Below are 122,524 nucleotides of genomic sequence, written 5' to 3'. Positions count from 1 at the left end.
CAGCCTCCCTCTTTACACCCTCTCAGGAAGTTCCCCAAAAAGGAAATGATTCCCTTTTTAAATATAAAAGGGATTTCAAAATTGGCAACGGGGAAGCTGACTTGATTAGCATGATACTTGGCCAGCTTCATCAAAATGGCCAAACAAAGACAGGGCTTACACAGGATCATCCTAAACTCAAGTACCCGCAGCACAATCTTTTCGGTCTAAATAAGAAAAATCTACAAACTTTCAAATCTTACCGCAGTTCCAGCGAGTTTTCGCTATCACAATTTTAAGAACCTTTATGAGAACCGGCTTAAAAACGAACAATTCTTTCGTTGAAAGACAAGCTATATTAAACACGAAAATTGGAAGTAAATCTTCTTCCGATTCGCATGCAAATTTTCACTAGTTTTATTAATTCTATCTGCAGCTTTTACAGAAATAAAGAAGAGAAAGAGGCGAGTCAAATTATTAACAAGGCCCTTTTTCATAAATTTTGTGTCAAAATTTTTTTCGAATTAAGGCTTTATAAATTTTTGACCTGTTTAGAAGTGCGAGCTACACACCTGTAACAAAAGGCATGCAAGTAACAAAGTAGTCTTTACAAAAGAGCAAATACGTATGCCAAACATCGATAGAGTTGAAATTAATCCTAGAATCAGTATTGTCTTTTTTAAGAATGTTTATTCGCATTAATATGAATTAAAAACCCGCTGCAAATAACCACGTTGTTTTAATATACCCTCAAACAGACACCTGCTATGCCGTCAATCCCTTACCATGTTAAAATATTAGGATTTATGAAATTTCTGAGCCTTAGCTTAAGGATTTAGCTTAAGGAATGGATAAATCTATTAAAGGATGTATGGAACGACAGAAAAACGTTTTAAAAGTACTCCTTATTCTGTATTTTCTCCTGCAGGATATCAGAGCGTGGTCTTGGAGGGGTAAAGAATGGTGGGTCTGCATGCAATATGTGTTAGCTACAATTATTCCGCATGTTATGAAGCAAAAATTGTTTTATAACTTCACTTCTTGGGTGTGGTCGTTATAATTAACAAGTACCAGGCAACCATATACGGCATCAGGATCTCGCTTAGCACTACTTGTCGAAAGAGCCAGATTACAGTTAATAGAATAGGCTTTACTGTCTCCCTGGAGGATATATCCCCCCACTCCTCAAAACATTGCATCTGTAACTCCTCAAAAGTAAAGCAGAAAAATATCTGCTGCTTTAGACCCTTGTTAATTGTTAATTAAACAATGATTTGCTTCATTTAGTTTCAGCCAGTCAAGGGCACTAATTAATGCTTCGAAAGCCAATTTGACTAAATAACTTACTTGTTTACAAGATCTTGAAGTCTTTGTAAAGGTTCTGGATCGCCGTCTTTTCCACATTCAAGAACAGTCTTCGAATCGTAAACTCGAATAATTCTGTCTGCACTGTTCAAAAGAAATGAACTAAAAAAATAAAATAAAATAGATAGTAATTACTTCTTTCAGCACAATGAAAAAAGAAGCTATCTTTCTAAAGAATCTGTGTTTAGAATTTTTTTTCTTAAAAACTTTTACGCAATAAATTTTCCCTTTTAATACGAGCATAAAGACGAGTAAAAATTGACTCCATCTTTAGCAATATTTAGAATACACAAAAAAGCAGATTCTTTCATTAAATTGCTTGGTTTTGGTTACTATTGGCGCAGGTCATTCTTAGCTTACAATTTGTTACCATCCTGACCAGTTTGACGCATTTATGTGTAAAAATCTCAAGTTACAATAGCATAACAGTAGAACAAACAAATTTGAAAGCTTTGTAAATCTGACGTTTTCCTTTAATAACAACTATTTTTCATAACCATTTGGTTTGAATGTACGATAATTTTCTTGTTCGAGAAGAAGAATATTTTACGACAGTAAATTAAATTTACTATCTTATTGACCTGAGTACTTATCTTTTACCAAGTAATCGCGCTTGGTCACCCTCAGTCAATGAACTGTTAGCAGAAGTAGTAGTAAACCTTCAGTGTATTCGGCTCCTATCACATGTCAAAACCTTAATGTAACAGTAAAAATACATTTAATAGTAAACCAACTGCAAGTGCTTCCTAGCGATAAGAATTAAATCTACGACAGGATCATGTTTCTGCTTAAAATAAGAACATCCTTTTCTAAAGCTCTTCCCAAATACTCTCTAAGGACAGGGAAGGGCAATGGTACCCTAAAACAGAATTTTTCATGCTCCAATAAAACATTGAACATTTTAAAAGTTGTTTAGCATCGATGTTGTAAGTCTTAAAATGTATACTGATATTTTCCATCAAGGTCTATAAAGGATTTAACTATTGGACTTCATTTCGAAATTGTTCAGGTATGTCTTGGAGGGACCCATTTATATGCTGAACAGCAAATTCAGTTTATTTTTGTCTATCTAGGAAATTTCTTTTGAGAATTGTGCCATTTTGACGATTTTTTCAAACGCAACATCTCTTCAAGCTGTGTGTTTGGATTTGGGCTAATTTTCTACACTAGTGAGGGAGGATAATTCGAAATATTGAATTATGTTTTCATAATTTATCAGTGTAATAATATTTCGCCACCTTCGGAAGTGCTAAGTTTTACAAATCAGGCCCATAGATTTTTTTTTAACAATGGCTCGGCGAAAGGCGCCTTTTAAATGTTATCTTAACACGTGAAAATAATAGAATTTGCTTCCTTCTATTTTATTTGCACTAAAAAGTTCCACGCAAAAATCTTTTGAGGATATGAACCACTAACCGTTTTGAGAATATGAGTGTCTCTAATTCAACCTAAGCCCAGAGCAAAGAGAATATGAACGGCTCTATTTGCCGTTATGCCTGTATATGGCATGAAGTATTCCTGTGCCCATTCACATAGGAAATTGTGGTCTGAAAATTTACTTTTTACCGTGTATTCGAAAAGATAACGAAAAAAAGAGATATATTATGCCAGCATGTACTTGATTATAATAAAGTCATAGGACAAAATTAATTCCAGAGATGGGGATCAAGTCACTGGGGGGGGGGGGCGACAAAGAACGTGACCCTTTTAGAAATTTTTGACCATTCTACCCATTACATAGCTAAAAAGCATAGACTTAAACTCTATAATTCAGAAATCAAGAGGTAGAGAGGCGACCAGGCTCAGATTAGTAGTAGTATTCCCTTTTCTGATTTAAGCGGCCATATAGAGGGTATGCTATTGGAGCTAATAGCCCCTCAAGACGCCATTACGCACACCTGGGTCTTACAAAATGCTACAGCACACCTGTACGTTACGTAATATGGTCCGTTTACTGCTGATTGTTAGATAACAGGGTATTGTTTACTTTTGTTGTTCTGAAATGGGGAATATTTTCTAAGAGATGCAGGTGCCTGTCATGTTAATTACTTAAAAACCTACGAAGGCCAGGAAAAAATGTTCAGGGAACGGCTAAATCATGATTTCTTTGGTTGTTACGTGATAAAGAATGTTTTCTAAACTATACAATGTTTTAATTACTTAAAAACCAACCAGGGCCAGGGTTTGTTTACTTCGGGATTTCTTTGGATGTTATATAATAGTTTGTTTAGCACCGAACTCGTCAAAGCACTAGAGATCCCTCCAATTCCCCCAAAGAGATCGGATCCGGTCCGCTTATGTCGATCACGTTTCTGTAACTTGTACTTATTCTCGAACTTGCCAAAGTGCTAGAAATCCCCTCAACTTCCCTAAAGAGAGCACATCCAGTCCGGTTATGTAAATCACGTATCAAGAAATTATGCTTATTCTCCCCATCAAGTTTCATCCCGATCTCTCCACTCCTAGAGTTTTCCATGATTTCCATTTCCCCCTCGACTCCTTATGTCCCAAATTGAAAATAGAGCATCTGAGACATGAGATCTTTCTATAAATCACGTTTCATTAAGATCCGAATACCGATTCGTAAGATAAACATACCTCCATTTTCATGCTTTCACCTCCCTCCAGCCCCTTCCCAGATGATCAAATCAGATTAACGACTGTTATCAAGTCAATTTGTGCAGGTCCCTGACAAGCCTACCAATTTTCATCGTACTACGACGTCCAGAAGCACCGAACTCGCCAAAGCATCGGAAATATCCCCCCCAGATTCCCCGAAGAGAGCAGATCCATTCCGATTATTTCAATTACGTATCAAGGACTTGCACTTATTCTTCCCACCGAGTTTCACACCGACCTCTCCACTCTAAGCATTTTCCAAGATTCCCGGTTCCCCCCTCCGACCCTCCCCCCAATCTCATTGGATTCGTCTGGGACTTAAAATAGGAGCTCTGAGAAATGACATCCTTCTAATTAACAAATTTCCTTAAGATCCGATCACCCATACGTAAATTAAAAATACTTCCTTTTTTCTAATTTTCTCGAATCACCCCCCCCCCCCTCCCCCCAAACTACCCCTAGAAAGATACTAGAAAGACAGCGGATCCATTCCGGTTATGTCAATCCTGTATCTAGAACTTGTGATTATTCTTCCTACCAAGTATCATCACGATCTCTCCACACTAAGCGTTTTCCATGATTTCCGGTTTCCTCCTCCAGCCCCCCGAATGGTACCAGATCCGTTCAGGATTTAAAATGAGAGCTCTGAGACACGAAGTCCTTTTAATTATCAAATTTCATTAAGATTCAATCACCCATTCGTAAGCTAAAAATATCTCAGTTTTTCAAATTACCGAAATATGCCCCCCAAATCCCCCAAAGAGAGCGGATCCGGTCCGGTTATGTCAATCACGTATCTAGGACTTGTGCTTATTTTTCACACCAAGTTTCATGCCGATCTTTCCACTCTGTGTTTTCCAAGATTCCAGTCCCCGTCCAACTCCCCCCAATGACACCGGATCCGGTTGGGATTTAAAATAAGAGGTCTGAGTTACAATGTCCTTCTAAATATCAAATTTCATTAAGATGCGATCAATCGTTCGTAATTTGACAATACCTAATTTTTTTCTAATTTTCCAAATTAACCGAATTACCTCCCCCCCAGCTACCCCAAAGAGAGCGGATCCGTTCCGATTATTTCAATTATGTATCTAGGACTTGTGCTTATTTTTCCCACCAAGTTTCATCCCGATATATCCACTCTAAGTGTTTCCCAAGATTTCAGGTTTCCCCCTACAACTTCCCCCAATGTCACCGGATCCGGTCAGGATTTAAAATAAGAGCTCTGAGAAACAAAATCCTTTTAAATATCAAATTTCATTACATCCGATCACCCATTCGAGGGTTAAAAATACCTAATTTTTTTCTAATTCTTCCGAATTAACCGTCCCCCCCACTCGCCCCCAGATAGTCAAATCAAGGAAACCACTATTTCTAATTTAATCTGGTACGGTTCATGATACGCCTGCCAAATTTCACCAACCTAGATTATCTAGAAGTGCCCAAATTAGCAAAACTGGGACCAACAGACAGACAGACAGAAATAGCGATCGCTATATGTCACTTGGTAAATACCAAGTGCCATAACAATGTTATAAAAAACCTCTTGAAATGTCTTGAACCGTCTTGAAGAAAAATGTTGAAAAAAAACATCAAGAAATATCTTAAAACGCCTCGAAGAAAACAAACTATTACACAACAACCAAAGAAATCCTGAAGTAAACAAACTCTATTACGTAACAACCAAAGGCATCTCGAAGTAAACAAACCCTATTACGTAATAACCAAAGAAATCCTGAAGTAACCAAACCCAATTACGTAACAAGTAAAGAAATCTTGAAGTAAGCAAACCCTGCCCCTCATAGGTTTTTAAACATAACAACCAACTCAGATTCACCTCCTCCTGATATAAGACACACATCGACAAGAACCAATCCCACCTTTATATCAATAATCCGATAGAGTGAAATTAAATAGCAATAAGAACTAACTTTCCTCTTCGAGAAAATTCAATGGTTTTGATTGCAGTGACACTAGTAGTTCCTTGAGTGACCTTAAAGGAAGCTTTGTTTTCTAACGTTTTAGAGCATAGTACCAGAACCTTTCCTCTGCCATTGCCAGTGTATATGTGGTCACCTCTTCTGTCAAATGATGCAACTATATTGAGATCATTCTAAAAAAAAAAAAAAGAAGAGAAATCATAAAATTCCGCTTAGCTATAATAATAGTGGTCCAACGAAAACAATGATAGAGCTGCTCAATCAAGACATGGTTCCAAAGGCAATCGTGTATCGTAAGTAAGTTTGCAACAAAATCTTGTTCCTTAACATAGTTCAAAAGTACAAGTTTTGAGGATTTGTTTTAAAACTGCTAAAGAGAAAATCCTTTTACCGAAACAATTCCTTTATCTGCAAAAATGATTTCATCTCAAGGAACATATACTTCTACAATAACAAGAAAGAATTTTAATAGACAACTGTTTTTTACAATAAAAGACAAAATTTAATTTCACCCGATCTAAGAAATTTTAATATATGTATCAACATTCATTGAAGTAATTCTGAAAGATACGAGGAGTCTGAAACGCATCATTAATCTATTTTAACTATTTATCACTGTGTTTCAATTTAGTTCTAATTTATTAGCTCTCTTTTATTTCATCAAGCTAAATCCAGCAAATGAAACCAAAAAGAAACATCGCTATTATTTACTATTACTGGTTGTGTACACATTGCTGTTAGTTTAGTTTTCCTTTACATTTCCTTTTAATTTGCAATTCTAAGGATTCTTTGCAATTCTAGGATTCAAATTAATTATAATTCGCAATTCTAAGGATCTTTTTCTAGCTCTTCCTTTGTGATAGAAATTATTGACTCACCACAATGTTTGTAATTAAAATAAAAATTAACATTTGTCCTGTCTTTATTTGCATATGCATGTTCATTTGCATGTAAAACAGGCACATAAACAAGAATTTATTTTTGAGCTGAAGTAGAGGGATGCGTTTGTACAACTAGCAAATAATAGGCAAAAAGAGAATTACGATAAAATATGAAAAATACTTATACACATGAAGCATTTTCCCTACCCTTGTTGTAAAACCTGAACTACGTTGAAGAACTAATCATGGGATATGACTAATCACCACTTACGGGATAAAAAGGGACTTTATGCTCTCGGAGAGAAATAAAACACCATTCTCTCCCTATGCAAATTAATGGAAAAGGATTCAAACAGCTCTTCTTTGGCAAATAGCATTTGGACTCGTAGCGTTTGGGTTCCTTGTGGCCTTGAAGTTGGTTGCATGATTTTCCATGGCATTTATTTTTATTCTTCCAAATAGAAAAGAAACGACTTTGGTTTTTTCACAATGGGCAAAACAAGGGAAGCGTACGGTCCTGCTTTCTTTTCTCCGCAGTTACAGAATAAATACTTGTCAAATACCGCTACGGCTATTGCAACGACAGTTTGTTGGAGATGCATATCATAAAACCTGTGACGCAACATGTGGCCCTAAGATGATTCCATCAGTCTTGTGATTTACAATCAAAGCAAAAAACATTTTTGGCTTCAATGCTTAAGAAGTCTTAACTAATAAGAAAATTCGAACTTCCTTTTTTTCAAATCCATTTTTTATTCTATTATTTTTTTTTTTGCAAAAAGCCGATTTTGCAGTTACTTGGTCTTGTCCTGCTTTCCTGTCTTATAAGCCTTTAATTATGTATAGAAAATGTATCATTGTTTAAAAGCTACTCGTTTTTTCTTCTGGGTGTGATCAGGGGAATCCAGCCTAGGGAGGGTGACTTTCAGAAACATGGACTTTTAGAAATAAAATTAGAAGCAATATGCAAGTTTACACAAGGTCAGAAATCAGAACAATTGGACAATAAGTAGCAAACAAATTTAGATGGGCAGATTTTTCGCTTTTTGTATATTTTTTCGTCAAAAAAGGAAAAAAAAAGACTATCACAAGGAGAATACTGCAAACTTTCCCTGTAATATATAAAAAAAATATTTTCTAATACAAAAGCCCCGTTTGCAAGGGGGGTAGGTCCTGGATACATCCTTCCTGAATAGATTTATTTTTGGTAATCAAGTGTGTGGAAAAAAAAAATTAAAACTTAAAAAAGCTACTGAAATAATCAGGAATAATGGCATAAATGACCAATTTTTTTTTTATATATATATATACATATATATATATATATATATATATATATATATATATATATATATATATATATATATATATATATATATATATATAAATATATATATACATATATATATATATATTTATGTATATATATATATATATATATATATATATATATATATATATATATAAATATATATATACATATATATATATATATATGTATATATATATATATATATATATATATATATATATATATATATATATATATATATATATATATATATATATATATATATATATATATAACAAATACTCCCACCTAAAAGTTTCATAATAAAGGTAATCGGTGGGAGTGATGTGACATGATTGCCTAAGCTCTGGCTGGGTCCAACTGGAGGTTTCGACACAATAAAAATTTGAGAGGGTAATGCATATGCTTAAAACACATAGTTTTGGATATCACTTAAAATATTTAAATGCCTAAAAAAGAATATTATTTCAGCTGAGAAATATATGAGAATGTAGGGAGACTTGGAGTACTTGGGACGTTTTTTTTTAAACGTCACTGATGGCAAACGATTTCAGCTGCAAGGCTAAATCTTGGTTGGTAATATAGGCAACTACAAGGAGAACGTCTGGCCCAAAACTCAGCTTTGTAAGTCATCTTGAACTTGACCAAAAAAGCAATTCAGAAGAAGCTCTCAGATGTCCCAAGTATAAAACTAGTTTTATACTTGCGACTAGGTCGTTTTATACTTGGGACACAGTTTAATACTTGGGACGCTAGGGTTTCCATCTTTTTTTAAAGTCAAATATAGTCATATAATATTACAAGAAAATAAAAAAGTTTACATGTTAGAATGTTTACAATACATTATATACAGACATGTCAATCGCAAAATTAAAGTGCCCGGCTTGGCGTTCAGTTTGGCCAGTTGGTTCTGGCTTTGGCAGCTTCTTTGCAACTTGCCGCTTCTCAAACTGGTAAGAAGCTTTTGTAGCTACATATTTCTGAAAAGGAGCAACCCTTTTAAAGTAGCGGACTTGAACCTCGCTCTCACCGACTTTGGCAACTTCTCCTACATTGTAAAATTTCTTTCCACGTTTTTCATCTTCCCTGACAAGGACATAGTCCCCACTCTGTATCCATTTCCTCAATCTGATTCTCCATGGTTTCATGGGACGTTGATGGGTGTTCGTTTTCAGCTTCACTGCCAGTACTTACACAGTTTTCTTCTTCTGAAGATGTATCAGATAAAGGAATGGTGGAATATTTCAGCTTTCCGCCAAACTTCTTCGCTGACACCTTTTTGGCAGGCTTTTTCACCTTTGACGCAGTTAAATTTTTCTTGTTAATCCGTCCAACTGCCTTTTCTTCAATTTTATTTTTCTCGGGCGTATCTATCAACACTCGGCAAGACCCACGAGCTCTACCTCCGCCTCTAGATTTTCTTGGCCCAGCTTTGGGGAATGGTCTAATGTCACCTGGCGATACAGCACAGGAAGGATCCATTGTTTGCCCTCCTTTGGGAGTTTGAGGGGTGGTCGACATCCGTATAGGCTCGATGGTTGATACATTGCTACCAGCTTCTGCATCAGAGTCCGAGGGTGGCTCTACTGTTCCACTGCCAGTCGTAGCTTCAGGTTCTGGGCTATCTGTAATTGAAGATTGTGCATGTTCATCATCATTGAATATGTCGTTGTTAAATGGTGAAATCCCAGAAACACAGAATCCTGACATAATGTTACTCGGAATAAAAGTCAGTGCGTATGCTATTCCAGGGAACTGAGGGATCTCATACATTGAAACTGGGATGCCCGGGTTATTCACCATCCAGTTCGAAATTACTCTGTTATAATGAAGCTTGAACGGGAAAAACAGTCTTGTCCAGTGGCTGCAGTTTGTGGGAGGTGTGTGGTAGAAGGGTTAGCATGACGATGTGATTGTCTTTTGCCAGCTGTATTGCATCAATTAACAGATGGGATTCATGATTGTCAAGGATCAGAAGAAAGGGATTCTGTGCTTGTGGGCGTGCATAGGATATGAAGTGTTTCATCCACTCAACGAAGATTAAAGAATTGGTCCATCCACTTCCACCTCCTCCAAAAGCCAGAGTTCCAGTGGGTGTTCCCAGACTCGGCAACATCCTTGTGTGGCTTCTGTACGGTGGTCAGCACAATCGTCCATATTTCAAATATTCTGAGACTGAAATCTGAATTTTTCCACGACGCCCTTTAGTTTGTCGAAGAACGAGGAAACTGTATGTCGATTGAAACTTGTAGCCCTTGCGAGGCTGATTTGTTCTGGTGTCCTTAAGCTAAGTGACGGAGTTCTAGCCATAAAGATGTAATACCAAGATGTCCCTGCCTCTTGTTTGGCATCCCATCCTGCAGATAAGATATACCATTTCTCTTGGCATATTCGTAGACTAGCGTTTTAACTTCAAAAATACCAAGCCCATAATGTAGCTTAGATGCCTCAATCAGGTAAGTTTTCAGCTCAGTTTCTTGTTCAGTGGTCAAAATCTTGTTGTGGGTTATTTTTGACTGGTATTTAAAAGGGGTATTGACTGCATCTCTGCTAGAGTTGGTCATGTGAGAAGTGAGGTGCCTGTATAGAGAAGTTTTGGACAGGCCAAACATTTTAGCAGCTTCCCGTACAGATGAATTTTTTGACAAAATATCTGCTATGGCTCGCCTCAAGGCTCCTTCATTGACTGGTGGGTTTTTCTTCCCCATATTATCGAAAACTACAAAAAAAGGCTGTTCATAGAACTTGGAGGTTGATTTTACCTAGTCAGGGTGTGAACAAAAATTAATCGTGAAAAGTTCAAAGAGATCTAGTCGAGACAGAATTCAAGATTTGGTTGTAGATTCTATATTCTTAGTACTTGAAACATGTCCCAAGTACTACTACTTGGGACTGTCCCAAGTATAAATTAAGGTGTGTATTGACACAAGAAAATAGAGCTTAGTGTTCACAGTAGATAATGCAGATATTCATGGCTACACATCATTTCAATGTTCATCGCCAATACATAGACCTATTTTTCTGTAAATACCTGCAATGGCACACTCGCAACTAACTACACAGATTTCGGAAATCTTAGAAAATAAACTTACAAACTCTTTGTTCACCTCTCTCTTGACAACCACGTGGGTTACTGAAATAAAAGTTTATGCAGACGCCGCCTATGAGCTAAGTTATTCAGAGGGCAAAATAATATTGCGAATGCTAGATGGCATCTTGTAGATGAAGGTGCTGTCCCAAGTACTTCAAGTCTCCCTATATTTGTAAAAAAAAAATAAAGTCCTTAATTTACCTTTTTGTTCCCCAACAAAGATAAAATTAAAATTGGCGAATGCGGACAAGTTACAACATGGATAAGAAGTACTTAATGACTCATGATTGTGAACAATAGTAATGTTGAATGCTTGATAACCAAATCTTACTTAACATGATTCGTAAATATCCAAAATATTCATCAGCCAATAGCTAATCCAAAAAACTATAGAACGGGTAGCTGTTTCCCCCTTAGAAATCAGTCAGTTTGATTTCGGACTCCCGCAAGAGAGCATAACTTTTTTCCCTAAAAGTAGGCGACCTCATGGTTGAAATTATTTGTCACCAGTGGATTTTATGTAAAGATAGGGGATTTTAAACGTAAATTTGTAAGTATACTCTGTTTTGTCTCACGGCTGACTGATCAAGCCAGATATTCAAAGAAAAGACCTTCTTTTTTGGAGGAGGAAGACTGGAAATTTTTAGGTAAGGGTGAAAACTATTTTTCCGTTGGTCCTCACAAAACAGTACAAGGTACGGTTTTCTTTTATTCCAGTCGTGTGACAGGTTTTTGGCTAATTACTATATACTAATAATTAATAATAATTTATTTATAGCCCACAAAGTACATTAAACTGTGGAGTAAACACACAAAAAAAGAAAAAACAAGACAAAAAACATTACAACATAAATAACATAGCAGCATAACAACATACAACATAAATAAATTACCTCCATTCAAAAAATGGCCCTTTTTTTGGGGCTAATAAGTCGACCCTCCAACTGACAAAAAGTGATAACCATGAGCATTTTATTTAATATTAAAAATAATAATAATAAAAAAAAACAGAGAGAGAGGGGGAGAGCAAGGAAAAAGAGTATAACTTACATCTTCTTCTTCTGGTGGTATAATTCTATGTCCTCCGTCAACGGTGACAAGAACTGCGGCATGTCGCATCGGACAAACTAAAAATTGGCCGTCATCCCTTGGATGAAACTGTACTTTCAAGATTGGAGACGGGAACCGGTACTTCTGATCACATTCTCCAGTAAGTATATCCCAAATTGCAACAGTATTGTCAATAGAGGCACTCACAAGCTTATAGCCACGACGATTAAAACTGCAATTTGAATTTATCAGAACTAGGAAATAGATTTTAAAAACTTTTCATTTCGGCGTAGTATTAATTATGTTTCTACTGGAATGGCTAACTGACAGTACAGACAAATTGCAAGCAGCATACAACAAGCGGGCGAAGGTTAATTTTTGCTTTTGTTCACTTGAAATATTAGTGCTGTCCTTTTTTTATATATTCGGTTCTAATTAAACCGTAGCTTTACAATCCCTTACTGAAATGACTAATCAAAAGCGTAAAGCTGCAATAAAGATTCTCAAGAAGATTAACGCTTACATTCTGACTCCTAAGAGGGTTCCACCTACACTGTTCAGTATTTGAGAACAAATGGAGAACAACCACATTATCAATCTTTCTTGTGAGCGAAAAATACACTCCAGTTTCAATATAATATATACATAACAGAAGCCGAGCTAAGCCATATAACCCATTCAGATGAACATAAAGCAAAAACTGCACAATGGTGACAGCTGTTGCCAACATACATTTTTAGTCGAAAGAGCAGCCAGTATTAATAATAATACTGTAATTGAAATTAACAGCGTATTGTCTAACAGTACTAAAGGTTGGAACTTTTCAAAATATATGACCACAAGGGTCAACATGGTATATCAGCTGATAAAATGGTAGACTAACTGAAAACATAATCTTTCCTAAATCACTTGCTATAATGCCTCGGAGAGTTGCTAGTGGTATCACTTCGATGAACTATGCCTGATTTATTATTTGATTTTGTTTTTTCTTTAGACCAGGACACTTCATATAAAAGGAGCAGTCGTAGAAACTTCGAAAGGGGCTATTCGATTCGAAATTTGAAGGGTTAGTGACCTCTTTAATAGCCGAAAGTGATTGGAGGACAATCAGCCCCCCCCCCTCACGCCCATAATTTCACCAAACACAACCGATCAAAATTTTTAGATAGCCACTTCGAGCAGCATAGGTAAAAGGTCTGGATATTGTGTCTGTGATGATGCCACCTTCCATAGCCCTCAGGGCAAGGGCTGTAAATTATGCCCTGGGGACACACAAGGCTTTTTGCAGAAGGGATGGTCGTATCGACCGGGGAAAGGGCTCATTGGATTGGTAATAAGAAGTTCTAGCGCCCTTTTTAAGATCCCAAGTCATTGGACGACAACTGCCCCCCCCAAGCCAATCATTTCCCCAATTACATCAAATCAAAATTTCAGATAGCCAATTTGTTCGGCGTAGTTGAAAGGTCCGGTAATTATGTTTTAAGGGATTACACCACCCCTCCACAGCCCCTAGGGTAAGGGTTGTAAGTTATGCCCAGGGGGCATATAAAGCTTAAATGGAAAAGGTGGTTGTATAAGCTTCGGAGAGGGCCTCGTTTGATTGGAAATCAGAGATACTAGTGCCCTTTTTAAGAGTAAAAATGATCGGAGGGAAACTAGCCCCCTCCCCCTTACGGTCTATCTTCCCCAAATGCATTCATTGGAAATTTTGAGATGGTCGTCTATTCAAAAAGAGTCCAAAGATCACATAACAAGACCTTTAGGGTTGTAAGTTATGCCCCAGGCCATATAAGATTTTTGTGGAAGGGTGGATGTGTGAGCTTTAGAGGAAGCTCATTTGATTGGAAATGTATATTTCTAGTTCCCTTCTTTTAAGACTCGAAATTGATGGAGGGCAACTAGCCCCCCTCCCTGATATCCTCTTTTCCCCAAACACATCCGATCAGAATTATGAGACAGCCATCTTGTTCACAATAGTTCAAATAGCATATGAAAATACATTCAGGGTTGATGCATCCCTTCAGAGCCCAGAGACAAGGCGAGGATATTAAGTTTTTATGCAACAGATACTCATATAAACTTCGGATCGGATGGGGCTTATTCGATAGGAAGTTGGAAGATCTAGTGCACTTTTTAGAGTCGAAAGTGAATAAGGGTCAAGAAGCCCCTCCCCCACAAACCTATCATTCCCCAAATTACATCCAAACAAAATTTTAATATTTGATTCTATTTTTCATTAACTTATTATTCTTCTTTGCTTCATACGGGGTTTTAGACAAGGGACCTTTTAATAGAAGGAGTTGTCCTAGGAACTTCAAAATGGCTCATTCAATTTGAAATGAATAGGGCTAGTGCCCTTTTTAATAGTCGAAAGTGATTGGAGTGCAACCAGCTCCCCTTCCATAATTTCCCTAAACACATCCAATCAAACTTTTGAGATAGTCATTTTGTTCAAGGTAGTTGAAAGATCCGGAAATTATGTCTTCGAGGATAACAACCACCTATATTCCTCGGAGCGAGGGTTGTAAGTTATGCCCTTAGGGCATATAAAGTTTTTATAGAAAATATACACTTCGGAGGGGGCTCATTAGATTGATAATCAGAAGTTCTAGTGCCGTTTTTAAGTAAAAGCGATTGGAGGGCAGCTACCCCCTCCTTCCCCCCACACATCTCATTTTCCCGAAATGCATCTGATACAAATTTTAAGATGGCAGTTTTTTCAAAAAAAAAAAAAAATCCAAAGACAATAGCAGTGGCTAAGTTAAGAGCGATGTAGGCACTTTTTTTTGGGGGGGGGGGAGGGAGGGGGTTATACAAGGCCACTTTTTATAGGAGGAATTGTCATAGAAACTTCGAGAGGGACTCATTTGATTGGAAATTTCAAGTTCTATTGCCCTTTCTAATAGTCGAAAGTGAATTTTTTAAGAGTTAAAAGAGATTTGAGGGCAACTAGTCCCTCCTCCGCCCACGACCATCATTTTCAGAGCCAAACATCCTACAAAAATTTTGAGACGTCTATTTTCTTCAGCATAATTGAAAGATCCTGTAATTATACCTTTTGGAACAGAAGTCCCCTCAAAGCCCCCAGAACAAGATCACCTTTTTTTTTGCCAATTTTACAAATGAGCGAGCAGAAGAGGAACATTTTTTACTACAAAAGCCGTCGTACCTGTCGGAAGGGGTCTCCCTTAAACTGAAGGGATCAAGTAGCAAGAAACTACGCTTTCCTCGCTTATTCGTGTCTAGTTCTTATGATATTGACTTGGGACTGGAAACGGACATTCTCTTGGCTGTTTGATGGAGTGCAAATTATTACATAAAGCAGTGGTGAACTATTTATATTGCTCGATGGAGACATGTGTAAAATATGACTCACTAATTAAATCGTGTGTTTAGTTCTTTGAAAAAGATACGAATTTGGAAAGAAATGAGATGCTCTGTGATGAATCTTGAGATATGATGAAAAATGTCTTCGACATGTAAAAGAGGAGGAAAATGTGATTGAAATAGGAAAAATGCTGGCAAGATGTGCAAAGGACCGGAAAATCTTGCCAAAGTTTATGATTTACGATCTTCAAGAGGTTCCGGCTCCCTCAGCATTGACCAGAGAATATGTAGTATCAAAAATTCAAGAAATTTACAAAAAAATTGATAAGACCCTGGATAAGTTGAACTAAATGCCTACACTTGGCATTATTGAGAGGTCTAGCAAAAAAAACCGGAGATGAGTCTCCTCTTCTTTACTCAGTAGTGGTAAAAAATCCGACAAAGTCATTATCTAGGGCAAAAGCAAGAAAAAACATAACTGGTTTCATCTGAGGTGCAACTCAGGATAAGAATGCGATCGATGTCAGACGAAATGAATCTGATTTAAAGGTAATCGTAAACAACTAGCCCTTAGCTGAAAAGACAGCGAGATCATTCAAGGCATCCGATCAAGAAGCAGCTGTGAGTATTCAGTTAAACCAGTGTATTGAAATCATTACGCACATCCCACCTGAATTTCAGAATGATCTATGCTCTTTCATTCATAAGTGTAACAAGGCAGAAAAATGTGTCGACTCACAGACTTTCAAGGTATTTCTCCATGGTCAAGCGGACTCGGATTATGGAATCGCAAACTCATCAAAATAGGATATGAAGTGCACAGAGTTGAGCCTTTTCTGTTCTTTCCCAGTACATGTTACAGGAGTCACAAAGCTAACGGCCACCTGGCAAAAGACTGTAAGAACGCTATGATTTGTGCTAAATGTGCCCAGCTGGGGCATAGGAGCTCACGCGATTCTCCGTATGAAATTGACCTTAGCTGTGTCTCTTGCAAGTCGAATAGGCATAACTACAATTCACTTCGCAGCTCTGAAAATAACAAATTGCTGTCCGAGAAAACCCGTAACAGTGTAGCTAGCTCTGTAAGAAATGGACAGTAATGAGAGCATTTCAACTGTATAGCAGTATTTCACCGGAAGAACCGAGGTCGCCCCCATGGAGGCCTCACAGTGCTAAGGAAGTATCAACCTTAAACCATAGAAGCTAGTGAACGCTTTGTCGCCGTAGTTTTTAATGATCTTGCTGTCATAAATGTCAACTTACCAACTAACTATGGTGACCAAGTCTCTGAGGCCCATTTCATCTTCCCTTGTCTGAGGCTAGTTTGCTATGAAAACCTTCCGTTCTTTTCATAGATGTATTATCACGGATGACTTCAACTGTGATTTGACCCGTTCTGAATGTCCGCGTTCTAAAATTATTATAAGTATGCTGCCCCCCTCATTCTCATAACGTAGAAAGAACAAGGACTTTACATATGTATCACAAGCTAGCATTACGTCAAAACCGGACCATGTACTGTATTCATGCAGCCCAGTCCGATGTGTGACAGTAATGGAAGTCAAGCCACCAGCGACCATCTCTCTATATGGGTCTCGATACCCGTCGTGGGGCCAAAGCTGACAACTCTCAACCCAATTAGTTCTTTAAGAAGATGGTGGAGTAACCTAAACGTACAGGAATTTTATGAGCCTTGCAACCGTATCCTAGTGAAATTGAAGGTTCCATACCATCTGCTACAGCCAAGTATCAACCTAAGTAAAAATGAGTTAAGGTTACAACTAAACCTATACTGCAGTCAAATAACCCATGCACTAAAATATGCTGATAAGGTGGTGATTCAAGTGAGGCGGATACGTAGCAAGAGTGAGAAATACATGTAGTCTAGCAACTCAGTTCTAGTTTTGGCCTGTGCTATGACAAAGTAGTAGTTGCGGCTCTGGAACGAGTGCGAAAGCCAAGGACCGGGGGTTGTAAATGCGGTCTGGAATCATCCAAAAAGGAATAATTGGGAAAACTTTGCGGGGGCACCTAGTGGCGGTCAAGTCGGTTACAGCTGAGAAGATTGTAGATGAACCCAATTACCTTTTGAAGTCTGGTCCTCCCTCAGGAAAGCAGAACCACAAGAGTCCCATTAGCATCCCAGAGTCTGAGTGGGTAGCCCATTTCAAAAGTCAGTCTGTAAAACCTAATAGCAGAGCGGAAAGATCTTTCGATAGTGAGATAGCTTCGTTACTTGACTCAATTCAAAAACCAAGTTCTATTGTGATAATACCGTCTTTTGTCTAGAAGGCCTTGTTGAAGCGTAGAGAGAAGAAATTCTCGGCTGACGCCGACAGTATTTGTGCTGAGCATTTTATCGCCGCAAATGACATCCTCTATAACCACCTTTCTTTACTTTTTTAAATGACTTTTGACATTGATGTCCAGTTCCAGACAGTTTATGCGTTGGAGCGGTTAGCCCAATCCTGAAAAAGAATAAATCAAAATCATCATGTTCATCAGTTATACCAGTGACTGTGTCAAGCGTTTTCACAAAGATATTTGAGCTTCTGATTGTTGACCACTTAAAAGAAAAGTGTATTATGCCACCATTCTAGTTCGGGTTCCAGTCGGGTCTAGGTTGGTTCCATGCCCTTAGATGTCTCTGTAATATACTCCGAGATACCGAAGCATTTGGGAGCCCTCTGGTTCTTGAAGCATACAATCTTACGAATGATTTTGGTTCCCTTGTTCACTCGCAGGCCGAGTTAGAGTCGCATACTCGTGGCGTTAGTCTTGATATAATTTTCTCATTAATTATATGTATAAACATTCAAAAGTTCGTTTGAAGTTGGGAAATGTACTTTCGGATAGTGAGCTCACCGTATTCGTCAGAATAAAGCAAGGAGCCATCAAATCATCAATTATCTACAATAACGTCTCTTCCTGCGAAGATTGGTTGCGAAGGGTTCCGTTGTTCTCCTCTTAAACCAACATCCCTTTTTAGATACTTTTGCCAGTTGCAATCGACGCCAAAAGCAGCCAAAATACCTCTAAACTTCAAACTCAAATAGATTAATAAGACGCAACATCCAATGATAGCTCAACTTCATACCAATAAAAAAGCAGAAAAAATAACCATCTAATTAATACTTCTACTCAAAATATCAAGTATTAGCTCAATCAATTCTTTATATTTCCTGATAAGCAGGTATAGTCCGAATTATATGGACAGAAATGATCCCAAACGATATTATGATACATGCAACAAAACATCGGGACATATTTACAATGCAATTTCCACAAGGTATGCAATTTCCATAAGGTACTTGGAATGTACCTTATACCTACCTCGGTATACATTTTGCCTTTCATAGACCCATAAATTGCTTAAAAAGGTTTTCTTATCGAAAGCTAAAGAAAAGAACAATATTCATCCTAGGCTTATAAAAGAGTTTAGAGTTTATGTCGAGGATCAATTGAAGGGACTTACGCAATCTCTTAAGCTTCGCAAGGTCCCAGATGACTCAAAGAGAGCTGATGCTACGTCTATGCAAAGAAAAAAAAAGAAGAAAAAAGAATCCCATAGTAACACGCCTATCAGCCTAGCCAGCGTGGTTTTAAAGCTTATCAAAGGCTTTATCAACAACTCTATCTTTGAGTACCTAAGCAAAGAAAACTTTTTCAATTGGCTCAGCAGAGCTTTAGGAGGTAAATATTCACTGAGACAGATTCGACGTACGTCTATAAAGACGCCTAATCAGTTACTTAGTTATCAAGTCCTAAGAAGTGAGATTCTCTTTGGGTAGAGCAAGACCAAACCTAAATTGTTTTCTTGTTTTTGAAACTAGACTCTTATGGTTCATTTAGTTACAATTAACCCAGTCATCCAGGATTATCTAACCTTGTGTTGAGACGACATAAAAATAATTAATCTATTTTCTCAAGCTCATTAGTCAAGATCTTCCTGTAGATATCATATTACTTAACCACGAAAATGCTTTTGATAAAGTAGCAAACCAGCTCTTTTATCAAATGCTCCATATATATTGGCCCCATCCAATTGTGCGATTGCAGATTTGATCTCAGGATATTATCAACACTTTCCCTGTTAATTGAAAACAGAAGCATGGATTTTACTTCAAGCCTAGTGTCCTGCAGGATTACATCCTAGGAAAAGCAATGTTTAACTTGTATATTAATGATTTTCAAACAATCATCCAGGATTATCTAGCCTAGTGTTGAAATGACATAAAAATAATTTATCCATTTTCTCTAGCTCAACTATTGTTCAGACTGAGTCTGATACAATGTGTAAGTTCACTTCTATTGGGCTATAGCATCCCAGTAGAACCCCTCAAAATGCAAATTTGTGCAATTGAGTCAAAATAACACCTACCTTGCTTACCATATTCTCATCAGAGGGACCATGGTAATTGACAATCAATTTAACTACCGCAAGCACGCTGAAATATAAGTGATGAAACCTAATCGAGTCTTGGGGCTTGTTAGAACTATCACCATCTAAAGAAAACCTCCAAGAGAGCAAAATCTAAAGATTGCCGTTAAGCATCCTCAGGTTGAAGATACAACGGCCATTTCATATCCTTAATATTTTCGAGACTTCAAGAAATTCGATGGTTTCTAATGAAGAACCACCAAAATAGTAGCGCACCAAAGAATAATCTATTACGACATTTTCTAGAGGAGAATCAAAGCACCAGCGCTAAAAGGCTGGAAAAGACAAAGAGATACAATTTGCGGATGAAAGATATTGACCTTTGTTGTTTTTTCTCATTTTAATACCAGATTTCCGAAAATGAATACATCACTCAATAAACGAAAATTTCCCTTTATTAATTTTTGGTGCAGAACAAGCATTGTGACAACTTAATTCGTTGTGTAGGATTAGCGAAATAAAGTGTGATTATTCCCTAACGTATTTACTATATATACATATATATAAACTTTCGGACTATATGCAGCCTGGGCGAGTATACCTCAAGTTCTAGCAAAACAAACCTTGCGCTCATTACCAGAATTATATAGCAAAAATTAAAAACTATAATTTTTTGGGGGACTCTTTTAACGGCATAAAATTTATATCAAAACCCATTCTAACCCTTTAATTTTTATATTTTGTTGATTTTTGGTATTTTGTCAATTAGATTTGTTTACTTTCATAGAACTAAATTAAAAAAAAAAATTAGTATAGTAGTCAAATGATAGTACTGGTTAAGGGTTCCAAGTCGGCCCTAGCTCTCCCCACTCATGGCTACGCCTAAACAGTAGTCAGTAGCTGAAATTGATTTCAAGCCCATGGGAGTTTTTAAAAGGCCTAGAAAGAAACTAAGCACCAAATATATATTAAATTCACGTGTCCCTCTTATCTGAGTTTTCAATGTCTTCTTGTAGCTTCTTTTCACCATGGTTCTCTGTCATATATTTTCCACCCTGAACAAATTTTATACGTAAAAATTTAGCTCCCCAAGATAGCTGCAAAAGCCATTGAGTTACTTCTCTGGTAATTCTTTGAATTTACTTGCCTGACGCAACATACTGGATGCACATGGGCACTAATGACTTTGGCAATGCCTCTTGTTAGGAAATCCCAGAAAACAATTCTTCCATCATTACATCCTACAGCCAAAAGCGTACCAAGCCTATTAAAAGTGCAGGTCACTGCAACAGATATGCAGTCTAGAACGCCATCAAATTCCTGAAACAAATCAATGTTAATACTTTCTTTTATCGTATCATTTAGCTATTGTGAAAACGAGGCATCCGAAAATTTGCTTTATACAGTCCATAACTTAGAATTAAATACGAGACTAGGCCTAATACTTTCGAAGAAAATGTAAATACATTTATATACGTGAGTCCTGTATACCCTGTGAGCCAATTTAAAAATTTATAGATTAAGCTAATCATATACACAAAATTGTCTTAATTTCTTCAATTTCTTAAACTAATTACTTTTCTGGATATTTATTGAAGTATTGTTATATTCTCACTATTTCTCTCTGTTTAGTCACTGCGACTTTTTTCATTCATTGTAATGAAAACTTTTGACAAAATTTGCATGTTCAATCAAATTTTCTGTCATATATGATAGATGACAAAAAATGCATTTGATTTTGAAAAACCATATTTTATTCCTGCATAATCACATCTTGTCTATCAAAAATAGAACTAGAGTTTTTAATTTCTGTTCAAATGAGCCCTCTTTCAATCTTCTAGAATTACTATTTCAATACAATCATTCCTAGAAAAGAAACACCACATTAGCATAAAAATGTGATCTTCCTTGTGGGGGGAAATATTATGTAAATTTCAACATATTTGTACACAATAGCTTGAAATCTCTACAGTAGGGGAAATCTCTACACTTATCTGATATGCTGAATTTAATAGTGTGAATTTTACTAGGATCACTTGAACTTTAAGGGATGTTTCTCTTCTTTTTTGAAAATCATGGCATATTTTGTCTGGTTTGTATCTTACGATGGGTGACATTAAGAATAATAAATTTTATATATTTGGAATCAGCATAAACAAGAGCTAAGAGCTCATATGGCACTTGTGACGAGGCGAGAAGAGCTAAGAGCCAAGAGATCATATGGTATGAGCTCTAACAAAATTCTATGAATCAATAGATTGATTTAAAAAGGAAAATAAGAGGCTTAATGCCGGTCAAGATTTAAAATAAGAGCTCTGAGTCACAAAGTCCTTCTAAATATAGAAATTCATTAAGATCCGATCACCCACTCGTAAGTTATAAATACCTATTTTTTTCTAATTTTTCCTCTGCCTTTTGCCCCCCAGATGGTCGAATCTGCAAAAACGACTTTATCAAGTCAAATTGTGCAGCTCCCTGACACGCCTATCAATTTTCATCGCCCTAGCACGTCCAAAAGTACCGAACTCGCCAAATCACTGAACCCCTCCCCCCAACTCCCCCAAAGAGAGCGAATCTAGTACGATTCTGTCAATCACGTATCAAGGACATTTGTTTATTCTATCCACCAAGCTTCATCCCAATTCCTCCACTCCAAGTGTTTTTCCAAGATTTCCCCCTCCAACTCCCCTCAATGTCAAAAGATCTGGTCGGGATTTGAAATAAGAGCTCTGAGACATGAATTCCTTCTAAATATCAAATTTCATTACGATCCGATCATCTATTCGTAAGATAAAAATACCCCAATTTTCATGTTTTCCAAGAATTCCGGATTCCCCCTCCAACTCCCCCGAATGTCACAGGATCTGGTCGGAATTTGAAATTAGAACTTTAAAGCGATTTTCAAAATTACCCCCCCCCCCCCCAATTCCACCAAAGAGAGCAGATCCGGTCCAGTTATGTCAGTCACGTATCTTAGACAGGTTTCTATTCTTCCCATCCAGTTTCATCCTGATCTCACCGCTTTAAGTATTTTCTAAGATTTCAAGTCCCCCCAACTGCCCCCCCCCCCCAATTACGCTTGATCCGGTTGAGATTTAAAATAAGATATCTGAGTTACGAGGTCCTTCTAAATATGAAGTTTCATGAAGATCTGATCACTCCTTCGTAAGTTAAAAATACGTCATTTTTTCTTATTTTTCAGAATTACCCCTCCCCCCAATTGAGCGGATCCGTTCCAATTATGTAAATCACGTATGCAAGACTTCTGCTTATTTTTTCAACCAAGTTTCATCCCGATCCCTCCAATTTGAACGTTTTCCATCATTTTAGGTTTCCGCACCCCAAACTTCCCCCAATGTCACCAGATCCGGTCAGGATTTAAAATAAGAGCTTTGAGACACGATATCCTTCTAAATATCAAATTTCATGGAGATCCAATCACCCGTTCGTAAGTTAAAAATACCTAATTTTTTCTAATTTTTCAGAATTAACCCCCCCCCCCCCAACTACCCCAAAGAGAGCGGATCCGTTGTGGTTATGTCAATCATGTATCTAGGACTCGTGTTTTTTTTTCTCCACCAAGTTTCATCCCTATCCCTCCACTCTAAGTGTTTTCCAAGTTTTAGGTTTCCCCCTCCCAACTCCCCCCCAATGTCACCAGATCTGGTCGGGTATAAAATAAGAGCTCTGAGATACGATATCCTTTTAAATATTAAATTTCATTGAGATCCGATCACCCGTTCGTAAGTTAAAAATACCTCATTTTTATTTAATTTTTCAGAAATACCCCCCCCCCCCCAACTACCCCAAAGAGAGCGAATCAGTTCCGATTATGTCAATCATGTATCTGGGACCCGCGCTTATTTTTCCCATCAAGTTTCATCCTGATCCCTCCACTCTAAGTGTTTTCCAAGATTTTAGCTTTCCCCCCTCCAACTCCCCCCAATGTCATCAGATCCGGTCGGAATTTAAAATAAGAGCTCTGAGACACAACATAGTTCCAAACATCAAATTTCATTAAGATCCAATCACCCTCTCATAAGTTAAAAATACTTCATTTTTTTCTATTTTTTCTGAATTAACCAGCCCCCCACTCCCCCCCAGATGGTCAAATCGGGAAAACGACTATTTCTAATTTAATATGGTCTGGTGCCTTATACGCTTGCCAAATTTGATCGTCCTAGCTTACCTGGAAGAGCCTAAAGTAGCAAAACCGGGACTTTAGGTTTCCCCCCTCCAACTCACCCCCAATGTCATCAGATCCGGTCGGGATTTAAAATAAGAGCTCTGAGACACAATATCATTCCAAACATCAAATTTTATTAAGAGCCAATCACCCGCTCATAAGTTAAAAATACTTCATTTTTTCTATTCTTTGCGAATTAACCGGCCCTCCCCCCAGAAGGTCAAATCGGGAAAAAGACTATTTCTAATTTAATCTGGTCCGGTCCCTGATACGCTTGCCAAATTTCATCGTCCTAGTTTACCTGGAAGTGCCTAAAGTAGCAAAACCAGGACTGACAGACCGACAGAATTGGGGATTGCTATATGTCACTTGGTTAATACCAAGTGCCATAAAAACCAGTTCTCTTGCTGTATTAATTTTTATCACAGATATGTATATATATATATATATATATATATATATATATATATATATATATATATATATATATATATATATATATATATATATCTAAAGCTTAAAATACATAGGTCTATGTATGTTAGTGATTTTAAAGGAATGAAAAAAATGAAAACAAGGAACTAAAGTGGCATAAGAAAATTTAAGTAAAAATATCCAGGCATAGGGCTACTTTAAGAAGGTAGTAGCTGAAGCTACATCACATTTATTTTTGAACGACCTATTTTTCTATAGAAGAATTCTTACCTTCAAGCTGAAATTTATAAGTTCATAAATAAAAGTACTTACTTCTGGGTAATTCTGAACAAATGACTCTAGAAAAAAAGAGGCAACAATCAGTTTAAGCCCATATACTAGAATCCTAGAGTCATTATGCAGAATAATACTGTTTATCTAGATGCATAAACATAAAACAAGCCTGAATTTTTTTAGCCATACAACTGTCAACTGTGACAAGTGCGTGGATTCATGTGTAGCACTGTAGCTCTAAAAACGTAAATACAAAGCAGTCGAAGTACCAAACCATGAAAAACCTACCCTAATACAAAAATGGTAATTATGGAGGCAGCCAGTGCCTAAAAAATCTATCCTTTGATCAAATTCTAAACTTTAAATTAAAGCATAGAGCATTTTTGTTTTTCCTAAAGAGTTTCCCAATATCTTCAAAACAAATAAAAAATAAAAATTTAACCAACAAACGTAGAGAAGTCCCTTTTCTGAAATATTTATTAAAACTTTTTGTGGTTGGCTTAGACATATATAAGTTTTTCTATGGAAAAAAAGAATGATTTGTGTAACCTAATTACATAGATCAAGGACATTGAGTCATTTAAAAAATCTTACTTCCTAGGCCTATGCAGTTCCTCACTAATCACGTTTCAGAACCCCCAATAAAAATCAAGCAAAAACTGATTTGGAGAATGAGAATTTAGCAGCTTATTTACCATGTTTATATGGGTAGATAATCAAGATCTTTAATTTTTAAAGACTGAATGGTTAAATAAAAATTCATATCCTTCACTGCTCAACTCCTCCTTCCCCTTATCACCTCAGCTTTGTTTTGGTCGCCCTATTTAGTGGGAAGACAACACACATGTATTATTTTGAAGTCCGACTTGAAGTCTACAATGATGCACAAATCTTTCTTAACCATTGTTGAAATAGTGGCCTCCCTAGCGCTTTCTGCATGACAGATAAAGTACTACGCTGATTTGATTTGTATAACAAAATGAATGCACTTGTGCTTATTTGAAATTGAAGTCTAGCCTCCAGACTTGAATTAAATAATAACATCTGCCCATATCAGCTTATACAGAACCTCTATTTTGAGACAATAAAATGGGCTCATTCATGAATCGTCTGCACATATTTTATTACAAACAATACCAAGCAGATCAACAATAGACTTTCGGAAAGTAAAAGTATAAGACGGAGGTCTGTTCTTGAAGAAAAATCACATTAACTTGCTTAAAACCTAAAAAACAGAAATCTGAAACTTTCCCCAATGAATTCCAACCATTTATTTTTTATCCCCTATAAGTATCACCGCCAACTCGGGAACTTCCTTCTTTATGCCTATAGCTGGCAGATCTTGACATATACTGTGATGAAGACTTAAAATTTAATTGTCATTCTATTGTGGTAACTAGTAGAGCTCACTACATCTCTTATGATAGTAAATACTATTTCTTAAATTTAACTTAAAATTTAGACATTTAGAAATTAAAATTTAGGAATTTTGACAATTCATAAATCAGTTGCCCATTATTGTTCATTAGTATGGTATCAACTATGCATCGGCACTGTTTCTGTTTTCTGTTTTTTCTTGCCTGTTTCTGTTTTTACAAAAAACAGAACAGAAAACAGAAACAGGCTACCTGTTTTTGTTTGACTTGTTTCTGTTTCTGTTCTGTTTTTTTTTTCATCTGTTTTTTTCCGTTTCTGTTTTTTTTTTATCTGTTTTCTGTTTTTTTTTCTGTTTTTTTTTCAAATGCCGCGCTATCTAGCGGGCATGATACCGAAACGCATGATACCTACCCGTACCTACCGTACCGAAACGCATATCTAGCGGGCATGATACCATGATACCGTTGATTTTTGAATTTAAACAAAAAGGGAATACTTGTGGGAAAAGTCAAAGTCATGGCCAATTGTAGAAAAAAGCTAAGACAGATTGTCCAATTAAGTGGGCAACCCAGTCAAGGTTAATTTTACCCCTTTGATTGCCGTTGTGACTGTCTCCCATTTATGCTGCACCTCTCCGTGCATGTATGTCCCTTGACAATGCCGAAATAGAGTCAACCTGTTGGAGGTTCTCCTTGGGGAACACACGCGGGTTGACTACGGGTTGACTACTTGAAAATTTTCCTCTCATGCATGTCACTCCACAATGCTCAACTAGAGTCAACCTCTCATGCTAATTTACGCTGGGGTAAATCTGAGCGAAAGAGAGAGATAGAGAAAGAGAGAGAAGCTTGAATGCTATACAGTGGACATGGGCTAGATGGGAACCCCATATGACAATGTCTCTACTGTTGGTATATGTGTAGCGGATGGCTATTACCGCTTGAGCAAGGGTCTAACAATTGACAGCTTTAAGGATTCGTGCTTTAAGTGGCAAACATGGGCTCAATGAAATCCCATATAAAAGAGGAATATAGCGTTGGTATTTACTTAGAGCAATCGGTTACCTCTAGAACAGCGGTCCAACAAGCCACGGCTTGAAAGCATCCGTACTTTAAGCGGTGAACCTAGGCACCTTGATATGTGTGTAGCGGAGGGTTATTACCACTTGAGCAATGGTCTAACCATAGAGCGTTATAGAGCGTTGGTATTTGCTTAGAGCAATGGGTTACCGCTATAGCGACGGTCTAAATAGCCTCTAACTTAAGCGGTGGACATAAGCTAGATGGGATGACTCTGTGTCTGTCTGGTATATATTAGCAAGCAGCGGTCTAAGTAGCCTCGGCTTGAAAGCATCCGTGCTTTAAGCGGTGAATATAGTGTTGGTATATGCTTTGACCAATGGTTTACCGCTAAAGCAACGGTCTAAGAGCAACTAGGGTAAATTGTCAATTATAAATGACATTTAAGCTTGAAAGGAATATAGCGTTGGTATCACCCGATTGGACACATTTTATGACAAATTTCGCCCCCCCCCCCCTCTAAAAATACGCTAGTGTGTTGAATTGCACGAAGTTGCTCATCTTTTGTACGTGACTAAAAGGATTTAACAAGAAGATGTTTTCTTTCCTATTAGAAATAGAAGAAGTAAGGAAAAACAGCTGTTAAAACAGCTGTTTTTTATTTTTAAACAGCTGTTTTCTGTTTTTTCGAAAAACAGAACAGATTACAGAAACAGGTCACCTGTTTTTGTTTGACCTGTTTCTGTTTCTGTTCTGTTTTTTTTTCTAACTGTTTTTTTCTGTTTCTGTTTTTCTCAAAAACAGAAACAGTGCCGATGCTTAGTATCAACTGAGCAAGATTGATTAGTTCAAGATAGAGTCTGCACAGAAAAGAACTACTAGAGTTCTTCCATGTGTTTGCCACCTACTTGATTATGCATCCTCTCTTCATTTCTGAAGAGACCATGCTGATTCGCTTAATGATCATATAGCAATTAGGAATACTGACAACAATTATAGCTTTATTTTTGCGTGATGTTTATGTATGCTTCGACAAGACAACAGACTTTCAGGATTTTTCCCTGGTAACACTTGATGAGAATTGGTCTGCATTTCTTCTTATGCAGAGCTACAAAACATGGAACCAAGTTTAGCATTAAGCATTTTATGAAAATTATATACTGTCCAAGATCAGTAAGAATATGCTTAACCTTGTGTGATATGTTTTATGCTCAATTTGATTTTTTTTTTCTCTTGTTTGTGCATTTCTCTTTGTACCTTTCTTGTTTAATTTATGTGTTTTCTTTAATGTCAAACTGTTTAATTTCTTACTGTTTTGTTGTCATGTTTAGCAATGTCAAGCTAATGCTTACAGTTGCTACTATTATTTGTCACATTCAGTCCCAGTCAAAGGAAAAATTATACTAATAAAAAATTAGTACCATGTGATTCTCTCTTCAATATTTTTCCCCGACATTATGGCTGTTAATCACACCCTAGCCCCTATCCCCTAATCAGGCTGGATATAGCCATTGCTATATACAATACTTTTGAAGAAAACATTTTAATAAAAAATTTCTTACTTTTTTATAATAATCTAAAAAAAAAAAACACTTTCCACAATAAATTTTCAGAGAAAAGCAAAGAGCTATATGAAAACAAAAGAAAAGCATCAATAAAGGTATCAAATAATTCAAGGTAAAAACAAACACACATTAGCAACGCAAATAATTGAAATTTAAATGAAAAGAAAGTACATGAATGACTAAACATGAAAAAAAACAAAAAAAGGGACCATAACAAATGCCCCCTAAGTCTTCTAAAGCCAGAGCATTATTTGTGTTTTACTGAAAACAAAGCATATCTGAAGAAATTTTCCTTTCTTTACATTAATAATTTCAAAAATTACCCATGCACATACTTCCAGAGATGAATATTATATAATAATAATAAGGATTTATTTACCCACCATCTGCAAAAGATTATAGTGAAGTACCAAAAAATAAAAGAAAAAAAAATACACCAATAAAAAGAAAAGTCATTATTGGAAAAAAATATCGTCTATTCAGTATCACTTTTATGACAGACTTCTCACGGATTCCTGATCAATTCTTTCTGAGAAAAGGAACATCATTAGCTTAAACTACATTAAATAGGTCAGTAACGTGAAGTGGAAGAGATGTGGTTCAGAATCTTTAAGATTACATGTTTGAAAACGACAGGACTAAGAACACTCCCTTGCCTCATGCCTCTTTTATCTTTAATTGGTTCTGAAACTGTGTCTCTCCATTTGGCAGATACTGTCGAATTTGCACACCAAAATTTTGTAGTTTTGACAATACTCATATTTATGCAGTTTTGCAATAGAGAATTAAGAAATTACATAAGATTAATACTATTTAAAGCTGTTGATAAATCAAGAGTGCACACATAAAGAGGTGACTTTTTACTCTTCAAATCTATTAGTACGTTTGCTAGTGATCTATGTGCCTCTGGGCAACCAACACCTTTTTGGAATCCAAACTGGTTATCTCCAGAAAGCCCAGTGTCTAGCTCGGGAAAAAACGACTCCGCATAGTTTAGGAGAAAAATATTCTCTGAGACTGATTTGATGTACACCTATAAAGACGCCTAATTACTTTCTTAGGCATAAAGACATAAGAAGAGTGATTCTCTTTAGGTAGAGCAAGACCAAACCAAAATTGTTTTGTTGTTTTTGAAACTAGACTATGGTTCATTTAGTTAAAATCAGTTTTGGCTAAAGAAAAGTCATACCGGTAGACATTTGAGAAATCTTGGCATACACCTGCAATGAAATCACAAAGCTGATTAGTCTAGATCTTCCTGTGGATATCCATGTATGTTGGCCTCATTAAATTGTGGGATTGTGGATTACAGACTTGTTCTCTGGATATTCTCAACATTTCCCAGCTCATTGAAAACATAGGCATGGTTTTCACTTCAAGCCTAGTGCCCTGTAGGGTTACATCCTAGGACAAACACTGTTTAACTTATATATTAATGATTATCCAACAATCATCCAGAATTATCTAGTGTTGATCCGACATAAAAATAATTCATCTATTTTCTCCTGCTCAACTATTGTTCAGGCTACCTTGCTTGAATAACATCCACCTTGTTTAGCATATTTTCATCAGAGGGAGCATGGCAATTGACTATCAATTTAACTACCACAAGCACATGGAAATGCAAGTGATGAAACCTAATAGTCTTGGGGCTTGTTAGAATTATCATCATCTAAAGTAAACCTACAATAGTACAAAATCTATAAAATTACCGTTGACCAAAATTTTATAGTTTTGACAATACTCATATTTATGCAACTTTGCAATAGAGCATTAAGAGATTGCATGTGATTAATACTATCTAACACTTTTGATAAATCAACAGTGCACACATAAAGAGGTGATTTTTTACTCTCCAAATCCCTTAGCATGTTTGCTAGTGATCTATGTTCTTCTGGGCAACCAATACCCTTTTGGAATCCAAACTGGTTATCTCCAAAAAGTCCAGTGTCTAGATCGGGGAAAAAAGAATACTCAAATATTTAACTCAAAATGAACAATACACTGATATGTCTGTAAGATTTACAGTCACTGGTGTTTTTCCTTTTCTTTGCAATTAATGTTATAATTCCTTTTAGGAAACTCTTGGAAACAATGCCAATCATGACGCACATCTGGAAAAGAAGTTATAGATGAGAATAAAAGCTATCAGGTAAGTTTTTAAAGTGCATTGTTAAAAGGTCATCAGCATCTATCCTGTTCTTACCTTTAGATACAGCTTTTCTTACGGAGGTTTTAATCTGTTTCAGTGATATGGCAACACCACAATCCTGTCCTAAAAAACATCCAAGGCAGCTAGAAACCTCCTCTTCATAATATTTGCTTATGGCAATATTTTCGATCCTGTAAACTGACGTGTAATAAGAATTCAAATCATCTATAGTCAAAAAACAACTAGGTGAACTTCCATCAGCTCCAATTATATTTTGCCATGATGTCTGAATTCCAGTGAAATGTTGTCCGATAGTGCGGTATTTTTGTTTAGTGCTCTGTTTCAACTCAAAAACATTCCCGTATACAGGTCTTCCACTTGCAATCCAAATGCTCATCTGCATTTTTTGTGCATTGCTTTTCTGTCTGAAGCTCAACAGACTTGGACCATCTCTGTCTTTCTGTGCCAATCTTTACACTCCTAGTAGGGGCTGCTGTTGATTTGGACACTTTAATGGCAAGAACAATCTGACAATAATAAGCATTAAGATCAATCATGGCAGAAGTTTCAGGAGGATTGAAGCATAGTAAGTGGAATGGCACTTTGATGCAAGAAAGAATAGAGGAGACAGTGGCCATATGCAAGTCAGCATCACATTCATTCTAATTCTTCTTCTGCACCCACCATCTTTTGAATATTAATGTTCTGTGATGGCTGTAGATGAACTGATAGTCCAAGATGATCCTTAACTGGATCATCTGGGTACACTGTGGCAGAGACAAGGAATGGATCTACATGACAAAACATGGTCAATATTGGATGTATGTCTACTAGAATGGATGTGTGTAAAATCAAAGACTGAGGCCAAATTTGAAAGGAAGCAGGTAGACCAAGCAGGTACAATTTAGAAAAATGTCAGAGTGGATATTGTCTTTTGCTGGATCGTAGTTGAAGTCACAAACTATAACCCATTTTCTCTCATTATGCTCAAGAGATCCCAGATGTCACCAAACTGCATCAGATGCTTTAGAAAACTTTGTCAGCAAGATATCATTATTGTTATTATTGGGCATATATGTATTTATTTACTCAGTACCCAGAGCAAAAACAGACAACAAGTTACTATTTTTAATTGACAACTCTGCTAATAATTCTTTCCCTGTATATGTTGCAAGGCCACCGGATAGACGCCCTGCTGTTAACTTAGTAGACTGTATGAACAGGTCATGAGTTTTGGATCTATTTAAGAAAATTGCATTCAATCCAGAGAGCATATGTTCCTGAATGAATAGCACATTGTACAGTTAAAGAAGATCATCCAGAGCCTTTTCTTTATTGTAGCACCAGTTAATATTCAGGCTTAGAGCTTTTATAGAACTATTCATGAGTAACTCTTATTTCTCAAAATTTCTTTTACTTTCTGACATTTTAACCAAAAACAGACATGTGGTTCATTGCACAAAATACATTTGGATCCTGCATTACATGGCGAGTCCTTGCTACTGGTGTGAGGTCTGGAACATATAGCACATCTGGGATCACTTCTACAGCTTTCAATAAGGTGGTCAAAGCTTTGGCACCTAAAGCACCTTTGTGGGGCCTGCTTGTACTTGGCCACTTGGAAGAAATCATATCCCAATCTAGTTCTGCTCAAAAACACCAAGTTCAATGACTGCCTATTATTGAAAGTCCAGTTGACAGTTTTGGTTTGGCCAAAGTGCGAGGCTTCCTCTATGAGGTTTGGATTGTGTACTGCCAGCAAACTTGCACTGATGTCCACAGAAAGACCTCTTATAATGTTGAATTGTTTTTTGCTTTACATTTGATATTGTTTAGGCTACCATTTAGTAATTTTGTAGAGAGCAGTAGAAACCTCCAAACAAAAAGCATTAGTGTTAATGGTGTCAATAAATTTGACTTGTAGCTTGTTATTTCTTCACTTCTTGACCCCTTGTAACCCATCTTTGGATTGCAGCTGACTAAATATCTGCTGTCTGGACAAAGGGTCTATGCAAGGAATGTCTTCTATGATGACAGAGCAAGTTGGAGTCTCTTTTGTTTTAGGCTGTGGCTGTTGATGGAAAAGCTGACAGGTTGACCCCTGCAGTGTACTGATTTATCACCAACACTGAGCTTTTGAGATTCCAAATTTCTCCTAGCAAAATAGGGAAATTCATTTCAGGAATGTGTGGGACACTCAAAGGGTGGGAGATTACAAACGTTGGAGACTGAATGTTTTTCCTGTCACAATCATTTAGAATTTCCATTTTTGTTTTTTATAATGCAACTAGCTCAAATAAGTTGAATGTCATTTTTGATAGCAAAGATAAATCCAGTATTCTATATGACTGGAGGAAATTCAAAATAGGGTTTAGATGCAGAACCATTAGAGTAAAGGATACACAACAGAACAAAAGACCAGACAAGTGTAAAATATAAACAGAAAAGGAAATTTTAGCATGGTATATGAGTCTGGGGGCAAATAATGAGAGTGAATGGCATATGGTGTAATGCCAAATTGTAATAAAATGCAGCAAATGAAACCCTGCCCCATTAAAACCAAAGCAATAAAATTCTTACTTCATAATAACCTGGCCTATGCATCATCTTTCTAGGCTATTAACTTGGTTAACTTATGAATGTTTCCTTCCATTACTATCCCCAATTCAAAACAATTCTAAGTAATATTTTGGTAAATATTACAAACAATTCCAGACAAGTCCTGATTTCATAAAGTCAAGACTGCTGAAAACACATTTCAACAAAAACCTATGATTTTGAATAGGTGACATTCAATTAATGAAGAAATAGCCTATATTAGGAATATTCGTGGAATAACTATGGGTGGGTTCATGGCCAAAAACCTGACCATGATAGTTGGAAACAGCATTGAATAGGGAATCAAATGGTACTAGCACACTTTTATGTTACAGCATGTTTCCTTCACTAGAGGTCAAAAGCTAAATATTTATCCTTACTTTTACTGCTAGTTTTTTTTTCTGTATTACTAAGCAATAAATCATGGACAAATATTAAGGAAGCCTTCCTATTGACTGATAAGAAGCACTCCTGTGTCTTTTACCAAAAACACTTCCATTCCTCACAAAAGATGCAAACAGAACAATCAATAGGAAAGCTATAGCCTGGAAAAGGTACAAAGAGAAAAAAGCACAGGGAAATTGGCAGAGGTATCCAAGGCCATGGAAACTTGCCTCCAATGCAATTAGGAAACTTAAGTCTGAACATGGGGAGAAACTTGCCACAGATATCAAAGCAAACTCCAAATCCTTCTGGAGACATGTTTCTGTTAAAAGCCCTAACTGTCACACCATTCCTGACCTCAAGTACAACAGCATAACACACCCACAGACAAGGCTGATGTATTGAGTACCTATTTTACCTCTGCTTTCACCATCAAAACCTGTCCAACAATTCCTGAAACACCATCAGACTTAATACCAGATCCAATGCCTGAATTGTCATTTACTAAAGAAATAGTCTTAGCCAGTCATGATAAGCTTGATGTTAACAAATCCAAAGGACCTGATGGTATACACCCAAGGCTTCTCAAGGAGTACAGGCATGTTCTCAGTTCTCCCTGTGCAGACTTTTCCAGTTGTCCCTACAAAATGCAGAGCTACCATCAGATTGGTAAACATCCTAAATAACACCAATCCACAAAAAATACCATCCCATCAATTCAGCAGTTGTAAAGGTTCCCAAGAGATTTGTTAGCAGAGTTCTAATTCAGTACTTTGAACTTAACAACATACTCACTTCCACTCAACATGACTTCAGATCTCTAAGAACCATTGATACTAACCAAATACAAACATATGGGTATGCCACGTCATTGTTGGATAAAGATTTCCCTGTCAACATGGTGCTCTTGGATCTCAAAAGCATTTGACAGGGATTGTCAAGAATTCCTCATCACCAATCTAAAAGCAGCAGCTGTTGAAGATGTCATTGTGTAGTGGATGCAAAGTATCCTTTCGGAAATAACACATGATGTAAGAGTTTATGACTTTCAAGGTGTACCACATTTCTCCTCATGTACAACTGTTTTAAGAGGCCTTCCCTAGGGGACCATTATTAGACAAAAGTCTCTTCAACTTCTGTATAAATGATGTACCCAGCCTTCTCTTGAACCTCCTCACTCTTTATGCTGAGGATTCAATACTTATTGGTATTGCAACTACACCCTCTGACCTGTAATTTATCCAAAAGGATCTTGACATTCTTGGGACTTGGGCTGGTACATGAATCCTCTTTTTCAAGTCATGAAATCTATTTTGAAAACCACATCAGCAGTACCATCTCCAAGGTCACCCCCTCTTTGCTGTTTCTAAAGAAAGAAATCTTGGAGTCATCAGTGATGATCAACTTAGGTTCAGCACCAACACAAAATCTGCATTGTTTTCTGCCCTCAAACCTCTCAGAATAATCAAAAGAACCATCTCCAGCAGATGCCAAAAAGTATTTGTCAAGCTCTTCAGGGGACTAGTTTTGCCTGTGTGAGGTTGGAATGTCCCTGGCATCACCCTACTTGAAGAAGAACAAAGAAATGGCCTACTAGAAGGAGAACAACAAAGAGCCACCACAATGGACAAGGCCTCAAACAGATGTCATACAAAGAGCATTAAACATCATTTGAAGCTTCTTATTCTCACATACCATAGGAAACATGATTATGGCCTGCAAAAATATTTTTTCTTGTCCCTTTGCCCTCTCCTCCAAGCAAGGTTTATATTAACTAATTGTTCAGGTAGCTAAAAACTAAACCTGACAAATAACCTGGTGCTTCCCATTAAAAAAGGTGTAAGGCAGGGTGCATTGACATCACCTACTGCATTTAATAACAGCATTGTTAAACCACAATCTAAGTCATATCTGACATGGGATAGATCTATTGTTAATAAGCTATGCTGTCAATGTACTCAATCTGAGCCACCTCCTTCATGGTTTAGAGGAGAATTTTATCCAATTCCAAGTAGAATATGGAAAAATAGGCCTTCAGTTTAATGAAAAGAAATCAGATGTATTGTTATTTAATGCTAAGCAAGGGTCTGCTGTTGATGTTAGGCTGGGTGGTGCTACTGTTTGGCTTGCCAAACACATAGTTTATCTGGGGATCCCTATTGGTTGGTCTATGCTTGAAACGTGTCATCTTTTGGAGAGTCATCTGCAGAAACAGATCTCTGTTTCATACATCCTGAACCCAAATATAACATGCATTTTCATTAGAGATGAACTTTACCCCACCTCTTTATATAGGCTACCAATTCAAGGTAGACTATATATTTGCAGATTAGGGGTGTGTAGCTAAGGTTCAAATTTACCTCTACTGTCAGAATTGCATTGAATACACAAATATTCAATGCAATGCAATTTGGATATTCCAAAAGGAAGATAAGAAAGAATTGTGGTCTACATATTATAATATGCAAAGTATCTCTTATAGCTTCCACCATGGACAAGTAACCATATTGTGACAAGTTGGTATGGGATTATCAACCCTAATGAAGCAATAATAGCCCAGATTGCCATATATAACTCTAATATTGTTACTCATCCTTGGGCAATAGGTTTTGCTTTTTGTAGTTAGATATCCAATTGTTCTTTATTTTTCTTGTGTTTGTGTATTCTTGTGTAAAGTGTTTTTTATCTTATACTCTATCTGTTTCTTTTGATGGGAAATAAATATATATATACATATATACACACAAACTTATCCCTATAGCCTAGCAAGAATTATATCCTGAATCCAAATATAACATGCATTTTCATTGGAGATGAACTTTACCCTACCTCTTTATATAGGCTATCAATTCAAGGTAGACTATATATTTGCAGATTAGGGGTGTGTAGTTAAGGTTCTTATTTACCTCTACTGTCAGAATTGCAACCTGAATTTAAATTTCATATTCATTTAAATCAAAAATGAGCATTACCCCAATCCCTGGTGCACAAACATATACCCTGAATTGGTAGATAGCCTATAGGGGTGGGAGTAGGCTAAATTTCATTTTCAACACAAATAAATGTTAAAGTTGGATTCAAGATGCAATTCTGGCTATAAAGTTTGTAGCTATCTGAATAGCCCATTAATATAAACGTTACCCCCCCCCCCTCAGAATGTTTTGTGACTAGAGGGCATTCCAAGAACATCTTCAAGAAACACTCCTCAATCCAAGATAGAAGATATTTCTTTAACCAGCAAGTAACAAGCTTATGAAATCGACTCTCCAAAATGCAGTGATTTGGGTGTGTTCAAGCAAAATCTCTATGGAGAATGACTGCAACAAGAGCTTCAGTAGCATACAGCTGTAAGTGAAAGAACTTTTAGAGGTTTTGCGATTTCAGGGTGCTAGAATAGGTTTGAACATTAATGTTGAGAAAACGTAGCCTAGATAACTTTGAAGACCAGAGTCCTTAACCCAATGTAGTAAGCAACCACATCAAACAACCTAAAGAAGTCTCTTATGAAACATTACAAGGACTGAAATTCTTAGATTCACTCCAAGCTACGATTTAATGTAATAACTAAATGGGCCTAATTGAAGTCTACATACCAAGCAGTTCCAAATTCATCTCGCACACGTCTCAAGAAGTACAAATTTGGCGGCTGAAGTTCAAAATCATTTATATAATAAAATAATTTACAATATAATAATAATTTTGTTTTTTTGGTTTTAAAAGGAAACGAAAAAGATTCAAATTAATTAAGAAATTTTCTACTATATTCTAATTTTCAAACTTTATACTATAAAATTTCTCCTCAAAACTACTAGGGATTTCAGTTTGAAAGAGAAAACTTGAGCGTTATTTTCAAATTATTTGCGAATGTTTTAGTCATGAAGAATCTATCTGCCTTTCTGCTCAGGATACTACACAGAAACCAGATGTATTTTTTAGCTTTATTATGTTATTATATAACAGAAAACTTTTTAGTAACGCTATAGTTAATCATCTTTATGGTAAGCTGGAAAAGCTATGAAATCTCAGGGTGAAGCCATTGGCCTAGCTTAGAGCTCACTGTCAATCTCCCACCTTCTCTGTTTGGAGCCTAAAATTGGATAAAATTCTAGTTTAGCTACTTTTTTCTATCTTACAAAGGGGTTAAGTTTGAAAAATGAAACTTTCAGGGATGGGTTGCAGATGGAAGTAGGCTAGCCTATGTTCTGGGAAGGTGTTTTGAAGTACATGCTTCCAATCCTTCCCTCTCTAAAGGGCAGTGAATTTGATGGCCTTTTAAAATTTGTAATGTTTATATTAATAGACTATTCAAGTAAGCCTAGCTAAGAAACAAACTTACCTCTATAGTCAGAATTGCATCCTGAATCCAAATTTGTCATTTACTTGTGTTCAAAATTAACTTTATTCTCATTTTTAGGTAAATGTTTTGTTTTCATATTATTGATCAACAAATAAATTGGGTAAAATTCTAGTTAATTGACATCTCACTATCTCAGAAAGGGTTTAGGTTAGGAAAATGAAACTTTCAGGAATAAAACTACAGACTAAAGTGTGTCCTGGGAAGGTATTTGGATAAAATTCTAATTAATTGATCTCTTGCTAACTCAGAAAGGATTTAGGTGAGAAAACTGAAACTTTTAGGGATGAATCTACAGACTAAAGTATGTCCCAGGAAGGTATTTTGAAGCAACTACCTTCACTCCTTCTCCCTCTAGAGAGCCCTGACCTTTGATGACCTTTAAAAATATTTGTGTTATAAAAGTGAAACCTTGCAAAATAGATCTTCTGCTTAATTGAAGTACAACAAAATTGTTTTCAGCTTCATAACTTTGCTCAATTATATTTTATAAGGTTTTAAAGATATGCAAATAGCTACATTTCCTAAATTTTGAAAAAAAAACCATTGATATGGCTCAAAATTCTACTCAAATAACAGGAATTGCATTTTCAGAACTAAAGGCAGAGAAAAAACAGCAAGTAACTGAAATTAAGGTAAAATGTTGTTATGTCAAAATTTCAATAGGTATAAACCTATCATGTAGGCAAATTTCAGGGTCCTCTAGGGGGAGAAGGAGTGGAGGTGGGTACTTAAAAAAACTGTCCTGGGACATACTTTAGCCTTTAGACCCATCCCAGAAAGTTTAATTTTCCTAACCTAAACCCTTTCAGAGATAGCAAGAAGTCAATTAACTAGAATTCTACAGTATTATGAAGCAATTACTCTACTCCTCCCTCTAGAGGGCCCTGACCTTTGATGACCTTTGAAAATATGTGTTATAAAACTGAAACCTTGCAAATTTCCTAAATTTTGAAAGAAAACATTGATATGGCTCAAAATTCTACTCAAATAACAGGAATTACATTTTCAGAACTAAAGGCAGAGAAAAAGCAACTAGTAACTTAAAATTAAGGTAAAATGTTGTTTTATCAAAATTTCAATAAGTATAGACCTGTCATGTAGGCAAATTTCAGGGTCCTCTAGAGGGAGAAGGAGTAGAGGTGGGTCCTTGAAAACAACTTCCTGGGACACAATTTAGCCTTTAGACCCATCCCTGAAAGGTTCATTTTCCTAACCTAAACCCTTTTCAAGATAGAAAAAAGTCAATTAACTAGAATTTTACCATAAATTGAACATAGGCTACCAATAGATACCATTTCTTATGCTCTTTCCCTATATAATAATTGCTTTTCTTGCAATTTCAATTTTAAGCCCTTTTAGGACCCTTGGAAATAATAATTTCATTCTGTATTTTTTTGAACATAAGAATAGGTTGTGACATTTGCTTCAAACTTACTAAGCTTTTTTGCTGGAACTTGGTTGATGCACTTGGTTAAAAATCACTGAGCTCATTTTATTTAGTGTAATTTGCCTGAACTCTATTTTCGAAAACACTTTTTTGCTGGAGCTTGGTTGAAGAAAAAATTTGTTCAAATGCCCAATTATCTCCTAATTGGTAAGAACCTGCCATTATTATATTAGCACATTTTCGTTTATTATCAGAAAAGACTGTCTTATTATGCAGGCTATTCACCTTGTTAATGTGCACACGTTTTTGGGCATCTGTAATGTGGTAATCAAGGTTACCATTATAATTAGGCTGTATCAAGGATGGATTGAGGTCAATGAAAATTTTCGGATTTATGTCACTTGTTGTGACAGGTATCACTGGATTTAATCCTCTAAGTCCTTCATCAATATTCATTGGGTTTATGGACATTACACTTTTTTATGGTCAGGGATGAAAGTGTTATTAACCTCATTCAAAATGGAATTATATGTAGGTTGATTTGCTAGATCACTTTGTTGAATTGTCCAAAAATAGGAGATGAAAGTTAGTGCATCCATTAACTTTTCTTGTAAAACCAAGATTTTGGTAATATCTGGTTGTAAGATGAGAGGTGTAGGGACAGTGTCCATTTGAACTGATTTATCAATGCTACAGTCAATTGTTTGGCAAGATGCATTTGTTTTCCCTTCAGAACAGCCCTAGCACTGGGGAGGGACAATGGAAATTGTAGGATCACACAAACTAGTACCAGCCTTGTTAGAAATGGTTGGTTCTTCAGTCAATAGAGGAAACTGGCTGAGCGGAGTGTCTGGAAGATTTTTAGAGGTGCTCAGATCACTTAGAATGCTAAGAATCCTTCTTCTTTCAACAGCGGTACGGGGTGTCCAAGAGGTTCCAGATTGATAGAAAGCACTGGAGAAGAAGTACAATTTACCTTAGACTTAGTAAAGCAATCTAGGCACATCCAGGAGTTATTCCAGCTAGTGATTTCTATCCTAGCATGCTTTTCAGTTCCTGCATGGAACCAAGAACTGCAATTAACACATTTGACTGCATTTGAAGTAACCCATAATCTGCATTCAGGAAAAAATTGTTTTAATTTTGTCATTTAGTCTTGCAACTCAGGTTGCCTTACTTAATCAAAAGGTCTTAATATGTCTTAACAGGTCAGAGACTGAAGAGAGACTGGAGCCTGTATATGAGTTTGTGGTGTCCAGGTCATGGAATGAGGTAAGCATGACTTTAGTCTTATTTGTATTAATGTACATCCCATACGACTTGGTTGCTTGAGAGATGCTGTCTGCCTGTCTTTAGAGTTCTTGTGGGGAGGGGTGTAGCTAGCTGGTTGATATTGTCAGCATATCATAGTTTATTGAGTAAGATCCCACCTATTTTGCCCCACACCCAGTGGGTATCAGGGAAAGGATGACATTCAGGAATAGGTTGAACAGATCCAGGGATAGGATGCATCTGTTGAGGACTCCAGAAGTTGTCAAGAATACATCAGAGAGGCCGTCTGTAGTTAGAATTTTGCTTTTGAGCTTTTTGTACATGTCCTCAACAATTTTGATGATTTTAACTGGGACACCATAGTATTTTAGAATATGCCAAAGACTTTCCTCTATATGAGGTCAAAGGCCTGTTGGAAATCAATGAATCAAACAGTTTGTGGTAACAAACTGTAGTAAGGAGCAACCCAGCTCAATAGTAACCAAAACTCTAAAAAATTGAATTTTGATATCAATAGCTACATCAAAAGAATCACATTTTAATGCTGATTTTAAATATATAAGTTTCATCTAGTTTAGTCTTACCCATCAAAAGTTACGAGCCTGAGAAAATTGGCCTTATTTAAGAAAATAGGGGAAAACACCCCCTAAAAGCCATAGGATCTTAACGAAAATGACACCATCAGATTCAGCGTATCAGAGAACCCTACTGTATAAGTTTCAAGCTCCTATCTACAAAAATGTGGAATTCTGTATTTTTTACCAAAAGACAAATCATGGGTGCGTGTTTATTTGTTTTTTTTTTTCTTTTTCCCAGGGGACATCGTATTGACCAAGTGGTCCTAGAATGTCGCAAGAGGGCTCATTGTAACGGAAATGAAAAGTTCTAGTGCCCTTTTTATGTGACCAAAAAAACTGGAGGGCATCTAGGCCCCCTCCCACACTAATTTTTTTCCAAAGTCAATGGATCAAAATTTTGAGATAGCATAGTCGAAAACCATAATAACTATGTCTTTGGGGATGACTTACTCCCCCACAATCCCTGGGGGAGGGGCTGCAATTTACAAACTATGACTGGTGTTTACATATAGTAATGGTTATTGGGAAGTGTACAGACGTTTTCAGGGGGATTTTATTTTGTTTGGGGGTGGGGCTGAGGAGAGGGGGCTACTTGGAGGAATTTGTCCTGGGGGAAGAAAAATTCAATGAAAAGGGTGCAGGATTTTCTAGCATTACTTTAAGAAAACAATGAAAAATAAACATGAAAACTTTTTTCAAATGAAAGGAAGGAGTAGCATTGAAACTTAAAACGAACAGATATTATTACAAATATGAGGGGTTCTAATAATACTTTAGCATAAAGAGCGAGGTATTTAGGAGGAGATAATACCTTGCTCTTTGTGCTAAAGTATTTTTAGTAATTTCAACTATTTATTCTACAGCCTTTCTGATTCAGGGGTCATTCTTAAAGAATTGGGACGAAACTTACGATTTAGTGTAAAGAGCGAGGTGTTAACAAGGGTACAAACCCCCTTGTATACATAATGAAAATATAAGGTTATGAAAGTTTGTTATGTAAGTTAATTCTTAAGTTACGTATATTTTTTACTAATAAAAACGTTCGTTAAAAATTAAAAGTTCTAGTTGCCTTTTTAAGTAACCGAAAAATTGGAGGGCAACTAGGCCTCCTTCTCCACCCCTTATTTCTCAAAATCGTCTGATCAAAACTAAGAGAAAGCCATTTGGCCAAAAAAGAATTAATATACAAATTTAATTTTAATAACTTATGTGTGGAGAGCCAAAACCAAACATGCATTAATTCAAAAACGTTCAGAAATTAAATAAAAAAAAACTAATTTTTTTAGCTGACAGTAAGGAGCAACATTAAAACTTAAAACGAACAGAAATTACTCCGTATATGAAATGGGTTGTCCCCTCTGTAATCCCTTGCTCTTTACACTAAAGCTTGACTCTTTGCCACAATTCTACTTTTTAAAACAATTAAAAGCTTTAGCGTAAAGAGCGAGGGATTGCAGAGGGGACAACCTATTTAATATACAGAGTAATTTCTGTTTGTTTTAAGTTTTAATGCTGCTCCTTACTTTCAGCTAAAAAAATTAGTTTTTTTTTCTATTTAATTGTTGATAGAGGTCTTTTAAACTTGGTATAGCATTCCAAATAGTAGATTGTCCTGGGCAAAACTCAGCTTGATACACATTGATATCATGAGCAGTGATTGCTTGTTTTCTATGGAGGAGGATCCTAGTCAGGATTCTGGTTTGGTGGCTTGTCAGGCTGGTATGCCAGTAGTTTCCACACTCTTTCTTCTAGCCATTTTTGTGAATTGGGACTATTGCAGCCTTACACCACTCTCATGGGACATATCCAGTGGCCCAAATGGCTGTTATAATACTATGGTATAGATCAACAGCATCTTCTGAGTCAACATTTATTAGTCACGCAGATACCATCTGATCATGGAGCTTTACCATGCTTCATGGACTCTGTGGTCACTTTGGTCTTGGATCTTATTGGAGGTAGAGGGATGTCACACTTTGTTATTGAGATGTAGTTTAGGACATTTGGAGCTGTTACTAATTATGGGTTTAATTTCTCCTCAAAATATTCTTTTCATTGGGTGAGCTTTTGTTTTGTATCATTGATATTGTTGCCCTGTTTGTCCAAGATCATGGACGTTTTAGGATCTCTCCTGGTTGATAATCCTCTGACTGTTTTGAAGAACTGGTGACTGTTGCCTTTCTTGAACTGGGTTTCACTGTTCTTACACTTCTTGCCAAAGTGGGTTTGGAGTACCTTTGGAACTTCTCATTCGACTTTTTTTTAAGTTGTTTGTTGGTGTCTCAGCTACTTTGGTCAGGTTTGTTGCTGTATAGGAGTTTCTGGTCACATTGCTGTATTATGTCTTCAGTGATCAAAGGTTTTTCATCTTTAGTCTGTCCACCAAGTATGCCATTTGCTGTCTCTATTATTACATATGTAGCATGTTTAGCTAAGCTCTCAATCTCCTCAGGAGCTGTCAGGGGTGTGGATATACTCATGATGTCCCATAGTTTTGTTGAGAGGCTAGTGGTATAAGTATCTTTTTTGGTAGAGTTGCTGAAAAGTTCTGTTTGGAATCTGAGGATCTTTATTGTCTGGGAAAGTCATTTTAATTTTAGCTTAAGTGTAGACATCAGCAGTGTGATCCAAATCAAAGTGTCCTACAAAGAGTGAAACAGTGTCTGTTAAATGAAGACTTACATTGCCTGGATATCAGAATATATTCAATCATGATTTCAGTCATTCCATCAGGTTATCTTCATGTAACCTTATTTTCGTGTCTGTGTTTGAAGTGGTGAGGCTCTCCATACAAGTCAATTAGCTTTTCCCCCCTTACATTAAGACGCCTGTGTCCATATTGTCCCATGACATCTTTCCAACTGGCTTGACTACTGCCCACTATTGCATTGAAGTCCTCCATGACAATTAGCATATTGTTTCTGGGCATCTGGTCATTTACACTCTGTAATGAAGTAAAACTGATCCTAGTCTTCTCCATTCCAGGTAGAGTCCAGAGCATATATTTGGACAACTGAGAGATTTTTGATCAGTTCTTTTAGATGGATGGTTGGAATTTTTTTCATCACAGGGGTGAAGGTGATCAGTGACCTTCTGGTGGCTAGAGGGAGAATGAAAGCGACACCCTGTAGGTGAATATTGTCAGTACGTCCTGTCAATAAGAAAGTGGTTCCAAGAATACTTTCTTCTCCATCTTAGGGGAGGTGCATCTCAGCCAGGCAAACTACATCTCATTTGCATCTGTTAATTTCTCTCAATAGGAGATTGATTTTCCAAGGTGTTGCTAAAGTTTGGCAGTTGCATGCCAATATTAAAAACTGATGTTTATCAATATTAAAGTTTCGTCCTATTGGGAGGTCGTCTTAGGCCTATGAAGGTTGTTTGTTTCCCTGTATGTGGTAGCAAGGTCGTTAGTTATTCTGGACACAGTAGAAGGTTTGGCATAAAAAAAGGATTGTTGGTTACCCTGGACGTGGTAGTACTTAAAGCTTTTCAGTTTCTGCTTATATTCATATTTACAAAGGAGAGTTTCTTGTCTGAATCATTGACAGCAGTGAGCCAATCCTCTCTGTCAAGTTGCAGAGGCTGTTGTCCATCTGGACTGGTACTTATCTGTTAAAGTGCCTATTTTAAGTTCTTTATCCATTGATGGACTGTAGAAACGGTTTGTTTGTTAGTTTCTTTCAGTTTAGCATGAGACAAGACAAAGACAATTGACAGAATAGATGGGAAATATATAATTTAGATTACATGTTGGCACATTGGGTGGAGGGGGGGTAAAGTATTTGAACAGTGTGAAGTTAGAAAACAATTCTTACTTCATAATATGCAGAATAATTATACCTAACAAATTTTTCATGAAGACCCACTATACTTTACCCCCCCTCCCTTATGTGCAAATATATAGCCCAGTTCGGTTTGAAAGTATTGTATTTTCATTATTTTTTGTGATATTTCATTAGAATGAGTCAGAGAAACAGATTCTATTTAGATGAAGAATTTTACACTGGCGCTATTAGACATAAGTAGCTCTGTATCTTCTGCTCTTTTGCATTTATCCTCCTATTGAGAATCCTCCCACAATTTGTTCTGCATCACCATGCAATTTAACTCATTGCCAGAGAAGTTTGTAACTCATGGAATGTGTCCACGTGACAATGGGCCCACTTGAGTGTACACCCAATGGGTGTACACTCACCAGGGGCTTTACAGCCCCTGGTGAGGGTGCCTCAGTTTCTTTATGGATCCCCAGGGACTAGGTACCCCTTGGTCCAGGCTTCCTAGGGAGATATCCTACATATATGTAGGGTGTCCCGTATCTGCCACCTAGGGATGGACTGAGTGGCCTGGAGGAGGCCTCTACTAAGAAGAAGACTGACTTAACTCCTCCAAGAAATATAACAAGATCTGCCTAATGACTTCACTATCTTACCTTTGAAAAGGGACAAACTGCTGTACCAATAACAATTTTTTGTCAAAGCAGAGAAAGCAAAGCAAGCCATTTAGGCCAGGAATGAAATTAATTCCTGTATTATTTTTTCAACAGGCAGCTCAATTTGAGCTCCAGGCTGTTCATTAAACAATAAACAGTTAACAGGAGATTTTCATTATTAAAACGCTTGTGCTACGAATGGTCAAAGGCTAAAAGTTAATCACACTGTTAGTGCTAAGTAACAGGCTCACCAGATCCAACTTACTTTTGTTGTCAGATATTAGAACAATGAAGAAGGGAATGCTGAGTTCGTCTTGGGGGTTTAAACACCAAAGGCTGCAAATGCTTGAAAGCAGATCTTGGGGCCATAGTAAACTGAGTTTTTTAGGAATAAGCAAAGGGTATTTATGTTCTTGACTAGGTTTACAATTTTGAAAGATTTTTCAGTAAATAACAATACAATTTTCATTTCATCTGATGCTAGTGGTTCTCTTCCTTATTAGAAATATGCCACTTGGTTAATACCAAGTGCCATAAAAAGATAGTTTCAAAAAACCTAAAATTCTAAACTTGATTTAAATTATTTGTTGACAGGAACCTTTCAGCTCTGTAACTGGTGATTCATTTGGATATAAGAGAAAGGCTTCTGCTAATATTAAGTTTGAAGGTAAATTTATAGTAGCTCCAGTTTTTGTTTGTCTAGATTTTGGTTACAGGATGCCCAGATATGAAGCTCAACTAAAGGCTGTTTGAGTGCATTTAATATTCAATTTACTGAAAACTGTATCTCCTGCAAAGGTTGTAGTAAATGTGTATAATAAACAGCTCCAATTCCTAAAAATGTCTAAGGTTCTATTCTGACCCCAGCAATCCCCCAAGGACAGGCAAAATGCTCTCACAAAAATGATGCACACATTAAACTTATTTTCTCATGTTAAGATTAGAGTTTTTGTCTTAGGTTTAAACTTCATAAGTTAAGCAATTTTGTTTCCTTTAACACTAGTAATCCAGCAATTTAGTTCATTTGTAACAAATTAGTAAATAGAAATAAAGAAAATAGCTTCAATATTTGGATAACAAAGCCATTTGAAAAAGTTATTAAAGTAGGAAACAAACAACATATTTGAAAAATAAGCAAGCACAAACAAGACAAATTTAACAAATGCTTAAACACCATTGCTTACGGTATACCACTTAAAGCAGAGGATGAACTTTTCATTAGAAAATTCTTAAAGAATGAGGTCAAAGTTAATGTAATTAGTATTTTGAACATTTGACATATGCCAGAAGCACAAAACTCATAAAATCCCAAAACCCAAGCTGTTATTAGGCCTGATCCCATGCTGTTTTCAATTACTTTAGATAAGTAGAAAGCAGAACTTCTTAATCTCCCATGCTCTAGAAAAGGCAGACAACCCCAAAGAGGGAAGCCAAAAAAAGGAATTAGCCAAGCAGATAAAAAGATGTGCTGCTGCAGGTGAGCAGAATCTGGGAATCAGAAATGAGGTCAATGTTGTAAAAAATAGGGAGCCCTTGGGACTCCCAGTCCCTATGTAGCCACAGCAGATGGTTATCTAAATAAGGAGCAATGTCATGAAAATAGGGATCTACAGAGCATTGGAATTTCAACAAACTCAATGAGCTATGATAGTGCAGCAAAATCCTTAAAACTTGCAACACTCTTACTAACTTAAATGAATTTGGAAAAGTTGTTTTTGTGCTTTACACAAACTCTGATGTTCTTGCTCCAAAACCTGTTGAACTGAACTGCGTTTCGTTTTTATTTGAAGTTAGTCGCATTTATGCGAAATTTAGTCATTTTATTTAGACTATTGTATTTATTAGAAATTAAGCCCAAAAAAATTTAGTACACAAGCTGGAAAACTCTCACATTCAAATTCCTGGATTCAAGCTCTGTAGTAATTTTGATAACCCAAAATGTTGTGGAGGAGTTGTAATATATTGTAGAACTGGACTGAAAGCTAAAACCGTGAGTTACCCTCTTATTCATTCAACTAGTAGTTGGGTTGAAAATTTTGTTTGAAAATCTATATTTGATCTGAATCATTTATGATAGGTATAGTTTACCAAAGTCAATTTACCCTTACTCAATTTATTTCACGCATACATATCTGATTTATTGTAAAGATTTTTTCCCAAGAGGATTCAATTTTTTTTTGGAGATTCTAATGTGCATGAAGTTGATTTGGTTGAAGGCATAGGGTACCTCTCCCCCTGAAAGTAGCCCCTTCAGTGTTGCTATGAATTCCCTTGCCAATAACCTGCTGATAGAGATTGTTGACCAGTCAACACAGCTTAGGCACCACCAGCAACCTTCCTTATTTGACTCAGGTGTGTCAAATGATCCTAAATGAGTTCTCTCTGTATCTTAGCATCTTGCTATTGTAAGCAGTGACCATATCTGCATTGTTACTGAGATACAGATAAATAACAAGAAGGGAATAGGCTAAAGAAATCTCACAGATTATGAACAGATAGAGTAGGACCTATCCTGGATCAGATAGGAAGATGCAGTGTAAGTGAGAACATTGAGTTGCCAAAAGAAGTAAGAAGAGGAATTAGGAAAAAGAAAAGTGCATGGATTAATTTTTATTAATTAATGTGTAAATGTAATAACCACCATGGCAGGTTTAAGAAATACAATTACCTAGAAGGTTGTGAGGGATTATGAAGAGGTGATTGCAGCTGGCTGTAAGCTAAACCTTAAGATGTTTTGGTGTCATGTTTCGCATTTAATTCATCTAGATAAGATATCCTAGAGCTAATGAGAGAATATGGTAAAAAAAAGCTTCAGCAACAAGAGAAGAAGCAAACTTCTTAAACTCCAGCTTTGGTACAAATTTCTCCCCCCTACCCACAACCAACACACCACTCTCCCAGGCAGAGCAATTAATCCCAAAAATATATTATCGTGCTGTTTAACTGTAAAGAGAGGGTATCAAAAGATTGGCCTATAAGTCTCTCATTGATTCTATGTAACGTACTTGGTGGCATCATAAATAAAGCACTGGCGTCCCACCTCGAAAAAAAAAAACAGCTCTGAAGCAAAAGCCAACATGTTTGTCGAAAAACACATTCAACTGATACCAATCTAATTGAGTCATATGGCTTTTTGCCCAGATAATGGTCTACCAGTGGATGTAATATTGATCAACCAAGCCTAAGCCTTTGAAAATGTACCAACTAAAAATTTTGAATGTAAAGGCATTAGAGATGCACAAAGATATTGTAGATTGGGTAAGAGACTCAGAAAGGGATAGTGTACAACTGCAATGGCAATACTGTCTTCTGAACTGCAACCAGTCAGGAGTGGAGTACTTATGGGGACCATCGTGGATCCTACATTTTTCAACATGTACTTCAATGATCGTGCAACCTACTTGAAAAGTCCTTTGACATTTGGCTAGATATGGATCAAATAAAAAAAAAACTTTTCAACTGAAAGTAAGCAGCAACATTCAAACTCTAAACTAACAGAAATATTTCTGCATGTGAAGGGGTTGCCACTATTTGACTGCCTGCCCATTTTTTTAAGAACAGCTCCTGAAACACAAGGACCTTTTAATTATAATAGAACCCTTTATACTAAAAAGTTTAACACAAACTGCAGGGTAGTGAGGAGAGTGGTAACCTTTCTTATACAGAAACGTTTCCGTTCGTTTAGAATTTTAATGTTGCTCCTTACTTTCAGTTGAAAAAAACTTGTTCTTTTTAATTTAATCAAACAGCTCGTTGACGAACTGTAAGTAAGGAGTGACCTAGCTCAATATTAACCGAAACTCTAAAAAACGGAATTTTGTTACCAAAAGGTACATCAAAAGAACCTGATTTTTATGCTGATTTTAAATTTTTATTTTTTTCAAGTTTGGTCTTAGCCTACCTATCAAAAGTTACGAGTCAAGAAAATTTGCCTTATTTTCGGAAAAAGAGTGAAATCCTCCCTAAAAGTCATATAATCTTAACGGAAATCACACCATTAGATTCAGCGTGACAGAGAACCCTACTGTAGAAGCTTCAGACTCCTATCTGCAAAAATGTGGAATTTTGTATTTTTTGCCAGAAGAAAGATTTTGAATGCGTGTTTGTTTGTTTTTTTTTCTCGTGGATGATCATATCGATCCAGTGGTCCTACAGTTTCAAAAGAGGGCTCATTCGAACGGAAATTAAAAGTTCTAGTGCCCTTGTTAAGTGATCGAAAAAATTAGAGGGCAACTAGGCCCCTCCTAAGCTCATTTTATCCCAAAGTCCCCGGATCAAAATTTTGAGATAACAATTTTGTTCAGCATAGTCGAAAAATTTAATATCAACTACCTTGTAAAACATGAAGTGTTTGGGTCAGTGCGATGCTGGATGTACTCAGTGGAATGGCAAAAACGAGGTTTGCCACACGCACATATACTAATCTGGCTACATAAAAAAATTACTTCAAACGAAATTGATGATGTGATTTCCGCTGAAATACCTGATAAAAATGTCGATAAGGGGTTACATGATATTATTGTAAAAAATATGATACATGGACCTTGCGGTGCACTGAACGAAAATTCACCATGCATGGCCAAAGGAAGGTGCACAAAGCAATATCCTCGACTTTTAGTACCCAAAACAATTACTGGCAATGATGGTTACCCACAATATAGAAGAAGATCTACTGAAGATGGCGGTAAAACAGCGATAATAAAGAAGCGTAACGGTACCACCATCGAAGTAGATAACCAGTGGGTTTTTCCATATTCCCCTTTATTATCAAAAACATTTAATGCACACATAAACGTTGAATACTGTTTCTCCGTAAAGGCAATCAAATATATATGTAAATACGTCAACAAAGGCAGTGACATGGCAGTTTTTGGCTTGCAGTCCGAAATCAAAGATTTCGATGAAATCGTAGAATATCAGGCTGGGAGATACATAAGCAGTAATGAAGCTGTTTGGCGAATTCTTTCATTTCCGATACATGAACGTAGTCCAGCTGTTGTTCACTTAGCGGTACATTTACAGAATGGTCAACGTGTTTATTTCACGGAAACCAACGTGCAACAAAGAGTCCTGAATCCACCGGATACAACATTAACAGCTTTTTTTTCGCTTTGCAAAAATAATTCTTTTGCGAAAAAACTGCTGTATACTGAAGTGCCTTCGTATTACACGTGGAATACTAAAAATAAAGTATTTGAACGTCGAAAACAGGGTAAGTCAGTCGACGGCCAACCTACCATCTTCAAAGATACCACGATAGGAAGACTCTACACCGTTCACCCCAATCAACATGAATGCTTCTTTCTACGCCTGCTTTTGGTGAATGTACCCGGTCCGACATCCTTTGAGTATTTGAGGACTGTAAATGGTATTATACATGACACTTACCGTAGTGCATGCCAAGCTCTGAATTTATTGGAGAATGACCAACACTGGGATAACTGCATCAATGACGCGTGCGAAACGTCAACCCCAAGTCAAATTCGTGCATTGTTTGGCATCATTTTAACAACTTGCTCTCCATCAGCTCCTACAGATTTATGGGAAAAATATAAGTCAAAAATGTCCGAAGATATACTTCTTCGAAAACAGTTAGAGACGTCAGCCATGACTTTTGATTTTACACCAGAAATTTATAACTACACTTTAGTTGTTATAGAAGATATTTGCATAAGTATGGCAAACAAACCTCTTCAGGGTTTGGGAATGCCTTCACCTAACCGCATCGCTGCTGTTTCGACATGTGTAGAATTGGATCGTGAACAAAGTTACAGTACGAGTGATCTATTGTCGTATGTACAAAATAACATTTCCAAGTTAACGTCGGAACAAAAAGACATTTATGATACGATAATGCATTGTGTCGATAACAACGTTGGAGAAATTTTCTTTTTGGATGCGCCAGAAGGTACTGGTAAAACGTTTGTGATAAAACTGATTCTGGCATCAATTCGATCTAAAAATGATATAGCGTTGGCAATTGCGTCGTCCGGAATAGCCGCAACATTGCTGCCTGGTGGAAGAACTGCTCATTCCGCTTTGAAATTGCCTCTGAACTTGCATTCTACAGAAACTCCCACGTGCAATATTTCCAAATCATCTGGGATGGGTAAAGTATTGCAGCAATGCAAACTTATTATTTGGGATGAGTGCACAATGGCACACAAAAAATCGCTCGAGGCTCTGGATCAATGCTTGAAAGATTTGCGAGGGAAGTCGAAACCCTTTGGCAGCACCTTAATATTGCTTGCGGGAGATTTCAGGCAAACATTACCTATAATACCTAGATCAACTCCTGCAGACGAAATGAATGCTTGCCTGAAAAATTCTAATTTATGGGCACACGTAAAAACATTAAAATTAACTACAAATATGCGTGTCCGATTGCAAAACGATGACTCTGGTCAAACATTTTCAGATCAATTGCTGGCAATGGGAAACGGAAAGCTCCCAGTAGACTCAATTTCAGGACGTATACAACTACCTGCTGATTTCTGTAAGTTAGTGACGTCCAAAAATGAATTGATTGAAAAAGTATTTCCGAATATTCTAAAAAATTATAAAAATAATAAATGGCTAAGTGAAAAAGCGATTCTCGCACCCAAAAATATAGACGTCCACGAAATCAACAATATTGTTTTGACCAAGATTCAAGACCAGGCAGTCCTTTACAAGTCAGTCGACACAGTTTTGGAACCAAATGAAGCGGTTAATTATCCATCTGAATTTTTAAATTCCATAGATCTTTCAGGGTTTCCACCACACGTGCTACAACTAAAAATAGGCGTACCAATAATATTGTTACGTAACATAAACCCACCAAAGCTTTGCAATGGAACTCGACTTGCCGTAAAAAAAACAATGGAAAACCTAATAGAGGCCACAATCCTGACAGGGCCTTTTGAGGGTGAGGCTGTTCTTATTCCTCGCATTCCCATGATTCCAACAGATCTGCCTTTTCAATTTAAAAGATTGCAATTCCCAATTCGATTAGCATTTGGAATCACCATTAACAAAGCTCAAGGTCAATCATTAGAAAAATGTGGTATTGATCTTAATACTGATTGTTTTTCCCATGGACAATTGTAGGTTGCATGTTCGAGGGTCGGTAAACCTGACAATCTATTTATATGCAGCGAGAATTGGACAGCGAAGAATGTTGCATATTCTCAAGTTTTACGCAGTTAATTTGTATTTCGGAACCAAATGAAGCGGTTAATTATCCATCTGAATTTTTAAATTCCATAGATCCTTCAGGGTGTCCACCACACCTGCTACAACTAAAAATAGGCGTACCAATAATACTTTTAAGAAATATCAACCCACCAAAGCTTTGCAATGGCACGCGACTTGCCGTAAAAAAAACAATGGAAAACCTAATAGATGCCACAATCTTGACAGGGCCTTATGAGGGTGAGGCTGTTCTTATTCCTCGCATTCCCATGATTCCAACGGATCTGCTTTTTCAATTTAAAAGATTGCGATTCCCAATTCGATTAGCATTTGCAACCACCATCAACAAAGCTCAAGGGCAATCACTAGAAAAATGCGGTATAGATCTTAATACAGATTGCTTTACCAATGTACAATTGTATGTTGCATCTTTGAGGGTCGGTAAACCTGACAATCTATTTATACGCACAGACAATGGGACAGCGAAGACTGTTGTATATTCACAAGTTTTACATAGTTAATTTGTATTGTATCTATCTATCTATCTATCTATATAAGAACGAGTTGTGTGTATGCATGTTTGTTTGTTTGTAAAAAGAGCGTTTGCATATGATGTCATTATTAGTACATACGGCTTTGTATATGGACAGACAATGGGAAAGCCAAGAATGTTGTATATTCGCAATTTTTACGTAGTTTGAAACACATATATAAATCTATCTATATTCACAGGTGGGACACAGGGACACAACTACAATGGCGCGTAACTAATATAGCGCATAATGACTTACGCGCGCGGGGGGGCTTGGGGGGGCGCGAAGCGCCCCCACCAACTAGGTGTTGGGGTGGCGCGAAGCGCCACCCCAACAGCTAGTATATATATATATATATATATATATATATATATATATATATATATATATATATATATATATATTTAGTTTTCAGTCCAGAACCAATAAAGCTATTATGTAAACATCAAAAATATTTATGTTGTCTGAGCAATAATTTTTAGTTTTTATTACAAAATAGAAAATTACCTGAATATTTTAGAATTAGTTTTGTTTTTTGTTAGGTTCCTGCTATTCAACGCCTAACTTCAACTCGTCACGAATTAGTAAAAATTAGAAGATGTCTACTTGGAATAATTATGTTGAAAGTGCTCAAAGAGCTACTCAAAGAGTCTATGCCAAAAAACTTGCGGCTGATAGAGAAAGTAAGAAAAGAAAGCGTGCTGAGGAATCTCAAGCACAGCAAGAAAACAGGCTTGCGGCTGATAGAGAAAGTAAGAGAAGAAAGCGTGCCGAGGAATCACAAGAACAGCAAGAAAACAGGCTTGCGGCTGATAGAGAAAGTAAGAAAATAAAGCGTGACGAGGAACCACAACAACAGTGTGAAAATAGGCTTGCGGCCGATAGAGAAAATAAGAAAAGAAAGCGTACCGAGGAATCACAAGAACAGCAAGGAAACAGGCTTGAGGCTGATAGAGAAAGAAAGAACAGAAAGCGTTCCGAGGAACTACCAGAGCAACGCGAAACTAGACTTGCTGCTAAAAGAGAAAGTGAAAAAAGAAGGCATGCCGAGGAACTACCAGAGCAACATGAAACCAGACTTGCTGCTAAAAGAGAAAGTGAAAAAAGAAGGCGTGCCGAGGAATCACAAGAACAGCAAGAAATCAGGCTTGCTGCTGATAGAGAAAGTAAGAAAAGAAAGCGTGCCGAGGAATCAGAGCAACCTGATAGTTATCGCCTGGCATTCAGGTACAGCCCAGTCGATGATTATAGCTTGAGTAGATGTGTTCAAATCGGGACTATGTCTAAAATTTGTCCCTATTGCAAGGCCTTGAAATTCAATGGTGAAACAATGGGAATGTGTTGCGCCTCAGGAAAAGTTAAACTTCCTCTATTGGCTGCACCACCAGAGCCACTGAAGACTTTCCTTACTGGAACTACGTCAGAATCTAAGCGTTTTTTGTCAAAAATCAGAAAATATAACTCATGTTTCCAAATGACGTCATTTGGAGCCCAAATCGAAAATCCAGATCAATTTATGTCTACTTTCAAAGTAAAAGGGCAAATTTATCATAGAGCATGGTCCCTTCTACCATTCTCAGGCGAGAATCATAAATTTTTACAATTGTACTTCATCAGTGATAAAAATTCTGAATTGAATGCACGTTGTGAAATTTCTCTCAAAGTTGAAAGGACAATCGTTTCCCAATTGCAACATCTTTTCCACGAAAATAATAATTTAGTGCGTCTGTTCAAAACAGCCATCGATTTGATGCCTACTAATACGCATAAAATTGTTATTTCCGCTGACAAAACGCCTCCTGGCCAACATTTGCGTAGATACAATGCTCCAACTATCGACGAAGTGCCAATCGTTATGGTCGGTGATCAGTCTTTGCCTCGAGATATTATTCTTCATAAGCGAAACGCTCAGTTGTTAAGAATTGCTGAAACTCATCGATGCTACGATGCCTTACAAAATCCTATCATTTTTTGGGATGGAGCCGACGGCTATCACTTTAATATTAAATTGATGAATCCAGCCACTAACAAAGAAATGAATAAGAAATGCAGTGCAATGCATTATTATTCCTATAGACTAATGATTCGGCAGGATGGAGAAAATTATATTTTAAAATGCCGTGAATTATTTCACCAATACGTCGTTGATATGTATGCTAAAATTGAATCAGAACGTTTGCTATATATCCGCCTGAATCAGACCAAGCTCCACTCTGAACAATACATTCAATTGCGAGATGCAGTTGTAAATGACGGTAATACCACAAACGTGGGAAGATTAACAATTTTACCTTTGTCATATGCTGGCAGTCCCCGTCATATGCATGAATATGCTCAAGATGCTATTGCGTATGTTCGTCTCTATGGTCGTCCAGATTTATTTATTACATTTACATGTAATCAATCTTGGGACGAGATACAGCAGCTTTTACTTCAAGGACAATCAGCGGTTCATAGACATGACATTACGGCCCGTGTCTTCCGGCAAAAGTTGAAACCACTGATAAACTACATAGTAAAACTTGAAGTGTTTGGGTCTGTGCGATGCTGGATGTACTCAGTGGAATGGCAAAAACGAGGTTTGCCACACGCACATATTCTAATCTGGCTACATAAAAAAATTACTTCGAACGAAATTGATGATGTGATTTCCGCTGAAAAACCTGATGAAAATGTCGATAAGGGGTTACATGATATAATTGTAAAAAATATGATACATGGACCTTGCGGTGCACTGAACGAAAATTCACCATGCATGGCCAAAGGAAGGTGCACAAAGCACTATCCTCGACTTTTAGTATCCAACACAATTACTGGCAATGATGGTTACCCACAATACCCACAACCAGTGGGTTGTTCCATATTCCCCGTTATTATCAAAAGCATTTAATGCACACAACGTTGAATGCTGTAACTCCGTAAAGGCAATCAAATACATATGTAAATATGTCAACAAAGGCAGTGACATGGCAGTTTTTGGCTTGCAGCCCGGAATCAAAGATATTGACGAAATCGTACAATATCAGGCTGGAAGATACATAAGCAGTAATGAAGCTGTTTGGCGAATTCTTTCATTTCCGATACATGAACGTAGTCCAGCTGTTGTTCACTTAGCGGTACATTTACAGAATGGTCTACGTGTTTATTTCTCGGAAACCAACGTGCAACAAAGAGCCCTGAATCCACCGGATACAAAGTTAACCACTTTCTTTTCGGTTTGCAAAAATGATTCTTTTGCAAAAAACTGCTGTATACTGAAGTGCCTTTGTATTAAAGTGGAATACTAAAAATAAAGTATTTGAACGTCGAAAACAGGGTAAGTTAATCGACGGCCAACCTACCATCTTCAAAGATACCACGATAGGAAGACTCTACACCGTTCGCCCCAATCAACATGAATGCTTCTTTCTACGCCTGCTTTTGGTGAATGTACCCGGTCCGACATCCTTTGAGTATTTGAGAACTGTAAACGGTACTATACATGACACTTACCGTAGTGCATGCCAAGCTCTGAATTTATTGGAGAATGACCAACACTGGGATAACTGCATCAATGACGCATGCAAAACGTCAACTCCATGTCAAATTCGCGCATTGTTTGGCATCATTTTAACAACTTGCTCTCCATCAGCTCCTACAGAGTTATGGGAAAAATATAAGTCAAAAATGTCTGAAGATATACTCCATCGAAAACAGTTAGAGACGTCAGATAAGACTTTTGATTTTACATCAGAAATTTATAACTACACTTTAGTTATTACAAAAAAAATTTTTGCTTACGTATGGCAAACAAACCTCTTCAGGATTTGGAAATGCCTTCACCTAACCGTATCGCTGCTGTTTCGACATGTGTAGAATTGGATCGTGAACAAAGTTACAGTACGAGTGATCTATGGTCGTATGTACAAAATAACATTTCCAAGTTAACGTCGGAACAAAAAGATATTTTTGATACGATAATGCATTATGTCGATAACAACCTTGGAGAAATTTTCTTTTTGGATACGCCAGGAGGTACTGGTAAAACGTTTGTGATAAAACTGATTCTGGCATCAATTCGATATATAATATAGCGTTGGGAATTACGTCGTCCGCAATAGCCGCAACATTGCTGCCTGGTGGAAGAACTACTCTTTCCGCTTTGAAATTGCCTCTGAATTTGCATTCTACAGAAACTCCCACGTGCAATATTTCCAAATCATCTGGGATGGGTAAAGTATTGCAGCAATGCAAACTTATTGTTTGGGATGAGTGCACAATGGCACACAAAAAAATGCTCGAGGCTCTGGATCAATGCTTGAAAGATTTGCGAGGGAAGTCGAAACCCTTTGGCAGCACATTAATATTGCTTGCGGGAGATTTCAGGCAAACATTACCTATAATACCGAAATCAACCCCTGCAGACGAAATGAATGCTTGCCTGAAAAATTCTAATTTATGGGCACACGTAAAAACATTAAAATTAACTACAAATATGCGTGTCCGATTGCAAAACGATGACTCTGGTCAAACATTTTCAGATCAATTGCTGGCAATTGGAAACGGAAAGCTCCCAGTAGACTCAATTTCAGGACGTATACAACTACCTGCTTCCGAATATTCTAAACAATTCTAAAAATAATAAATGGCTAAGTGAAAGAGCGATTCTTGCACCCAAAAATATAGACGTCCACGAAATCAACAATATTGTTTTGACCAAGATTCGAGACCAGGCAGTCCTTTACAAGTCAGTCGACACAGTTTTGGAATCAAATGAAGCGGTTAATTATCCATCTGAATTTTTAAATTCCGTGGATCTTTCAGGGTTTCCACCACACGTGCTACAACTAAAAATGGGCGTACCAATAATACTTTTAAAAAATATCAACCCACCAAAGCTTTGCAATGGCACGCGACTTGCTGTAAAAAAAAACAATGGAAAACCTAATAGAGGCCACAATCTTGACAGGGCCTTTTGAGGGTGAGGCTGTTCTTATTCCTCGGATTCCCATGATTCCAACGGATCTGCCTTTTCAATTTAAAAGATTGCAATTCCCAATTCGATTAGCATTTGCAATCACCATTAACAAAGCTCAAGGTCAATCATTAGAAAAATGTGGTATAGATCTTAATACTGATTGTTTTTCCCATGGACGATTGTACGTTGCATGTTCGAGGGTCGATAAACCTGACAATCTATTTATATGCAGCGACAATTTGACAGCAAAGAATGTTGTATATTCGCAAGTTTTACGCAGTTAATTTGTATTGTATCTATCTATCTATCTATCTATATAAAAACGAGTTGTGTGTATGCATGTTTGTTTGTTTGTGAAAAGAGCGTTTGCATATGACGTCATTATTTGTACATAAGGCTTTGTATATGCAGAGACAATGGGAAAGCCAAGAATGTTGTATATTCGCAAGTTTTACGTAGTTTGAAACACATATACCCCCCGCGACTTACGCGCGCGGGGGGGCTTGGGGGGCGTGAAGTTCCCCACCAACTAGGTGTTGGGGTGGCGCTTCGCACCACCAATAAGGATCTGAAAATTAAAAATGTTTTCCTTCAAAAAATCAAAGCTCCAGTTTGGGTTTGTAAATGTTTTTCCCATTAGAAATATTACTTAAATACACGAGAGCCAGAATTAAGGTATGATAAGCTTGTTTTGGTGTTACTTGGTTGTTTTATATTTGTTTTTTCATAGGGCTTTTAGGGGGTTTTAGATAGCTAAAACCCCACAGTTAATCCAGGAAAGCTTCGACGTCACGTTTATATCGGTTTTCTACAGGTGCATGTATAACTCTTGATCAGAGGAGCTACTGGAGCTCGTTCCTGACACAGCAAAGCATTTGCGATCAACTCGCCGGAGTACAGCTCGTCTGGTGCTTGTTTTGGTGTTACTTGGTTGTTCTACATTTGTTTTTTCATAGGCATATATTTTTGGGGCGATACCTAACACGGGGATATCATAGGGAATTTATGGTAGGCGCGGCACTTGCCTGGGTAGGGAATTTAAAGTGCCGAAACCCTATAGGTAAGTGTGTATTCTCCTGATGACCCCTTGTGTTGGATTGTTGCCTCTGAATTATTTGTCTTTTTTTTACTCCTTTTAATATTTGATAAATGACAACTTATACTTATTGGCGACACGACTGCTTAGTCTTAGTCACGCTTAGTCTGCTTAGTCACGACTACCTTAGTCTTACCCTAGGAATGACGTATGGACGGATGACAGATAGACTTATCGATCAACAAATGAACTAACACTATTTTTATACAAACCTAATAAGGGCTTGTGCCAAATTTGCCTCTCACTCACTCGGGCTATATGTCTTGGTGAACTTAAAACGAACCGAAATTATTACGAATATGGGAAAGTTTGCCCCCTCGTCAAGACCTCACTTTTTACGCTAAAGTTCAAATTTGGTTTCGATTCTTTAAGAATGACTCCTGAATCACAAAGGGTTTAATTAGAATAAATAGATCTTTTGAAAGTATTAAAAAAAAAAATTAAAGGGAAGAGCAAGATTTTGAAGAGGGGGGAAAACCCCTCATATACGTAATACTCTCTGTTCGTTTTTAGTTTTAATGTTGCTTCTTACTTTCAGTTTAAACAACTTGTTTTATTTTAGTTTCTGATCGTCTTTGAATAATCCTGGGAAATCCGGCACCCCCTTCATGGAAAACTCCCTCCCCCCATGAAAAATTCTTCCATCGAAAGATCCTCCTATGCAACCTTCTCCCCCAGTCCCCTGCCAATAAAATCCTCTCCCCCGAAAACGTCTGTATACTTCCCATTAACCCATACTATATGTAAAAAATGGTCTAAGCCCATACCTTGCAGCCCTTCCCCCGGGTGCTGTGGATGATTAAGTCAATCTCAAAGATACAGTTATTAGATTTGTCGACTATGCTGAATAAAAGGCTATCTCAAAATTTTGTTCAGGTAACTTCGGGAAAAATTGTGCGTGGGAGGGGGCCTAGTTGCCCTCCATTTTTGGTCACATAAAAAGGGGACTAGAAATTTTAATTGCCGTTCAAATGAGCCCTCTTGTGATATTCTAGGACACCCGGGTTGATAGGATCATTCCTGGGAATAAAAACACGAATCCGTGATCGTTCTTCTGGCAAAAAATACTCAACAATATGGTTGTATAATACGATAAATCTGATGGTGTGATTTTCATTAAGATTTTATGACTTTTACGGGGTGTTTCCTAAGGATCTAAAAATTAAAAATATTTTTTTTCGTAAATCAAATTTCAGTTCGGGTTTGCAAATGCATTCCCCTTAAGAGTTTATTTGCCCAACCCACGCCAAGTAAGTTCGATTGAGATAACATTTCATAATTTTATGACAATACTAGCTTTCAATTTATACTTAAAATGAAATTAAAAGCACCATAGAGTAAAAATATTTTTTTTACAAAGTGAAATATTCACTTTAAACAATAGCAGCCATCGGAAACATTGTCAAATTCTGTATTTTAATTATTGTTTTTTAAGTTTAAGTTTAAATTAGGTTTAATTAATTAACCTTAATTCAGTCTATTGTATTAAATATTGCTAATGATTATACATAAGTATTATTGACTAAAGACTAAGCTTAATCTCTTTCCTTTTGCTACCTCTAGGTAACCGACAAATTTGTTTTTAAAAATAGTCTATACATTTGAAAAAACTATTATAAATGATCTTTAATCGTTTCATTTTGTCCTGTTAGTTCGAAACTTCACTTTCATGCATGGATAATAAACAAAATGAAAACGTGGTTTTCATTTTGTCAAAAAGCGGTTGGCGTCTATAAAATTCTGAAAATTTACTTTAAACAATTCTAAACTACTTAATTAAATCAATCTTCGAAACACACATTTTGTAAAGGAATTATATTAACTTTAGATAAGCAAAACAGAAAACATTCACTATCCTAATCTTTAGTTTCAATTAGTTTCAGGGGAATTTGTCTGGGGCGGAGAAATTATTAGGAGCGAAAAAAAAATTCAAAAAGAATAATCTAACGGTTATCAATTTGTTTTTTCTGAAATTTTACTTTTCTTAAAATAAATTAGAGGGCAAAGTTAATGCATAAAAATAATTAATGAATCATTAGTTAATTAATAAATTAAGAACAATGATACAAAAATTTCGATAGAAAAATTCAGCTACGATAGGAAAATTCAATACATACGAAAAAGAGACAGATGGGTAACATAAACGTATTGGTATTCATTTTCCCCGCATAATTTACACTTTTTAAGCTTGAAGGTGGAGAACGAGCAGCAATCAAGGAAAAAACGTATTTTTGCAAAACTGAAACACAAATTTTTATTAAAAGTGATTTGCCAGTTATAATTATATTTAGTATTAAGATAATTTATTTTAAAATAAGCACAAAAAGTTGATCAGAAGCAAATCAGTTTTCAGTGGATTTCTAATAAATTTTAAATGGTAGTCTACAATACAGTTTTGAATAGATGTTTTGAATATATAATCCAAAACGAAGTATGACGTCATAGTTAACTATATTTCAGTCAAAGGTTAAATAAATTACTTTTAGAGCCGACATCACTAGAAAGACTGACGTCATGTTAAACTAAATGACGTCACTATTAGCATAAATAGATGATGTGTATTGCTCACAGCCTCAGTACAAAACTATACGTTGTTGTGAACTTTGCTTAAGAAATAGATATACTATGTTGAAGTTTCTGCCCAAGCTGCACAGAATTTATTATAAATCAAGATTCGAAATCGAAGGAAAGAATATCAAGGAAATAAATGCAGAATTAGACATGGTATTTGAATTTGTCGAATATGTTCTTGGAAAAGGTGGAATCACTTGTATGCAAACAAAATGTATCGGTGGTCAAACACTTTTACACCATGCTGTTTGGGAAGGAAAAGCTGATTTGTGTAACTTACTTATTAAATCCGGTGCCGAATTAGATGCAACGAATTTTCATGGTGAAACACCTTTAGGTACAGCTATACGCACCAGTAATCTTGATCTAGTCAAATGCTTTCAAAGTCAAAGTTCTAGTACAGCTGTAAGCACCAGTAATCTTGATCTAGTCAAATTCCTTTTGAACCGTGGAGCAAATCCAAACTGCGGGGAGTGTTTACACATTGCTGTTAGGGAAGGAAGAGCTGACATCTGTAAGTTACTTGTTGGTTTTGGTGCTAAGCTAGATGCAATGAATGCAATAAGGGATACACCTTTACTTATTGCTATAAGAAGTAATAATTTGGAACTTGTCAAATTGCTTTTGAAACGTGGGGCAAATCCAAACTGCGGGGAGTGTTTACACCTTGCTGTTAGGATAGGAGGTGCTGATTTGTGTAACTTACTTATTAAATCCGGTGCCGAATTAGATGCAACGAATGTTTATGGTGAGACACCATTAGGTACAGCTATAAAAACCAGTAATCTTGATTTAGTCAAATTACTTTTGAAACTTGGGGCAAATCCAAACTGCGGGGAGTGTTTACACCTTGCTGTTGAGAAAGGAAGAACTGATTTGTGCGAGTTACTTATTGATTTTGGTGCTAAGCTAGATGCAACGAATGTTTATGGTGAGACACCATTAGGTACAGCTATAAAAACCAGTAATCTTGATTTAGTCAAATTACTTTTGAAACTTGGGGCAAATCCAAACTGCGGGGAGTGTTTACACCTTGCTGTTGAGAAAGGAAGAACTGATTTGTGCGAGTTACTTATTGATTTTGGTGCTAAGCTAGATGCAACGAATGTTTATGGTGAAACACCTTTAGAACCAGCTATACGCACCAGTAATCTTGATCTAGTCAAATTGCTTTTGAAACGTGGGGCAAATCCAAACTGCAGGGAGTGTTTACACCATGCTGTTTGGGAAGGAAAAGCTGATGTGTGCAAGTTACTTATTCAATCTGGTGCCGAATTAGATGCAACGAATGTTTATGGTGAAACACCTTTAGGTACAGCTATACGCACCAGTAATCTTGATCTAGTCAAATTGCTTTTGAAACATGGGGCAAATCCAAACTGCGGGGAGTGTTTTGGATTTGCCCCACCTTTACATATGGCTATAATAAATAATAATTTGGAACTTGTCAAATTGCTTTTGAAACGTGGGGCAAATCCAAACTGCGGGGAGTGTCTACACCTTGCTGTTACAAAAGGAGGTGCTGATTTGTGTAACTTACTTATTAAATCCGGTGCCGAATTAGATGCAACGAATGTTTATGGTGAGACACCTTTAGGTACAGCTATAAAAACCAGTAATCTTGATTTAGTCAAATTACTTTTGAAACTTGGGGCAAATCCAAACTGCGAGGAGTGTTTACACCTCGCTGTTGAGAAAGGAAGAGCTGATATGTGCGAGTTACTTATTGATTCCGGTGCTAAGCTAGATGCAATGAATGCAAACAAGGATACACCTTTACTTACTGCTATAAGAAATAATAATTTGGAACTTGTCAAATTGCTTTTGAAACGTGGGGCAAATCCAAACTGCGGGGAGTGTTTACACCTTGCTGTTAAGAAAGGAGGTGCTGATTTGTGTAACTTACTTATTAAATCCGGTGCCGAATTAGATGCAACGAATGTTTATGGTGAGACACCTTTAGGTACAGCTATAAAAACCAGTAATCTTGATTTAGTCAAATTACTTTTGAAACTTGGGGCAAATCCAAACTGCGGGGAGTGTTTACTCCTTGCTGTTGAGAAAGGAAGAACTGATTCGTGCGAGTTACTTATTGTTTTTTGTGCTAAGCTAGATGCAACGAATGTATATGGTGAAACACCTTTAGGTCCAGCTATACGCACCAGTAATCTTGATCTAGTCAAATTGCTTTTGAAACGTGGGGCAAATCCAAACTGCGGGGAGTGTTTACACCTTGCTGTTAAAAAAGGAAGATCTGAATTAGAAATGGTATTGGAATTTGTTGAATATGTTCTTGGAAAAGGTGCAAACACTTGTATGCAAACAAAATGTATCGGTGGTCAAACACTTTTACACCATGCTGTTTGGGAAGGAAGATCTGATTTGTGCGAGTTACTTATTGATTTGGGTGCCGAATTAGATGCAACGAATGCATGTGGTGAAACACCTTTGGGTACAGCTATAAAAACCAGTAATCTTGATCTAGTCAAATGGTTTTTGTTTTTTGGGGCAAATCCAAACTGCGGGGAGTGTTTACACCTTGCTGTTAAGAATGGAAGTGCTGATGTGTGTAACTTACTTATTAAATCCGGTGCCGAAATAGATGCAACGAATGTACATGGTGAAACACCTTTAGGTACAGCTATAAAAACTAGTAATCTTGATCTAGTCAAATTGCTTTTGAAATCTGGGGCAAATCCAAACTGCGGGGCGTGTTTACACCTTGCTGTTGAGAAAGGAAGAGCTGATTTGTGCGAGTTACTTATTGATTTTGGTGCTAAGCTAGATGCAATGAATGCAAACAAGGAATACCCTTTACATGTTGCTGTAAGAAATAACAATTTGGAACTAGTCAACTTTCTATTGGTCAAAACCCAAACTGATCCAAACTGCGGTAGAAAACGAAGGAGAAATGCAGAAGAGCATGAAACTGTAATATTACAAGAAAAGATGGATCTTGATAATGCAACGTTGAGTGTTTTAAAAAGATGTCGAATAAGTAAAGATGCGATGTCGAAATAGTAAAAGGTAGACGAAACATCCAGTGAAACGATTATTTGCCATTTCCATAAACCAACTGTTAGTTTAAAATTGTTGGTTGTCTTTTTCAAAATTTATATGTTTTTCTGTTTGTAATTTTGCTGCTTTTGGCTAATAAAATGCCTCTTCATTAGTATTATTGTTTTGCAGTTTTGATATTTTAGGTCTTTAATTTGCTTTTATCTGTTTTTGGTATTTCTACTTTATATTATTTTCTCTTCCAATAAAGGTATATCATTTTTATACCCGCTAATGACTCTGGAAGATTTTTTTTTCTTCTTTTTTTTTTACAGAAAGTTAGAAAATTTGGCACCAAAACGAGTATTATGAGTCTTAGCTGATAAAAAAAGGACACTTGACCCTTTTTCGACAGAATAATTATTTTCAAGTTTTCCCTGAGCATAATTTTTTTTTTATGCTTACAAATAAGCGTTTTAAGCTTTAAAGGAAAAAAATTACTAGTCCTATTTTGGGAGAACTAACATTTTGGATACACAAATTTTGTGTCCTCTTATCCTTTGCCTAAACATGGTTAATTTGGTTTGTCCTTCCCATACAGTTCCTGAAAATTTCAACTCTTGACTCTAGTCGTTCAAAAGATATTGCAGAGAACCTTTTTTTATAGTCTGGATGATTGTTCAGTTATTGCTGGGCCAAGTCACTCCTTACTGTTGGAAATCTTATGCAAGTCCTTGGTTTAAAAAAAAGCTAATTAAAAACGATTTTGTTTGAAAAAGTGAATTAATCTTTTGCATTGCTAATCTGATACAAGATCCTTCAATCTTTATTAAATAAAATATAAAAAAAAAATGTTTTTACAACTGAAAGCAAGGAGCAACATCAAAATTAAAACAAACAGAAATTATACGTATACGAAGGAGTTGCATATTCATAAAAACCTCCCTCTTTCGCTAAAGTTTGGCTTTTTGTCCGAATTCTATAATAGAAAATCCCGAAACACGAAGTCCTTTAAAAAAAAGTTTATCTAAGAAATTCTAAAAAATTTGAGCTGAATATCTCCCCCCTGAAAATTTCTTACGGACGATACTGGATGATTTTTTTTTTTTTTTTTTTTAGAACAGTTTTATTTGGAAAAGACTAAATGCTGATTGTTCTTAAAATAATGCCGGAAATTCTCCATTCCATGGAAAGTTCTTCCTGAAATTATTTCCCAGCCTTTAGGAGAAAGATACTCCCGCGATAAATTCCTTCAGTAAAATTTATTTTGTAAAAAATCCCAGTGGAGAAATCAACCCGTGGAAAATCCCATGGTAAAATTGAAGTGGCAAAGAGAAAGTAGGACAAATAAACAGAATATCGTATAGGAATTCTGAAAAATGCCCCCAGCGTAAAAGTTCCATTGGAAAGTTCACCCCCCGGAATCTTTTTCCACAAAATAAGTTTTTCAAAGAAAAGTAAAGAGCTGCATTAAACCAAAAGCGATTAGAAATAAAGTCAAATAATATTCCAACGTAAAACTACCACGTGTCACCGTCAATAAATAAAAGAAACCCAAAATGAACAGAAATTACAATAAATAAACGAGTTAAACTCAATTCAGGCAAAAATTAACATGAGTAAGGCTGACAACCCCCATGCCTTCACAAAACCAGAACATATTTTGCACCTTACTGAAAACAAAATATATTTGAAATGTTTTTACTTTTTGAGTTTAATAAATAGAAAATTCTCTAAACTTTAATGAATAAAAATCAGTATATGTGTATGTGTATTAAACTCCTTTTTTAGTAAAGTGCAAATCATGTTCTGGGTTTGCTTATACACAGGGACATAAAAGAGGAACAAAAGCCCCTTTTGAGGTGAGGGGGCATTTAAGGCTTATGCGGAATGAACTATCTGTCAATCAAAAGTTGAACAGGGACAAGAATGTATAAGAAGTTGAATATTGACTTTTGCACAAATACTCTATGATGTATGCATCAGAAGATAAACCAAACTACTATGCTATAAATTCATTTGATTCTCTTCCACGAGTAAGAAGTGCATTTAGGCTATCATTAAGTGATTAAGTTCCTACTTACCAAAGAACTTACAGGCGTCAACTTGGCAAAAGGGTATAGTTTCAAAACCTTCTTTAGAGAAGCACCTTGTGATGAATGAGTCTGCTAATAAAAACATAAAATAAAAAGGTTTTATCTTTTCTTTTTTATTACAGGCTTAACGGCTCCATCACAGCTGATTATATGGTGCCAGTCCTGATAATTACCTACCTCTGCCGTCAAGCTATTCCATGAGGGAACTGGTTGTCGGGTAAAACTCGTTTTCAGATATTTTTGGTGGGAAATACCTTGCTCAAGGTAGACCAGACGAGCTGTACTCCGGCAAGTTGATCGCAAGTGCTTTACTGTGTCAGGAACAAGCTCCAGTAGCTCCTCTGATCAAGGGTTATTCATGCACCTGTTGAAAACCGATACAAACATGACGTCGAAGCTTTCCTGGATTAACTGTGGGGTTTTAGCTATTGTGCTACTAGAGGTTGACGCACGAACTGCTCGATTTTGAATCCATTGTAGTGATGCAATGCGGCTTTTTGGGGCACCACCGAAGAGAGGACGTGCATATCCCATGGTAGGTCTGATGCAAGATATGAATAGTGGCAGAATACTCATCAGAGAGGGGACTTTTGCATCTTTGGATAACTCCTAACTTGTTGGAGCTGTTTCGTTTTCGATGCGTTAAAACTGGCAAAACTGGCTTTCGAAATTAAGAGCTCTTTCGTTTTCGATGCGTTAAAACTGGCAAACCATCCGTCTGCCCACTCCTCAATTTTCTCCAGGTCAGCCTGAAGCTCCTTTTGGGGTTTGCTGGAATCTTCGTTCTTAGCAATTGATGTGTTTTGTTATGTGATCAGCAAAGAGGTGAGATTTCTTCACAAGGTTCTCCCCTAGGTTGTTTATGAACACCATGAAAAGAGTTTGCCCAAAAATACTTTTTATGGGTAAGCCTGATAAGACTGGGTGTTTTTTTTTTTTTATCAAGCCGTCGAGCACAACCTAAAATGAACGTTGACAAAGAAAGTTAACAACACTTCAAATAGTCGACCAACATAGGCCCATAGGGTTTCAGTTTACAAAGATGTCCCTTGTACCATACACGATCAAAGGCTTTTACGATGTCAAAGGAGAGAAGGTAAATATCGTGCCTCTGAAAAAGAATTTCAACCACTCTTGATACTACGCAATCAGACAGTCTAATATAGATCGTTTTCTGCGAAAACCGTATTGCGTGTCTGCTAACAACAGATTTTGTAAAAAAAAAAAAAAAAAAAAAAAAATCCGGGTCAAGAAGGCCGTTTCCTTTCGTGGCTGGTTCATGGAAACTGGAAAGGGGTTAGAGACTGAATATTAAACTGCAAATCCTAAAGGCCTCGTGTGGCTGAATATTCGCGTTTGACTAATTTATTTTCGGGCTACTAAATAAACTTTTCGATCCGTCTTGAGTGTTCTCTTCATCTAATATCAACGTCATTCTTTGTGCAAAGGACCACTGTTCAGATGTCGTGATGGTGAGATAATGACTAAATAACCATGAACTCAATAAAGTAGTTTCTTTATTAGCCCCCCCCCCCAGGTGTGGGTCAAATTACAGTCTTTGTATTTTTTCTACCGAGGTGATTAAATATTAGTACGCCTGTCATTGTGATGTTTAAAGCATGGTTGATTTCTGATGATACCTCAGGCGATTAGATTTCTGAATCAAAAGGAAGGTATGAAACACACATTTAAACGTGAAGAATATCGCAAAAAAGATTAGATTAAAACGTTAGTTTTCAAAATAAAGTCAGTGAGATAAAATTATAACAGTAAAACTAAAAATATAACAGGGAGGGGGGTCACGATTCTCAGATCTTTTAGGTCTTTTAAACGGCAAAGTAAGAATGACTGATCATACCCCATTAAACCAAATTTGACGAGTGAAGCCAATAGAACAAAATGAAAATTTTATTCTACAATTCATATGCTAAGCAGATTTCCAAGTATGTTTATTACGTAGCAACGTCGCAACGTCGATTGAGAAAACTAAGCTTTCAATTTTACTACAACTTGAAACGTTTGTTTTCATAGACTCGTTCTAACAAACATGAAGATTATATTAGCACATGTTAGAGGGCAAATCAAACAATTCGTGGTAACGAACTGTAGTAAGGAGCGACCCGACTCAATAGTAAACGAAACTCTAAAAAACGGAATTTTGGTGCTAAAAGATATATCAAAAGAATTGGATTTTTATACTGATTTTAAATATATAAGTTACATCAAATTTAGTCTTTGTCATCAAAAGTTACGAGCCTGAGAAAATTTGCTTTATTTTGGAAAATAGGGGGCAACACCACCTAAAAGTCATATGATCGTAACAAAAATCACACCATTGCATTCAGCGTATCAGAGAACCCTATAGAAGAAATTTCAAGGTCCAATCTACAAAAATGTGGAATTTCGTATTTTTTGCCAGAAGACAAATCACGGGTGCGTGTTTATTTTATTATTTTTTTTTCCCAGGGGTCATCGAATCGACCAAGTGGTCCTATAGTATTGCAAGAGGGCTCATTCTAACGGAAATGAAAAGTTCTAGTGCCCTTTTAAAGTGACCAAAAAATTGGAGGGCACCTAGGGCCCCTCCTACGCTCATTTTTTCCCAAAGTCAACGGATCAAAATTTTGAGATAGCCATTTTGTTCCGCATTAACACTTAAAACGAACAGAGATTATTACGCATTTAAGGGGTTTAAAAATACTTTAGCATAAAGAGCGAGGTATTTAGGAGGAGATAAATGCTTCGCTCTTTATGCTAAAGTATTTTTAGTAACTTCAATTATTTATTCTACGGCCTTTCTGATTCAGGGGTCATTCTTAAAGAATTGGGACAAAACAAGATTTAGCGTGAAGAGCGAGGTATTAACGAGGGGACCAACCCCCTCATATATATAATCAAAAATATAAGAATATAAAAGTTTGTTACGTAAGTTAATTCTCAAGTTACGTATATTTTTTAGTAATAAAAACGTCCGTTAAAAATTAAAAGATCTAGTTGCCTTTTTAAGTAACCGAAAAATTGGAAGGCAACTAGGCCTCCTTCCCCACACATTATTTCTCAAAATCGTCTGATCAAAACTAAGAGAAAGCCATTTAGCCCAAAAAAATATTAATATGCAAATTTCATTTTAATAATTTATGTACGGAGAGCCAAAATCAGACATATATTAATTCAAAAACTTTCAGAAATTAAATAAAATTTTTTTTTTTTTGAAATGAAAGTAAGGAGTGACATTAAAACTTGAAACAAACTGAAATTACTCCGCATATGAAAGGGGCTTTTCCTCCTCGACACCCCGCTCCTTGTGTTAAAGTTTGATTCTTTCTCGCAACTCTACTTTTTAAAACAATAAAAAACTTTAGCGTAAAGAGCGGGGTGTCGAGGAGGAAAAGCCCCTTTCATATACAGAGTAATTTCTGTTCGTTTTAAGTTTTAATGTCGCTCCTTACTTTCATTTCAAAAAACTTGTTTTTTTAAGTAATTAAAATAAAGACACCCGATGTTTTAAGGATCTAATGCATGCTCCACAGACCAGCTCTCACCCGATATATATATATATATATATATATATATATATATATATATATATATATATATATATATATATATATATAATTATACATATATATATATATATATATATATATATATATATATATATATATATATATATATATATATATATGTGTATATATATATATATATATATATATATATATATATATATATATATATATATATGTGTGTGTGTGTGTGTGTGTTATCCGCCATCTACAGGCAATTTTAGAAACATATAAAAAAGCAAAATAGGCACGATAACAAAATATCGGTAAAGAGTTGCATTTTAAGATACTTTAAAATATATTTCATAGCTGCCACACCTAAAGGTACTTTGTCGGAAAATATATTTAGTCGCTGCCACACCTAAGACATTTTCTCAAAACGTTATCTAAAGTGTTCTCAAAGGGAGGATCAATACGGCAACAAAAATTTGGAGGTCCAAACTTTGACTGATCTAAACAGAATCGATATATTAAATATTTTCAGTTGTTATATCGAACACATCGAAATCATTATATCGAAGTTAATAAATTTAATATATCAAAATTATTATATCAAACATTGAATATATCCTATATACCAAATATATCGATATACCGGATCAATATGTTGATTAACTGACTATCTGATCTCCCATCGGAGAACAGCTTAGCAGAAACAATTCGCAAAAAAATTATTTAATGCCCGATAGATAATCTCTGAAGATTTAATTATAGACTTGTATTGTTATTTTTTTTTATATTAATATTAAAGAGAAAATAGGAATTCCTCCTCAGTTGAGGGGAATGCAAACAAGAACATATTCAGCGTCTTCAATTATAAGGTTCTCCGAGCTATGACTATTTCAAATCAGACAGGTAAATGGACAAATTGGACTGAGAAAATACGTGTAAATAGGCTATAGCTTCTGGAAGTTTTCTTTTCATGTTGCTATTCCGCTGGCTTTACTGAAAACACAGTATGTGGTTGTGTAAATTTATGACTTCTCTGGTTTTACAACAGGAGATAAGAATATAAATCATAATAAATAAAAAATAAAAATATAACTATTACATAAAAATCTATACGATTAAAAACGTAATAAGAAGATTAACTCTAAACAGAAGAAAAACCAGAACATAAAAAGAGAGGGACGCACCTATAGAAGTCTTGTGAGCCGGAAAATCCCCTCTCGCAATGGAATGTCGAGTTTTTATGGTTTCTCCTATAGCTTCTAATATTCTCCAAGTAATTCACTTATTATTGACGTCTGTCATGCATAATTACCACATCTAATAAGATAGTACTTCAAAACGTTAGGGTAAACCCCAGATATTTTTTAGATTTACTTAGCAAAATATCGTACTAGTTTAGTTATTTCAAAGGAACGTGCTCCAAAAATTTGATGCAAAACTAAACAAAACCCCATCAAACCCTAAATACTTCTTCAAACCCCAAAAAGTGTACTTTCTAGCTATAAAAGTAGAGATCAAATTTTGGAATATACCATAAGTCAGACGTATATGCATAGAGAGAAGAGAAATGCAAGGTTCCACTCCCCCCTCTCATTAATATGAAAAAAATACTTAAAATATCTAATCCACTCTAGAATTTTGGTTACTTGCATCTATGGATATTTCAGGGCGCCCAGCTAAACTTATATAGAGAATTAGAAAAAAAAATCGATTTCAAACAGAATTAATCAATCAATAAATTAATCATTCAATAGCAAATTAATTAATAGTTATAAAGTAAGTAAAGTTGCTATACACATATAACAAAGACGGGCATGCCTATCTCGGGCTATCTCTCGTTACTCTCTCAAGTGCCCACCCACCGGAAGTAGCTTTAGAAAAACATTTATACGAACAAAAACTCAGATATGCCTCATGTCTAATATCTCATGTCTAAAACATACCCCCCCCCCAAAAAAAAAAAACTTCCGGCCCTTCTGCCTGATGTTTAAAATTTATGCACCAACAAAATGGAGTTGTCCCTTTCAAAGAACATGCACACCAGGTGGTACGAGCCATGTGGATGTATGCCATGCCTGACGTAAAGTGTGCCATATACAGTGCGAAGTGCTTCATGTGTGGAGCAAACGCCATTCGGCATACATTCAAATAAAGTAAATACTCACATCACACCCCCAAGACAAATTGGAGAAAATTGTAAAAATGTCAAATAAACTAGGGATTTGAGGTACTAGCTTCAAGCTCCAACTTTTCTATGAAAAGGTGTAGAGTCTTAAATTTTGGATCTTTGCCAGGCATGAACTCGACCATATAAATGGAAATCTACTCCCCAAATTTACTGCTAACTACAATGCGGTTTATAAATGTGGGGCAAACACAGGATACACAGGAACAAGACATATATATATATATATATATATATATATATATATATATATATATATATATATATATATATATATATATATATATATATATATATATATATATGTATATATATCCAAGTGGGTAAGGTATATTTCCCTCAGAAATTATTCAAGGTCACTGTGGACATTTATCATTGTCAAGTTTCAAATCCCACCTTAAAGCACCAAGGACAGTAAAAATAAAAATATGGTGGAACTGGTTGAGTTGATACTTATACAGCAACAAATAAAACAGTGAAAATAAAATATGATTGTTTGAATTGGTTAGGTCGAAATTTACATAACTACAAATAATTTGAGAACTTCGAATGGCTAATCAAATTACATTAAATTACCATGGAAAGTGAAAATGAAATATGATTATTTGAATTGTTTAAGTGGAAATCATGAACATCTAAAAAAAATAGGAACATTGGGATCTCATTTTATAATGAAAAGATCTTCATATGGAGTTATACAGTTTTTCGTAATAGCGGCGACAAATTAAAAAAAAAGAAACTCAGACGAATATTCATCGTTTTTTTTTTTTTAAACTGCTTGAGATGATGTATTTTCCTTTGAAAGAGCAGTTGTCTTTAGAGACCAAGATATTACTAATATTTTAATTTTGTCGGACAAAAAGTGTTGTCAAATTAAAGTAAATAGTTTTGCTAATACATTTTAACGGTTCAATGTGTCAACACTGACGAGAATGCGGCACTGCCTTAAATTTTTCATAATTTTGAAACAGCCAAAACAAAAATCTTAAAAAATCACCAATTTCAGGGATGAGTGAGCCTAAGATGGGTCTAGGTGTGTATTTATTTTGGCGTCCTTGGTACTTTGTAAATCTTCTTTGGGGTCTAAGCCCTGGACCCCAAAAATTCAGCTGATCGCTTTAAGAAAAATATTGGCAAAGTTGGATATATGAAGACAATTAACCCCACACATAGTTAGAGTGAACTGACACACACACACACAAAAAAAAAATCAAGTCCCTCAAAATTTAGCACTTGTTACAAAACTGAGGTGCAAATGCGGGACAAACACAGGAAAACGACGGGTCAAACAAATTTGAGTAAGAAAAATTTACTCCTTCAAGGTAAGCAGATAGCAATTGTCTCGTCCCGCTATTGTAGCTTCCATAACTTCGTGATTTTACCTACCCAAAGAGAATATGATTTCACCTTTCGTGTCAAAAAATACGGATGTAATATGATAAAACTTAATAATACAATTAAGAATATTATAAATAAAATGACAATAAGAATTTATTTATTCATTAATTATTACACGTTTAAAAAACTTCATGGTGAAAATTCCGTTTGTTGCTGATTAAGAAATGGTAATTATTATTTTGATTAATCTGAATAGTAAAATACTACTTAGAAAACACATTTACAGGAATTTTGAAAGAGCTCGAAACGGTTTTTTCGAGGGGGGGGGGTATATATCCTAGTCCCCTCTGGTCATGGTCTTACAGAAACTCCTCAAAAATCACTTCGGATCGAAGGGAAAAGTATACTATCAGAATCACTATTGTCGAAAACCTACACAGGATAAATAAAGCCACCCCCCATTACACCTTGAACAACCAGGAAGATCACTTTTCTGAATGCGTATCATTTATGTGTCCTATTTTTTTCTTTTCTTTTTTCTTCTGCTCCTTTAGGAAATACGCCTGCTGCTACAAGTTCAGAACAATATTAAAAGTCAGTTTATTGAACCAATATTGAAAATATATTGGCTGCAGAGCAATAATTTGAAGTTGAAGTTTCGTCTTCACTCTTTACTTCCATCAGCAAAACTTTTTTTTAAATTAAATAGTCTTGTATGTAAAATCTCAGCATTTCCATGAAGCAAAAAAAAGGAATATATATATATATATATATATATCTATATATATAAAAATAAGTTGTCTGTCTGTCTGTGGATGTGTGGATGGATGTGTCAGGTGACGTCACCTGAAAAAACTGGATCAGGTGACGTCAAAACTGAAAAAACTAAAAAAGGCAAAAACTACAAAAAAAACTAAAAACTAATAAAAAAAATAAAAAAGCTAAAAAACTAAAAAAACTATAAAGGTAAAAACCAATAAAAAACTAAAAAGGCAAAAACTACAAAAAAAACTAAAAACTAATAAAAAAAGTAAAAAAGCTAAAAAACTAAAAAAACTAAAAAAACTAAAAAAGGTAAAAAACTAAAAAAAATAAAAAATAAAAAAAAATAAAAAAAAGGAAAAAACTGAAAAATAAGCTAAAATAAAGGTAAAAACCAATAAAAAACTAAAAAAAAAGGAAAAAACTAATAAATGACGACACTCAAAGAGAAAAAAAAGGCAAAAACTACAAAAAAAACTAAAAACTAATAAAAAAAATAAAAAAGCTAAAAAACTAAAAAAACTAAAAAAGGCAAAAACTACAAAAAAAACTAAAAACGAAAAAAAGGTAAAAAACTAAAAAAACTAAAAACTAAAAAAAAACTAAAAAAGGTAAAAACTAAAAGAACTAAAAAAGAAAAAAATAAATGACGACACTCAAAGAGAAAGCGACCAGGACAAAAGGAATGTTCGATTAGCAATCAACAAAGCACCGGGACACAGGGAGTATAAATGACGACCAGGACAAAACTAAAAAATCTAAAAATCTAAATAAACTAAAAAAGGAAAAAATAAAGGAGAAAAACAAAACTAAAAAACGAATGTATATACAGACCGGTACACCGGGATACAAATGACGACCGGGACACAGGGAATATAAATGACGACCGGGACACAGGGACACAACTACAACGGGGACACCGGGGGAAACAGGGGGATATAAATGACGACCGGGACAAAAAAACTAAAAAGTACAGACCGGGACACCGGGATACAAATGAAGACCGGGACCCGGGACACAGGGAATATAAATGACGACCGTGACACAGGGACACAACTACAACGGGGACACCGGGGGAAACAGGGGGATGTAAATGACGACCGGGACACCGGGACAGGGAATGGTCGATTAGCAATCACCATCAACAAAGCTCAAGGGCAATCATTAGAATCATGAGGTATAGATCTGAATACAGATTGTTTTCCCATGGACCATTATATGTTGCATGTTCAAGAGTCGGTAAACCTGACAATCTATTTATATGCAAAGACAATGGGACAGCAAAGAATGTTGTATATTCGCAAGTTTTACGTAGTTAAAACCATATATATATATCTATCTATATTCACAGGTGGGACATAGGGACACAACTACAATGGCGCGTAACTATTATGGCGCGTAACGACTTACGCGCGCGGGGGGGCTTGGGGGGGGGCGCGAAGCGCCCCCACCAACTAGGTGTTGGGGTGGCGCGAAGCGCCACCCCAACAGCTAGTATATATATATATATATATATATATATATATATATATATATATATATATATATATATATATATATATATACCGATTCCGGCAAATGGATTCTGGTAATTATCCCACTTTTGAAATATTACGTATGACCTTTTTGCCAGGCAGTGATGCTATGCAACCGGATTAATTATCTCTATATTCAATATAAATAATAAATATTATTTACTTACTCAAATGTACATAACTCAATATGTGTATAACTTAATCATATCTTTTTCAGGATTATAATTATTTAGAATAGATCTTCACGCCCCAGCTTTTTTAAAGACGGATCATTCCTGCTTTATTTCTTGGTAACCATGGAGACGAAACAAAAACAGAGGATAATTACAAGAATCCTCTTGCATGAATTTCTTACTAATTAAATCATGGAAGCACACTTATTTAACAAATCAGCAAGATTATTAGAACCTAAAATAGAGACAAAAGTATTAAAATAGTACTAAAATAGAAAAAAGTATTTAAAATGTAGGAGGGGCTTTCTTAATAAAACGACCCAAAGAGACGATTTTCTAAAATCTGAGAGGATGTTGATTGTCCCCTTCAATTGGCACCTCTGAGTATTGTACTGCAAATCTCTGTGACAGAATTGTGCCGAGGGGAAAACTATTTGGTATTGATAATTCCTTGTTACGGAGAAGTCCGAATAACGACTTTATCAAGTGAATTTGTGCAGCTCCCTGACACGCCTACCAATTTTCATCGTCTTAGCACGTCCAGAAGCACCAAACTCAGCAAAGCACTGAACCCCTCCCCCCTAGTCCCCCAAAGAGAGCGAATCCAGTACGGTTACGGCAATCACGTATCTACGACATTTGCCTATTCTATCCACCAAGGTTCATCCTGATTCCTCCACTCTAAGCGTTTTCCAAGATTTCCGATTTCCCCCTCTATCTCCCCCCAATGTCAACAGATCTGGTCGGGATCTGAAATAAGAGCTCTGAGACATGAATTCCTTCTAAATATCAAATTTAATTAAGATCCGGTCACCCGTTCTTAAGTTAAAAATACCTCAATTTTTCTAATTCTTCCAAATTAACACCCCAAGCTCCTCCAAAGAGAACGGATCCGTTCCAATTATGTCAATCACGTATCTAGAATTTGTGCTTATTCTTCCCCTCAAGTTTCATCCCGATCTCTCCACTATAAGCATTTTTCAAGATTTCTGTTTCCCTCCTCCAACCCCCTGGGTCCCCGGATCCAATTCGAGCGAAAAATAGAGCATCTGAAGCATAAGATCCTTCTATATATCAAGTTTCATTATGATCCGATCACCTATTTGAAAAATAAAAATACCCCAATTTTCACGTTTTCCATGAATTCCGGTTTCCCTCTCCAACTCCCCCCAATGTAACAGGATCTGGTCGGAATTTAAATAAGAGCTTTAAAGCACAAGATCCTTCTAAATATCAAATTTCATTAAAATCTGGTCACCCGTTCGTAAGCTACAAATACCTCATTTTTCCGAATCCCCCCCCAGCTTCACCAAAGAGAGCGGACCCGGTCTGGTTATGTCAGTTCCGTATCTTAGACTTGTTTTTATTGTTTCTATCCAGTTTCATCCTGATCTCTCCGCTTTAAGTATTTTCTAAGATTTCCGGTCCCCCTCAACTGCCCCTCCCCAGTGACGCTGGATCCAGTTGAGATTTAAAATAAGAGATCTGGGTTACGAGGTCCTTCTAAATATGAAGTTTCATGAAGATCTGATCACTCCTTCGTAAGCACCAAATTTCATCCTGATCCCTCCACTCTAAGCGTTTTCCATGATTTTAGGTTCCCCCCAACTCCCCCTCCCCCAATGTCACCAGATCCTGTCGGGATTTAAAATAAGAGCTTTGAGACACGATATCCTTCTAAATTTCAAATTTCATTGAGATCCGATCACCCGTTCGTAAGTTAAAAATACCTCATTTTTTTAATTTTTCAGAATTAACCCCCCGCCGAACTACCCCAAAGAGAGTGGGTCCATTTTGGTTATGTCAATCATGTATCTAGTACTTGTGCTTATTTTTCCCACCAAGTTTCATCCCGATCCCCCCACTCTAAGTGATTTCCAAGATTTTAGGTTTCCTCCTCCCAAATCCCCCCCTCAACGTCACCAGATCTGGCCGGGATTTAAAGTAAGAGCTCTGAGACAAGATATCCTTCCAAACATCAAATTTCATTAAAATCTGATCAATCGTTCGTAAGTTAAAAATACTTCATTTTTTCTATTTTATTCGAATTAACCGGCCCCCCACTCCCTCCCCCAGATGGGCAAATCGAGAAAATTACTATTTTGAATTTAATATGGTCCGGTCCCTGATACGCCTGCGAAATTTCATCGTCCTAGCTTACCTGAAAGTGCCTAAACTAGCAAAACCGGGACCGACAGACAGGTCGACAGAATTTGCGATTGCTATATGTCACTTGGTAAATACCAAGTGCCATAAAAACATAACATATTCAGAATATAAAACCGAATGAGCTTAATTATTGCAGAAGTAATGGCGAAACTTTGAACTAATGTGTACAGTCCATCCTAAGCACCAAAAAAGGACGAAAAAAGCTAAACAAAACAGATAAAAGAATATAAAATATACTGCGAATTCGTTTAATTAAAAAAAATTTGCATTTCTTATTCGCCATAATCGGTCATCCGTCTCAAAAGTTGCCTGGAACATATATTAGCTACAGGTAGTGTTGTAAATTATCGTAAAATAAAAACTCGGTAAGTAAAATTGGTAAAATAAGGTAAAATTGGTAAAATAAGGTTAAATTGGTAAAATAAGGTATTAGGAAATACAGGGTAAAATTGGTGTTTTACAGTTGCCTTGTAGCTACAAGACCAGTTGAGCATTTCTTTTTAAGCATCAGCTTATAATGAAAATTTTTAATGATCCCGATTTTCCTAGGCTTAAAAAAGTTAATGTCCCTTCACCTAGAGTTTCATTAATTTAATTTATTCCCTTGGTAATGCCTCAGCAATTGAACAGTGCCTGATTTCGGACATCTGTTATATAAATATATATATATATATATAAATATATATATATATATATATATATATATATATATATATATATATATATATATATATATATATATATATATATATATTCTAGATGCTTTCCAGGTCGAGGGGGGGGGGTGCGAAAAAACTTTAAAAAATATATCGAAAATTTGTTCATTTGTATTTTGTTATTTCCTTACGAGTCGGACAAACATTTCGAGGGGGGGGGGGGCAAATCCCCTGACTTTAAATATTAACTTTAAACATATAAGGATCCAAAATGTCCTCTTGATGAAGTGAAAAGTTACTAAGCAAGTGACGGAAAAGTGAAAAAAAGAATATATTGAGAAAGGCCATTTTCAAGTCTTACCCCTGCTGGAGAATTCTAACAGGAACTGGTGAACTAAGTATGTTGACTAACCAAGAAATTAGAAATCAAACAAAATTAAAAAATCTTACTGGAAGGCAAGGGCGTTCCCAGGATTTTGTTCAGAGGTCTATTGTTTTCAGGGGTTTCACAAACAAAACTCTACAAAACACATCAACAATTTGTTTATATGCATTTTTGTTACCTTTTTTACGAGTTGGACCAAAAGTTCGGGAGGGGGGATGAAACACAGTAATCCCCCCTCCCAATACAGTCTTGTTGGAAGGTTTATCTTCAAAAATGAAAGCAACAAAAAATACAATTATTCCCTAGAATTTTTTCCATCCACCCAAACCAATTACTAAAAGGAAAGATGAGGGAAAAAGAGAATATAAGCGATTATTAACATAAGTAAAGGCCTATTCGCAATGATATTTTAGTCAAACAGTTCGTGGTAAGGAACTGTAGTAAGGAGCGACCCGGCTCAATAGTAAACGAAACTCTAAAAAAAACGGAAGTTTGATGCTAAAAGATACATTAAAAGAATCGAATTTTCATGCTGATTTTAAATATATAAGTTTCATAAAATTTAATATTTGTCATCAAAAGTTATGAGCCTGAGAAAATTTGCATTATTTTGGAAAATAGGGGGAAACATCCCATAAAAGTCAAATAATCTTAACGAAAATCACACCATCGCATTCAGCGTATCAGGTAGCAAAAATTTCAAGCTCCTATCTACAAAAATGTGAAATTTTGTATTTTTTGCCAGAAGGCAGATGGCGGATGTGTGTTTATTAGTTTGTTTTTTTGTCTTTTGTTTTTTTTTCCAGGGGTGATCGTATCGACCCAGTGGCTCGAGAATCTTACGAGAGGGCTCATTCCAACGGAAATAAAAAGTTCTAGTGCCCTTTTTAATTGACTGAAACAGTTGGAGGGCACCTAAGCCCCCTGCCACGCTAATTATTTTTCCAAAGTCACCGGATCAAAATTCTGGGGTAGCCATTTTGTTCAGCGTAGTCAAAAAGCCTTATAATTATGTTTTTGGGGACGAATTACTCCCCCACAGTCCCCATGGGAGGGGCCACAAGTTACAAACTTTGACCAGTGCTTACATATAGTAATGGGTTATTTGGAAGAGTACAGAAGTTTTCTGGGGGATTTTTAGGTTGAGGGGGGGGGTTGAGAAGAGTTAGGGGAGCGATTTTCTGGGGGATTATGTTTTTTTAGCCAGAGGACAGATCACGGGTGGGTGTTTTTTTTGTTTGTTTTTTTTTGTTTTTTTCAGGGGTCATCGTGTCGACCAAGTGGCCCTAGAATGTTGCAAGAGGGCTCATTCTAAAGGAAATGAAAAGTTCTAGTTCCCTTTTTAAGTGACTAAAAAAATTGGAAGGCACCTACGCTCATTTTTTTCCCAAAGTCAACGGACCAAATTCTGTGATAGCCATTTTGTTCCACATAGTCGAAAACCATAATAACCATGTCTTTGGGATGACTCAATCCCCCACAGTCCCTGGGGGAGGGGCTGCAAGTTACAAACTTTGTCCAGTGTTTACATACAGGAATGGTTATTGGCAAGTGTACATACGTTTTCAGGGGGATTTTTTGGGTTTGGGGTTGAGGGGAGGGGAGGGGACTATGTGGGAGGATCTTTCCTTGGAGGACTATGTCATGGGGGAAGAGAAATTCAATGAAAAGGGCGCGGTATTTTCTAGCATTACTATAGAAAAAAAAACAATGAAAAAATTAACATGAAAAGTTTTTTCAACTGAAAGTAAGGAGTAGCATTAAAACTTAATACAAACAGAGATTATCAGTACTGAAATAGCATTCATTCCGTGAACACCTATCTGTGCGCTCAAAGTTACCAGTGAGAAAAACCGGTTTCTTGATATAGTCTAACTTGCATAATTGGATTAGTATATCTGGATTGGACATAGTTCATTATAAATTTGGTCGTCAATATGGAGCATTTATAACGCATTCTTTGTAAGAAAGGGTTTAAATAGCCCCCCTATAAACATCATTTAGTGTCAGAGGATAATAACTTATTGGATATTTTGCATTGAATTGAAATAGCTTGACTGGTAATACTACCTGAATTTGACTTTGAACGAGTAACAGCAGAATCCGGGTACCTACATAGAATGTGTGATGAAATGAATCATAGTGTTCAAGATTAGTAATAGTGTTCAATATAGTGTTCAAGATTAGAACTGAATGATGAAGGGAAAATACAAAAGGATCAATGGCTTGTATATGCCCCTGAATTAAAAAGTTGTGACTAAGGATGTGTTTTTTGATGTGACCAAACTTGGTTGTTTTGGCTTATAGTTTCTGATGCGATTATACTTGGTTTTCTTGGCCTATAGTTTCTGAGTTCCTGGATTAGTCTTTGTGCTATATAGCGGTGTTAGCCATGCCCTTGATTGGGGACTAATGCATTGAATGTTGGCAATGGCATGGATAATAGTCTGACACTTTTTTTTCCGGTAAGATTGTTCCGTATATTTCTACATAAATATGGGGAAAAGAAAGAAGCAGAAAAGAACTGAAAATGCATCAACTGATAATGACCTATCAAACCGCTCCATGTTTGATATTTCGGATGCATCAAGTGGTCTAAATTCAGTGTTTTCGAAAGCTAATGATGAGTTATCTTTACAATCTTTGGCTGATAATTTCACTCAGATGTTAGAAATTGTAAAAGATAATAAGAAGGTTTTGGAAGATAATAAGAAGGTTTTGGAGTCAATTGATGGTAGATTAAAAACTTTGGAATGCCGTATTTCAACAGTGGAATCTGGACATACAAATTTAAAAACAGAAGTTAATCGTGTTGAAGCTGATGTTACTGGTGTAAAAAGCGAAATTGATGAACTCAAGAAACATCTCTGTGTTGTCTCGGAAGAGGCTCGTTTCTTCAGAGATTCTACATCTAATCTATCAAACCGCCTAATGTCCCTTGAATATAGATCTAATGAAAGCAACCTAATTGTGTGGAATGTTCCGTGTGAAAGCCAAAATGAAGCTAAAGTTATTTTTCAAAAAATTTGTGAGGGCGGTCTGCAGATGTCTGAAGCACCGAAGTTCTCTATTGTGATGGTAAAAAAGGAGAAAAAAAATTTTTTAAGTGAATGTTCGGTCATCTGATGTTAAGGTAGATATATTGAAAAGAGGTAAACGGCTGAAAGGCAAGTCAGTAGCTAATCACATTAACATTCATTTGAGTGATGATGCACCTATTTCTATTCGTGTTGCTAGGAAAAAGTTATTTGCAATGAAGGATAAATTGACTGCACTGGGTATATCGTCTTGGGTTTCGAATTCCGTTCCGCCAGTTATTCGTGTCGAAAGAGGAAATGGAGTGAAAGCTGTTTATCAATGTGACCAATTAATTCCCGAAATAAGCCAACCAATGTGTTTAGGAGGTGTTCCACAGTGAAATTATAATTATGTTGTATGTCCATGTAAATGTTTTTTTTTTTTTTTTTTTTTTGTTTTTATTTTGTTTTTTTTCCCTTTGCTTATATTTTTTTTCTTTTAAGTGTATGTTTGTAGATGTTGTTTTTGATGTCAAGATTAATTTATGTCAAGGAGAAAAGTAAATAATTTCCCTTTTTTTTCCCTTTTAGTGTGAGTGTGTGGTGCATTTGTGAGTCTATATTGTGTAGGTATCCGGTAAATAAATATTGAGAATTATGTTAGTTTGCAATTCATTCCTTCCTTGGCCGATATTGGAGAGGAAAAGTATTGCTTGTATCTTTTTTCTGTTTGTATATTTTCTTAATCTATTTTCTTTTAATTCACTTATTGCTTGTGTTAAGGATAGTTATTTCAGTCATGTTATTGTTGGTTATAATTATTTCCGTTTTTTAAAGGAAGTTATTAAAGGCTCTTTTAACTTTCATTCGTCCCGGGATTTACTGAGGAGAATAATATTGGATAGTTATGATGATTTTTTCTTACTTGACCAGTACCGTTTAAATGATTTTGAAAATGGTTGTAGATTTTGATAGATTGCGTCCACTTGAGAATAGTCCACTTAATTTGGCTCATTTGGAGTTAATAGATGAAAGTAGAGGGATTGATGATTTTGTTGTAGAGGAAAGTAAAATAGCAGTACGCTATATTAGCCCGGTTGATATTTCTGAATCGATGCCTAATGATTCTCTTACGGTTTTCTACTTGAATTGTCGGGGACTGCAAAGCAGTGTAACATATTTAAATGAACTATGTATGTTTTCTGGAATTCAAATATTAGCTCTAACTGAAACTTGGTTACAGAATCATAATTCTAGTTTATTAGAAATAGGTAATTATCGATTGTTTCTGAAGAATAGGGAGACTCGTCAGCATGGTGGACTGGGTGCTTACATTAGAAAAGACTTGCTAGTTATAGAAAGAGATGATTTAAGGGTTAATAGAGAAATGGTATTTGAGAGCTTGGTATTAGAGATTAGCAAGAAATCCAAGGTGTTTTATTTGGTTGTTGTTTATAGACCTCCGTCGAGTAATATTAATGAATTTTTTATGTTACTAGAAAAACAGTTGGACATGATTAGGAGTAGAAACTTACCTATATTTGTGTGTGGTGATTTCAATATTGACCTAATGAATTTGTTTATTAATACAGAAGTTAGCCAGTTTTTAAATATTATGCTGAGTTATGGGTTGAAGCCTACGATTACAGTCCCAATTAGGGTTACTATGAATTCAGCATCGTTGATTGATAATATTTTTGCTAATGTCAGTTACTATAATGCAAGTGTGATAATAAATGAAGTATCTGACCATTTTGGGATATTTTTGAGTGTTCAAAAATTTTTTAGTAAAGGTACTAGGCTTAACTCAAATTCACAAAATAGATATAAAAAAGTGATCATTGATAATAATGTGCTCATTCTTTATAAAGTAAAGTTAGAGAAATGTAATTTTGAATTTTTAAATAATAATGAACTAGATATTAATGCTAAGTTTCAAAACTGGTATTCAATTATAAATAGTTTATTGATTGATTGTAGTATTTGTAAAAATGCAACTCGTCGTAGAGAACCTCCAAAGAAACCCTGGATCACCCAAGCTCTTTTAAAGGCTATTATTAGAAGAAGATATTTGTTCAAAATGTGTGCGGCTAGTAATAGTGTAAGTGATAAAACAGAATACAAGATTTATAGTAACCAGTTAAATGTACTACTTCGTAAAGCCAAAGCTGATTACTATCGTAATAAATTTAAATCTTGTGAAGGTAACCCTAGAAAAACATGGCAAATTATAAAATCCGTCGTAAGTCCTAATAATGATGGTATATTTCCTGACGGTATACATAATGATAGTACAACTGCTGATAGAAAATGCCGTTATTTTGCTAATGTGGGAAAGGATTTGGTCCAAAGTATAGTTATTTCTGAGCATGAAGGTAGTTTTAAGAAATATTTATCGAATGCAAGTGATGTTTCAGCATATTTGAAGCCAATCAACGCTTCTGAGCTTTCTGAAACATTGAAAAATTTAAAAAATTGGAGCTTTAGGCTCTGATTTTGTAACAGTTAAAACTTTAAAGTATATTTACCCTGTTATTTCCGGTCATTTAGTGTATTTATTTAATGAATGTTTAAGGACTGGGGTGTTTCCAAGTTGTTTTAAAAGTGCAAAAGTTATTCCTGTCTATAAAGGTGGAGATAAAAATGTACTAGGAAATTATAGGCCCATTTCTTTATTACCAGTAATATCTAGATTGTTTGAGAAATTGATTGTTAAAAGAATGGTTGAATTTTTGGAGAGTAAATCATTTTTTAATCCAAATCAATTTGGTTTTCGGAAGGGTTTATCTACTGAGCATGCTGTTTTATTTTTGACAACTTTTGTGAATGATGCGTTGGATAATGGTATGAAAGTCGCTTCTGTTTTTCTTGATATTGTAAAAGCTTTTGACTGCGTTGACCATTTTATACTCATTGCCAAATTAGAAAATTACGGTTTTAGAGGACCATTTCTTGAATTACTGTCCTCGTTTTTAAAAGAAAGAACTCAATATGTACAACTAGGAGATAATGTTTCTTCAGTCAGTAGTGTTAAATTTGGAGTACCTCAAGGATCTGTTCTTGGTCCCCTGTTATTTCTAATTTTTATAAATGATTTATGTAGAGCTTTTAATATGATTTCGTATGATCTTGACATTGGATGTAACGGGGAAAAAGTAATTGTTCCCAGCTTTGCGGATGACACTCATATAACTGTGGCTGCACAAACAGGAATTGAGCTGTTGAATCGTATTAGTTCTTGTCTGAAGTTTGTACAAAATTGGATGAAGCTTAATAAGTTAAATTTGAATTATAGTAAATCTTGCTTTTTATTGTATGGTAGGAGCTCAAATTATTACCCTTGGATAGACAGACTTAATATTGCTGATATGGGTATTCTAAGAATGAATTGTACAAAATATCTAGGAGTTTTAATTGATGAATGTCTCAGCTTTAGAGAACATATAGATTATATTATTCTTAAACTCGCTAGGAATGTTGGCATTTTAAGAAAGTTGCAGTATATTTTCCCAAGAGATATTTTAAGAACAATGTATTATTCCTTAATTCATCCTTATCTGCTATATTGTTGCAATGTTTGGGGTAGTACATTTCCTTCTCATCTCGATCGTTTCGAGTTTTGCAGAATAAAGCGCTTCGAGTGTTATGTGGTGTAGGTTTTAAAGACTCGGTACAAAAGAGGTATATAGAATGCAAAATCTTGCCTTTAGCAGGACTTATTATTTTTTATCGAAGCCTGTTTATATATAAATATTTTCATAATTGTTTACCAATATGTTTCAAAAGTATGTTTGAATTAGGATGTGATATTCATACACATTCTACGAGACAGTTCGATATAATTCGTCGTCCGCTTACTATTACTCGTAGATCTCAATTCTCTATTCGGCATCTAGGACCCCATGCATGGAATTGTTTACCTACGACTTTGAGAAACTTGGATAGCTTTCTTGAATTTCGGCGGGAATTAAAGCTATTTTGCCCTAATATTTATGATTTTGATAGTTGAGTGGACCTCAAGTGGAGCCAAGATGTTGGTTTTGATTTTGGCGATACTGGTAAAGTGGTTTTAGTTTCTTTTTGTTTTGTCTCTTTTGAAGTGTAAATCCGTTTCGATTGAAATGCAGGGTAATTGATTTTTTTTTCTTCTTCTTTCTTTCTTTTTCCTTTTCTTTTCTTTTTATTTTTTCTTCTTTTTCGTATTGTTTTATATGTATGTGTATTGGGGTTGTAAGCCCAAACAAGCTTTGCTTCGGGCCATTTGCTTGTTTTGTTTTGTTATTTATATTAATAAACCCATCTTTCTCTCTCAAAAACCCCCTCATATACATAATAAAAAATATAAGAATATAAAAGTTTGTTACCTAAGTTAATTCTTAATTTACGTATATTTTTTACTAATAAAAACGTTCGTTAAAAATTAAAAGTTCTAGTTGCCTTTTTAAGTAACCGAAAAATTGGAGGGCAACTAGGCCTCCTTCCCCACCCCTTATTTCTCAAAATCGTCTAATCAAAACTAAGAGAAAGCCATTTAGCAAAAAAAGAATTAATATGCAAATTTCATTTTATTAATTTATATGCGGAGAGCCAAAATCAAAAATGCATTAATTCAAAAACGTTCAGAAATTAAATAAAGAAAACTGTTTTTTTTTTAACTGAAAGTAAGGAGAGATATTAAAACTTAAAACGAACAGAAATTACTCCGTGTATGAAATGGGTTGTCCCCTCCGCAATCCCTTGCTCTTTACGCTAAAGTTTGACTCTTTGCCACAATTCTATTTTTTAAAACAATTAAAAATTTTAGCGTAAAGAGCGAGGCGTTGAAGAGGGGACAACCCATTTCATATACGGAGTAATTTCTGTTCGTTTTAACTTTTAATATTGTCCTTACTTTCAGTTTAAAAAAAAACTATTTTTTTTTTATTTAATGATAGCAAGAATCAGCTGGTATTAATGTGAGCCAATCAGAAAATTCTACAGAAAAAAACTAATTGGCTCAATTAAGCGCTGGCTAGATTTTGTTATTAGTGAAATATCACAGTAAATTAGCTTCAAGAGGACTTTTTTTGTTAGCTGACGAAGAATTAATAAAACGCCAGCAAGACCATAGGGCTTGCCCCATACGGTTCACAGTACTTGTCGATTGCGAGTGTAGAAAGTTCAGGAAATGTTGTCAAAACATGCAACCTCTATTTTTAATTCGTCCGAATTTCCGATTTCTTTTAAATTCTTTCCAATTTCCTTTATTTGTTAAAACCAAATCCATGAAATATTCAAGTGGTCTTGCCAAAGAAAATTTCTGCGCATTCAATTGTCATCCAAGGGGCAGTAACGAGCGGTGTGGCATGCAATTCATAAAAAATCACAATACCATTAACGCCATCTAAGCTAGGTACTAAAAAGAATTCTTCGCCTTGGAGGCGAATACACTCCCACTCTTATTTCTCAATTTTTACAATGTCACTAATAGAAAGAAAATACTAAAGAAAAAAAAAATCGTCGTCGATGTAAATAATACGTTGAAATTCATCATCAGTTAGAAGTTCCTAGTCTCTACCCAGCCTTCTGCCCCTTTCCATCTTATAAAAAGTAAAAATCCAACGATATAACTCAATTTACCTCCAGTACTGTCTTTTTTTAATCTCTGATCATCCCTCTAGCGAACCTCCTTGCCTCGTAATTCATGATTTACATGAAAGTGTCAAGTCAGTACCCCTTTGATCTAGACAATGACAATATATCGCCTTAAGTTTAAAATAGACCTAGCTTTATGCTACCAATGTCTCGGACTTCAATTAAAAACTATGTTTATGTTAGGTCCAACCACAAGGACATTGTGTCCTACCTCAAGGATAAACTATCTGAACGTAGTCTGGGGCTAAAGCTAAACTTAAATAATGTGTCATTGAAGGGATTTTTGAGCCAATTGAAAGAAAGCCGCGCAAAATTTGTGCAATACAACAAAAAATTCAGACAGCTAAATTAGGATCATCCTAAGCGTCTACTTTCGAATGAAGAAGAAGACCCTCTTCTCAGAGGGAGTAGAAACATTCAGTACCTGGCTGAAGCCTTAACCCGTAAACTAATTTGACAGACCAGAATTAGCACTATTGATCACAAACTTGTATTTAGTTTCTATATTGAACTGAGTTAAGCTTGCTAAATGTGTAGCATAGTATGGCATACTTCTCTGTGTATGTTTTACCGACAACAGGCTGTGCTTAATCAGTTTTCAGTTTTTTTCGAAAATCTTTTTTCGAAATCTAGGTGGGGGATCTTTTATTTTTTTTATGGAAGTATGAAACAAGGTATTGCTAAGAGTCTAGGCAGAGGGGGCAACTGAGCATTTTGTTTTTATAGACCTTGCTGAAGGACGTACTTTCACGTAATGTCAATTTCTACCTTTTAAAGTAACCTGTAAAAGTCTATTTGTGTAACTAATGGAAGAAAATGGTCATAAGTCTCACCGACCAAGGATTTGTTTTCGATTTGTCTCATGAAAATACAAGGAAAAAATATTTTTTAAACCTAGGGGGGGGGGAGATTTTTTATTTATATTATGAAAGTACAAAAATAAGACATTGTTCAAAATACAGGGGGTGGTGGAGATGGGAAGTGTGCATTTTCTTTGTATCATAGGCCTTATCGAAGGATGTAGCTTATATTTGATCTTTAAAGAAAAGTAAGCGTCAAATTGTACATCAACTGAAAAAAAAACTTTTTTAAACAATTTTACCTCAAGCGTATAAAAAGCCTCAGCACCTTTTGCCGCAGTCACCATATGGATAATATGATTGTATCGAATGTCTCTCAACCCAACAGAGTTCATTCCATTTTTGGCCATTATATATTCCCAGTCTTTCTTTGGCACAACTAAAAACATGCAAAATCCTAATAAACCACAACAAAACTTAAAATATAAGTTGTCATAATGTTTTGATAAAATAAAAGATTTATAACATGGAGGCTTTGGGATGGATTGGAATGGAGGAGGAGTACACATAGTTGTGTTGGCTTCAGGTGGCTTGGTGCAGCGGTGAGTTGCTAGTAGTAATGGTAGTAATAGTAAAGAATTACTTTTTAGCAGGACTGATTTACAAATAACACACTAATTACTCATAAATAAATAATTAGTTAAGCTTAAGACTGCTCACTAAAGGACGAAGTGATTACAAAATTAGCAGAATTTAATACCCTTTAAATTTTCTACATCTGATGCAAAATACAACTAGAATTTCGTTTAAAATCAAATTTTTCTTGATAATTCTGTGTAGTCAGGTAACTGTAAGAGCATATAAAATGTGAAATGACTTTGAAAATTCTTATACAGCCAAAGACGATGGATAATGTTTATACATGCGATTGCAAGTAGTTCATTCCAAATTTTTCTATATAATCTAAATTTCTAAATAATCATTCCAAATTCTAAGTTTTAAATTTTTCTCGACAATTCTGTATTGTCAAGCAACTGAAAGAGTATCTAAAATGCGAAAGGACTTTGTGAACAAGTAAACACCCAAAAACGATGGAAAATCCTTAAACATGCGAGTAGTTCATTCCAAAGCTAGATTTTTAGATGCTGACCTAGAGACATCATATTTACAAGTAATCATATTACTCCGGGGGGCATTATAATCCGGGGCACTGTTGAATTGCTATATAAAATTCCCGAGTTAGTGCACAGAGGCAAGTTTTAACTTCGTGTTTATACATCGGTACAGGACCTACATGTTAAGTTAAATCAGAATTACGGAAGGACATGACAGAGCAACGCCATTTCCTTCATTTCCTTTACCAAAAGTTGCCTAAAACGCGGAAAGTTTTCGCTTGACAAAAATAAGAGGTAATCCGAACAGGCCCTTGGCTACTTTTTGTCAGGAAGCCACACGAGAGAAATGTTGATATTTAAAGATTGAGCAAGCAAGCAGGAAAAGGTTGAGCAAGCAAGCAGCAAGCAGGAAATGTTGATATTTAAGGATCGAGGAAGCAAGCAGGATCAGCAAGCAGCAAAAGGTGAAAAGGTTAGAGGAAAAGGTGAGCAAGCAAGCAGCAAGCAGGAAATGTTGATATTTAAGGATTGAGCAAGCAAGCAGGATCAGCAAGCAGCAAAAGGTGAGCAAGCAAGCAGCAAGCAGAAAATTTTGATATTTAAGGATTGAGCAAGCAAGCAGGATCAGCAAGCAGCAAAAGATGAAAAGGTTGGAGGAAAAGGTGAGCAAGCAAGCAGGAAATTTTGATATTTAAGGATTGAGCAAGCAAGCAGGATCAGCAAGCAGCAAAAGGTTTGAGTGTGCTATCTAATGCAATCAACCAAGCTGAAAACGAAAATCGGAGTTATATAGTCGACAAATGGGTGCGACATAACATCAAAGTGAAGGGAAACAAAAACATTGACTATAAATTGTATTCTCAAACAAAAATAAGGTTGGGTAGTGAATTAAAAAAAAAATAAAAAATGTCTCGACCTAAAAAAGGTGCCGGGACGAACAAGAAAGGGCACAGTGAAAGAAACCCTAGAAATATTGAAAAAGGTGAAACGAGTGATAGCTCTATAGAAAGGAGACCTGAAACCAAAAGGCATCGACCAGAGTCAGCAAGCTCTTCGCATACTGAACTAATAGAGGCTGAAAGTGTGGATATAGCCCCACTAATAGTGAAGCTCAAAGAAAATGAACAAGGCCACAAAATCAGCAAAGTTACTGCGTGCCTATGGCTCTCAAGGGATTACCAAGTACAGGAAGAAATGAAAATCATGGCTAGAGGAGATATTCTAGTTAAGGTAACGAATAAAATTCATTTTGAAGATTTGAAGGCACTCGACTATATTAACGATTACCCAATTGAGGTATCACTGCCAAAAAGCTTAAGCCAATTTAAGAAAGTCGTTACATTATATGAAAATATCAACCCTGAAGAAATGGACCAAATAGAAATAAAATGGAAAAATATATACGGCATCTCAAAAATTGAGAAACTTTTAAAAAAGATAGAGGAAGATTTGGTGCCCACTAAATCCTTAGTATTATATTCAAATGTTCCAATCCCAGATAGGGTTACAGTTGGACCACTAAGTTTTCCTGCTAGGCCATGGACATCCAAACCTAGAAGGTGTACCAACTGTCAATTGTTTGGCCATATAAAAGATGTATGTCGTACCAACACGCAAACTTGCGGAAAATGTGCCCGCAGAGGTCATTCTGCGGAAAATTGTACTGAAAGTCAGATAAAGTGCAGAAATTGTCAAAGCACAGATCACATTAGTGGGGACAAAAATTGCCAAAAGTACAAGGAAATCATGGAAATCAGTAAAATTGTATCAAAGAACAAAATTCCTTGGAAAGAAGCAAAAATGACTTATGCCGAAAAAACAAAAACAGGACTTGAAAGACAAATGCCTATCGATAGCAACAACCAAACCAATAATTCGTTTTCAGAAAGAGCCAATGTAGAAACAATTGAACCTGCGCAAATTCAGAAAGTATTGAAACTACTTATAGAGACTATAAAAATAGTATCGAAACCAAAAGTAAATGGAAACGAGATGATTCAAGAAATTAAAAGAGCGGCAGAAACAATATTCCCCGGAATTATTAATTCTGACGAACCTGAAATGGAAGAAAGATTTTTAGCAGTAACTGAACATGAATCCAGGACCTAGTAAGAGTATTCAGGATAGTAGATTAACCAGAAATAGTAAAATGAAGTTTTGGCAATTAAACTGCAACAGCTTAAATAAATCGAAATTGGTAGAATTTAAGAAAATATTAATGGATGAGAACCCTACAATAGTTTGCTTGCAAGAGACATGGTGGCATAGTCCAATTATCACCAATTTTAAGGGGTATGAAATAGCCAGAATAGACCGAGAAAATACAGGAAGCCAACAATCAAAAGGAGGAGGAGTAGCTATCTTAATAAATGAAAACCATTTCCAAATAACAGAAATATTAGATGTGAGTGATAATATGATAAATCTAGAAGTTGTTATAGTAAAATGTGTAAGAACAGATGGTGCGGCTTATACCGTGACAAACATTTATAATAGTAATGGCCAAAACACTATAAAAAACGATCTTGACTTCATTTATCAGAAAATGGAGGGGACCAAGATCCTATGTGAAGATTTAAATAGAAACTCTATTTTGTGGGAATCTGATGGTAGACAAAATAGGTCAGGAAAGGATATTACAAATTTTGCCTATGATGTATCTGATTTAGCATTGATAACTCCAGCGGATACAGTAACATATATGAATATTCAAACTAATTATTCAAGCACCATTGACCTAACATTTGCATCCTGCCAAATCATGCAAGTAGCGGAATATAAAACAAGGGTAGATCTTGATATAGGTAGTCCGCATTCATTAATACAAATAAGCTTTGACCTACTACCGGAAAAGGAAATGCAGTACTATAAAAAGAGAAAATTTAATCAAGTCGAAATTAGTCATATATCATGAAAAGAGAAATCACCAATGCTACAGCACAAACACAAAAAAAAAAAAAAAAAAAAAAAAAAAAAAAAAAAGGAGACAGAAGGAGAAAAGGAAGACTGTTTTCCTAAATTAGTGATTAATATAGACCAGCACTTGAATGAGGCCTTAACCCTACTCATCCATACAATCACATAGGTCAAACAGCATAGCCACACACAATCAACCATAAAGAATAATCCATGGACAGGCAGTCATGTCGTCAATAAGTATAAGTCGTCATTTACCAAACCATAGAAAAAAATAATATAGACAAATAATTCAGAGGCAACACGCAACATAAGGGCTCATCAGGAGAATACACTGGCCTATATAGGGTTTCGCCACTCTAAATTCTCTACCCAGCACAGTGTTGTGGCTACCACAGAATATCCATGGCATCCCCGCGTCAGGTATCACCCCCAAAATACATGTCTATGAAAAAAACAGCAAATGTAAAACAACCAAGTAAAACCAAAACAAGCTTATCCTGTTAATATATCCCTCCCTTTAGCAACAATAGGTAAACTAAATATTATAAATCTTACCAAATCACAAATATTAACACATTGCAAAAAACCTGAATGAACTAAACAATTATATAATTCATCTTTACAATTTTACATATATGTAAAAAATTAGAAGAAAATTTACCAGAAAAACTAAAGTGTCTTGAAACAGATACTAAATCGTTTATGTCAATAATGGAATCCGCAATCAAGGAAATAAGTGCAAATTGCCAAAGAAAGTTGAAAAAGGTGCATTTACACGGGTGGAATGACGAAATTCAGAAACTGGTGCAAGAGAGAAGAAAGGCCAAAAGATACTTACAGCGTCAATTTAGCACTCAGTTATACATCCAATACAAGGAGCTAGATGCAAAAGTAAAAAGTAGAATAATGAACTTAAAACGGGACACGTGGAGAAAGTTTTGTGAATCAAAGTTAAATAAAGATACCCCTATTAAGAAGATGTGGGCCACATTTAATACCTTAACCAGGAAATTCAAAGAAAAAGCAAACAAACCAATACAGGACCCACATACTGGACAAATCACAAATGACCCTAAAACCATTGCAAATATCCTAGCGGCAGTTCTTGTCAATAAAAGGGAGCAATTACCAAGTTACTCTACGGAAGAAAACAATACTATGAAGAAACAAATTGGGGTTGCAGTCAAAGAAAAGGGAGATTATGACAAAGACTTTGAGATAGAAGAACTGTATCATGTCATAAATAAACTACCAAAGAATAAATCTCCTGGGTTAGACGGAATTACAAATGATGTAATCAAAGAAATGGGGCCAAAGAGTAATGATTTTTTATGTCATTTGTATAATATGTGTTTAGCGAAAGCAAGATTGCCTAGAGCATGGGATACTAGCCTTATAGTGCCAATTTTCAAACAGGGTAGGAACTCGTTAAGTCCCGACAATTATAGGCCAATATCTTTGACAAGTGTGTTCAGAAAAATTCTAGAACACTTAATAAAGCACAGAATAGAAGAAAAAATAGATAAAGCTCTTAGTAGACGCCAAGTTGGTTTTAGAAAAAAACGGAGTACAATAGATGCAGTAGTTAAACTGGAAAATGAGATAAAAATTGGAATGCAGGAAAAGAACTCAGTTTATGCAATATTTTAAGACCTAACATCGGCTTTCGATTCAGTCCCATTACAACTTGTTGCACAAAAGCTTTCAATGCATATTAAAGGGAAAATGCTCGACCTAATAATCAGCTTAACTAAGATTGAAGAAACTTATGTTGCAATTAAAAATGTAATCTCGGACAAGATACAATTCACAAAAGGTGTGCCACAGGGAGGTGTCCTAAGTCCTCTTCTTTTTAACTTAGTATTGGCAGACTTCCCGTTTAAGAATGTAGACGACCAAATATTTGCCGACGATATTGTCTCATGGGCAAAAGGGAGAACTCCAGAAGAAGCTAAAAAAACAATGAAGATTTCCGTCATAGAGGCAGTTAATTGGGCAAATTTAAATAAACTGGTGTTTTCAAATAAAACTGTAGCTATGATTTTTAATGCAAATAAAAGAAATGATCTTCAGCGACTAGAGATTGATGTGGATGGCTTACATATACCATTGGTAAACCATACCAGATATTTAGGAGTGTCAATTGATCTGAAACTCAACATGAAGCTGCATATCAATAATATTTTAAGGGAAACTAGCAATAGTATTAATCTAATGAAATGTTTAGCTGGCAAAAATTGGGGAGCTGACAGATCAATATTGAAACTTTTTTATACAGCTGCAATACGGTCAAAAATAGAGTATGCGGCTCCATTGATGGCAGAAATGTGTGACAATAATTATTACCAACTAGAAAAAATACAAAACCAAGCATTAAGAATAATTACAGGCGGAATGAGAACAACACCAATACCAGCCTTGAGGATGGAAACGGGAATAATGTCACTTAAAGGAAGAATTCAACAACTTGCAATAAAATACATTTTGAAAATATCAGATGAAGTTAACCATCCTAACCAAAAAGTAATACAACTACACACTTCGGAAGCTTGGAAATTTATTCCATGGAACTATGCTAAGCCACTGGTACCTGCTGTGGCCAATATTATTAGCAAATTAGGAATTAATGAAGATCTCATACAAATAAAACTAGAATCTCCAGAAATAAATTTCAAAGATGTTATTATAAATATAGATACTTATCCAGTTTGCAAGAAAGAAGACTCATTGCAGGTTAAAAGAAATTGTTTGCTCAATACATTAAGTGAAAAATATCCATCTTTTCAACAATATTACACAGATGGATCGAAAATAGGAGAGAAAGTGGGATATTCTGTATTATCAAAAGAAACAGGCAAAACAATAACAGGAAGACTTGAAGAAGGAGTGTCGGTTTTTGATGCAGAAATGACAGCAATAGAAAAAGCGTTAAGAATGATTCATGGAGAATGCCCGCAAAATAGCAAAGCAGTAGTACTTTCAGATAGCAGGTCGGCGATTGCAGCAATAAAAGGAAATAGTCATAAATCTGTAATGGGAATCTATGACGAATTAAAAAAATGTCAAGAAAAAGCTATAACAGTTGGATTACAATGGTGTCCAAGCCATTGTGACATAGATGGAAATGAAAAAGCGGACAAACTAGCAAAGGAGGCTACCTTGCTAGGCTCAATAAGTTCAGAGTGCACGAATTTCTATTCAAAATATCGAAGGATTACCTGGCTATTAAAGAAATCAGAAATAAATCGGAACCTTGAAAAATCTAGTAATCGTTATGTAGAATATTTTAAAGGAAAGACTCCAAATAAAAAATATATACCAATTACACGAAAAGCAGCAAACATTATATTTCGATTGAGAACCCAACATGCCGCGACAAAAGAACACTTGAAAAAATTAAATCTAAGTGAAACAAATATGTGTGATTGTGCAGGTGATATACAGTCCATTCGACACCTATTGGAAGAGTGCCATATCACAGAAAACCTAAGGTCTGCAGTGAAACAAATATGCGACTCATTGAACTTCAGTTATGGTGAAGTGCCATTACTATTTCCCCCACAAAGTACAAGCCATTATGCCACTCTTATTAATAGAATAGGAAATGTACTTTCAGCTTCAAACCTTGCATGGATTTAGTTAGGATTTAAGGCTAATGGTCTTTTTTGTTCCCGCCCAATTTCTGAAACAGATTCTAAGAATCTTAATAACGCCACTGCTAGTATCTATTCGATAGCAAACTCGTTTATGAGACTTGACAAAAACATAAACAAGTGGGAGAAAAAAACAAAAGATGTTTGTTTAGCAAAAGCACGTTAGATTCTACGGAGATTAATTTAAATGAACAGGTTATGTAAAAGAAAATATACCCACTGCTGAGCTAAAAATAGTGTTTTCTTTTGCACATCAATTTAAAGGGTAATCCTATATTTTTTCGCTCAGAGATTTTGATTCGATGTGCATTGAATGCAAATGGTAGAACTTGTACGAAAAGTAGACAAATCTTTTATTTTCGAGATGGGTGTCTGTTTTGAAATGTAAAGCGTGAACTCTCCCAAACCTTAACCGAGACCGAGTCCGTTTGGAAATGAAAATTGTTTGGCTATTGGGAGAACCCTTGGGTATTGAGAATTGCAAGCAGTTAGCCAGGTGGGTGAAACACCCACCTGGCTATTTTCTTTTAATCTTCAGTTCTCGAAGTCCACCAGTCCCCAAACTTGAACCTCGTCATGTTACTTCTGAATTCCTTTTTACAAATTGTGATGAAAATGAAATAAATGAAATAATTATGTGTATGAAATAACAATCCTGTGGAGTAGATGAAGTATCGTTAAAGCAACAAAAACAATTGTTATTTCTATTTTGACTCATCTGATTAATTTATCACTTGAAGAGGGAACTTTTCCAGAAAGACTTAAATTAGCCTGAGTGCTACCCCTTCACAAAGGGAAGTCAAAAAATGAACCGAGTAATTACCGATCCATTTCTATTTTACCTTTTTTCGAAGATTTATGAGAAAGTAGTCCATGAAAGAATGTATGATTACCTCCAGGAGTAGAATCTTCTGTGCGATACCCAACTTGGCTTTCGCAAAGGACTTTCTACGGATATGCACCAGCTATCTGGAATTCAATCCCCTTGGAAATCCGGAACTCAAATAAACTTACTACCTTCAAGCGAGCAGTGAAGGGTCGTTCCAGAAATACTGTTTAGATTTGAATATCATGCGGCCCTCCTCTTTTCGGTCTTTTCTTTTCTTTTTTTTGTTTTCTTTCTCTTCCTCACCCCCCTTTTTTCTCTTTTTCGATAAATCCAGTTGATTCGTTGTTTCTGTTAGTTGATTGTTTAATTATTCTTTAGTGAAGTTTCTGCCCTAGTCAAGCACTTTTGTGCTTTCCTGGCAGATTATGTACATGGAATTATGTGTTTTTATTTAAATATATATGATTGAATTGAATTGAAGAATTCCTGCGAACAAAACTCTAGCACAGCTTGCATCAAACAATAAGTGCGTAATTGGTAATTTGATGTGTGTGTGTGTAGACTTGTTCCTGTGTTTGCGTACGTTTGTGTTTTTGTGCTCCTCAATCTCATCCTGCTAAATAACTAAGAAGACTAATCCGCCATTCCATCATAAATTTACTATGAAAAAGTAGCACATAAACATAATTGATGGAAATTAAACTAATTTATTGGGAAGATAACAAGAGGAAAAGTTTGTGTAAAACGAAAAACTCAATGCATACCCGTACTAATGAACTTATTTTGGAAGAAATATAGCCTCTCAGGCGCATACGGGTTAAAGCACATAAAACATAATTTTTATTGAAATAGAAGAAAAGCGATAACAGTAAAAAGTTTGGGATTTCCCAAAAGGAATTTAAAAACCCTTGTCCATCGTATCTGCCCCCATTAAAATACAACAACGAAAACAAACAGTCCGCACATGCAAAAGTAAACTACCCAAAGAAAAAGGATGAATGTTTGAGAGGTTTTTCACTCTCAGAAATCATATACCTCAGGTGGCTAGTACCAAGCATGGCAGAAGTGTGCCAAGCATAGCGGAACTGTGAGAACAGTACTAAGAGTGAATGATCTGTGCCAAGCATGACATAAGTATCCCAAGCATGGCAGATGTCTGCTAAGTCTGATACAAGATCGTGATTTCATAGCAATCTGGGAATGTACATTATACAATTAGGCTAGTGAGTTAAGTAATTGAAAATTAAAGAGCCATTTGAAACAGACGGACAGAAAATAAAATCCTTCAATGATCTAAATGTGAAACGGTCAAACATTACTGTCTATGCATAATTGACTGAAAATGAAGAGAAATAAAAATAAATAATTATACCAAACATAAAAGAAATGGGTACTGCTATATACAAATAATTAAATCCTAAACGATTAAAAATTAAAATGAGTGCTAAAGTTAAACCAAAAAGGACACAAATTACTGCCCATAGGAGTTCGACTAGAGTTCCGTTCTAACCGTAAACCAAAATAAAAAATTGTCGCTAAATAGAATCTGTAACCCTTTATTGTTGATGTTTCCTGTAATTAGTATATTAAACACTAAATAATTATACATTACACATTCAGTTCATTTTCAATATCTTTCCAGTCACCTTGATTTTTATAGTGGTTTTTTTTGTCAGTATTTTGGAATTAATAAGATGAAAGCTATTTTCCTTGTAATAAGATTAGGGCATTAACGTTATTTTGTGTTAGGGCGAGATGCACAAGATTTCGGAAAGAAACTTAAAGACGCTTTAATTAAATACCAAAAATGAACGAATTGTACAGAAAACGTAATAATTGTAGGAAAAACTATAAAAATCACAAATACTAAGCCCAAGTAACATACAAGAAATTTATAAGAAAAAAACTAAAATTGTTTGTATTAAATGTATTTAATATACTTCAGACCAGATAAGAAACTTCATTATTTTTGGACATTGACGAAGAATGAGACAGAAATTTATGGAGGAAAAAATAATTTTCCTTGCCAATATTTTTTAACACATTTTTTTTTATCAAACACGAAGATTTATCTATTCCAAATCAGACCAAATTATTTCTTCAAAATCACTGTTTTCATGCATTGAGTTCCTGGTAAATTCACTGTTCTCCCCCGATCCCTTCTGTGCGTTTTTTTTCTTGCTGTTCACTTCAACTCGACTCAACCTTCTTTTTTTTCCTCTTTTTATTTCTTGAGACAAGCTTGAGTCCTTCGGTTGGTGGGCTGTTGTACATTTTACAGACACAGGTTCTCTGATTTCCATATTCCTTGCAACCCTTGAGTCTAAAATTTCAGGAAGTAAGGATTCATTCCAGAAGGCTTCAAGCTTCGGAAATATTTTTTCCCAGTAGTCTTTCGATCGGTGAACTGTAATTATTTCCCAATCCTCAATAGAGTTATAAACTATTAAGTGGCATACCATTTTATCCAGTATCTCGAGTTGGTCTTGTATCTGGGCGAAATACCTGTGATTTTTTTTTAGCTGAAGACCTTCACTGGATAATTCAAGAAAAAATGCTTTAACTAAATTTTTTGACTGGGCCACATCATAAATGGTTTTGAACTCTGGTATATTATGCACCGTTTTTATCTCTATAGGTGTGCCATTAGGGAGCAGCCCATCTACAGATGCAGCAAGATACTGATACTGTGGATGCACACTGAGTCCTATTTGATCTCCCTTTACGACTTTTAAGTTGAATTTGTTTTCATATGCTTCTAGTGCCACTACTTCTAAATCTAAGCCCTTTTTCATTAGGGCAGAGCAGAATCTAGGTCCCAAGTTTCGAATTTGCTTAACAATTGGGGCAACTCTGGTGCTGTTTTTTCTGGTTGCAATTCTGTGGAAGTAACTACTAGTTATTCTCTTAGATCTTTCTTCAACCCAAGTGTCATTTTTGGATTGGCCCTTGGTACTGTTGAACAAACAGCTTATACTGGCAAAATCCAATTTTAAATTCTCGTCAGTATATTTTTGTATGGCCAAATTCATTTCATCAGAAGTCATGTCTGGCTTATTGCAATTTGGTCCATAGTCACGATTACCAAAGTTATAGTTTCTATTTTTTAACTTAGCAACGTGTTTTCCTCCAAGAGCACTATAATAACTGGTCAAATTACGTTTAGATATTACACGGAGTTTAGCCGTTTTATTACAATATTTTTTTGTTACGCTTGAAGGACTAAGCCCAAAAATATTTTTCCAAGCTAATTGATGCCATTTTGGACCTGAATTATAAGCAAGACTTGCTCCATGAACTGTTGCATGATATGAACCTCGTTTAGAGCGGCTTATTTGCTTTCCTCCGATGAATTTAGCAACAACTGACATGTAGCTTTCAGCTAAGTTTGTAGTTGCGTCATTTCGAAGCTGCTCTGCTTTTCGACACACAATATCGACCTCTGTCATAACATCTTCAAACACGTGCAGGGGAAAATTATTCCACCGATCTTCTATTTTACTATTCACGGTCAATTCAGCAATCTTAGGACATCCAGAATCACATTTTGTGTGGTTTCCGAAAACATGGTACGGACCTCTTTTTAACAAGATTTTCAATTCTTCTGCTGTTCCATTATTTTCAGAATTTATTTTTATCGCACCCCTTAAATTTTTTGTCAGTTGCTGGATAATTCCTCGGGGAAGACATTTTGTGTACAAACCTTTTTTATTTTTGCACAAATTATATAGATGGGCTGTATAGTTTTTTGTGACGTGATTTGCACATTCATGTTTCCGTATGTTGGAACCGTAGGAAACACTTTGTTTTAGCTTATAAAAAACACTGGAATCACCGTCACCGATAAACTCTAAAAACTGTAATCAGTGCATATCCTCACTGGAACGAAAGCCTTCAACTAGAATATCTGTTTCCATGCTCCTTGAATTTCCGTTATAATTCAGAAAGCAGAAATGATCTTTGGGAATTACTTTGGCGTTTGCAGAAGAAAAACATATATAACAGTATTTATTTTTTATGCCAACATATAACAGTTTTTTCGTAAATGCATCTATGATAACTGCAACACATCCTTTGGCCGAATAATCGTGTCCTTTGCTACGCTCATTCCAGCCTCCATCACATATCTCTTTTGTCCAGTATGAGTCCTCCTTATACCTATCACCATGAATGGCTGATTTTAAGGCCTCTCGTCCACTTTCTAGCAAAATTTCCGATAAACTATTCATCCAAGCATTACCAAGCTGCCTTTCAATACGGGAATAAACTATTCGTGACATTGGTTTCACTCCAAGCACCCCGAAGAATTCACACAGTGTAGAATACCCTCCTCCACTACCCATGGCTCCCCAAACAGCCTTCGAATTCAAGCAGCCTTTAAGACTTGATTTTTTTTCGGAAAAAGCAACCTGTGTCTGGTCCGTAAAACTTGAAAGATATTCTTTTACGCTTGTTGCTGGACATTCTGGTTCACCTTTAATCCTCTTTTCCCAGTTACACTTATTACACTTAACTTTCAGTTCAGTTTTCAGGCCTTTCTTTTCTAATTGCTTTATAATCAATTTTCCGTGATCGCAACTGATTTTGTGTCTGAATGCTGAAATTACTTCAGCAAGGAAATACCTTAGATTCACAATGCAGTTTCCATCTGGAATTCCAGATAAGTCTATCTCAGTATTCGTATCGGGGCAATCAACACCGTAAGAACCACTACCGTTTCCCAATTTATTTGAATCGTCTATGAGAGGATTTGCTGAAAATTCTTCTGAAATTTTCGATCCATTTGACAAATTATCTTTATCTTGTTCTCCAAGCAGCAACTTTCTAAAAAAAATGAAAAGAACCATAGAAAAACAAAACAGCGACCCGGCTCAATAGTAAACGAAAGTCTAAAAAACGAAATTTTGATACTAATAAATACGTCAAAAGAATCGGAATTTAATTAAATTTAGTCCTACCCATCAAAAGATAAGAGCCTGAGAAAATTTGTCTTATTTTGGAAAAAAGGGGGAAACACGCCCTAAAAGTCATAGAATTGTTTTGCCAGAAGACTGATCAAGGGTGCGTGTTTATTTGTTTTTTGTTTTCTTTTTCCCAGGGGTGATTGTATCGACCCATTGGTCCTAGGGTGTCGCAAGAGGGCTCATTTTAATGAAAATGAAAAGTTCCAGTGCCCTTTTTAAGCGACCAAAAATTGGAGGGCACCTAGGCTCCCTCCCACTTTCATTTTTTTTCTCAAAGTCAACAGATCAAAATTTTGACATAGCCATTTTCTTAAGCATAGTCAAAAAACATAATAAGATGTCTTTGGGGACGACTTACCCCCCATAGTTCCCGGGGGAGGGGCTACAAGTTATAAACTTTGATCAGTGTTTACCTTGACCTGATGCCCACTTAATTGGACAATCTGTCTTGGCTTTTTCTACAATTGGCCATGACTTGACTTTTCCCACAACTATTCCTTTTAATTAAAAGTCAACGGTTGAGGGGTTTTGGCTGAGGGGGGGGGGGGGGGGTAGAGGGGAGGGAGCTACGTTGAAGGATCTTTACTTAGAGGAATTTGTCACGGGGGAAAAGAAATTCAATGAAGGGGCATAGGATTTTCTAGCATTATTAAACAAGAGCTAAGAGCTCATATGGCACTTGTGACGAGGTCGGAAGAGCCGAGAGCTCATATGGTACGAGGTCGGAAGAGCCAAGAGCTCATTTGGACGAGGTCGGAAGAGCCGAGAGCTCATATGGTACGAGGTCGGAAGAGCCAAGAGCTCATTTGGCACTTGTGAGAAGGTCAGAACCTAAAGTTAAACTTTATAGCACAAGATCCTTCTAAATATCAAATTTCATTAAGATCTGGTCACCCTTTCGTAAGTTACAAATACCTCAATTTTCAAAATTACCTCCCCCCTCCCAATTCCACCAAAGAGAGCAGATCCGGTCCAGTTATGTCAGTCACGTATCTTAGACAGGTTTCTATTCTTCCCATCCAGTTTCATCCTGATCTCACCGCTTTAAGTATTTTCTAAGATTTCCGGTCCCCCCAACTGCCCCCCCCCAATTACGTTTGATCCGGTTGAGATTTAAAATAAGATATCAGAGTTACGAGGTCCTTCTAAATATGAAGTTTCATGAAGATCCGATCACTCCTTCGTAAGTTAAAAATACGTTATTTTTCTTATTTTTCAGAATTACCCCCCCCCCGCAATTGAGCGGATCCGTTCCAATTATGTAAATTACGTATGCAAGACTTTTGCTTATTTTTCCAACCAAGTTTCATCCCAATCCCTCCAATCTAAGCGTTTCCCATCATTTTAGGTCTCCCCACCCCAAACTTCCCCCAATGTCACCAGATCCGGTCAGGATTTAAAATAAGAGCTTTGAGCCACGATATCCTTCTAAAAATCAAATTTCATGGAGATCCAATCACCCGTTCGTAAGTTAAAAATACCTCATTTTTTCTAATTTTTCAGAATTAACCCCCCCCCCCAACTACCCCAAAGAGAGCGGATCCGTTCCGTTTATGTCAATCATCAATCTAGGACTTGTGTTTATTTTTCCCACCATGTTTCATCCCGATCCCTCCACTCTAAGTGTTTTCCAAGTTTTAGGTTCCCCCTCCCAACTCCCCGCCCCCATCACAAGATCTGGTCGGGATTTAAAATAAGAGCTCTAAGACACGATATCCTTCTAAACATCAAATTTCATTGAGATCCGATCACCCGTTCGCAAGTTGAAAATACCTCATTTTTCTAATTTTTAAGACTTACTCCCCCCCCCCAACTACCCCAAAGAGAACAAATAAGTTCCGATTATGTCAATCATGTATCTAGGACTTGCGCTTATTTTTCCCATCAAGTTTCATCCCGATCCCTCTACTCTAAGTGTTTTCCAAGATTTTAGGTTTCCCCCCTCCAACTCCCCCCAATGTCATCAGACCCAGTCGGGATTTAAAATAAGAGCTCTGAGACACAATATCATTCCAAACATCAAATTTCATTAAGATCCAATCACCCGCTCATAAGTTAAAAATACTTCATTTTTTCTATTTTTCCGATTAACCGGCCCCTACTCCCCCCCCCAGATGGTCAAATCGGGAAAACGACTATTTCTAATTTAATCTGGTCCGGTCCCTGATACGCTTGCCAAATTTCATCGTCCTAGCTTACCTGGAAGTGCCTAAAGTAGCAAAACCGGGACTTTAGGTTTTCCCCCTCCGATTCCCCCCAATGTCATCAGATCCGGTCGGGATTTAAAATAAGAGCTCTAAGACACAATATCATTCCAAACATGAAATTTCATTAAGATCCAAATACCTGCTGATAAGTTAAAAATACTTCATTTTTTCTATTTTTTGCGAATTAACCGGGCCCCACTCCCCCCCCCAGATGGTCAAATCGGGAAAACGACTATTTCTAATTTAATCTGGTGCGGTCCCTGATACGCTTGCCAAATTTCATCGTCCTAGCTTACCTGGAAGTGCCTAAAGTAGCAAAACCGGGACAGACCGACATACCGAGAGACCGACAGAATTGGCGACTGCTATATGTCACTTGGTTAATACCAAGTGCCATAAAAAAACACTGAAAAAATAATAATGAAGAAGTTTTTCAACTGAAAGTAAGGAGCAGCATTAAAACATAAAACGAACAGAAATTATTACGCATATGAGGGGTTCATCTCCTCCTAAATACCTCGCTCTTTCCGTTAAAGTAATTTCAACTATATATTCTACGGACTTGGTGATTCTAGGGTCATTCTTAAAGAACCGGGAGAAAATTTAAGCTTTAGTGTAAAGAGCGAGGTATTGACGAAAGGGCAAACCCCCTCATATATGTAATACAAATATACAAAGTTCTAGGTGCTTTTATAAGTTACCAAAAATTGGAGGGCAACTAGACCTCCTCCCCCACCCCATTTTCTTCAAAATCGTCAGAACGAAAATATGAGAAAGCCATTTAGACAAAAAAAGATATGCAAATTTCGTTGTGCGGTTAGCCAAATCAAAACATGCATTAATTTAAAAACGTTCAGAAATTACATAAAAAAAAACAGTTTTTTTTAACTTCAAGTAAGGAGCGTCATTAAAACTTAAAACGAACAGAAATTATTCCGTATATGAAAGGGGAAGTCCCCTCCTCAACGCCTCGCTCTTTACGCTAAAGTTTCTTATTGTTTTAAAAAGTATAGTTGTGAGAAAGAGTCAAACTTTAGCGTAGAGAGCGGGACATTGAGGGACTACCCCTTTCATAAACGGAATAATTTTTGTTCGTTTTAATGTCGCTCCTTACATGCAGTTAAAAAAAACTTGTTTTTTTTTATTTAATGGACAAGAGGGAATGAAACTTGTATATGTAATTTTTACTTACCGGTATTTTAAATTCAGCCACCTTTTGTTGATAATTTTCTTCCTCATATCTCAAATGTCTTATTGACTTCAGTTGACAAGTCAACTAATCAGACACACAATGCCTTGGAGGCGTAATGCCTAAAATTGGATAAGAATCCCGCCTTTTTTTCTATTGGCTGATGAACAACGCTATTAAGCCGGAAACAGGGGTAAAATAAGTAAAAAGTAAGCACATTTTGAAATTGTATTTTTCTGATTTTGCTTTCAAACTATTTATGATATACATCAGAAATTTTCTGTAATGGTTGTAGATTATAAAATCTACATATGATCCAAAATTCTACCCTCTGGAGCCAACTTCATACCTTCTAGCAAGAAAAATGTTGAAAATTAAAAATAATTTTTTGCACCGTTAAAAATAAAAATATAACAATTCTGCAACCAACATTTTTTTTTTAAATACTGGCAGGATGAACTAAAAAAAAAATCTACTGTCATTTCCCATCCACTAAATTTTTATTCACCAAACTAAAATAACTTGATTTCTTTTTTTTGCACAATAGGTAAAGCATATACAGAAAAAGTGAAACCAACATTTTTTTCCTTTTTATCTCGAGAGTCATCAAAAAAAAAATCAGTTCAAAATCACCAAAATCGCAGAAGTTATTCATGATTTTCTATCATAGGAGAAATAGCATTGGACACAAATTAAGACCATTAGCCTTAAGTGGAATAAATAAAGAATTGCATGGAGATTATGCATTTGCGTCTCCAGATAACCAATCAAGAAGAAGAAGAAGAAGAAAAAGTCAAGCAAGGGAGTCTAAACACGCAGTTGTGGAAGACATTAAACTTGATTTGCACTTGATGCAACAGGTGTAGACACTGAAGGTAGGCTTTCCCTGTGAAACATATTTACAGTACAAAGGTTTTTGATATGTCCTGCTCTGAATGCCCAGGTCAGGTAGAAGCCAGGCACATGACCATATAATAAATAAGTTGAATAGCATAGGCTAGTGGAAACTGTTTTTCATTAAAAATTGTTCGTTGAAGAATTCTCTACTTAGCAGCCGTAGAATAAATTGTAGCTGCAGTTATTTAGGTTTTATTGCTATTTTAACAGTTCTCACTTCTAGCCTACTCTTTTGGGTTCTCAACTACCGGTGAGTGTTGAACTCTTGTGTAAACAGTCTCTCTTTTCTGGTTGTTAAATGACTATGCCAGGATCCGGGTTCCAGACTGGGGACAGGATCCCAGTTCGTTGACTAGTTTAACAAAGTCCAAGGAGGTCTGTGATTGGCTGCTGGAGACAAGTCTCTGCCTTATTGCTATTTTGACAGCTCTCTAGCCTACTCTTTTGGGTTATCAACTACTGGTGAGTGTTGACCTCTTGTGTGAACAGTCTCTCTTTTCTGGTTCATAAATGAATAATATTATTGAGTTAAAAGAAAATACTAATCAAGTTAAGTGATAGTAAGACGACCGGTACTCGGTCACTTTGTTCACTCTTCACACTTTTTGACATTCAATCTACTATAACTACTTTATTATACCACCTAGAAATTTGATTTTTCTACAGTTAAAATTGTCTCTGTTTTTTGAACAAGTAGGTCATTAATTTGAATAGTTTTGCTTATACAGCGCTACATATTTTTGAATTTAGCAAAAGCTATCAGTTCAGCTAATACTCGTCATATAGTTTCTCCTATTGACAAAGATATTACGCAATAATACAGTATCCAAGTCAGAGCCTTGCTATTTCTCGGTCACTTCCAAAAAACCCGTTTAGACATTCTTTGCTGAGATCTATGACTCAGGCCCTTTGTCTCGTTATTAGACATTTTAATGTTTTGAAATTTGTTATTTCAAATTGGATTTTCAGAGCGAAAATAGTGGATCCAGGATTTTCTTTGGGGGGATGGGGCACATAATAGGTGCTTTGATAAACTTGCGAACAAAGAAATACCTGCAATTAAAAGGGAATCTTGACAATTATGCGTCATACATAGGCCTAGGTAGTGGAAATGGTCTGAAGTGGTAAGGAGTTTGGCCTTTATTTTAATACAACCGGTTATATTTAATACATTATTTAATACAAACCGTTCAAACTGCTCAATGCATCAGCTCTTTGTCTCAATACATATTAATTTTTAAAAGGTTAATTATTTTTGGATAAATTTGAGAAATATGTTATTTTAAATTGGATTTTTAGAGAAAAAATAGTGGATTCAGGAATTTTTTTTTGGGGCGGGGGGGCGCATAATAGGCTGCGCTGCTTGGATAAACAAAATTTTTATAAATTTTCTCAAACTCGTAACTTTTGATGGATAAGTCTAAACTTGATAAAACTTATGTATTTAAAATCAGCATTAAAATGCAATTCTTTTGATGTAACTATTGTTATAAAAATTCAGTTTTTTAGTTTCGGCTACTATTGACCCGGGTCACTCCTTACTACAGTTCGTTACCACGAACTGTTTGATTAGCCATTGTTTAACGTCAGCAACTATTCGATTTTAATTCATTGGATCTCTTGAATTCTCTTGAAATTTTTTCTTGAATTTACTGGTCATTTTGGGATACACATGAAAACAAGAGCTAAGAGCTCATATGGCACTTGTGACAAGGTCGGAAGAGCCAAGAGCTCATATGGCATGAGCTCTAGCAAAAGTCTAAGAATCAATAGATTGTTTTAAAAGGAAAATCAGAGGCTTAATGCCGGTTGGGATTTAAAATAAGAGCTCTGAGTCACGAGGTCCTAAATATCAAAATTCATTAAAATCCTATCACCTACTCGTACGTTAAAAATACCTCAATTTTTCTAATTTTTCCCCTCCCTTCAGCCTCCATATGGCCGAATCGGGGAATCAAGGAAATCAAATCAATTTTTACTGTTCCCTGACGCGCCTACCAATTTTCATCGTCCTAGCATGTCCAGAAGCACCAAACTCGCCAAAGCACTGAACCCCACCACCTAACTCCCCCAAAGAGAGTGGACCCAGTCCGGTCACGTCAGTCACGTATCTACGACATTTATAAGCGTTTTCCAAGAATTCCGGTCTCCCCCTAATATCAACAGATTTGGTCAGGATTTGAAATAAGAGCTCTAGGACATGAGTTCCTTCTAAATATCAAATTTCACTAAGATCCAGTTAAAAATACCTCAATTTTTCTAATTTTTCCAAATTAATAATCCCCAGCTCCCCCAAAGAGAACGTATCCGTACCAATTATGTCCATCTCGTATCTATAACTTGTGCATATTATTTCCACCAAGTTTTATCCTGATCTCTCCGCTTTAACCGTTTTCCAAGATCCCCCCCCAATGACACTGGATCCGGTCGGGATATAAAATAAGAGAATTTGAGTTTCAAGGTCCTTCTAAATATGAAATTTCATTAAGATACGATCACTCTTTCGTAAGTTAAAAATACCTCATTTTTTCTAATATTTTAGAATTAAATCTCCCCCCCCCCAACTCCCTCAAAGAGAGCAGATCCGTCCCAGTTATATCAATCCCGTATTTAATACTTGTGCTTATTTTTCCCACCAAGTTTCATCCTGATCCCTCCACTCTAAGCATTTTCAAAGATTTTAGGTTCCGCCCCCCAACTTCCCCTTCCCCGGATCCGGTCAGAATGTGAAATAAGATCTCTGAGACATGATATCCTTCCAAATATAAAATTTCATTAAGATCCGATCACTCCTTCGTAAGTTAAAAATAATTCATTTTTCTAATTTTTCAGAATTAACCCTCCCCCCCGCAGCTCCCCGAAAGAGAGTGGGCCCATTTAGGTTATGTCAATCATGTTTCTAGGACTTGTGCTTATTTTTCCCACCAAGTTTCACCCCAATCCCTCCACACTAAGCGTTTTGCAAGATTTTAAGTTCCCCCCAATGTCACCGGATCCAGTCGGGATTTAAAATAAGAGCTCTGAGACTGGATATCCTTCTAAACTTCAAATTTCATTAAGATCCGATCACTCCTTCGTAAGTAAAAAATACCTCATTTTTTCTATTTTTTTTAGAATTAACCCTCCCTCCCAACTCACCCAAACAGAGCAGATCTGTGCCGGTTATGTCAACAACGTATCTTGGAGTTCTGCTTATTTTTCCCACCAAGTTTCATCCCGAACCCTCCACACTAAGCGTGTTCCCAGATTTTAGGTTCCCCCCTCCAACTCCTCCCAACTTCACCGGATCTGGTCAGGATTTAAAATAAGAGCTCTGAGACACAATATCCTTCCAAACATCAAATTTCATTAAGATCCCATCACACGTTCGTAAGTTAAAAATACTTCATTTTTTCTATTTTTTACGAATTAACCGGCCCCCACTCCCACCCCCAGATGGTCAAATTGGGAAAACGACTATTTCTAATTTAATCTGGTCTGGTCTTTGATACGTCTGCCAAATTTCATCGTCCTAACTTACCTGGAAGTGCCTAAAGTAGCAAAACCGCAACAGACCGACAGAATTTGCTATTGCTATATGTCACTTGGTTAATACAAAGTGCCATAAAAATATAGGCTATCAATGATAGCAAGACCGAACCCAGGAACCAGGACTAGGTCCCCTCCCTCTCCCTCCAAAAAATGTTTATCCAACACAAAAAGATGTTTAAAGCATAAAACGTGTGAAATCCAACATTTTATGTATAAAACATTTTATGGTCGGGTGGAGGGGGATACGTGGGAGGATCCTTCCAAGGGGTGGATTTATCACGGGGAAGCGCATTTCCAAAAAGGGGATGCTGGATTTTCCAGTTTTATTTGAAAAAAAAAAACATTTTTGGTTACTTTTTAAGTAACCAAAAAATTCGAGGGAAATTAGGCCACCTCCCCCGCCCCTTATTGATCAAAATTGTCCGATCAAAAGTTTGAAAACACAATTTAGCCATTCAAAAATAATATGCAAATTTCGTTTTAATTATTCAGTTACGATGAGCCAAAATCAAAATCTACATTAATTCAAATGCGTTCAGAAATTAAATAAAAAAAGTTTGTTTCCGTGAAAGTAAGGAGCGGCATTAAAACTTAAAACGGATAGAAATGACTCCGTATATAAAAGGGGCTGTCCCCTCCTCAACGCCCCGCTCTTTATGCTAAAGTTTTCTATTGTTTTAAAAAGTACAACTGTGACAAAGAGATAAATTTTAGCGTAAGGAGTGGGGGCGTTGATGAGGAGACAGCCCCTTTCATATACTGAACCCATAAAGGAGGATGAAGGGATTAGACCTTCCTGCTCCCCCAAAAAAATTTCTCCAACACAAGAGACGTATTAAAAATACATTTGTTTTTTAAGATTTCTTTTTGCAACCCCTCCCCCCAGCAAGCCTTAAATGGTATTAAAGTTAAAATAAACCAACCCAAGTTTTTTTTTAAACTTTAATAGACTTCTAAATTGCATTTTGAGATCCGATGACAGGTTATGGTTTTAAACCGACAAGACCGGAAAGATAACGAATAAAGTTTGTGCGTAATGTATCAAGAAATAATAAATATTAGGGTGGCATTTCGGGTTTGGTCAAAGCACCTGCTATTGAAAGTTGTAAGAGAATTAATAGTAGATCTGAAAACGCTTTGACTGCGTAATTGTTTTGAATATGGGAAGCAATTAATTTTGGGTTTACTCCCAAAGCAATTAATTTACGTGCACGGAATAGTTCGTACAGTCGAGAAAATACTAGGGAAATTATTGAAGAAAAATTATCGTTAATACAAGAAAGTTAGAGAGATCTGGCGTGCGTGTTGATGGGGGATTTTAATGCGAATACCGGTATGGAGGCTGAGATCTTAGACGTGTTGATCCCAGATTTAGGTGATTTTGTCCCAATTTGTTGTAGAATACCACGAAGTAACAAGGATGAAAAAACAAAAATAAATATATGGCGAAGAAAGCTCCTGGCGCTTTGTGGGGAACATGATCTGATGATTACTTGCCTTTCGGGACCAACTCCTAGTGTTGTAGATTATGCGCTAATTAAAACGCAATTTGTACCTGAATCAATTAATATGGGAACATTAGCTTTAGTTAGATCTGATCGTAGAGCTATTAAGCTTCAGCTGAAGGTTGGGCAGTTTCAGGACCGCGTCCCACGAGTAAGAAATTTCTACAATGTGGGGTTTAGAAAAGTAGGTTTAGAAAAACGAATTAGAAATTATTTAACAGATAAGATATTGAGGCATTTAAAAGAGAGCTCTTGGAATCGCATGTAAAAAATAAGTTGAAAGCGTTAGAGGACAATGAAAAAGATGCACATGGTGTAATTATGCAGTTAAATGAAATAAATGAGCAGTTGTGTAGAGTCGTGTGGCCTGCCAAAAAAATATAAAAAAGAATGAGCCATATTTTGATTTGAATTGCAAGTTAATTAAATTAAAAAAAAACTATTTTTTAGTAACTGAAAGTAAGGAGCCACATTAAAAGTTAAAACGAGCAGAAATTAGTCCGTGAATAACAGGGGCTGTTCCCTTCTCAACGCCCCGCTCTTTACGCTAAAGTTTGACTCTTTCTCTCAATTCTGCTTTATTAAACAGTAAAAAACTTTAGCGTAAAGAGCGGGGCGTTGAGAAGGGAACAAACTAGTTTTTTATATTTGATTTCTGAACATTTTTGAATTAATGCATGTTTGATTTTGGCTCTCCGCACATAAATTATGAAAATGAAATTTGTATATTAATTCTTTTTTTGGCTAAATGGCTTTCTCTTAGTTTTGATCAGACAATTTTGAGAAATAAGGGGTGGGGGAGGAGGCCTAATTACCCTCCAATTTTTTGGCAACTAGAACTTTTAATTTTTATCGAACATTTTTATTAGTAAAAAATATACGTAACTTAAGAATTAACTTGCATAATGAACTTTTATATTCTTATATTTTTATTCCGTATATGAGGGGGTTTATCCCTTCGTTAATACCTCACTCTTTACACTAAAGCTTAAATTTTGTCCCAACTCTTTAAGAATGACCCCTGAATCAGAAAGGCCGTAAAATAAATAGTTGAAATTACTAAAAATACTTTAGCGTAAAGAGCGAGGTATCTAGGAGGAGATGAACCCCTCATATATGTAATAATCTCTGTTCGTTTTAAGTTTTAATGCTATCCCTTACTTTCAGTTGAAAAAACTTCTTCATATTTATTTTTTCATTGATTTTTTATAATAATGCTAGAAAATCCTGCGCCCCCTTCATTGAATTTCTCTTCCCCTGTGACATATTCCTCCAAAGAAAGATCCTCTCGCATATCCCCCTCCCCTCGACCTCCCCCCAACCCAAAATAGTCCCCCTGAAAAACTGTACACTTCCCAATAACCATTAATGTGTATAAACACTGGTCAAAGTTTGTAACTTGCAGCCCCTCTCCTGGGGACTGAGGAGGAGTAAGTCATCCCAAAGACATATTTATTAAGGTTTTCGACTATGCTGATCGAATTGGCTATCTCAAAATTTTGATCCGTTGACTTTGGGGAAAAAATGAGCGTTGGAGGGGGCCTAGGTGCCATCCAATTTTTTTGGTCACTTAAGAAGGGCCCTAGAACTTTTCATTTCCGTTAGAATGAGCCTTCTTGCGACATTTTAGGACCACTTGGTCGATACGATGACCCCTGGAAAAAAAAAAACACGCACCCGTGATTCGTCTTCTGGCAAAAAATACAAAATTCCACATTTTTGTAGATAGGAGCTTGAAACTTCTATAGTAGGGTTTTCTGACACGCTGAATCTGATGGTGTCATTTTCGTGACACCACAATAATCCAAACTTAAATTAATAATTTTTGTACTTCTCATACATTTACTTTCTATTATATAAATCAACAGACTGATTTAAAAGAAAATCAGAGGCTTAATGCCGGTCAGGATTTAAAATAAGAGCTCTGAGTCACGGTGTCCTTCTAAATATCAAAATTCTCTAAGATCCGATCACCAACTCATAAGTTATAAATACCTAATTTTTCTGATTTTTCCTCTCCCTTTAGCCCCCCCAGATGGTCGAATCTGGGAAAACGACTATATCAAGTCAATTTGTGCAGCTCCCTGACACGCCTACCAATTTTCATCGTCCTAGCTCGTCCAGAAGCACCAAATCACTGAACCCCTCCCCCAACTCCCCCAAGGAGAGCGAATCCGGTACGGTTACGTCCAAATGCCCACACTTACTTTGTTTTTTCTCACTTAAGAAAAACAGAAAAACTTTTGTGCTGAAAGAAGTAGACCTAGTACTTTTTTTATAAGTAAAAAGTGATTGGAGATCAATCAACAACCATGGGGGTATTTTCCAGGGGTAAATACCCCCCTCCCCCGAACGAAAAATAGAATCCTCGTTTAAACACTTTCAGAAGCACTTAGGCCTATTTGCCTATTCATAATAAGAAAGCATTATGGAGCAACCTCCCTCACGTAATAGGCTAATTTATGTTCGTTTTAAATTATAATGTCGGTCCTTACATTCTTTTGAAAAATTTTGTTCGTCCTCTTTCAAATTTTAAGTTTAAATTACCAACGCTAAAATCAAATTAGTTACTCAGACAATAACATTAAAAAAGATTGTTTTCAGTTGCTTGCGAGCTAAACAAATGAATTTATAATTAACCCGATGAACAAAATTTCGACTGAAAATTAAGTTTGAAAGGTTTCCGTTCTAAAAGGATGAAAACGAAAAGATAAGAATCAATTTCCTTGTTTTGAAGTGTGTGTGCTTCGATAACAAAGTGGGTGATGTGAATGGCCAAGAGACTTACTAAGTTGGTATTTAAACGCCCTTTATTTTTAAAATTTCAATTTTCTACTGTAATTTACTGTTCATTTTATATTGTGCGTACTCTTTGATACACCGTCAACACTTGTTGCAAAGAAAATGAGTGCAAGTCTGCATGATGCCCTTACTGTTGTAATAAAAGTAGTTAACCATAGTAAATCAAATTCTCTCCGAGACCACCTTTTTCGTAAATTCTTGTAAGCAAAATGGAGAAAAGTTTGGGCGGATTGTATTACATACAGAGGTGAGATGGCAATCAAAGGGGAATTGTCTTAAGCGTTTCATTACGCTTTGGGATTCTATTGTTTCCTTTCTTGCTGACACACAACTTGGAGAAAAACTGCTTGCAAATACATGTGATGAGTTTTACTTATAGATATATCTGAAAAATTTAATTCACTTAAAAAACAGTTTCAAGAAAACAATTCTGATCTGATATCTAGTAAAAGTGCTATTGCTACTTTTCTAAGGAAACTACAGCTGTATAAGAATAATATCAGGCGTCGTGCATTTGAACAGTTTCCTTGTTTGGCCTGTGCTAGCATTGATTTGCAAGATGAAGATCTGCATTATATTGTGAATATTTGGAAAATATACATGAGGATATGCAAACTCGGTTTAGTGACCTACTCGGGATGGATATACCGATTTAGGTTTCAATTCCTTTCGAAGTTAATGTTGCCGAAATAGACATATCTTTGCATGAGCCCCTCAACGAAATACAAAGTGATGAAATAATGCATGCAAAATTCAAAGATGAAAAGTACAATATATGGAAAACAACCGACATTGCTACAAAGTACCCTTTGCTTTTCCTATGTCTTATCTTGTTGAAGCGGCATTTAGTCGTGTTTCTCAAATGTTATCGAAAGATCGCAATAGACTTGACATTGTGAAAAGGGGTGATCTTCGACTATCATTAACATCAATAGAACCAAATATAAATAAACTCGCCGAGAAGAATCGACCACTGGGATCTCATTGAATATTAAATTAAAAAAAAGTTTATTGTAACGGTAAGTAAGGAGCGACATTAAAACTTAAAACGAACCGAAATTACTCCGCATATGAAAGGGCTTTTTCTCCTCAATGCCTCGCTCTTTACGCTGAAGTTTGACCCTTTCTCTTAACTCTACTTTTTAAAACAGTAAGAAACCTTAGCGTAAAGAGCGGGGCGTTGAGGAGGAAAAGTCCCTTTCATATACGGAGTAATTTCTGTTCGTTTTAAGTTTTAATGTCGATCCTTACTTACCGTTTTTGAATTAATGCATTTTTTGATCTTGGCTCTCCGCACATAAATAATTAAAACGAAATTTGCATATTAATTAATTGCAATTAATCGGAAGATTTTGAGAAAAAAGAAGCGAAGGAGAAGGCCTAGTTGCCCTCCAAGTTTTTGACTACTCAAAAAAGCAACTAGAACTTTTAATTTTTTACAAACGTTTTCATTGGTAAAAAATATACGTAACTTACGTAACAAACTTCTATATTCGTATGTTTTAATTGCGTATATGAGGGGGTTCAACACTCGTCGATACCTCGCTCTTTACACTAAAGCTTAGATTGTGTCCCAATTCCTTAAGAATGACCTCTGAAACACAAAGGCCGTAGAATAAATAGTTGAAATTACTAAAAATACTTTAGCGGAAAGAGTGAGGTATAACGAGGTTTTAATGCTGCTCCTTATAGACATATCTTTGCATGAGCCCCTCAACGAAATACAAAGTGATGAAATAATGCATGCAAAATTCAAAGGTGAAAAGTACAATATATGGAAAACAACCGACATTGCTACAAAGTACCCTTTGCTCTGGGATAAAGCGCAGTTCTACGTTATTGCTTTTCCTACGTCTTGTTGAAGCGGCATTTAGTCGTGTTTCTCAAATGTTATCAAAAGATCGCAATAGACTTGACATTGTGAAAAGGGGTGATCTTCGACTATCATTAACATCAATATAACCAAATATAAATAAACTCGCCGAGAAGAATCGACCACTGGGATCTCATTGAATATTAAATTAAGAAAAAAAGTTTATTGTAACGGTAAGTAAGGAGCGACATTAAAACTTAAAACGAACAGAAATTACTCCGCATATGAAAGGGCTTTTTCTCCTCAATGCCTCGCTCTTTACGCTGAAGTTTGACCCTTTCTCTTAACTCTACTTTTTAAAACAGTAAGAAACCTTAGCGTAAAGAGCGAGGCGTTGAGGAGGAAAAGTCCCTTTCATATACGGAGTAATTTCTGTTCGTTTTAAGTTTTAATGTCGCTCCTTACTTTCATTTCAAAAAACTTATTTTTTTTTATTTAATTTCTGAAAGTTTTGGATTGATGCATGTCTGAATTTGGCTCTCCATACATAAATTATTAAAATATAATTTGCATATTAATTTTTTTTTTGCTAAATGGCTTTCTCTTAGTTTTGATCAGACGATTTTGAGAAATGAGGGGTGGGGAAGGAGGCCTAGTTGCCCTCCAATTTTTCGGTTACTTAAAAAGGCAACTAGAACTTTTAATTTTTAACGAACGTTTTTATTTGTAAAACATATACGTAACTTAAAAATTAACTTACGTAACAAACTTTTATATTCTTATATTTTTGATTATATATATGAGGGGATTTGTCCCCTCGTTAATACCTCGCTCTTCACACTAAATCTTAAGTTTTGTCCCAATTCTTTAAGAATAACCCCTGAATCAGAAAGGCCGTAGAATAAATAGTTGAAATTACTAAAAATAATTTAGCATAAAGAGCGAAGTATTTATCTCCTCCTAAATACCTCGCTCTTTGTGGTAAAGTATTTTTAGAACCCCTAATATGCATAATAATCTCTGTTCGTTTTAAGTTTTAATGCTTCTCCTTACTTTCAATTGAAAAAAATTTTCATGTTTATATTTTCATTGCTGTTTTTTTTAATAGTAATGCTAGAAAATAATGCGCCATTTTCATTGAATTTCTCTTCCCCAATGAAATATTCCTCCAAGGAAAGATCCTCCTATATAGCCCCCTCCCCTGAACCCCACACCCAAACCAAAAAAATTCCCCTGAAAATGTGGGTACACTTCCCAATAACCATTACTGTATGTAAACATTGGTCAAAGTTTGTAACTTGCAGCCCCTCCCCAAAGACGTAGATATGGTAAGTCATCCCCAAAGACATAGTTATTATGGTTTTCGACTATGCGGAACAAAATGGCTATCTCAAAATTTTTATCCGTTGACTTTGGGAGAAAAATGAGCGTGGAAGATTCCCTCCGATTTTTTTTTGGTTACTTAAAAAGTAACCAAAAATGTTTTTTTTTTTTTAAATAATGCTGTAAAATCCAGCCACTCTTCATGAAAATGCTCTTCCCCGTGGTAAATTCACCCATAGAAACATCCTCTCACGTATCCCACTTCCCCTGACCATAAAATTTTTTATACATTAAACGTTGGATCTCACACGTTTTATACTTTAAACGTCTTTGTGTTGGAGAAATTTTTGGAGGGAGGGGACTGTTTTTCTAACTTGTTTTTCTAAGAAATTTTTTTTTCTAGCTTGTAATTCGATTTCCCGAAAATATTTGTCGCACGTTGGGATCCCTCATGATCTTAAAAAGGATCACAACTTAAGTGAAAACAGATCTTTCTTCAAATATAAGTATGCTACAAGAGTAGCCTATGTTTGAGTTGGAATCGTAGCCTATGCAAAAAAAAAAAAATATGGAAGGAAGAGCTAGAATTTTTTTATCAGAATGTTTCAATCCAAAATTTGAGATAGCATCCTGCTTTCTATGGCTGTAATGAGAGAAAGGTTAAGATGGCTAGGGCACACTTTGTGGGAAAAAGGACGAATTATTACCAAATACAGTCCTTTTTGGCTGGCCGTCTAGGGCTAAACAGAAAGCTGGTCATCCGCGGTTGGTGTGGGAGGATTTCATGAAGAAATATGGGGATTCATGGGGAATATGGGGAGGATTTATATATATATATATATATAGGATATATATATATATATATAGGATATATATATATATATATATCCTATATATATCGATATATATATATATATAGGATATATAGGATATATATATCCTGGGGAGGATATATATATATATATATATAGCAGGCACGTACGCAAGAAATTTTTTTTCGGGGGGGGGGAGGGAACCTCGAAACAGCAGATATAAAGTAGCAATTTTTTATTTAGTAATGCAAAAAGCACGTATATCGGAAAATACAGATTAACTTTAATTTGTAGTATTGTAGCGGATGGGGGGAAGAAGACTGGAGCCTCAAAAGTACGTTTTAGGCTCAGGTTGTGTTCATAGCGATTTAGAATCAGTGATTAATCTATTATATCCCACTGAAAGGGAAATTTTAGGGCTAACAGTGCGATATGGGTGTTGCAGGGGGTAGTTCTCCTAATGCAAAAACGTAGATTTTAATGAAAAATAATAGTTTCCAAAATTGATCCATAAAAGCTGTACTTTATCCTGAAAAGGGGGGATAAACGCCCTAGTATCAAGGATAATTCTATTTTGCCGTGGAAAGCAAACTCTCTTTACAAAAAAACAACAACAGTACAATTGCTAATTACTTCAAAGAGGGTAAAAAGTTGGACAGAAAACGTATTAATAATTGGGCAGTGACTTGACCGGATAATTGCATGCTGTAAAATCCCCCAAAAAAGGCTTCACAAATGTATCTAATTCTTAATAAACGTCCTATTTTTGCCAGAAATCCCAAGAAACCATTGGGAAATTAAAAATTTCACAAAGTTTCAGGCTAAACAAATGAATTTCAATTAACCTAGGAAATGACAACAAGCTACTGTTGTCGTTTCATGTGCAATTATTTGGTTCCTTGTTGGGTTTAAAATATTCAATAGGATATCACCCGCGAGGCGATTAGTTATCTGATTGTTTCGTACTTAGACAGGGAGATGATTCACAACAGTGCATTTTAATGTCAAAACATCCCAGCTCTCATTGAACCGTCAGATAAATAAATAGGGTAATTAACTTGAGTGAAAACAGATCTTTCTTCAAATATAAGTAGGCTATTTTTGAGGTGGATTCGTAGCCTATGCAAAAAGAATTCTGGAAGGAATCCACAACTAGAATTTTTTTTATCTGAATAGTCCAATCAAAATTTTGAGATAGCATCCTGCTTTCTATGGCTCTAATGAGAGAAAGGTTAAGATGGCTAGGGCACGCTTTGCGGATGAAGGATGACAGATTACCGACGATTGTCCTTTTTGACCAGCGGTCTAGGGCTAAGCAGAAAGCTGGTCATCCACGGTTGGGGTGGGAGGATTTCATAAAGAAACCTTTAAATGAAATGGGAATTTTCTGGGAGAGTGTAAAGAGGGAAGTTTTGAATATATTGGATTGGAAGAGGACTGAGCTTAGCCGTGTTGGCCTCAGAGGGCTTGGTGCTGCGGTAATTTGTTAGTAGTAGAAGTATTTTTTTGTTCAGAATAGTTGAAAGGCCGAACAATTATACCTTTCGAGATACCACGATCCTTCTGGGAATAGGTCTTAAGTTATTAAATTTGCCCGTCGCTTACGTAGCCTATTACAGGGAAGTATACATACATTTTTTGAATGCGGGAGTATTTTCTGCAAGTGAAATTTTTTACGAGGAGAATTTCCCATGGCAGGTAAGTTACTAGGGGGTAAATTTCTCATGACAAATTTTACACCAGGGGAATTTGCTAGAATTCTTACACGAAGTTTTGCCGTAACACCACGATCCTCCTGGGAATATGTCTAAGTCATACCTTTTGTCTGTTGCTTACGTAGTCTTTTATAGGGAAGTATACATACATTTTATGAGTGGGGGAGATTTTCTGCTAGTAAAATTTTTCACGGGGAGAATTTCCAATGAGAGGGAAGTTTCTAGGGGGTGAAATTTTCAGGAGAAATTTAACACCAAGGGAATTTGCTAGAATTCTTATACCAAGTTTTACCGTAAAAAGCAGGGCGATGAGGGAGGGACAATCCCTTTCATATACAGAATATTTTCTGTTCTTTTTAAGTTGGAAGATATACTATCAACCATAAGTTGTCGAGCCAGCTCTTACTAGGTTTTATTTCTCGTTTAAATCTCTTTAATTGCATCTTCAAGATAGATCATTGGCAGGTGGTGAGAACTCCTTGATGTGGCTGAATTAGTGCATTGGATGTTTCCTAAATTTGTGAAGATACATTTGTTATATGGTTTTAAGATATATTAAATAAAAAAACATTTTTTTTTACTGAAAGTAAGGAGCGACATTAAAACTTGAAACGAACAGAAATTACTCCATATATGAAAGGGGCTGTTCTCTCTTCAATATCCCGCTCTTTACGCTAAAGTTTGACGCTTTCTCTCCACTCCATTTTTTAAAACATTAAAAAACTTTAGCGTAAAGAGCGGGGTGTTGAAGAGAGAACAGCCCCTTTCATATACGGAGTAATTTCTGTCCGTTTTAAGTTTTAATGTCGCTCCTTACTTTTGGTTAAAAAAACTTGTTTTTTATTTATTTAATTTCTGAACGTTTTTGAATTACAGCATGTTTTGATTTTGGCTCTCCACACTGGAATAATTAAAACGAAATTTGCTTATATATTTTTTTTTTTGGCTAAATGTTTTTCTCATAGTTTTGATCGGATAATTTTAGAGAAAAAGGAGCAGAGGAGGCCTAGTTACCCTCCAATTTGCGGCTACTTAAAAAGGCAACTAGAACTTTTAATTATTTACGAACGTTTTTGTAACTTACGAATTAACTTACGTAACGAACTTCTATATTCGTATGTTTTTACTACTTATATGAGGGGGTTCGCCCCCTCGTGAATACCTCGCTCTTCATACTAAAGCTTATATTGTGTCCCAATTCCTTAAGAATGGCCCCTGAATCACAAAGACCGTAGAATAAATAGTTGAAAATACTAAAAATACTTTAGCGTAAAGAGCGAGGTATTAGAAGGAAGTGAACCCCTCATATGCGTAATAATTTCTGTTCGTTTTAAGTTTTAATGCTCCTCATTACTTTCAGTTGAAAAGTTTTTCATATTTTTTAAATGCTGGAAAATTCTGCGCCCCCTTCATGGAAATTCTCTTCCCCCATGGAAACTTTTCCCCACAATCGCTCAACCTCCCCCAACCAAAAAATTCACCTGAAAGCATCAATACACTTCCCAAAAACCATTACTACATGTAAACACTGGTCAAAGTTTGTAACTTACAGTCCCTCCCACGGGGACTATGGGGGAGTAAGTCGTCCTCAAAGACATAGTTATTAGGTTTTTCGACTAAGTTGGATAAAATGGCTATCTCAGAATTTTGATGCGGTGAATTTAGGAAAAAAATGAGCGTGGGAGGAGGCCTAGGTGC

The 122,524-nt window shown here is 36.0% G+C and overlaps 3 protein-coding genes and 2 long non-coding RNA genes across 5 annotated transcripts in view; 4 read left to right on the top strand and 1 right to left on the bottom strand.

Annotated features, from left to right (window-relative positions):
• Nucleotides 1–1,306: 1,306 nt before the first annotated feature.
• LOC136033547 (retinoblastoma-binding protein 5 homolog) lies at nt 1,307–37,577 on the bottom strand. The gene is made up of 6 exons (XM_065714287.1): nt 37,528–37,577; nt 24,879–24,904; nt 21,093–21,265; nt 12,238–12,469; nt 5,895–6,076; nt 1,307–1,446 (listed from the first exon to the last, which is right to left on the bottom strand). The coding sequence occupies exons 1-6, from the start codon at nt 37,544–37,546 to the stop codon at nt 1,323–1,325; spliced, it is 756 nt and encodes a 251-aa protein (XP_065570359.1). The 5' UTR covers nt 37,547–37,577; the 3' UTR covers nt 1,307–1,322.
• Nucleotides 37,578–37,769: 192 nt separating this feature from the next.
• Nucleotides 37,770–68,986, top strand: LOC136033546 (uncharacterized). Its single transcript, XR_010618939.1, has 2 exons — nt 37,770–37,859; nt 67,506–68,986. It is a non-coding gene; the product is annotated as an uncharacterized LOC136033546 (long non-coding RNA).
• On the top strand, nt 61,368–65,465 carry LOC136033545 (putative ankyrin repeat protein RF_0381). The gene has a single exon (XM_065714286.1). It carries the CDS (start codon nt 62,345–62,347, stop codon nt 65,309–65,311), a length of 2,967 nt encoding a protein of 988 aa, XP_065570358.1. The 5' UTR covers nt 61,368–62,344; the 3' UTR covers nt 65,312–65,465.
• A 22,587-nt stretch (nt 68,987–91,573) lies between the features above and the next one.
• On the top strand, nt 91,574–92,776 carry LOC136034166 (uncharacterized). Its single transcript, XM_065715348.1, has one exon. It carries the CDS (start codon nt 91,574–91,576, stop codon nt 92,774–92,776), a length of 1,203 nt encoding a protein of 400 aa, XP_065571420.1.
• Nucleotides 92,777–107,207: 14,431 nt separating this feature from the next.
• LOC136033553 (uncharacterized) overlaps nt 107,208–122,524 on the top strand; it is a 41,315-nt gene continuing 25,998 nt past the window's right edge. The window contains exon 1 of the long non-coding RNA XR_010618940.1: nt 107,208–107,303. This is a non-coding gene — a long non-coding RNA (uncharacterized LOC136033553). The remainder of the gene's footprint in view (nt 107,304–122,524) is intronic.

This window comes from Artemia franciscana, chromosome 12, assembly GCF_032884065.1.
Source record: "Artemia franciscana chromosome 12, ASM3288406v1, whole genome shotgun sequence".
In the NCBI taxonomy this organism is placed as follows: domain Eukaryota; kingdom Metazoa; phylum Arthropoda; class Branchiopoda; order Anostraca; family Artemiidae; genus Artemia; species Artemia franciscana.
Note: the sequence above shows the minus strand (reverse complement) of the source record. Positions and strands in the feature narration are given on the sequence as shown.

Bases quoted from the DNA above. Each gene is read 5' to 3' on its own strand.
- LOC136033547 (XM_065714287.1), bottom strand. The intron at 12,470-21,092 runs GCAAGTAAATTC...TTCAAATTGCAG, and splicing joins CATCCAGTATGTTGCGTCAG to TTTTAATCGTCGTGGCTATA. The intron at 1,447-5,894 runs GTTAGTTCTTAT...TTATTTTTTTAG, and splicing joins GAATTTTCTCGAAGAGGAAA to TTCATTTCTTTTGAACAGTG.
- LOC136033545 (XM_065714286.1), top strand. From the start codon at position 62,345: ATGTTGAAGTTTCTGCCCAAGCTGCACAGAATTTATTATAAATCAAGA.
- LOC136034166 (XM_065715348.1), top strand. From the start codon at position 91,574: ATGTCTCGACCTAAAAAAGGTGCCGGGACGAACAAGAAAGGGCACAGT.